The sequence below is a fragment of the Columba livia genome, chromosome 3, assembly GCF_036013475.1.
Source record: "Columba livia isolate bColLiv1 breed racing homer chromosome 3, bColLiv1.pat.W.v2, whole genome shotgun sequence".
NCBI classification, from domain to species: domain Eukaryota; kingdom Metazoa; phylum Chordata; class Aves; order Columbiformes; family Columbidae; genus Columba; species Columba livia.
The window spans coordinates 100,676,675-100,797,501 of NC_088604.1; the positions used below are offsets into that span (position 1 = coordinate 100,676,675).

At 42.4% G+C, this 120,827-nt stretch overlaps 4 protein-coding genes across 17 annotated transcripts; 3 read left to right on the top strand and 1 right to left on the bottom strand.

Annotated features, from left to right (window-relative positions):
* Window positions 1–833: 833 nt before the first annotated feature.
* MARK1 (microtubule affinity regulating kinase 1) lies at window positions 834–59,429 on the top strand. 14 transcript variants are annotated; one of them, XM_065058528.1, is made up of 18 exons: window positions 834–1,268; window positions 23,800–24,003; window positions 24,685–24,738; window positions 31,071–31,119; window positions 32,271–32,336; window positions 33,337–33,407; window positions 34,379–34,435; window positions 38,154–38,390; window positions 38,480–38,599; window positions 42,744–42,843; window positions 43,429–43,541; window positions 44,818–44,992; window positions 46,106–46,299; window positions 48,849–48,949; window positions 51,191–51,352; window positions 52,165–52,419; window positions 55,162–55,206; window positions 57,319–59,429. In XM_065058528.1, exons 1-18 carry the CDS (start codon window positions 1,218–1,220, stop codon window positions 57,671–57,673), a joined length of 2,409 nt encoding a protein of 802 aa, XP_064914600.1. In that variant the 5' UTR covers window positions 834–1,217; the 3' UTR covers window positions 57,674–59,429. The 14 variants fall into 14 exon arrangements, with proteins under 14 accessions (XP_064914600.1, XP_064914603.1, XP_064914601.1 ...); XM_065058529.1 differs by having other exon boundaries at window positions 838–1,268; window positions 44,818–44,971; XM_065058530.1 differs by having other exon boundaries at window positions 840–1,268; window positions 44,818–44,971; window positions 52,168–52,419.
* Window positions 59,430–62,233: 2,804 nt separating this feature from the next.
* On the top strand, window positions 62,234–69,214 carry C3H1orf115 (chromosome 3 C1orf115 homolog). The gene is made up of 2 exons (XM_065058535.1): window positions 62,234–63,108; window positions 65,429–69,214. The coding sequence occupies exons 1-2, from the start codon at window positions 62,251–62,253 to the stop codon at window positions 65,546–65,548; spliced, it is 978 nt and encodes a 325-aa protein (XP_064914607.1). The 5' UTR covers window positions 62,234–62,250; the 3' UTR covers window positions 65,549–69,214.
* A 7,082-nt stretch (window positions 69,215–76,296) lies between these two features.
* Window positions 76,297–77,687, bottom strand: PFN3 (profilin 3). Its single transcript, XM_005499985.3, has one exon. It carries the CDS (start codon window positions 76,791–76,793, stop codon window positions 76,389–76,391), a length of 405 nt encoding a protein of 134 aa, XP_005500042.1. The 5' UTR covers window positions 76,794–77,687; the 3' UTR covers window positions 76,297–76,388.
* A 90-nt stretch (window positions 77,688–77,777) lies between these two features.
* LOC102087385 (mitochondrial amidoxime reducing component 2) lies at window positions 77,778–86,980 on the top strand. Its single transcript, XM_065058536.1, has 7 exons — window positions 77,778–78,067; window positions 78,274–78,447; window positions 80,571–80,733; window positions 82,421–82,561; window positions 83,580–83,641; window positions 83,730–83,801; window positions 84,342–86,980. Exons 1-7 carry the CDS (start codon window positions 77,793–77,795, stop codon window positions 84,469–84,471), a joined length of 1,017 nt encoding a protein of 338 aa, XP_064914608.1. The 5' UTR covers window positions 77,778–77,792; the 3' UTR covers window positions 84,472–86,980.
* Window positions 86,981–120,827: the final 33,847 nt, after the last annotated feature.

Sequence of the window (120,827 nt, forward strand, 5' to 3'; positions counted from 1 at the left end):
TGCTGTCATGTAAAAACTAGTAACTTTTCAAATACAAAAATGCATGTATGGTTCTAATTTAAGTACATGAGGTCATCAGTTCAGTGTTCGAGGACCGTGTGCTGGTCGGACACGAGCAGAGGGACGTGTCGTACGGAGTCTTGTTGATCCGATTTCAGCTTCAAGTGGGTAAAGGAGGCTGGCTGGCTCAGGTGGACAAATAAGTGACTTGATTTACACAGATGCTGACACAGGGTTTTAGGAGCCTCCAGAAAATCTGCGACCTGTGCGGGAGGTGAAAAGAGCTGCTCCACTGCCCTCTCCGAGGCCGGCTCCTGGTAACGGGAGAGTCCCCGAGACCTGCTCGCCAAGCCGCAGCGAGCCCCTGCACTCCCGTGGGGCCCGTCCCGCGTCCCTCAGGCAGGAGGCCGGGCGGTGGCCAGCGGGACTCGGATTGTCAGCCACCCCGGGAGCCCCCAACCTCCAGCCTGAGGGATGCGGGACGGGCCCCAGGGGAGTGCAGCCCCCCGCCGCCCCGGCAGCCGGAAGGACGCGGCCGGCTCTGCCGCCGGGCCCTGACGCGGGCTCACCGGGACGCCCCCTCCCCTCGGCTTCCCGCACCAAGCAGCACACCTGCCCCGACCCGCTTCAGCCAGGCCCGCACCCAACGCGCCCTCCTGACCGGCCCCCACCCCGGACGGGTGCCGCGGCAGGAGGGACGGTGGCGCCGGCGGAGGCCGCTCGCTCGCCCGCCCAGCCCGCGCTTGCCGCGCCCGTCCGCACGGCGCGGCGCTTCCTGCGGCGCGGGGCGGTGAGCCCGGCCGGCGGGGCGGGGGCAGGCGGGAGGAGGGGAGGAGTGAGACGGAGAAGGGAGCGCGGGGCAGCGGCGGCAGGAGGAGGAGTCGGTGCCGCCGCCGGATGCTGCGAGGAGGCGCCGCGGCCCCCCCTGCGCTGCCGGCCGCTCACCTGAGCGGGCAGGAGGGAGGAGGAGGAGGAGCCGGCGGCCGAGCTGCGCGAAGCCCGGCGGCGGCGAGGCGGGCGGGAGCGCGGAGGGTCGGCCGGGCGGGCGAGGCTATGGCGCCGGGCGCCTAGCGGGGCCGGCAGCGCGGCAGGAGGCCCGCGTCCCGCCGTGAGCGCCCGGCTGCCGGCGGGGGCAGCCGGCGGCCTCCGCCGCGGCCTAGGAGAGCGGGCGGCCTTCCCTTCGGCGCGCCGGGCGCGGCGCCGCTGCGGCCCACAAGATGTCCACTCGGACGCCGCTGCCCACCGTCAATGAGCGGGACACGGAGAACGTGAGTACCGCGCCGGGCCTCCCTCCGCCGCGCCCCTTCCCCGGCCCGCTGTCCTCTCCGTAGCCGCCTCTCCCCGGCACCTGGCAGCTGCCCGGCCTGCGCTGCCGCCCAGGCCAGGTGCCCGAGGGGTGGGCGGGCCGCGGCCGTCCCCTCGCCCGGCGGGCCGGGCGCTTCCCAGCGCCGGGCCGGCACCGCCGCCTGCCCGCGCCTCAGGCTCCTCCATGCGGCGCTGCTGGGGCGGGTCCGGCGCGTTGGGCTCCACGTCGTCCCAGCCCGCCCGCGGTCCCGGGCCTCCCGCAGGGTCGGAGGTGGCTGCCGCTCCGCACGGCGGCCGGGCAATCCCCTTCTACGCGTTGTTGGGCCGGGCCGGGCCGGGCTGCCCTTATATGTACTTGGCTGTAGGCGCACACAGGCGGTTGGCTTCCGTCCCCCGCCGCGGAGAGGCCTCCGGGGCCGCAGGCCGAGCTGCCCTGCCTTCGCCCGGCTCCCACGCCAGGCACCCCAGTCCCTGGGTCGGGGCACCCACTCCTGGGCTTTCTGACCGCCTGGCACTAGGCCCTGTCTCGCCTCTCTGGGATTCAGTCCTAGTTGCTCTTTGTTTGGTTTGCACCTCGACGGTAGTCCCCGGCGTTGCTGTTACTGTATTCCTTCCTCTGTTTTGCTTTGTGTTGCGTCTGAGAAAAGCTGTGGTCATGTCCTTGATAGTTCCCGAGCTGGTTGTTTGTATCTTCCTTTGTATTCTGTTTAAACATCTTTGTGCTTTTCCTCTGCTCCGCCTGGACTTGATGGAGTAGAAGCAGCGTTGTGCTCTGTTGTGGTGGTCTTCCTGCAGTCTTGGTTATTATAGATGTGGTACCTGAGAAATCGTAAAGTTCTGGACCATGTCTGGTCCTGTCCATCGGTGGTGATTATTTAAATAGCATGGGAGGTGTGAAATTTTCATCTTAAGTGTGGGGACCAATATTTAGAGAGGTATGTTTGGAATGTGTGCTAGATATCGTTCGTTGCCTTTGGGAAGGTGGCAGAAGGTGCAGGAGAGAAAAAAGGAGTTGTAGGAAACTCAGCGTGTGCAATCACATCCAACTTCTACTTGAATGGAAAGTGACCAGTAAGAAACGAAGGAAGATGGCCTGGTGGGTTGAAATGGGTTGAAGAAGATGCTTGTTTGTATTGCATTAATCTATAAAAGTTCTGGCCAGCAGTAGGAGCTCATGTTTGTTACTGTGCAAGCCAAAGCAGCAGTGTCTACTGAGTAGGTTACCGAATTATATTAAATGAAAAGTGAATATGAGAAGAGGGTTTGGAAGGCAAAGGTAGCAGAAATGAGATAATATAGTTAAAATCCTGGCTTAGTGTCTTCTTATCAGCCTGGTTACTAGTTAAAGCTTAAAGCAAATAGGTACACTTTATGTGTTCTTACTTTTTGTGGACTGATGAGACCTGTATCAGTGTCAGAAGAAAAGCAAGTCCTTGAGGTAAAAATGAAATTTTAGATTTAATTAAATGACAAACTCCAGGTTTGAGTGATACACGTTACTCATGAATCTCCATTTTAAATATATATCGGAATGTAGAGGAGAGATAGATGACAGGAAGGGATAAGAAATATTTATGCGCATATCTAGTAATATAGCACATAAGACTTGCAAATTACATTTGTACAAGGCTAATGGAAATATTCTTACACATCATCAACTTCTATAGAATGAAGACTTCAATGAAAGTCTTAGTAGTTCATTTAGAAAATATTACGCTACTTTTTAATGCTCTATTTTGACACCTAGAGATAAGTGAGGAATAATAATAATAATAATTATTATTATTATTATTATTTCAGAGGGTGCATTTGGTATGTAAAAAAAAAACAGGTTTGTAAAGGATATCAAAATATTGAAAATTGCAGATTTGCTTCTGAAAATCTTAGCATAAGTCTGTAACCTAATACTAATGAATATAATCCGCCAGTAAAGAGCTGTGTGGTAGTAAGTTCCCATCTCTGCACAAAGTAATTCTAGTGCTGTCATGATTATAGCATCTACTGGGTTTTGGAGCAGGTATCTGAAGGAGGTGGTTGCTTCTGCCCTCTGGGGAGCCTTGGGAGGCCCTCTCTGGCACCTGTGGTCTCCCCTATGTAGGACTTTTTGCTCCTGCGTGTCAGATGTGGGATGGAGGAGATCTCTTACTGATTTTCCAAACAGCAGCATTCCTTGGTTTAAAATGGACTCTGCCAGGGTGAGGTGAGACTCTTAATTTACTTTTAATGTGCTTCCTCCTGCTAATAAATACTAATGGGCCAGAGAAGTGTTTGCGCCGTTGTGTCTCAATGCACAAAGTGTAGCTAGTGAGCTCTGGGTAACTGAGGTGATAGAAGGGAGAAGCTGTTGGAAAGAATGAGGAGTTAAAGAGCAGTGTGCATATGAGTGATTTTGTCCTGGTACTTCCAGTTCCCAAGTACATATATTAGCGAAGCTCTCCCAAGTTCTGCAGCTAATGGTGATCTTTAGGAGAGCACTCTTTTCTTCTGTCTCATACACGTGGCTGTCTCAGCCATGTTGCTCCATTGTGTGACTCTCAGGGGACAGACTGTAGCTCTGTGTCCCAGGGAAAGCTGATTGATGGTTCTGAGTACAAACCTACATACACATCCAGCTGTGCATTGCACATGGCGTGAGGTCGTTGCATGAAATCATGGGGAGCTATCCTACCACCACCACCCTCTGTCTCTTGGCAGCTGCTTTCCATGCTCTTTAAAGTAGAAAATAAATACAATTTCAACATATGCTCTTCTCAGTGAGTAATTAAGCATGTCTTGTCATAAAAAAAAAAAAAAAAAATATAGTAATTTGATATAGCACCTATCATAAGAATATGCATTCCTTGAGGAGTTACGGGAGCTCCTGGTAGGACGGGTGAAAAATGTGCATATATCTATCGTTCTTTGCGCCTTTTATCCCACAGTGCTGTTTGAAAATAATCTAGAAGGCAGAAGATCATGCGGCAGATTACTTGATAAGGTCTTATCAGAAAGCTGGAGTGAAAGGTACAGGGGCCGCTGACAACGAACAAGCAACAGGTGGAGGGAAACGGTTGTAGTTAAACAGTCAGTATGTGTGTAACAGATATGCTCATGTTACAGAAATTCAGCCCCTTTTCTTTTACTTTTTGCTGTTATTTAGGTCTCCCAGTGCTATGTTTAACTTTCCTGGCATATGTCCATAAATATTTTTCGTTAGAATTATTATTTTTCTTTCACAAAAGCTGTGTTTAAGGGAAAAAAAAATAGAGTATGATTGCCCTTCTTCATATTGAAAAGTTTATTGGGAAACTTGAGGAAATTATTGGGAGGACACAGTGCAGTGAAGATTATTTTTTTGCTTATTACCAGATTTCCTTTTTTTCAAGTGAGAGGCAAAAGTGTTCAAAATAATAATTTTCCTGTGTTTTGATTTTGTACATGTATCAAGAGGAAGCTGTAAATACTTAACATTTTACATAGGTTGTGGTAGGTAATGTTTCAGTGCATTCAGACACTTGCAGTTGGGATTAGTTTGGATGATCTGAGCTTTCTATCTCTGACGCGGAGAGAGATGGGAATCAAACGTTTTGAACTGGTTGCTCTTTTGCTTTCATTGGGTTGGTATTGATTGAGGAAAGTGGGGCTTTCGTGTTTTTCCTTCATGTTGTATTGTGTCATGTCATTGAATTGGGGAATGGTTTTCCTGATTTAAGGCAAAATAAAAGAAATATATCAGCATATTATCTAAAATGTTTTTGGGGAGCTGTGTATAAGAAAAGACTCGCAGTTGGCTGTATACTACTTGCTTTAGTAAAATTAATGAAAATGAGAATGCTATAATTTACATTTTCTGACATAAGGACTGCTTAGTCTGGCATAAGAATACTTTTTCTTCTGTAGTAAGTGGAGTTTAATCTTTGGGAGGTGTTACTATTATTTATAAAGGTATTACTGTTTGTCTGTCTTGTGGTGTCACCCACATAGCTAATTTTTAAGGTACTATTTCGTTTTGCACTTTTCAGACATGGAAAAGTTGGTCAGTTCTGCTCCAGAGATCTTGCATGTTTATGGCAGAAGAAGGACGAAGCAAGGCAGAAGTGCTGGATAACACTGGCTGGAGTCAAGGAGGAATGTGGGAACTGTGGTTTATCTTGCCTAGCCACTGCCATATGAGAATGATTAAGAGATGTCATGGCAGAGGGAGTTTTAAGGACAATACAGTGACCTATGATCATGTGATTTGCTTCATTATCATACAAATCATTATAGTTTTGATACACACGCCCATTTGCAGGCTGGTGAGCGGAGGGTGATGTCTCAGATGGCAGCTAAAGTGGGTGTGGTTAAGAATGACTTTTTGGTAGTGGAGACAAGGAGACAGCTGCTTTTTAAAGAGGAAAAAAAATTGAATAGGGTAAGAGGTAAGAGGATGGAATGGAGTGGCCAGGTTAGGGTTATAGTAATTATACCATGTTTAATTTATTTCTGTGTTTTTTTTTTTTTCTTCTGGAGTTGCTTTTGCACAATAAGAACACATGGTTTTGATTTGGACAGAGGGGGCGTGGGAGAAAGTATCTGACAAGAATTCTTTCTTTCAGTGCCTTAAGGAGAAGAATGGCCTAATTTCCAACCCTTATGGGTTCAAGAGTACAGCTGTATCTTTCTTATCCACAGGAGATGGGCTTTAGCAAAGTGGAGAATGCCTGTGTTTTTTTTTTTTTCCCTTGTAAGATTATTTTTCTTTATCATAAATACACCAGTAGGTCATATGTTTGTTTGAATGGTAAGAACAGGGCATGTTCTCCTAATCTTATTTTGAAGGTTTGTGTTTTCTCTGTGCAGACTATTTTTTGGTTTGTTTTTGTACAGGTCTTGGGCAAGCTCCTAGGTTGTGGGGAAAAACACATGTTTAGCTAGAACATTATGCACGGAAAGAGCAGGGTTCATTTTGTTAGGAAGCAGGTTGTCCATTTTGAAGTTAACCTTCTGTGTAACTCAGTCATGGCACAGGTGATACAGATCTTCAGTCTCATTTTCCCTTGGTAAAGAGAAATATTTTGGAACAAATGAGTGAAAATGTAGCTTCACACTTCGTTGTTCTTTCTAGGCAATGTAAATATAGCCATATAGGCGTATAGTGTTGAAGTTCAGAAAGAGCTAATGCAGTTTGATTGTACTGCTTGTTTCACTTCACTTGAGGTTCAGAGGTAAACGTGAAGTTGGATTGTTTGTAGTTGGCATTCTGAAAACTACTTACGTGGTCAGTGGAGTTAAACGCTGAACTAGAACAAGAAGATTATGTTCCATGGAGCCTTGTTATCGGTGGGGTCTCTACCGTCATATTTTTCTGATCACATGGATGTACTGTTTATATCAATACAACTTTTTAATTTTTCTAACTCTGCCCTTAAAATGTTTTGTTCATCAGTAAAAGCAGGATTTGTTTTTCCTTGCAGCATCCAGTTGTATTTAGAAATTAATCTTTCCACTAGAGTTGTGGTTTTAACCATCACAATTGCTGTTGCTTAGCAGAAGGAGCTTTTTCTAATTGATATCAATATTTTAAACATAGATAAAGTAGCAGTCCGTTTTTTCTTTTATGTGCGTATACAGCCGTTTCGTTAAAACTATGTTCTCAATCAGGGCTTCGTATTTGCACTTGCAGAATTTTTTCTTGTTTTCAGAATTTAATATAGACCTATTCTTAATGTTTGAGAGAGAACTTTAAACACTGTTTTCCACTAGTGCAGATTCATTGAGAAACTATCTTGTAAAAAGGAGAGATACTTGTGGAGCTAGAAATCTATGCTGCAAATAAAGCCCAAAGGTGGATTTCTTACTAATTGGCCTACTAACAACTTGAGAGTTTGAGCAAACCTTTCACATGTTGTGATATGAGAGAGAAAGCATTTTATCACTTCTGTTTAGATATTATCTTTTAGTAGCTTCAACCTTTTTTTGTGTTTATTTTTTTTTAAATATACATTTTTGCTCTATGCTGTCCTCCAGGTTAAATACACTACTTGTAAGTTGCTGGAGACAGTGACATGTTTCAAACTGAGCTTATTTGTCTTGTGGTCATGACATGATCTATTAATTTTATTTGTTGTTGGAAACACGATGCTTGCTTACTTGTCTCCCACCCCCTTTTTTTTTAATCTTCCTGGAATTTCAGAATCACCAAGACTTTTTTTTTTATGACTTCATAATTTTTTCTGGGTCTTCGTTTTCAAATGTTTACTTCTCTCTAGGTAGTGGTAAATTAAGAAGTGTTCTCCACAGTTGAATATTTCTGAGAAAACTATGAAAGCAGGTTTCACCAAAACATTCATATCATTCAGTGTAATGAATGTAATGCAACTGCATCTCGGTTTTAATAATAAGCTCTTTCTCCACATCAGCTACCAAGCCTGATAAATTGTTAACATGTTTTTGTGTTCTTGCTCAGTGCTAAGGAAGAAAATTTCTCTTTTGTTTTTCTGCGAATAACTTAGTAAAATACTAAAGCTAAAAGATTGCTGAGATCTCAAGGTCAATTTCAGACTTTGTAGCTGTATGTGATGATGCAGCTTAGGCAGTTTTGGTGTGCATCCTAGTGAATCTAAGGTTAAAAATTGCAAGAGACTAAGATGTTGTTTGTTTGTTTGTTTGTTTTTATGAAGGCAGGTCTCCTTGTGCTTGTTTCACCTTATTTTTTCTAAGTAGTGACCAAACATGCTATAGCTATCATGTCAAAATAGTTTACGGCACAAGCAGTGGAAAGCACTCTGTGCTTATGATAATCCTGCTGCTTTGTGCACTGAGATAGCAGTTGCAAAAGAAGGTGTGTTTTTGTGTTTTTTGTTTGTTTTCAGATGAGCATTTTGTTAGGGATTTCCTTATGTAGGCTTTCAAAGAAAATGCAACTTATGCTGAAAGGTGCATGTTCACAGTCATAATAAGGCGTGTGCACAGTTGAATTCGTCTGGGCTGCAATTAACCTCTAAAACAATAAACTGGACGTGCTCTTGAAGCCAGGGCACAGCCTAGGCTGTAATGATTGATCAATAGACTGTATTTATGTAAAAGCCAAGAGTGCATGTTTTCTGTATATCTCTGTAGAACAGAAGATCATGATGTTATTCTAAAATTCTCGGTCTTATCAGGACAGCTGATCGACAGTCACTTTACATCACTTAAATCATCGTGGAAAGCAGGCTCTCTGTTCTGCTGGAATGAATGCATTGTCTGTGTGTTTTCAAGTTCTTGTATTCTGTTGTTTGTTGTATATGGATCAAGGAAAAATAAATTTTCTTTCTTTCATCTTTCTGTTCCTATGCTTGTAGGACACCTTAGGTGTAGGTTGGGGGTGATACAATGAGAAGTTGCCTGTGCTCCGCTTGTTTTGTTAGCATTAGCATGGCTTACTGTCAAGGTGATTTCTGTAAAGACTTGAGTGCTCTGTACCAAAGACTCCTGACCATTTCTGTGTCAACTATCTCAAGTTTGCAACTTTTTATAAAAATGTAAGACATATACATTCATAATACAGTAATACAATGTGTTTTGAAAAAAAAGGTTATTTTTCTTCACACTTGCATTCTTCAAAAAACAGGCAATATATCAGAGAGAGGACTTTTGGTTACAGGAAGCTTTAGGTAGTTTCATGGTTTTAATTTCCAAGCTGTTTACCCAATCTAAAGAAGTACTTGCAGAAAAAAATAAGCAGTATAACATTCTTTAAACTGCTCAGTCATTTTGGATGCCCAGTAAGTCTAATGGTTTCCTGGGTAAGGATTGATAAACATAGTTGAGTTGTACTGAGGAGACAATGAAACACGTTAATGACTTCAGATCAATGTCCGCCTTGTTCACCATGACCATTGTGTTGTGTTGGCAGTAAGTGGAGTAATAATCCTGTTTTGTGTTTAAACATCTGGCACGTAGAATCCACAAAAGTAGGAAAATAATCATGTTAATGAGAGCAGATAATGATATCCAAAGTTATGATATATTTTAATGGATTCTACATGAGGAGGTTTGTCCAGTAATGTTGCAGAACTGTATTTTAAACATACATAGTTGTGATATGAATAGCTTGAATAATTAGACAGGACTTTATTTCACGTCTGAAAGCACTTGTGTAGCACATGGATGTTCACACAGCTGAACATAGAGTTACCTGATAGCCCATGGCAGTCTTTTGCAAGAGCGAGCGATATTACTGGTGACAGTGTCTAATTGTTTTTGTATTATAAAGTAATAGTAGTGCATGATAACTTTAAAAATCTCAAGCAGAGACAAAATTAGGCAAGCTTGTTAGAGAGAAGTGTTATCTTTCATTAAACAGATGTGGTTGGAGAAAATAGATTAGATTTGGATAGATGAGGCTCCAGCAGGGCTTGCTGTAAAGGCTCCCGCCCAAGGCTAACCTCGTGGTAAAACCTGTAGTACTTCTGCTCCGCCGTGCTTCTGTAGGAGGGCCCCCGCCTTACTCGTGATGCAGTAAAACACGCACCTTCTTGTAAGCGGAGGCACAGCCTTAGTCACTGCGATAGAATGCTATTTTCAGCTCTCTTGGAAGCTTTCCTCCCCGCTTCCTACTTTCCTCACTGTTGGTTCTTTTCCTTCTTAACCTAATGCTTAGAAAGAAAGAAAAAGAAAAATAAAAACATATTTTGCTTGTCTCCAAGCAGTGGCCTTTTTCAGAGGGGAAAAGGCCATTTATTTGTCATCTTAATGTTAAAGGTTATCACATAGACCATTTTTGTTATTTAGTCCCTCAAATATTTGACCAATTTCGTTTTAAAACTTGGCAGTAGTCTGTAACCTGCCATCACAGCAGCTTTATTGTTGCGTGCTTCCCAAATCCATCTTTCTGTGAGTCCGTTTACCCATGTTCATGAACTTGCTCACCATTTAATACCTGTAATTTCCTATCTTATCCCATTCTTTCTCCCCCACCTTGTTTTCCCTCACATTTTGCTTACTAACATGCTTTTGTGCTTGAGCTTACGTGCTTGTTGCTGACTTCCTTATGCTTCTCACTCTTTCTGGGACCTTTTCCAGTTTTGCTCATTTAATGACATAAGCAAAACCAATACAAAGCTTTACTGAAGCTATGTAGTTGTAGCTTCTGTTTATCCTTCAAGAAATAAATATCCTTTTGTATGAATCCCAAGGAGCATTTTATTATGGGAATAATCTGAATTGTTAAGCTAAAGGGAGTGAAGAAATGTTTTGCTGTGGGAGGATTGAGGGGAATTGTTTCTGGTTTGGGGACTATTCTTGAAATTATTAGCAAGAAGGATTGTTAGAACTTTAAATACTTGTCAGACACTGTTTTCCTCTCTCTGCATTTCCTTCCCTCCCCCCTAGTAAAGTTAACTGTGCTTTCTTTTCTCAGATAACAGCAGAGAGTAACCAAAGCTTTATAATGATTACTTAGAAAGGCCATACAATTTTATAATGTTCTTTGTAGAGAGAGATATTTTTTTCATAAACTTGGTAGACACACGAATTTAATGTGCGAGAATTGCAGAATTAGGGAAAGCAAAGTGTAGGGCGTACTGCAGTACATGTAGCAGCAGTGTAAATTACTTGTTCATAAACAGTAAATATCTGAAATTCCTTTTGAGAGTGCATGCTTGGCTTCAGTTGTATATAAGTATCTTCCTAATTCTCAGATGTTTCTGTCATTACTTAAAATAAGCAGAGGCATAGCTTAAAAAATTCAGAGAATCTTGCACATTAGGAAGAGTCTGATTCTTGCTGTGGAAATTACCTTAGCCTGTTAAATGCTACATTGAGCTCTTACAGAGGATATGGTTGTTTTCCACAAATGGATTACATATGTAATGTATTTACTCATATCTCTCTTCCAGATAGTATTATCGATTGAAGGTAATAGAATTCTTTGAAGAATTTGGGTTTTTATTTAGTAGTTTTTTCCAAATGTAATCAGATTTTACTCCCACTGCAATTTTGGATTGTCCACCAGTGGTTTAAAAAAAAAAAAAAAAGGCAAAATGTCATTACTTGGCGAAGGACTAAAGTAGTATTTTTCTCCTTAAGATCAGGCTCCACAAGGAATAACAATTGTAAACATTCAATACAATGAGATGTATATAAAAATATTAATAATACTTTCTTTGAGTAGTATTTACCAGGTATATATATGAATGATAGGTTTTCAAATTTGCTTTTCTTAATATGACATTAAATGAACAAGGCTGGCTGCTTTTGAGAGTTCTTTCTTCCAGTTGTAGACCTAAGATGGCCCATGGACAAAGAGAGTTTGTGAAGTGAAAGCACTTCACAATGAAACTCTTGCTCCATCTACTGCATAGTCCAGAGAAATCTTATCTAAAGAAAGTTATGAGCAATGAGGGTTGATCTAATATAGGTGCTGGAATTAGTCATTGAAAGACATAATTATTAGAGAAAGTGTGTCTACAGTAGTGTTTGTAAACAGGCTAAGGGAAATTTAATCCCTCAGCCTTCGCAAAGGAAAGTAGACTGATAAAATAAAAACTGCATTTAAAGGTTTGTTTTAATAGAGCTATTCCTGCTTATCCAGTGATGGCAGAAGTATAGCACTCATATAAAAATCGAATTCAATGTTTTCTAAATATAACAAGATATAACAACAGCAATAATAATCAGTATTTTATTTTTGTTTGACCTTTTTTAAAGCTTTGTATTTTTGTATTGTGTACAAGCTTTTTCACTGTTACTCATTAAATCAATTTCCTAGTAATGTGTAATATTTTGTTTAGATAGGATTATTTTCAAAGTGTGTGGTGTCGAGCCTTCTGGGGTAGCATAGAAGAGACAAACTGGATGCCTGTATCCATCTGTATGTTTTCATTCCCTTCACATAGTAATTACTAAACTAAAGAAGCTGGATTAAACATAGCACTTGACTATTAGACTAAATTTATTATGATAAAGTGAAATATTAATGGTGTATGAGCCATTTTCTTAATTAAAAAAAAAAAAAAAAAGACAAGAAAAAGCAAACTGGGAGACTGTCAAGTATATTGGCAGGTAGTATAGTTATCATATATTGGAGTTAAATTTGCCTCCAGGTAATTTTTGAGGAAAGATAGAAAGCTGTGCCTAATTTCAGGTCAGCTATTGGGGGGTAGGAAGATGGTAGAAAATGAATATATTATTTGTTAGGTGTGTGGTGAAACAGGAAAGATATTTAACGCAACAGCTCTCATCCCCTGGAATTGGAAGGGTTCTAGTTAGTTTGGTAAATTAAGGAAAAAAAATTATAAATGAAATTCCTGGTGAGCCTAAGATGATGTAGGGATCACAGCATTGCAGAAGGGGATATGTGATCATGTCTCCTACAGCGCCGTGCCTTTCCTTATCTCCTAAAAGGCAAGGAACATCTTAGAACTGTGGGTGGGAGAGGGACCCTTGGCAGGCTGATGGTAGAAGAGAGAATATGATGTTGCTGTCTGACCCATCCAAATAGGCGTAATGATTCAGTGATATCCATTTGAAATCTGTATAAGGATAACTCTCCTTTAAGGTTCTGAGGATGGAGTCCCAGTTGCTGGTTGGTAAACTGATAATCCCTGTCACCTGCTGACATTGTCCTTGGGTTCCCATGACTTGTCTGCTTTACTGACTTTCTCTTCCTTAAGACCGAATGAAATTAATTCCTGTTTTAATATGAGACGGCATCTGATTAGGTGAGCCACCTCAACTGGGGATTTCCAGACTGTAAGACACATTGCTCTAGCATTATGCAAACTGTTGTGATGCCCAGCCCAGGACAGAACCAACGGTTGCCACTGCTAATGGTGGTCTGGAGGCCACCATTGCTGCTACTGGTTATTTGCTGTACCTCACCATATAGGTAAAGAAGTATGGAAATGTCTAACTTTGACAGCTTGCAGACTGGGGTAATGTCTAAAGACCATAGCTGGGGATCTGGGATTCCTCACCTGCTGATTGTCAAAGACTCAAGAGAGAAAGTCATACTTTCTTTTTTTTTGTTTAAAAAAAAAAAAAAAAAAAATATACTTTTTTCCTTGCTGTTGGGTTGGCCATCTGTTTTAATGACTGTATTAATTTTGAATGCATATTAGTTTTTGCTCAACCCTTTAATTGTAGATTCTTTGACTTGTATTCTTAAGCTTCATCAGTATATATGTACATAATTTCTTCCACATTTTCTTACCTTTTTATTTTAATGGGCTGAGTAAATCAAGCGGCTGTTGGTTTTAGTATTTTCTTTGCATCCTCTGATGTTTTTTCTTTCACTTCCTTTGCTGAGTTGTGTAACACAGATTATTTCATTTATGTTCATTTTCTTGTGCTTGGACTTTTACATCTCAGCTATATTCATACATGATTTCTGTTTATGGTTTGAATTCAGTACATTGACAGATACCTGGGGTGTATATGCAATTGTCAGTGTTCATTATCTACCGTATTACTATATCTGCCGGTTTAAAGCATATAAAGAAATATGTTATTGTTTTCTAGTGGTATTAGAAACCTCGCAAAATCTTTGAGGAATATTGCTTGTGTTTGCTTTTTATTTCCTTTTTCAGTTTAGGTTCCTAGTTGCATATATTTGTAAAGTGCTAAATTGTGATAGCTTGTGATCATAAATAATTTAAAGATTAAAATAGGTGGCTGCATGAGTTTAGAAACAAGGGACTTTGAGGATATTATAGTCCAAGCTCTGTGTAGAGCACACTCTTTGATCATAAGACATGAGCTGGTCCAAGTGGCATACAATGTTTGGACAGCTTAAAGTTAACTGTAAATCTCTGTACAGAGTTGGGAATATGTTTGCTAAGTTGAAATGTGGTGTAGCGTTATCCATATAAAGGTAAATATTACAGCCCAACCGAGGATATTTTATTTGATCTGTTAATTAACAGTTAGATGAAAAACGAGGCAGAAGGCACTCAGCAGAAGATTCTCTTCAGTTTGCTTCGTGTCGTTTGTTTTTGTTTTCTTTGGGTTCACCATGTCCCACTATACCAGCTGGCTTCAGTACATCATCATAATCTTGCTCTGTATCTAAAATATGGTTTACACTTTCAGAAGACAAACAATGTTCAATGATGCCCACAGCTCCTACCATCAGATCAGACCCTGCTGGAGTGTTCTCTATAGACAAAGTCATGGAACCTTGATAGAAGTGTCCTACACCATATAAGGTGCTTCCTTTTCTTAGGAAGGTGGCTGGTTTTGCCATGCCAAAATATACGTTACTCCTCAAAGTCCATCTTTGTATCAATGCTTATAAAAAAAAATGTGTTTGCAGAATGCCGAGTCTGATCATGTCCTAGCTTAAATATTAAAACTGCATCTCCCTGGCAGGTGTGGTCCAGTAGGCACTGTGCACTTCTGTCTGCTGAGACAAGATTTGTTAATGACACCAGAAGGCCTTGATGTAGAGAGATGGACCAGAAAATATTATCAAACCTTGAGGCTGAAGAAGCTAAGCTATTAATAGTATGCTGTAGTGCAAGAGGCCATGCCACGTGCTTCCTAGCTCAAGAAGGACTCCCTTCCCCTCCCCAAAGGCTGCAGGTCCAGTGGAAGGCCATGGGATAGGCATTTTGATCTGCTGTAGATCCATGCATTATTTTCCTCTTCTAATTCTCAACATTTACTGGTTGCTCAACTACTTTTAGATAAATCTTTGTTGTATGTACTTTATTATACAAAGGGAAATATTAAGATGAGTCTCCATGACCTTTAGATTAGACTTCCAAGATCCCTAAAAGCTGTGTGGCAAAAGAACATTAGAAAATTCTTCAGAATACTGGGTAGCTTCATTCAAAACATAGCTTGACATGATCCTCAAACATCACAGAGGCTGCACTGCCCTGTTCTAGGGTTTCATTTCTAGGACATGTGTGCATCAATGAGTATGTATTGCTACCAGTTTGGATATTTTAATTGGCCATCTCATCACTTTCTAGAAGCAGGCTTTACTACAGAAAGTTAATAAGACCTTCAGGTAAAATAGTCTTCAAAATGAGATGGTGATCTATCTTGATGGATTCACCATTGGATCCATTGGATGAATCTAGTAATGGGGATGTAAAGATGTTAGAAATGCTGCCCAGCTTCCTACAGAAGTAACTTCATTTTCCCTTTTATGTAGCAGAAAGGTTAAGGGTGCTTTGCCCATGCACATCACTCCTAAAGGGTAGCTTTGTAAGCTCGCATTGTGTGCCTTTCTGTCTCGCACACCCTGTGCAGGTACACAACACAAATAAGCAAGTCCTTTAGTTTTGGTTTTATTTGTTTGTGTGTGTGTGGGTATTCTCTCGCGCCGCCCCCCCCCGCCCCGTTCATGTTTGTTTGTTTTTTCCTTTCTACCTTGTTGTAGAACATAAATATCTCCTAGCTTAAGTTTCACTGCTGGTGTAGATTTGCCTCTGGATTATCAGGAAAAGCACTGTGATCAATTTTCTTTTCCATGTGGAAGCACACTGTCAGGACAGGAATAAGGAGAGTTTAACGTGGAGCTGCTGTGGCCCCGTCTTCCTGGTGCTGGGTGTTCCACTTCCTCCTTTGGCCTGTGCTGATGCTTGGGAAACTCTCTGGCGGTGCTCATGCTCGGGGAGTTGGGGGTTACCCTGACAGAAGGAACAGCTGGGTTTTGTCTGGCTTTGGTCCCTGTGTTGACTCTCCGTCCCACTGCCCCAGTTGTGGTGCAGTTGTAAGTGGGTTGCAAGCACGTGAGCTACTTCAGCAGCCATCATGCCACATGTGGACTCTTGCAGAGTTGTTTTAGGTGTGCAATGGGCAAGGAGAAAATTCCCATTTTGTCATCTTTGAGAGAAAGAATGAGTTGGGATTTGGAACCTGGTCTCAATTAGCTGTGTGTTTTCCTTCTGTAGAAGAAATCTCAGCTGGACCAGAAAACTGGTTGTTTGGTCACGAGTGTCAGAGACACTTAGCTCTAGAATCTAGTAGCCCATTTGTGAGTAAATGTTGCCTCTTGCTGCTATTCTTCTCATCTGGAGAAAAGCCTCATGTCTGCAGACTGTAAAAACAGCCTTTTCCCCTTAGTCTTGAAGTCTGGTATTTAAGCATTTTCTGCTTCTTGTAGTCCTCCAAGCACCTGAGAAGCTCTATGTGCTTGACATGATCCTGAACTGTAAGTTGTTTCATGTCTCCGTTCTCCTGCCTTTCATCAGGCCGGTTGCAGAATGACCTGACTGCATCATTTATAAGCACAATAAAAACTCCTGCCAATTTCCTTTGCCAGAAGTTTTGCTTTCTGGGTGTGTTCATGTTCCTGTTTGGTTGGTTCAATTAATGATCAACGTTAGCATTTCGTTTTCTTTTCTGAGGATTTTTGAGCAAACTGTGAGTGCCATGGCATTCAGTAGCAGTGCCATGTAGCTGCCTGCATCTCTGGCTGCTGGTAGGGTGTTCTGGGTGAACTGGGAACGCTCACTGGGAGCTCTGTCTGTGCTGGAGAGTTTGAAGATCTCATGAAATAAGTAAAAAAAAAAGTCTGGTGAGGTTAAACTGATCGCCCCCTGAGGAAAGAGCAATGGCTGGCAAGAAATGGTGAAAGAACTCTTTCTGTGTGAAGGGCAGTGTTTAACTGTGTCCAGGAGGCTGCAGCAGGAATGGCCTTTCTCCTTCCTTCCCCCTCCTGTAACTGCTGCTTTTCAAAAACACAGGTTTGTGTTAAGTTTCGTGGGTAAGGGACTTTAATAATTTTATTTTGACAAGCTAGGGAATGTTATACTCTTTTGCTTAGTAGGAGTGACTGTAGCTTCTAGTAGTATACCAAATGACAAATAAAAATTACTAAATGTGAGAGAATTTTAGGGAAAACTCTGTTGTTGTTTTTTGTTTTTCCTTCCCTCAGTTTCATCTGTGCTTTACTGCAGCAGCTTTTAGCTGGCTTGTCTCAGTTTTCACTGGGGCTACAGGGAGGGTTCAGCTTTGTTGTAGCAATTAATGGCTATGGTATGGGCCGACTGTCCTGAATTAGCCCTGGAAAATCTTGTTTGTGTGTTTGGGATGAGTCAGGAAGGAAAGTGCCAGGTTGAAATAGCTTTGCCAATTCTGAGCGAAATGGAACAAAAGCAGGAAGGTCCTGTTCTGCTGCACCTGCACGCCTGGCCATGCTGAGGGCTTCAGGCCCAGGGAGAGGAGGAAGCATGTTAGTGAGTTCAGCTTACAAGACCTGATTTAATGCTATGAAGGTATTTGTTTTTATGACTTCTCAGGGGATGACCAGCACATTATATTATTTTTTTAATACTTAAAAAGTATCTGTGATTCCATGTGATAATGAGTGTCACTCTTCCATATGACATTACTGCTGTGTTAAAAACATAAAATTGGGAGCAAGCTTACTATAACATGGACAGGATTTATGATAGGTTAGTGTCACCATATGGAAATTGCATGTTCTGAAGCACCTTGTGTATGCACTTTTGAAACTCACATTAGCTATGTATGGTGCTGCACTGGTAGATCGTGGCCTCCATTTTCTATCCTAGATTGCTCCAAGTATGGAGCTGTAAACATTGCATCCTGTGTAGTTTGTGATTAGAAAAACAATTCTGTCTCAGAGTTGGCAAACTTATTTCTGATATGTCTCACAAAGCTATATTAAGCACTTAAAACCAAACAAAAGAACCCAAACAAAACAAAACAAATGCTACCAAAACTTCTAAGGGCCTTAGATATCATAGAAACAAGCACAAGATGAGATTTACTAAATGTTCAGCATAAGTTTACCCATCACCAGCATATATTTATGCTTTTAGAAAAGAATCTTTATTCTGTATTGAAATGAAGGGATTGCATTTCATCTTGCAATAGAAATACTTTACCATTAGCTTTGAAGTTGTTTTTGAAATATAGAATACTGCAATTGGGAAGAAAAGGAAAGAGATACAAGAGTAAGGGAAAGTTATTTTGTTTAGTATCTCACTTGATGCTATATACTGAACTCCGTGCTTATAGTTTGGTTTGGGTTTTTTTTAAGTTTTATATAAAATGCTTTTCAGAGTTACAGCATCAGTTAATGAAATGTTTCCATATGCTTGACCGAGGTAGCTTTATTCAAAATCATTGTTACTTACTGCTGATAGCTTCAAGCTCTTTCAAAAGTTCATGCCTGGAATTCCTACATATTATGTAAATCTGATATAAACAGAAAGATGCACATACGTGGGTTTCATTATTTTCCTTGTGTGCTTCTGGAAAGCCTGTGTGTGCAGGCTCAGAGTACAGGTACAAGTTAAAGACAAATGTCACAATGTTGTCTAATTCTCTTCTGTCTCTGCCATGCATTGACTTTGGTATCGAATTTAAAATCTGTATGTATTTTTTCCCTCACTCTGTGTGCGCTTCTTGGGTTTTCCTGAGCTGAGTCCTGCATATTATCCTGTTTCAGTGGAGCAGGTTGATTGCTTTGGCCTTGGTTGTTGTTTGTAGTTTGTTTGTTTTGTTTTTTAAATAACAAAGTTTTTGTCATGTATAGGCAATCTAGTATGCATTTAATTGCTGATAAGAAATCATGGAATCACGTGTGCATACATTTAGTCTTTTTCATTGCTCCCTCCAAAGCACTTTTTTACATGTCTGAAAGATACAAAAAATTAGAGTACATAGTGCTCTATTAACGTTTTCATTGAGATTAGAGGTGTTTTGGTAATTGCAGTGTGATGTGATTGGTACGTGTGGCAAAAGTAAGCTGTGCAGATGTGAGATTTACCTGGGATAGGAGTGCCGGAGCCCTGAAACAGGCTGCCCAGAGAGGTTGTGGAGTCTCCTTCTCTGAAGACATTCAAACCAGCCTGGACACATTCCTGTGCGATCTGCTCTGGGTGAACCTGCTTTAGCAGGTGGGTTGGACTAGATGATCACCAGAAATGCCTTCCAACCCCAATCAGTCTGTGATTCTGGGAATCCTCTTCTTCTGGCACTACCTGATGGATCAGGTACTGTCATGTTGTGCAGTTCGAAGTTGCACCATACTTCATAACTGTAAAGCTGGACCTCTTGGTGCTCTTGATATATGGTGCAGAACAAGCTGATCTGAACATTTTGGTTGGTTTCTACATTGAGGTTTACCAAGATCTTTCAAAAAATAGGACTCTTTGAGTTTAGTTTGATTATTTCAGCAACAGGAAGACTTGCTTGAGGTGGTTTGCTAGAAGCTCCTAGGTCCTAAAGTAGTTATGGACAGCAAGCACTTAAAACATGAAAACAGCTGGACGTCCAGGACATTACTTCCTACCTTTCTGCCCTTTCCTTCCTGTATTGTGAATCAAAGCTGGTGCAGGTCAGTGCTGTTCAGAAGACAGTCTTCTAAACCCTTCAGAGTTCCTCTGTCTGGACTAGCTATTTTGATGACCTTGCAAAATATGACAGGTAGTACAAATGTTCATCTGTATGGCACATACTTCAAAATGTTTGGAATTACAAATATAAAAAATTGGCTGCAAGAAACTTAAGTTCATAACAGGAGGTAATATTGAGAGAGGGAGTGTGATGGTGTGCCTTTTCTAGCACCATGTGTGCACACTTTGCTTTCATGGGCTGACTGTACCAAGGAATTTACCACATAGTAATTCAAGAAGGGGAAAATTCAGGACTAAGATGTTTCTTTAATCAAGCGAGGTGTATTTGTAGGCAGATCAATGTGTGGAAGTTGCCTTGTTACTAGAGAGGCCTCCAGTGTTGTTTGATTGAGAAAGACTTTGTGGTTTGGTGTCTGGAATGGTTTTGGGGACTTTTCAAAACTAAACCGTAAGAGCAGTTAATATATGTGATGATGTCATTTTAATTAATGTCTAATTTGTGAGAAAGCTACTCCAGTGGCTAAGTAGCCAAAGGATGCTGAATTAGTGAAGCACACACTTTGTATCTACTTGGTGGGGTTAGTTCTTCTGCACTTTCTTGAAGATAATGTGTCTGGGCATCAGGTCATCTTGCTTTTACAAAGCTGCCTGGGGTAAACAAGGAAAACGATAGCTTTGAGTCTTGGGAAGCGATGGGTCAGGTTAGTTCTCTTGTGATTTTAGTGCTGTTGGCTTTCTGTAATTAATGGGACATGTCAGGAACAAGCCTAGTTATGAGTAATAAGTTTTAATTGAGCTCTCTAAAGTCACAATCTAAAAATTGAATACTAAAATTACTTTTTGGAGATTTCTGAAAAGGCGGTGGATTTGGTTTTGTATGGGATTTTCCTTTTTTTAATAGTCGCCCGACATGCGCAGTACCTAAATGGCTACTCTGATATACTGTTTCAGCACTAAACTTTTGTCACTGATGGACCTTCTTTGTTTAAAATTTCATTTTCTTTTAAGAAACATCTAATTTTATGTTGATTTCTAGGCATTTTATTTCGCACTGTCATAAAGTGACCATACTAGAAGTCATGTTTATGATGTACTAGTAAGATAGTGTTTCCCACTAAATTATATATATATATATATCTTGAGATATATTATCAAGGTATCTGCAGAAATATCAGAATCTTTCATTAAAATTCTGTGTAAGCAATGCAGGTCATTAGCTGGAATTGGTTTTAGATGGCAGTGAACTTCAAGGAGAGTGTTGGTTTTTACAGCCTTCTTGTTTCCAGCTCCCTGACAAATTTCTCAGAATTTAGAGATTGTTCTTCTGAAATGGCATTTTTAAACAGCCACATAGTAGTTGATGCATAATGAATGAACATATTGTAATAACCAGAAAGATCTTAAGTCTACCTATTTTGTCTTTCTAGACAGTGTGGATATTACATCCTTCTGTGGAATTCAGCTTTAGCACTGTTTGGAAATAATCTCTGAGACACCATTATTTGACCTGATTTTTTTTCAATATCTTTATTATATTTCAATTTTGTTGAATGCTTATTTGTAGAAGTTGATGAGTTTCTAGTTTAAATTCCTCTGTGCTTTCCAACAATAGCAACATGTTTATGTGCAAAAGAGAGGCCTATTTCAAGACTTAAGAAGAATAATTTTAATTTCATTCAGTGTTGTTAAAAATTCAAAAATTATACATGTGGCTTACAAGCTAAGAAACTTGACCTTCTTTATGCATGTTTTCTGTCATCCTTGAGCATAGCTGGGGAGAATGGTTGACTCTGAAGATAATATAAGAGGGAATAATTAAGAAACTATCTGGAGTGGCTTAGTTTTTCCATCATAGAAAGACCAAAATTGAGAATTGTCGTGACTATGAACCCTGTTACCTTTTTCGGGTTCGGTTCTGTGTTATATTGTCATTAGGATTAAATAACTGCTTTACCTGTTAAATCTGCATTAAAATGATCAATGCTGTGAAGCCATCTTTTGCTTTGCCTATGGCATTGGTTTTGTTTGCCTATCCAACTCTTTATCTAAAAGACCCCTTCCAGTATCTCCAGGCAGTAGGCTAATCCTATGACGTGTATAAAATTGGCAATTGATATTAGGGTTGCTTCTGGTAGGCATTGTATTGCAAGTAGTAAAAAACTAATTGTGTGCATAAATAGGCTTGAACACTTTTAAAATTTGCTTGTTTAGCATAGTGCCATAGCTCTAGACAAGGTTCTAGGTACGGCTATAATATGTTAATTATTATATTAATATAATAATTATTAGCACCATACAAATATTGATTTTTCAGGGTGTTTTCTTAGGCAAGACTTGTATTTGGGCTCTGGTTTATTGCATGTAGGACTCATATCTGATGTTGAAGGAATGTTTCAAAACCTCTTTGCCTGGAGCTGTCCGTCTGATCCTCTCTTTCCAAGTCCACAGAAAGTATTTTAATTATGTGCTTCCAAAGGATAAATACTATTGCTAGCGTGCTATTTCATGGTTGAATAAATTTGTCTGATATACAGAATCTAAACATGTCTGGCTTGCTTGGTTCTGCAGTAATTTGGAAATTGTTCAGCAGTGGGAGTAAAGTAGTATTTTGCAGAGAGATTCAGGTAATGAAAAGACAAACAGAAAATTCTATTTAAGACTGTTCTCCTGGCCATAGTGAATAATTAATAATGCTGGAGGTGATGTAAGCAGAGTTGTGCTACATTTGGGAAGAACATTCTGGTTGTGGTCTACTCCTTGTTTTTTCCGGTTGCGTTGCAGCTGTTCGCTAGTTTTCCCAATTCTACTAGTGCTTATGTCCTGAAATAACTGTGCTGAGCTCAATGGGACTATCTGTAAGCCTGGGTGTTTACAGGAGGAAATTGACTTAGGTCTATAATAAATGCAGTCTGAAGTTGGAAGCACTGCTTTGAATTCTGTTTTGTATAAGAAAATAGCTACTTGCGTGAGGGATGACGAGTGAGATCAGCATAGGCTCGTGTTAGGTTGGGTATTGGGAGAAAGAGTGGAACCTCCTGCTGCCTTCTGACTCTGCTTTCAGCGTCAGGCCAAAGATCTGGGGGCCTTTGGTCTGTAAAGAAACGGGATCTGTATAAAGATACCAAGATACCCACTTTTTGATTGTAGCAGTGAATAGTGGGAAAATACTCAGGTGTCTTTTGAGTTTTGTTGGTGCTTTATGCGTAGCTGGAACTGGGTGAGCTGGGAGTAAGCATCCCACTCTGCTACAAAATCTAAACACTGGATCTGAGATGACTTTTTCTGCCTACAGTATTTGCCTACCTTAAAAGCTGTAACTTAAAAGATCAGAGGCTAAATTTTACCTGTTAAACATTTGTATCCATCTACCACTAATGTCAGAAAGCATTTGATATACTGAAACACTTAACACCCCTTTGACATCTTCCCTTACTTTGGTTTCTCCTTGGAACGTGTCCAAGCCCCGTCTGTATCTTGCCTCTTACATACTTGGAAGTTAAAAGAGTACAGAAGCACTGCAGATTTCAGTGACTAACGTTTAATGTGGGATGATGTGTGGCATGCATTAAAAATAACAGCCTTTTAGTTCTTTAGACTTTTTGAGATTTAAAATATATTTATATCATGGAGTTTTCTTTAAGAATAGATTATTATTTTTAAATATGTAGATTATTACTTGAATGAGAACTTCTATGACTTACAAAAATACACAAACAGGTTTGAGGAACAAAGCTTACTTGAAGCAATATTTTTCTCATAATTCTGAGTGAAGAAAGTTAAGGAAAAATAATTGAGTGAAATTTTGTTTCCAAATATGCCAAAGTACAAATGTTTTTTTTGTACTGTGTATTTTTAAAAGACTAAATTTGGTTATGATTAGACAATTTTATTTGCAACATAGTGGTGTAGTGTGTAGTTTGGCATAGTTTCGTATTTTAAAAAGTCTAATAGTTTCTTGATTACTGCCTAGGTGTATCTAGTTTTGCTTTTGGAGCTGGTAAAATCTTTCTGCAGACATTTTTTCTCAAAACATTCATCAAACTCTGCCTGAAAACAGCATGTCCTGCTTGGGCTACTGTCTAAAGTTGTCAGTTATATTGTAAAAGTAAATAAATTACTCCCCCTACACCTTTTTATACAGTCTGTTCTTCTGTAACTGTCTAAAATCCCAGTAGTTAAATTCCCAACTATTTTATCTGTCTTCCAGCATACCTCTGTGGATGGGTACACTGAACCACATGTGCAGCCTATCAAGTCGAGTAGCAGACAAAACATCCCCCGATGTAGAAACTCCATTACATCTACCAATGAAGAGCATCCTCACATTGGAAATTATCGCTTACTGAAAACAATAGGAAAAGGAAATTTTGCCAAAGTGAAACTGGCAAGGCATGTGCTTACTGGAAGAGAGGTAAGCCTTTAAAAAAAAGGCTGATAGAATGTTTTATATTCTCTTTTACTATCTTTGCTTTTATATTACCTTTCTCTTCTGAATAGAAAAATGTGCATATTTTGTCATCACAAAGGAAAGTGCAAAAAGCTTGTTTCAGAATATAGGAAAAGTTACCTGACGTGCATGAGTGTTCTCCATCTAATGGCTCCTTTTCTTAAGAATGTAAACTCTTGGTAAAGAGATCAAAAAGTTTATTGCGCATCAAGGGGTATTTTGGGGTGGGTCAGTTCATCCCCAACCATTTCCAAAACCAAAGAGAAATCTAATGGTAGTTAGACTTTGTTGGTATTGATAATCTTACTGATAGATAGATCCTTGATATTGAAATGTATTGAGACATAGATTGATCTTGTGTTTGAAGGCCCTGGTTTTGCAGTAAACAGGATAACATTATTTGGTCCAAACACTGACATAAGTATAAAACTGATTCCTCGGTGGTACCATCTTGTGTCAAAGTTCTGAATTCCTGCTGGTAGATCATAATAGGTGAGGAAGTTTTGCTTGATGAAATGCATAAAAGTAGACACATACACGTCTTATAGGCACTTCTATGCTTTTGCTCACAGAGGTGCAATATATTTTTGTTCAAACATTTTTCTGAGTTTTGTAATCCGTGATTTGCCTTTTTTTTTTCCAAAGGTCGCTGTGAAAATAATAGATAAAACCCAGCTAAATCCTACTAGTCTGCAAAAGGTAAGAATACACCATAATATCTGAAATTCTATAAACAGTTGAACTGTGATCTTTTATTTACTTGTCAAAATGTTTGGTCCCTTTATCTTGCTAAAGAAACATCTTGGTGTACCTGTGACCTTAGGAGACAGAGGTATCCTACTGGCTTGGCTGTAATGTGCATGTGCAATTTGTCTGAGGGCAGTTGCTCTGCGTGGTTCCTATCTAAACATCACTTCTTTGCTCTTCCTTCCTCCTTCAGCTTTAATCTTTGCTGACAAGAAAATATCTTAAGTACACAAGTAGTTTGTCTACATACTAAATCAAGATATAATGCTGTAAAGGATAGTATTTTTCTTGGACTTTTCTTTAGTGTAGTAATTAGGTTTTGTGGACATAAGAGTGCCAATTTCATGGCTTTAATTTAATTTTTACCTTTTGTTTTTATATTCTTTCAGCTTGAATAAAATATTTGTTAAACTCAATGGACCTTTAGCAATTACTTTTTGTATATAGAATTGACAAAATGGCTGAAAATAATTGGAACATTCTTGTTTATTTGTAACTGTAGACAAATTCAGAAGTCCTTCATAACCATTGTGATGAGTGTTTCTACAAAACCCTGGGGGATTTTTGTTTGGTTTGGGCTTTTTTTTCTATTTATGCATATGTTTGGTTTTGGCTGAAGCACAGAAATTTTGCATTGTCCTATTGGAGGTTGCCCCTTATTTAAAAACAGAAGGGGGGGCGGATATTTTTTCTTTACAAATACTGGACTGCTGCTGTCCGCAGCTGTAGAATGAGAGAGAGAGAGAGAAGCTAGGGCTTGTTTCTCTTTTATCTCTGGCTGCCATTACATTTATTTTATTGTGTAACTTTGATTATGGGAAGTTAAATATGACTTTTTTTCTTTGATGTCTTTTAATTCTTTGATTTATTTGCTTTAATTTCTCTTCTGTAGTATTTTTGGGTGTGGGTTCTTCAGGTTTGTTTTTTTTTTTTAATTCAACCAGCTGTGCAGAGTCCATCCAAAATTTCACTATCCTTACGTTCTATATTCTATATTAAGCAAATCTCTTTGCTAATACTTGGGCTAGTGAAGAGGGCCCCACAGAGGCAGGACGTGACAGAGCATACTGGGGAAATCCTGTGCTGCTCATGTAGCTTGTTTCCTACCTAGCTTGTTATTTATGCTTGGAGTGCCAGATGAATTTGTGTCATCGTTGAACGAAGAGAGGATAAAAAGTATTAAAATGTCCAGGAAAATGAAGCATGAAAAAGATAGTTCTAGGGTAGTTGCTTTAGCGATAAGATATATTTACACAAAAATATTCAACAGTAATTTGCTAAATCATTCCAAGTATAAATGGAATGGAAATAGCTTACAAAAGATGCTGTCACACTGCACCAGTAGTACACAAAACACTCGTGTAATAGGACATTGCTGCTGTTACGTGTTTTTTGAGTGGGAAGATGATAAGAGAAACACTTTTAGGTGCAGGTAGAAGCAGCTTATCATAGAGCTAAGGACAGAAATTGAATTAAGTGATTTAACAACAATTCCATTCTTCTTCAATAACTTCTAGAAATATTTATCCCATGCATCTTCTGCTTACACTGGAAATTGTGATAACTTGTTGGTATAAAGTTTTCCTTTGTAACATCTTAATTGTAATTTTCAGAAAAAATAATCTTTGTTTTGAAGCTCTAAATGTCTTCAGCTTCCTACAATTTTCTGATAATTTTGAGTGAAGCTGAATATTGATTCCCTGAAAGCTTTTAAGTAAATGTAAGCACAGTTTTTGCAGAGTCACTCAGGCAATTGTAGTTTTTTAAAGCAAATAAGGGTGGGAGGGTGGTTCATCAGCATGCTTGGAATTATTTCTTACAGTATTCTGATAGGTCATTTGTGTATTGTAGAGAAAACTATTAAAAAATTCTTATTCTGTTCCATGAAATCAGTCATCTTTATTTTTATTTTTGCAGTGAACTATTACGTAAAGTTTGTGATTCTTTATGTACAATGTAGTGTCACTGTAATGTGAATTTTTATGATTTGTCAGCAGGGTTATACTGTATGTAGCACTGTGAAGTAGTCAATTTTTATTTCAAGAGGTAATATTGGAAATGGGAAGTGGTGATAATAGGAACAGGCATTTTTCTAATTACTGTTTATAGAGGAATACTGGGGTATGTTATTGCCACAAAAATGCCACTCCTGAGTTCAAACCCATCTAAATTAGCATAGTTGACAGGACAGGCTTTAAAACTTCAAAGCTGGTATGTTGTATGCAGGTCGGCAAAACTTTTAGGCCTTCAATCACTATTGATTATTATTAATCAAGCAAGACGAATATGTAGTGATCTTAGGCACGGGGTCATTCACAAAACCATCCTCCTGCCATTCACTGTACTGTAAGGGATACCAAGTGCAAGTAGGTTTTGCCATAGTACCTGCTACTGCCTTAATTGAGTTGAGTCATCATAGCTTTTCCTGCACTATTTTGTTTTGTAAACAGAAATATTTGAGCACATACTTGAGTTTCTGAAAGTGTCATAGAAGCTGGGTCTGTAGTTAGTCACGGGTATGAAAGCAAAGAAAGTGTTTAGTTTGTTCTTAGCCACTCTCCAATGTTATTTATGCCATATGGTATGGACAGGGTACTTCACAGACTTAGTTATTTTATCTTAAACCATCGAATTTTAGGAGATGACACAAGTAAGGTGACCTTATAAATTTTAAAATTTGCATCCTTGTGCATACAACATGATAGTCTTAAGTTATATTGTATTTCTTCCTTCAGGTCCTCTACCTCTTTAAACAGATAAACAAATTAAGGGCACTGCCTTTTATTTTGTTTTCAATTTGTTCAGTATGTGGTTCTCATCTTAGTGAGCGCCTGTTTAGAAGATAGAGCTGGCTTTTTTTGTGAACTCGCTGTCTTGATCGTAACATAGCGTGCTGACTCAGCTTTTTCCAGTTATGACTATAATTTGTTCCCAAATGTAAGTATTTGGGTTTCATCATAACTAGAATTTATATCAAAATAGCTGTTCTATTTTCTGCATGTCTGCTACACTGGAAATGTCGTCTTGTACTGGCTGTGCTAGAGCTGTTTCTGAAGTATTATTCTGTCACTCTTCTGTAAAATGCTAGCACAGCAGAAGGTGCTTTCTTTTTCTCAAAGGGTTTGATTAGCAAGTAACATTTCAGATTTTCCCTTTTTTAGGGTGTCGGAGGGCTGCTTTTTATTTTTAGATGTGTCTAAATCAAACTTAGGTTCCTTTTCCCTACTGCACCTTTGAGAGACCCTTACACATCCCCTTTGACTGCATGGGCCAGGAACAACACAAGGTGTAATGTGGCTGTGTTTGTGGTGTGTACAGGGTGCTGTTCCATTACTTCGCTTCTTTCAGCCTTGCAAACAATTTCTTTCTTTCTGGGTTGGAAAGTATCTGTCAAGCCAAGCAGGTTTAGCAAAGCTACTTGACTTAGTTATATAGCAGTATTATGGAATATATGAGTTACATCTGCCTGATTTGTAAATGCCTATAACTGAGTTACTTCAGAAAAAGGTCTGAAAATATCAGGTTCCAAGTACACAACTGCTAGAAGCTTGTCAGAAGCCAATAACAACTGCAAAACACCGACTCTGAGAGGAACGTGGATCTCCCCATGAAGAAGGCGACCTTGTGTGCTGTAGTTTCAGCAATGGGCAAGCAGCTGGGCGGGAGATTTCTGTAGGGACTACCATCACCTGGGGCCTTTTGATCTTTTCCAGGGCAAGCTGTTTAGTCAGCAGGTGCCTGCAGGTAGATTCCAAGATTTCAAATATTCTTTCAGTCTTACTCTACTGATTTCTCTCTCTCCATCCTCTCATACGTTTGGAGGGAGGCTTCTCTGGAGACATTCATAACCCACCTGGACATGTTCCTGTGCGACCTCACCTAGGCGTTCCTGCTCCAGCAGGGGGATTGGACTAGATGATCTTTTGAGGTCCCTTCCAATCCCAAACATACTGTGATACTGTGACATTGTCCTATCTGAATAATAAAATAGCCACTGTCCATTCAGCTGGTTCTTGACGTGATTTGTGTGGATGAGCATCTTCTAAGATAACTTTGGCTGCTCCAGCCTTGTCCAGTAGTTGCTCTAAGCACACAAATGCATTTCAACCAGCGCTAAAAGTGCCTTTGAATCAAAATCCCTAAACAAACAAGAAGCCCACCTCAGAGTCACCAACCATCAAGATTCACCTTGTGACTTTGAATACATGTAGAATTTGCCTTAGAATAGCTGCTTTCTTTCAGAAGGTTGAGAGTAACTACTTCATTTCTGAAAAATATCTATTCAACGGGATATATAATACAAGATGTTGTAAAAAATTGTATTGGTGTTTGTATGGAATAAAGCTATGCTTTGGAATTGGAATGGCCTGCCCAGGGAGGTGGTGGACTCACCGTCCCTGGAGGTTTTTAAACTGAGATTGGACGTGGCACTTAGTGCCATGATCTAGTAAATGGACCGGAGTTGGACCAAGGGTTGGACTTGATGATCTCTGAGGTCTTTCCTAACCCAGTCGATTCTGTGATTCTGTGATTTAGGTCTTGGTAATGTCTTCTATTCAGAATCAGAGTAAGTAAAGGTTTCTTTCATGTAACAAAGTATCTGCATCAGGCAGAAACATAAGTGCACAAAGAACAGTCTGGTATGAGAGGTTTTCTTCATGAGTATGACTGGCTTTATGAGGAAACAATATTTGCTGAAGTTATTTCTAGTGCATAGTATTACATGCCCATGTGTTACATTTTGAACACAAGCAAACGGTATCATACTGTTTGTGTTTGCTCAGAAAAGTGCTTTTAGAGTCTTTGATTCCTTCTGAAATCGTTTTAAGGGCAATTATAAGGCAAGTGGATAGTAACTAGCTTGAAATAATTAAGGTAGAACTACAATAATGTTACTTGATCAAAAGCTGAATTTCAAAAAGATGTTACTCTCTAGTCTTATAGAATAAACTCAAAATTCTAGAAGTGTTATGACTAAGTTGCACAAATGGAGTGAAGAAACATCAGTGTTGTTGAAGCAAAAGAATTTCTCTGAACTCGTAGCTTCAGGCATCATAAAATAGAAACTAAAGTGCTACTATTTGATGAGGTGTTCAGTCTCTGGCTTACATCTTTGTACCCTTTTGCAAGAGTAATATCTGAACAAATGGGACTAATTTTGAAAATGGAGGGAGACAAGTCCTCTGAGATGTCAGGTGAGCAAAATAGCAACAGTGCACTTCTGTGTGTTGAACCAAGCTTCTCTGTAAGGAGGACTATAGTGCTCAGATGTTTCCAAAATATCTGAACATTAGGCTGAAGCCAGCAAGCTTTTCTTCCTTCATTTCAGGATCCTACTTCAGCCCAACATGGGACCAAAGAGCATGCAGCACAGTAAATGATTGTACACTTGAACTACAACAGTGCAAGCTTGGACAGCCTCAAGTGTAGAGTAACAGGACTATGTAGTCGTTTAGGATTCCTTTTGTTTGCCTTCTTCCCTTCGAGCCCTGGGTTAGTCTTGCTTCAGCTCTTATTTAATCAATAAACCCATGAATATTAGAAATTTAAGAGCAAAGATGCCTTGTTTCTGATTTTAAGGAAAAAAAAAATAAAAGGCAAACTCACCATTTTCTTAAGTATATACACTTGGGGCTATGAGTTTGTCCAGTTCTTTTTAATTATGTGACTCAGGATTGTAAAGGAGACTGTAATAAATCATAAACATTCAGGCCTTGCTGTGGGGAGAGGGGACATTGCTGTGTAAGTTTTGGTAGTTGTGAGAAAAGTGAACTCACCTGCTTCACATCTGTGGAGGGGCAGGACTGCAGAACATCAGAATTACTGGTCTCTAATTGTGTTTCAGCATTTGTGTGTTTGACTTTTCTGTAGTGCTACACCTTATGTTTGCATCTGCAGTTATGTATGTGTTCAGGGTGGTTAGCTGAGCTTCCCGATCACCAAAGAAATGAGAGCAAAGATGTAACAAAAGCCTCTGTGAATAATCTGTTGGGTTTGGTCAATGTGAAAATCCAGAAAGGGCTTTAAAACTTGTCTGTGTCTGTTTGTATAAAGCTTAAAAATCAGTTTGGTTTTGATATGTAGTTGGTAGTGGTTATTTTTATCTAACGTATAAGGTATAGCTTACCTATTCTGCAGTTCACTGCACTATATTTATCTGTAGTCTATGCTAGTTCTGTTTTATGTGGCTTGTGCTGCTCCTTTTTGCCATCTAAAATTGCATATCTTGTGTAACTTTTCCATCATAAATACACACTAAGAAAATTGTCTTTCTTCCTTAACAGTTGTTTCGAGAAGTACGAATAATGAAGATACTGAATCATCCCAATATTGGTAGGAGCCCTGAATTTCTGCAAACTTTTATTATTATTATACTGTTTATATTTTTGTCTCTTTGGCTTTATTTGAATCTTTATTTGAATGTACTTTATGTTACGCTTTTGTTCATGAAACTTTCTTGAGATAACAGGAACAGTGGGCATTCAGGAAATGCTTCATTGTCTCCCCTCCTTTATTGACTCTGGCTGGAACAAGAATTTTGCTCTGAGGAGATCAACTGCTCAGTCCATGGAAGCCTTAACATGGAGTAGGAGATGCTGAGCGCTCCAATCTCTTGAGGGTCCTAACTCCCCTCGTCCATTGAAATTACTCTTGAGGCCAAAGAGCATGAGTTTCTTGGGTGAAAGTAGCAGAACTCTGTTGAGTCTAGGAAAGACTCCCATTGACTGATGTTTCCAGAAAATCAGAATTAAAAAGTATGTAATTTTCCCTTTCTGCTTTAGTTCTTTCACCTGCCCCACAGCTTCAGGGCCCTACTTTGTGATGACAATTCTTCTGGCTGAGGAGGGCTGGACAGTCTTGTTCCAGAGACACTTAATGGTCCTGAATCGGCCAGAGGGCTTGTTGCATACAAGGTATGGATGAGGTGTACAAGTTATTACATGCTAGGCACTCCCTTCTCATCCCTCAAACTGTTTGTTGCTTTTCCAGCATTCTTAGCTTCTGCTGTTTTTTGTTTTCTTGGGGGTGGCGGTGGGAGTGTGTTTGCTTTAAACAAGTAGGTACTATTACAAGCTGAGGAAAGTCTTTTAAACTTAATGTTTCTGGTATCCACTCAGTTTTTAGTTGGTCAGAATCTCAGATTTCTAACTGGAAGCAGTTTAATAGTGAAACAGGGAAGGTTTGTATGATCTTAAAGAACGTCTGTGTCAAATTAAACACTAATTTCAGCATGAACTCGTTTGTACAGTGTGCATAAACTTTGGAGAAAAATGTGAATTAATATGCTTTATTATCAACCGTGATTTAGAAATTAATTTTGCTTTTTTCCCCTCAAAAGAATGCTAACCTGAAGGCTATAAGGTTTTCATATGGTTTAGTGTTATCACTGGCCATAAATTATACTCGCTTCATCAGTATAATTTTTGGTTGTGCTGTGCTTTTGCTCCCTGCTGCAATCTCTCTCTCATTCATTTTTCTTGCAGTAAAATTATTTGAAGTTATTGAAACTGAAAAGACGTTGTATTTGGTAATGGAATATGCCAGCGGGGGTAAGTGGATTCTTAATTTTGCTTTAAGGATAAACTGAAATACAGAAAACCATGCCCGTTCCATGCCTAGGACCGATTTAAGGATTTTATGGTCTATGGGTTATTCCAGTCTGGCTTTTACAACAGTCCCAGTGGACCTCTGAGAGCTGACTTTCTTCCTTGCATCCAGTTCTGTAAAGTAACCTGTTAGGTTTGCTTAAGGGTAGTTACTGCTCTGAGGTTTCTGCTGGAATATCAGGAGATAACCTGGTGCAGATCTTGGCAAAAACTTCGCTCAGTATTTATCTGCTATATTTAGGCAACCACTGGTGCCTCATTTTGTCTTGCGAATGTGTGCCAGAGCGCTTGAAGAGACAGGTCTGGGGGATGGGAATAAGGATCCCAAGGAAAGGGACGGGCAGGACCACAGGGAGTGAGAGGGTCAGTGGGTCTCTGCTCGAGGAGCTGCTCAGCATCTGCGTGGGAAATGTCTGAGTGTGGGAAGGGAGCCCAGCACAGGGATAGGGACCCGCTAGGAAAGGCTGCTCCTCAGCCACCCCAAAGGTGGGGATCTGAGAGGCATTGGAGCAGCTTTATTAGAGAATAAGAAGGAAAAAGCTGAAGTAATACAGATACTGTCAAGTGAAGCCACTAGAGATAAGTGAAACAAATTCATAGATAAGAAATTGCCTGTTTCCCAGTTTGTCTCATATGCAATATAGATGTTTTTCATTATTAGTCTTCGTTGTTTCACAGTGGTTTTTAAGCAGATTTATCTTTTAAAATTGAAGAAGCCTTAGTATGAAGGGTCCCTTTTTTGTATGTCTTGACTATTACATGTCTGAAAAATAAAACCCAGTGCAAACAGCAAAAAGGAATTTTTCTTGTCTGCTTCTATATCCTTTCCCACCAAGGGCCGGGGGGGAGGGAGATGTTGTTTTCAAGCATTATTTCATTGTGCATGACAGTCAAAAGTAGAACCTGGGCAACAGGACTGATGTTTTGTGCTTGTCATGGTCAGGAGAAGTGTTTGACTACCTAGTTGCACATGGAAGGATGAAAGAGAAGGAAGCTCGTGCAAAATTCAGGCAGGTATGAAATTAACATTTGCTTTTTCTATTTTCTGTTTATGGTGTTTTCAGATAGACAAGAGTGTGAGCACACTTTTTTTTACTTTAAAGAAATATTCATTGTTGTGATCATGTTTATTAAAGCTGGAGTGGAAAAAAATCCCTGAAGAGAAAAATATCTGCTTCTTACGTATTATCTAAAAATAGTTACATTCTTTTTTAGTGGATGTTCCTAAGAGCCACATTTTTTTATTGTGAGTCACTTGAGGTTTTAATCCTTTTCTGAATATTTTAGAATTTAACAGCTCTTCTATCTAGAGATAATATGATGACATATATTGCTGTGTCATGTCACGCTGCTTCGTGTGAAGGATATTCTGTAAGAGGTTTTTATGTTCGTGTTACAAACTTTCTCATATTAATCTTTTTCTTGCCCTGTTTTTAGTGATTATTTTGTGAAAAGCTTTAATTGGATAAATAAAAAAGATCTCGTATTTTTCAGAACTAAGGTATATACCTAACATGTAAAGCAACTACTTTTAACTTGCTGTTTCAGACTTGTTTTTTGCTACACATATATGAAAGTTGTATATGAAAATGTTGGGTAAGCTATTCTGTTAGGAATGAATTGCAGAGATATGCTGCAGATATTTCAGAATATAAAATCTGAGATGGTACATCCCACTATGGGGTTATGAGGTGGAATAATGTCCTTTTATAGTTATTGCTATTGGATGATCTGCATTTAAAATAGATGTTTCTCTTATTACCTTAAGGAGTATGTATTTTTTTAATAAGAATATGAGCTGCTTTTAGGGATGTTTTAGTATTTGAGCTTTAATGACATTTACATGAATAGTTTCTAAAATGAAAGCTCTATTTATTAATTTCTTATGTTCTACTGAATCATATCATGAGCCAAAATTGATAAGTCATATACGAAAACTTATACTGAGACTGAAATAAAATATTTCACTGATTATGGTGTTTCAGATTGTATCTGCTGTGCAGTACTGTCATCAGAAATGCATAGTTCATCGGGATCTTAAGGTAGGCTGTTACTTATTTTTCATTTTGCTGGTTGATAATATAGACTTAATTTCTTTCTGTATACTTGTCCTTGCCACTGTTTCTGAATGCCTCAAACATGTGAATGAGGGAACTGTAAGTATCACTTGTATTTTACTCTCAGTTTTCTGAAGCACAAAAATAATGTAGCTTGCCTGTTGGAACAGGGGAGAGACAAGAATAGAACATGTTAGTTTCGTTCCGGTTTTGCCTTTAAAAAAAAGACACGCGCTCCAAAGAATTGTACCTCCTGGCATGCAGATATCTATACACTGAAGCTATAGAAGCTCAGTGATACCAGTCAGCACTACTTAATGAAAATATTTTCGGTTAAAACATATTGCAAGATATATTAAATGGTCTTTTCTTAGTGATTTATAAGAAATATGTTTTTAATCCACATGAACTTCTCATTTATACTCTACTATTTAATTGAGGCAGAAAAGTCTAAGGTGAAGAGAAATTAGTTGAACTTCCTTTTTTTGGTGCTTTGTAGTCATCTATCTGCATAAACATACCAGACCATGTAAAAGAGTTCAGCGTTTGCAGGTGCAACCTAAGGCTTCAGTCTGAAGTCTTCTTCCTGCCAAGTTTAGATATCATGGGACTTGGACGCAAGATCTTCACCCACTTAAAAGTTGGCTTGTGCTCTGGCTTTGATGTCTCTGTATGTTTACAAAGAAAACACACTACTGTAGGTTCTTTTTTACTGATGTGTCTAAAAACTTGTGAAAAGCTGAGATTCAGTTATTCCCAAGGGTTTTTTTTTCCACAAGTATCTTTTGTCTTAACTTTCTTGTAATACATTGAAGCATATGCTTATCCTGTGTTTTACAAATCTGTTCCCTAATACCTCTCAATCTGCCATCTCCTGTGTGTGCATATGGTGCTAGATAACAAACACATCCTTCTCTGCTGAGTCCTCCCTGCCCCAGGACCATTGTCATCTGCTGATGGAGGTGCCTGGCCAGCGCTCGGAAGTCAGAATGCAAGGAAGGAAAAGACTGGATCTCATTGAAATCTTGATAATAATAATAATAATAATAATAATAATAATAATAATAATAATAAATTCCCCATATTACATGGTGGTTTGGAGACTGTGAATGTTTTGCCAAGCTCCCTGGAGCTTACTGTGGCTACTGTTGTTGAGCTTTTCAGAAGGCTGTACCCAGGGACCCAGTGGCTTGGCCAGACAAGCTGCTTTCCCTGGTTGCCTCTGCGCTGTGCTTGGCTGGGAGCAGGGAACCAGCCGGCTCCTCATGTATCTGGCACTGCTTGGCTCAGCCCAGAGACGTTATTGAGTCTTATTGCTTTAACTTCTGCAGTGATTTAGCATCCTGCATCTCACGCTTTCTCCTGGAGCCTGTTACAACCTCCACCCCTCATTCATGTCTCTGTTCCACAGCACATACACAGCTCACAGCATTGCTTGCTAGACTATCCAAAACCGCTTTGCAGCGTTTGCACAGGATCCCTTTTACCATCTGTCACAAGTATTCTGCTGCTGATCTCCTTCCTATTTGCAACACAGGCAGGCCGAGTCCAAAGTATTTTCTTTGCTTTTCTCTGTCATCTCTTGGATGGAGTTACGCTAGACTCATTTGAAAAATTCAGTCTTAGGTGTGATTGAGAGCCAGTCAGCCTAGCTGATGAAAAATGCATTCCCCAAATAAAAAAAGGACTAAACCTATGGCTTTGAGGAGGTGTTTCCACTTAATCTCTTCTCTCCAAATGTTATGTGTCATCTGTCTCATTTAAGACTCTTTCCATGGAGCTGCAGAGAAGGAAGAAGCAACTTGAAAGTTGTGTCTGCGTTCACATCTGCTTCTCTTGACTTTCGTCCTGGTATCAGCATGCTGACCAGTTGACATTGTTAGCGCTGCAAGGCAGAGCACCACTTTGGGGATTTTTGATAAGCCTTTTGGACTTTAATAGCAGTAATGGTAAATTTCATCAAATACTTCAGACTAAACAAGGAAGACATGTAAAAAAATGTGCCAGTTTGTCCAGGCTGTTCTGGCAGAAGAGGAAGGAGTGCAAGGTCCATGGGTACTTAAACTGTCTCCCTTTAATTTTCTATGATTATAAACAGCTTGCATAGAAAGAGCTATAACCAACTCCAACTTTGCTCATCCTGTTATGCACAAAACTTACCTTTTCAGTGAATGTTAATGTTTTTTGCTCCGAACATGTAGCCAACAAGAGCATAGTCTTTCTATTTGGCACATTAAAAAGGTTTTTTTGGTGGTTTTGTTTGAAGTAAGAAACCTAGAAGCATGGGGTACTTGGGTAGCAGTGTACTGTTGGACTGGGAGGACTATTGTAATCGCAGAGCAGCTGCACTAACAGTAATGTTTTCACCACAAGAAAAATGAAGTCTTTGTGCACTAATGTAGAAGGCTGTCAAATATAGAAAATATCTCTGTCTGCAGGCACATCAGCTGGAACAAGCTGCAATTAGAGGTTATGAATTGGGAAAATATTTTCCAAGACAGTTAGTTTATAAAAACGGGGCCTATTTAACTCCTGAAAAAAAAGCTAAATTATTAAAAACAAAACCTACAAACAAATAAAACCAAACAAAATCATGTTTACCCTTTTAAATCAAAGCAACTAACAAGTCGATTGCTGTTTCTCTGATCCTGAACTAAGATACTATTTTGTGAGCGCAGTATCCGATGAGAGATGCCTGTATTTGCTATAAAACTCATGTTTGGCAATTAGGTGAATCCTCTGCTCTGGCTGGTGCCTGTACCCCTGCTGAAAAAGGATTCCTGCGCTGCTCAGCGCTGCTCCTGTGTTGCTGATATCCAGATCAGGAGCCAAGACCCAGTGAGATGGGTAAACATTGCCCAGTTCTGCTGCTCTCCTTGCACAGCATCCTTGCATTTTGAGAAATGCACTTTGTTTTTTTTCCAGTGGTGTATTAGTATTCCTATAAACCCACTCTTAATCTTCTGACCTACCTTTGATACTCAGTATAAGATATTGTTTACTGAATACTTGCACCTATATATGTGTGATGTGTTGTATTCACATGATGATTGCTGCACAAGCATTAATATTCTTAGATGTACAATACATGCATTTTTTCATACAGAATGTTATACTTGAGTGTTAAACACCTTGATGCTGTTATTGCTGAAGCAAACACTAATAATTACAGGGAGATTTTTTTTTTTGGTACAAGATGCTGAGATACAACACGTACCTTGAAGCGTTTCATCTTGCAAGCAGGAGAGATCTTCTTTTAAAGTCTTAAATCCCTTCTAACATTTACCCCACCAAAATGGTAGACGATGTCTGGGATTAGATTTATGCTCTTTGGCATCAGAAGCTGGCATGAACCTGTCAAAAGCTGAAGCTGCTGTTCTGAGATGTCTAGATACTTCAGTCTAAAGCTGAACTAGGTTATTTCTTCCAAAGCGGAAAATCTTCATAGCTGATTCACTAGCTGACTTTAAAGTCTGTTTAGCTGCTTTTAACAGCTGTATTTTCCTGAGTAAACATAGTCGATTTTCAATCTTTATAGTGTTTTAAGGGGGATTAGATTCTTTAGTTCTGCAAGAAAGATACAGATGGTGAACCATTTTAGAAAAAGAAACATTCTTGCATTTATTGATAAATGATACACTGTAATATGTTGACCTTATTCTGATACCTAAATTGTCCTTTTCCTCTTCTGTTTTTCTCTTAGGCAGAAAACCTTCTACTTGATGCAGACATGAACATTAAAATTGCAGACTTTGGTTTTAGTAATGAATTTACGGTTGGTAATAAACTGGACACGTTTTGTGGAAGCCCGCCTTATGCCGCTCCTGAACTTTTCCAAGGAAAGAAGTACGATGGTCCCGAAGTGGATGTGTGGAGCCTTGGGGTGATTTTGTACACACTAGTGAGTGGATCGTTGCCATTCGATGGTCAGAATCTAAAGGTACAGCTGAAGTATGAAAGCCTGGCTTTAATTTTATTTAAATCTTCTATGTCATTAGTAGGCTCACCTTTTAAAACTTTATTTTAAAGGAACTGAGGGAGCGAGTACTGAGGGGGAAGTACCGCATTCCATTCTATATGTCCACAGACTGTGAAAATCTGCTTAAGAAGCTGCTAGTACTGAATCCAATAAAACGAGGCAGCTTAGAAGTAAGTAGTTTCATCTTGGGGGGGAAAAGGGGATTTCAAATTAAGAAAGAATATAATAATTGCTTAAGACTTTCTTTATTTTTCATTATAGGTACTTGCTGTTTTAAGCACCCAAAAGTCTTAGTATTTTGTTTGGTTTTTAAACAGTGCAGCTTGAAAATAGAAAGTGTTAATGAATGAAAGTATAACCTTAATTGCAGCTGACTACAGACTGTCATTTAAGAGCAATTCAAAGTGCAAACTGTTCCCACTTGTTTTGGTCAGATAATGGAGCTAGTTCAAACCATGTGGAAAGCAGGACAAGATTGTAAATATCTTCTGCTTAGAGTTTTTCAGAAAAAAAAAACAGAGGCAGGCAGTACTGTCAGCATTTTTGACTTACAATTTCCAGCATGACTACTTAAAAAGGATAGATACAAGAGGAATAACTGTGATAGAATACTAGATGGGTTTTTCGTTTGTTTTAGTGCTATAATACAGATGAAGACTAAGAACTCTTTGAATGATAAGCTAATAATTGCTAGTTATTTCTGTTCAGCCTGTTCTTTCCCCCATCTGATAGCTTTGTTTCAGAATAGCTGAAAAATTAACATGCATAATAATACCTGCTGTGTCCCTCAGCTAAAACCTCTTTTGAGGATTTTTTTACTGAGTTATGATTTTTTTGTTGTTAGTAAGTTAGGTTTTCTCTTCATGGGATTTGGAGAATATGTGTGCATCATTTGCAAGGTGTCTAAAGGTTCGGTGTTTTTAAGGGGCTGTTTTATTCAAGATTGCTGTATTGGCAGATACTTGTGGGGAACTCTGGAGCTGATATTTAACGTATACTTTGTGTAGAGTTCACTCTAAATGCTGTTCTGTTCTATTTTGTGAGTTCTTTAACAAAGAGCCTTCTAAAAATAACATCTGCTTACCATAGACATGAAAGTAGAGCAGAAGGTAAATAGAATGGTTTTAAAATAGTCTTTGTATGAGTTAATCACCGGTGACTTTTGTTTCATCTTTTTGTGCCTACTTGTGCAGCAGTGGATGGTGTTCCAGACAATGAATCCCATTTAAGCAGCTTTTTATTTGTAGTGGCCTGACTTACATTTCCTGGCATGAATGCTACCTGTGCAAGGAAACCTGCAGTTACTGAGCTCTGCCTGCATGCAATTTATTTCAAGCTGATGCTGGTTTGTGACTTGTTATAACTAGTTTCAACATGGAAAAAATATGTGCTGTAGAGAATAGCGAGTGATGGCTTCTGCTTTACTGATATTCGTTAATTATGTTGTATTTATTACTGTCTAGATGACACAAAGATAGGAGTGTGGTCACTCAAAGGTAGTGAAAGGTCACTTTTCTCCTGTGTCGTGTTTAAGTCTTAGGAAAATAGATTTTCCTTTTATTGAGCTTTCCTCTGGATTTACAGCAATTTCTCTTCAAATCTGATTTTGCTTCCACACTGGATATTGTAGTGTTCTTTTAAAATTCCTTCTTGTCCCTGGAGAGAGGTGTTGGATGGCAGCCTCGTTGCAATGGTATAGTTGTCACATTGTATGGAAGAGAGCCAATAAATGACATGTGTGACAGAGGATCTTGAGCCAGTACCAGAATACTGCTGATCATGGACATTGATCAGTATGCTCATCTGAGGGAGAGAGACATCACAAACTTTTTAAACATTAATGTTCCTGAGATCACATGTTTGTTGAATTAGAAAGCAGTGGTGCATGATTTGGAAAGCAATGATTATTTCTTCTGTCTGAGCACTTATAAAAATACTTGTTTAGAATGAAAGTGTATACTTATTAGAAGTTCCTAAAAGTGGAAAGACAATGTCATCTTAGGTGGGGAGGATTTTTGTTTGTGCTTAGTCGTTTAATTACTTGCTCAGTCCCAGCCATGCATCCGCTCCATTCCCGTGCCTGTTTTTCCCAAACTGTCCATTAGGATGTTTGTTGGTGACATTAACACCAAAGCTGAGCCTGACGCAGGCTCAGCACCATATGGGTTAGGCTTAGCAATTTTCCTCTGGTAAGGATCAGGTACATTTTTCTTAAAATGGTTCATCTGGACTTTCTTATGGTTGCAGCAGAGAGAAAGCATTTTAGAAGCAAGAGAACATTGTCGTAACACAGTAAATCTTCACAGGAAGAGATGGAAAAAATGCATTGTCAGAAAATATATGTATCTCTCTTAACTATCAGTATTTCAACAAATTCTTCCTCCCTGCCTAGTCTTCAGTTCTTTCCAATCAACACTACGTGAAATTCCCACAGAGCAGATTTATGCTTGCAAAGAGTAATAAAGCAAATAATTTTGAGATGGGCATATCTTGAGACAGGCCAGCTTTTTCTATTTAATTGTTTTTCTGAAAATTGAGGAAAGCCTCTTCAATAACACGTAGTTGGTTGAAATTCAGTTTGGGCTGATCTTTAAGAAATACATTTGGGTCAGATCTTTAAATTCCCTGACCAAGGCTGCTGCTCTTTAATCAGCTGAACTTAAACAGATCCTGGAACTAGATCATATGTGTCCCTTCAAAACGCTTGATGGTAGGAGTCTGTTGTAAGAGTTGTGCAATAACTCAGCATGCCTACGAGATCATCTATTTAAGAAAGAAGCTAGCAAAAGTTTAGATATTTAACAGATGGAAAACTAGACTAGACTATATTGAACAATAGATCCACCTAATGAAGAGACATGAAAGACTGTAAGTGGGAATTGTTTGGTTTGTCTCTGAATTCAAGAAGGATCAAGAAAGGGGAGGTAGGATTCGAGCAGTGTGATTCCTGGCATCCAAACACCTCATTGCGCTTAAACTTTAGATTTAATTAACAGTGTCTTTCAAAAATTGTAATGGCAGATACTGCTTACTCATTGGGGAGTCTTATCATGTTACTGCAAGGCTCCAAATACATAACCAAAATCTATTGTCAAATAGAATCGTGCTCTATATGCCAGAAATGTGATATAGCAATATGTGTTCACAATTCCTTCCCCTTTATCCCTCTGAAAAGCCAAAAAAATCAATTCTGTGCCAGAGCTCTGAACAAATCTTTAAGTCTTATTGTCAGCAAAATGTTAACTGGCCCAAATACAAAGTTCTGTATTGTTCTTGTGAGGATACAGCTATTTGGGTCTGTCATTTGGCAGCAGTGTACATACAAAGAATTTGGTTATATCCGTGGAAAACTGACTCTTTTCCTCTTTGTGAGAGATAACTAAATTCGGTGTTTGTGAGGCATATTTGGAGCCTGTGGGCAACTTGACTTGCTGGCACTTGTTTCACTCTTCTGTCAATCTAGTGAGCAGTATTAGCATCTGTCCCTAGAGAGGCATGTGTGCCTGTTGCTGTAGGAGGTAAAATGTTTTTAGCTGATTTAAAAATATGGAATATATCCTGAAGAAGAAATTGTGGTGGTAGCTGTGGATTCCAGCTTGGAATGTCTTGCAGACATATCAAAGATCCAGGCCAAAGCAGAGGAAATTTTCCAAAAATGCATGAGAATTTTCTTAGGGAAATATTTGCATGGCATAGAGAGAGTTAAGAGGCATTTCTGCCTCCAGCCAAACTGTGAACATATTTAGGTCAAGTGCAGTGAGAGGATTCATAGGAAAAAATGGCCAGTTGGCATCATGATCTAGAGAGCAATGACTGTAGGAAGCATCGGCACGCTCCTGAAATATCCCTTAGCTTCTAGATGCTTCCTTTGTTATTATTTGAAGGAGTTATTTATTGTGATAGAGTTGGTATTGCAGTAACGTCTAGGCATCTCAACCAAATTTAGAGCACGCGTGTTGGGCACTTGGCAAGACAAGATTAAGAGACAATGGAAGTGAAGGGTACAAAATTAAAGATTTTTGTGTGTTGGAACTGCAGGGTTTTTTTTCTCTCAGTAGATTTTTCTGATATTTCGGGTAGGGCCCCCTACCTTTGTATTGTAAAGCGTAAATATTAGGTGGAGATTGAACAAAAGGATGCAAAAGATAAAAGAAGAAACTAGTAAGATGTGAGGGGGAAAAGGTGTGAGGGAAAGAGCAGCATTCAGATTATTATGACTTTTAAAATTTGGGTTTTTTTCCCCAGTCTAGCTAGCATGGATTTAATTTGGTATGGTAAACGGCATATAGACCTAAAGTTCATTTATTTTCTTAGCAAATTATGAAGGATCGGTGGATGAATGTTGGCCATGAGGAAGAAGAACTAAAGCCATATACTGAGCCTGAACCAGATTTTAATGACACCAAGAGAATAGGTAAGACTTATACAAGGATGTTGTAGCTGATGTACATTGGCAATTTTATCTTTAAGTCAAACTAATATTTGAGATGCAACCTCATCATACAACTGTTTTCTTTTTATTTGAGAAATTTCATTATAATGCTGCTTATAACTGCTGTTGTGACTTCACTGAACTGACATGAATCTACAAGCACAGCAAAAGACAAATAAGACTACAGAATTTAACAGGCAGAAGAAAACAGATTTTGTTATGAGGGCAACAATTTTTATCAACCGTTGTCAGAAAAAGATATTGTTTTGGCCCTGTAGCTATTCATACTTTCTATTTGCCACTATTTTATTTGTTTATTGAATAACACTTAATGTTGAATAATGTTGAAATATGTTGAATAACATAATTGAGAGTTTTCAAGAAGAAAATGACCACGAAAGAGGAGAGTTGCAGCCTTCTTGATTTTGCATAGAGAAGATGATGGTGGTTGAGTTGAACCTAGTTACCTGTTAAAGTATAAGGGTTTTTTCTGTTTTCCTTGTTCTTAAGTTGTCAGTAAACCCAAGCACTTATTCTGCTAATGTATCTGCTTCTTTTTACTTTTAGACATTATGGTTACAATGGGCTTTTCAAGAGAAGAAATCCATGAATCTTTAGTAAACCAAAAGTATGATGAAGTCATGGCTACTTATTTGCTTCTGGGTAGAAAACCACCTGAAGTAAGTGCCATCTAATTTATATCTTCTCTTTTGGCCTTTATACCTAACTGGGTTGAATATTCCGGTAGTTGATGTTTTTATGAGCTGTTCTGTAACATCTTTAAAAAAAACCAAACTGTGACTAATAACTTATTAGTGTCTTTCCCTTTTTCTTATCTTCTTGGATATTTCGTTAGTTACCATATGAAGAAATAGATTGAATATGGTGTCTTCATGTTTGCTTGTAAATATGTTAAATTGCTTTTTTAAAAGGCTGGCTGTTAATCTGAAGTGGCATGACTTCTAAATGCTGAGTCTTCTTCCTGTCATGTGTGTCTACAGTTAAAACCAGAAGTAGTTGATTTGACTAGAGCAATTATTCTTCTAGCTACTAAGATGTGACATCCTTTGTGTCTCAGAGATGTACTCACCCTTTCTAACGCAAATACTATGTTACAGTATATTTTATCATTTAATAAATAATTGCGTTGTCAATAACAAATTTGTCATAGAAAACCTTCTGACTGTTTTGGAACTAGAGGAATCTGTAGATCTTTTGTGATCACAAAGATTTTCAAGAAATGAAGCTCAGACCACGGCTTTTCTTTTAGAAGTATTTTTTTCCTGCTGCTTCGTTGCCTTCTTTCATTTCCAAGATAGCGTAGATCTGATATGTGCATCCTTGAGTGTGTTTTCCCACAACATCTCTGAACGAGAATTCCCTTGTGATGGCAAAGCATGGAGGAAATCTGTCAAAAATTATTTTGACTTAAACTGCTTGAAAGAGGAGATTTGTCTTTTTCACTGCTCTTACTTAAAACTTAGGCTTCTTAGATACCAACAAACGGGTGGCTGAGTTACCTACCCTATAAAGATTTGTTGAAGTCCAGAAAGAATCCTTGATTCCCTAGTACTTGCCTTTTTAGCCCTTTTGACTCAGTCCAATGCGTTTTGAAATTGTTCTGAAGCTGTAAATGCTCTTTAAGCTTTAAAAAAAAAAAAAGCAGGGGGAGCCGTTCTTTGGTTTAGGTTTTAAAATAGCACAGTTTTTAATGCTGGAAAGATTCTTCTCATTTTATTTTGAGCATTCATTAACTTCTTAGCTTTAGCTGTGTGTTTTTTAAAGCACGTTAAACACAGACGAAGCGATAAAACTCATCTTGAAGAAAATGAAACTCTGGATACAATTTTAAATTTTAGAAAATGCCTTTGATTGCAACGCTTTGCTTTATTAAGCCATAAAAGTACCAGTAATGTTGAATTTTGTTTACGCTTTGAAAAAATGTTTTTCCTGTAGTTTGAAGGAGGCGATTCCTTGTCCAGCAGCAATTTGGGTCAAAGGTCTCGTCCCAGCAGTGACCTCAACAACAGTTCAGTGCAGTCTCCTGCTCACCTGAAGGTCCAGCGGAGTATATCGACTAACCAGAAACAGCGGCGGTTCAGTGATCATGGTGGGGATGACATTCCAACAAGTAAAGTAACATACACAATTAAAGTCTGAATGTGCAGTGCTTTGTGAACCTGGCAGGTCCACCACTCTGTGCATTTGTTGTGTATCTCGTCATGCTCCGCTGTGATGCTTTTATTTGTATGAGCGCTTCTATGGTAAATCCGGGTCAATGGAATCTACAGATTTAGTTTTTTGGACTTGTTACATGGTTGATTCACTAAATAATGAGCTTGAGGATGTTTCCTGTTTAGGAAGTAATAGCAAAATATTGGTCTGGATAAACTCAAAGGTAGCAAACCATTGTGCTTATCAGTACATTTGGAGTTGGGCACAAATTGTTTCCAAGTGGCAATGATTTTACCAAGTATTCAGGAAACATTTTCAGGTGAAAGTGGCTACATCAGAAGGGAGTGCGTATTTAAAACTATTCTTTTTTTCAAAGAGAACTGTCAAATTACTAGAAATATTTATAGAATGTTTGGCCTTTTTCTCTACCTAGTTTACAGTTTTATTTCTGATTTCCCCCTGCCTTTTTGTTGTTTTCCATCTGTGTTAGCGTGGTGGTGTTTTTTTCCAAAAGAGTAACCAATATTTTGAAGATTGTCAGCAGATGGGATTTTATTTCAAGGGAATGTAAAATTATAGTGATGGAGGATTTGCCCCAAAGCATTTTAAAGAATGATAAGAGGAAAAGAATTGCAACTTTTCCAAGTATAAACATGCTTTTAAACAAAGTTCTTGAGTTTCCAGGGGAAAAGGCTCTTTCACAGTGTTTAGAATAAACGATATGTGGCAAAAAGTGCTAAAAAAAAATTTGGACAGTATTCTTTAATTTCTTTCTTCATAATATCGCACAAATTGCATGGATTTAAAATGAGAATTCAGATACTCTTCTAGGTTTTACATATTGATGTGAAATGGGAACTAATTCTGAACTGCAAATTGGTCTTGAAGAGCAAGTGGGTAAAAAGAGTGTAGGCTGTCAAAGCTCAATTTAATAGGTTGGTGCTGAGTTTGCAGTCATAGTTTTTCAAATGCTTTTTTTAGACTCGGGGAATTATATTTAGACTATTTTGGCCAAGAAAAACGCAGTGATTATTTTTAGGTATTTATTAATACTGCTTTTATTTGGCAGTTGGTCCCTCAATTCCTCCCGCGGTGTCGTACACAAAAAGGGCTCAGGCAAACAGCGTGGAAAGTGAGCAGAAAGAAGACTGGGACAAGGACGTCTCCCGCAAACTTGGCAGCACTACAGTGGGGTCCAAAGGAGAGATGGCTGCAAGTCCACTTGTGGGTCCAGAAAGAAAGAAATCAACCACAGTTCCCAGTGTGAGTGTGTTGTGCTTCAGGCGTATTATATTTATTTTTCCCTATTTAAACAAAATCTGCAGCATAACGTTACTATAGACATAACGGTTACTGAATAAGCCACTAAGTCTATTTCTGGTGACTTTTACTGGCAGACAGAAATAAGCTACAGTGGGTGTCTTTTAAAATAAACCTTTCACTTCCCCATTCCATGAGAATGTCTGCACTTGGGCAAACTGAATATCTGTCAAGGCAAATAGTGGATATTTAGGGAAAAAACATAAAAACGGAGCCAATACGGAGTGTTCTTTTTCTGGCTTTTAATGCTTGTGTGTCTACAAGGAAGTCAAGGAATTTCCTGAATCAGAGATTTAATCTGAATAATCCTACATAATGTCCCTCATGAACTTTTTCTCTGTAAATTTATCTGTTTGGCTTTCTGAAACCACTTCATTTTGGACTTCAGAAATGGAGTGAGGTGAGGAGGAAAAACCCACTTGTTCCCTGATGTGTGTGCCTTGTTGATGTTACGAGTTACAACCTGATTCTTGAATTAAGGAATTATTAAATTGCTAGTTCTTGTATTATGATATCATTCATAGTTTTGTAGATCGCTGTCGTATTACTGCCTCAGACATCTTTGTTCCAAATAGGACAGTCTGTCTCTCCTAATGTGAAAGCATCTTACTTTGCCTTGTAGAAGTTCATGTGCAGTAATATCAATGTTTAGGGTACACAATGAAAAAAATATCGCATAGTGTTTAAACAGCTACTTAGGAGCAACAGTTCATGGGGGAGGAGGCAGGGAGAAAAATAAATACGTATTAATCATCGTTTAAGATACTTTTTTCTATTTAAGAGACACTATATTAAATACAGGAATTCTGGCCATCTTTTAGTACAGTCGACAGGCAGCAGGAATTCTGATTGTCCTTTGGGATTCTATGTGCTGGCTCCCATCTTGGTTATTCTGGGAAGATCATACGCATTTCTGCTAGAATTCTCTTTAAACAAAATAAATGCTGAAGTTCTTTTAACTCTTAATGTTCCACAGGCCTTGTCTACAATACATCTGCAGATGCTTTAAACTTTTTTTTTTTTTCCCAAATTTTAAATAGAGTTTTTTCCCCCCCACAAAGTCTTTGGAATTATGACTATGTGGATTGCATTCAGGGACTTTGAGTCTTCTGAGATTAGATTTCATGTCTGAGCTTTCCCAAAACTATATTGCCCCAAAGCTGATTACAGTTACGTGTGGTACAAGCTGATATGTCGAAAGCATTTCTCTGCTTTGTGATAATTAGATGGAGTATCTTTGAGAAATTGGTGTACTTGCTAATGGCAACGTCAGTATTTGTACATTTTTAGCTCTGTTACTGTTTTGGGGGTTTTGTGAAAGGCTTCGTGATGGGCATGATTAAGGAATAGTGGCGTCTGATATTGCAACAGTAGTTAAGGTTGAGCAGCTTGCCCAGGAAAAAAATAATTTGTTTTTTAAAAATAATTAAAAATGAACAAAGCTAATGTGGACAGTTTTTAAATACTTTTGTGTAACTTTGAGGGTAACAGGATGTTATGGAAGGCAGAATTTCTTTAAAACATATTTATCAGCTTCAGTCATAGTAGTTTAACTTATGAGAGTTTCATAAACAGTTACTGCAGTTGTTAATCTTCCTTACAAATTGGCTTTGAAAACAGATTTTTCAGTAGTCTCTGCAGGGTGATCATCATGCCAAAAAGTTCTAGATGAGGGAGACCTAAACACACAGCAAATCTTGCAGAGTTCATGATGTCCTACAGTACCCAAGCTTATTTGAAATCTTTTGCCGGCGTGCACGAGTGTGTAATGTCAGTACTTTGCAAACTATCTCCAATTCAGTATGAACTGTATTGAAAACTGAGACTTGTACCTCGTGTGCTGAAAGTTAAGGCTTCAGCAGCTAATCTGTGCGTGGCAGGGGGAGAAGGATATTTGTAGGGATCTTATGAAGTGTGGGGAAACAAAGTCTCATCAGTATTTGTTGCTGCAAGACCTGTTTGCCATGTTACTGGTATCATAATTTCTGGGTTGCTGACACAGATTGATAATCTTTTCATTTTTCTCTTGGAAACTCGTTTGATAGGCGGCAACAAACTGTAAAGCTGGAGGCCTGGTTGGCAAACTAATTTTCATAGAGAATCCTTTCAACCAGCCGAATAGATGCGTTCTCTGGGATTCCAGTTTGTTCCTTTGATCCCAGAGGCAAATAATTCAGTTAACACAGTATGTGAGAACTGGATAATAATACTTAGTAAAGCAAGTGTCAGGAAAATGAAATTTCTCTGTTTTCTTTTAGTGTACTCTCAATGGTAAACTAATGACATGGTGAAAGAGCTATTGGAAAAAAAAAAAAGCTGATGATATAAATTATTTGTGTCAACAGATTGCCTAGTACATTTGAAGATATTAAGAATATACGTAAATGGCTGAAATTCTATTTTGATTTGCTTCCAGTGCTTACATTTTTGTAGATTGTAACATACAATAAAAGAAAATACTTTGTTTAATTTTAGTCTCAATTTTCTTCTAGAATAATGTATTTTCTGGTAGTGGAATGACAAGGAGGAACACTTACGTTTGTGAACGTTCTTCAGATCGCTATTCTGCAATACAGAATGGGAAGGACAACAGGTATTCTTCAGCTTTTATTGCCTATTAATTTGGGTATAAGAACTGAGGCATAGAAGCATGTTTCTGAAATTAATATATTACATTATGAAGCATGGCGTGAAATACATAAAGTCTGACTGTATGTTCTCAACTTATCTTCCACTGCATTTTCCAGGTATAGGGTGAAATTTATAACTAAATGTGTAGATCTGCCTTTGCCTCTTTTTATGGAATCACATTTATTACCAAGGGTTGTCTTCCAACACAGAGTAAAGTAGCTCTGCTCACAACTAATTAGGCAGTTCTGCTGTGGACATCTTCAGATGGATTTGCCTTAGCACCTTAACATGATCCTTTCTCATTTCTCCTTTTAATCACTCAAAAGTTGAAATTGTTAAGACTTGTCAGTCCTTTTCAACGTAATTTTTTGGCCTAAATAATATTTCAGCAGTGATGGTAACCATTTGTACCTGTATGTGGGATGATAATTACACTCAGTTTAGTATGTTTCATTAAAAACAATAGTATTTAACACTGCCACAATTACTGTTCCTTTGAAATATATTCTTTGTTCATCCTTGGTGTTAGTTAACCTCTGTACCTGACTGCAAAATGAAACACTGCCTTTAATGGAAATTAATAAACTAGGTTTGGTGGGGTTTGGTTGGTTGGTTGTTGTTTGGGTTTTTTTTGTTGTTTTGGGGTGTTTTTTTAGTTTGCAGCAATAGATCTTACTCTGATTTTTTTTTAAGCTGTTTAAATAAAACAGTTACGGTAAAATGAAACAAAAAATTGCAAGCATGAAATAACATTATCTAGTAAACTAGTTTGGTTTAGTTTTCTGTTCTAATGTTTAAATTGTTTAATGATGCATTAAATTTTAAAAACAGGAAAAGTATTGGGCCGTTGATCTATAGCAAAACGAGCTGTGGAACATGTAAAGTACAGCTATTTAAAGTGCTTTAAAGAGTTGTTTTAAAAAGGTGAACACTGATTTTAGTATTTAATTTCAAATTTTCTAGATAGGTGCTTTCAAATGTCATCATTACAAATCTTTGTGTATAGTTTAAAATATTTGAACAAAATTTGTAACAATCCTTCTTTAAAAAGAAAGACGATAACATGTTTTTTTAGATTTAGGGTTAAAATATGTACTACAATAATACTTCTGACTCACAAAGACTGATAAACTTTTTCTTTCAATAGATTTAATACCAAAACCACTATAATGAGAAGGGATTTTATTTCAAAGTTTTTCATTTCACGGTTATTGTACTTTTTTTCTATAGTATTGAAAAGACAGGCCACTCTTAATCCTTATTCCTTTCATGAGTGCAATGGATATGCTCAGCTCTTCCAGCATATTCTGAAAAAAGGAGATTAATTTTCTTTCGAGTTGTGTATTTGCCTTTCCTACAATACATTGTGTTGTAGTTGACTTTGGATTTGGTGTAGTTGAACATTTTGTCATCAGATTTTTTTTATCCAAAATCTTTACCACTTTGCTATAGATATTATTTAGCTTCGGGACTGTTGTTGCTAATATATCATTAATGTAATTTCATTTATGCTTGTAGAGGCAAAGCTGTAGTTTGGCTTAAGTGTCTTTTGTTTTAAAAATCAATGACACAACAGTTTTACCGCTACTTTCATCTCTTCTTTGCCACTTAGGCGAAGCAGAAATAAAAGTACTGGTAGGTGGAACTGTATCTTGTAAGAGTTGGCTCATCCTCAGCTTTGCAGTGGCTGGGATAGTCCAGAGAACTACAACTTGGTCCTCCAAAATCACCATCTCTTCCAAGAGATAATGTGACAGCGGTTCCAAATGTTTTAGGTGTTTGTTTTAACTGAAACTAAGGGTATTCACTTCACAAAAGGAGAATCTATTTATTCAATCTATTTTAAGTCTTTTGCAAATTTCTTTTTTTTGTATTTTTTACGTTTTCCATGTACTCCTTGTAGCCTTTCTTCAGTACTTTGAATAATGTGTGTGTAAGCTTTAATCTTGGGAGGAATGAACAGGCCTAATTGAACACGCATGGTGATTCGATTTATGGGCAAACGTAACTGTCTCAGAATTCTGTATTCTTTGATTTAGCTGACTAAGGCAGCCTGGTCACCCCATCTTCTGTTATTTAAACAGCACTTGCTGTGTTCTGAAAGAAAAAAAAATAGTTATTTTCGCTGTTTTCTGTGGGGTTTTACACTAACCTTTTCCCTTTTCGTTTGTCCGTCCCCCCCGCCTTGCTCCGGTGGCAAAAGCCTCACAGAAATGTCTGCGAGCAGCACGTCTTCTGCAGGCTCCGCAGTGGCTTCTGCCGTGTCGACACGGCCTCGACATCAAAAGTCCATGTCTGCCTCTGGTCATCCTATAAAAGTTACACTGCCAACCATCAAAGATGGCACTGAAGCTTACCGACCAAGGTAATGAATTGATTTTGTTTTTAGTGACATGCCCTTTAAAAATGTGGTTGTTCAGTTCATTATACGCTTCAATACGGTTGCAGTGGATTCAAAACTGTCATGTTGCATTCTGTTTCAGAACAGTAGCTTGCTCAAGTAATGTGGGTATTACAGGTGATTTAAGCCCGATGTTGTTCATCACCCGTGTTTGCACACAGTTAAAGAAGTTCCTTGACTGCCTCCCTCTGGAAGCTTCTGGAAAACTTAAGCAGTTAAAAATTTAACTGATTTAGACAGGAGCATACAACACAGGCCACCACAAATTCAAAAGAAATACTGAAATGCTAACCTCTTGGTTTTGTAGATTGCTGGGCTCATTTCTGTCTAAAAGCACCATAGTATAGTTGCTCTTACTATTAACTGCCCGTATAGCTTTATACATTTATTTGTGCCAGATGATTACTTCTTCAGAAATTATCTCTTGGCTTTTGTGGAGTGCTTGTGTGTTAAAGCTTTTGATGAATATATTTTTCTGGAAGAGGGCTGTGAACATTTTTAGATCTTACTACAGACCTATCTATCTTTTTCCTCTGGCATATTATCTGTGTATACTTTTTTAAAAACTGCTTTTAATACTTGAGATAATTTGATCTTACAATGATAATATCTCTTGATTATTTTGAAGTGTGAATCATAAGAACAAATCAGTAGCAGATTCAGGTTTAAAAAAAAGAATCAAGTGGGGTTTTTGTCCTGTCTTTGAGAAATGGTTGTCGTGTAGGAGGGTTTCTAGCATATAGTCTTTCTCTTTATTTATGCTTCTGTTTTCCCAGCAGTGCAACTCAAAGAGTGCCTGCTGCTTCCCCGTCTGCTCATAGTATTAGCACTACCACTCCAGACCGAACCCGCTTTCCTCGGGGGAGTTCAAGTCGAAGCACTTTCCATGGTGAGCAGCTCAGGGAGCGGCGTAATGCCACTTACAATGGACCGCCCGCCTCACCATCCCATGAAACCGGTGCTTTTGCACATGCTAGAAGAGGGACATCAACTGGTATAATAAGCAAGATAACTTCCAAGTTTGTTCGCAGGTTAGTACCTCGATTTTTAAGAGAAAGAAAAAAAACGTGCCCAGCCTATAACTAGGGCCATAATTGCAAAATCATTGAGAATTTCCAGTCTAAGTCTGAAGTAAATGTAAATTTAGCTAGAATGCTGCTTGTTTTGTGTTTTCCTTCCAGAACCTGCCTTGTTTTACTTCTCTGTGTATATTGTAACCATTCTGTATGACCAGCTATTCTGATGCTTTATCCTGAAGGAGCAAGAGAAGGCTGCTCAGAAGGTTTTAAAGTTCATGCTTTACAGCTAAAATGCTAAGATGCTAAAATTAAGTTGAAATCACATGAACTTAAGTACTGAAATCAGTGACTTAAAAATGAGTCATTACTTAATGTTAACAATATTTTGCTTAATGCAGTTTGTTGCAAGGGCTATATTTACAACGATGTTATTGCTGTACTTAAGGGAAATTGGTATTTACAGATTGTTTCAGAGAATTCTAAAATATTTGAATAAATGAGAAGCTTAGAAGTGGGCAGAAGTCCAGATGTCTGAAAATACTGATGTTCTGGAATCATGTTACCAGCTTTTTCAAACGTGAGTTCAGGATTCTGAAAGAAGAAAATGGGCACATCCTGGACCTCCCTTCATTCCTGTGATGATGCTACCAGTAATAATACTGTGAGGAGAGCTGCTGGGAAGGATTTTCAAATACGCTGTTTAATAGCAAGTGACTGACTTGGCAGTCACAACAGCTTTCCCAAAAGGGGACTTAGCTTTCAGTTTGCCTCTTTCTAACAGTGATTTACCTCTAATCCTTAAGCCTGTTTATTGACATATCTTTGTTATTGTCAGTTTTACAACAGTTGTATCTTGGAAACTGCTTTGGTTTGGTTTGTTTCTTTTTTTCAGAATTATGCTGTTAGGTACAATTCTATCATTTGTATGTAAAAGAGTGATAAATTCAAAGCTAGGTTAAGCTAGTAGTTGCGAATTTGTAAATAAGATATTACAAGAGAAAAGAAGCAAGAAAGCTAGAAATGCATTGATGTTCCTCATAAAATTAATTTAACTTGGTGAGCTGGTGCTGCATCAATGTGTATCTAATACCTCCTGTGGTGACCTAAAAAAGAAAAAAAAAGAAAAAGTGAATTATTTTCTTTTTTCAGAAACATGAAGATACAGAACTATGATCCTCAGTTTTGGTATCTCCAGCACTTATGTAGTTGGAGGGAAAGAGTCTGTTACCTGGTTTTGAAAAGAAAAAAGTTTACAGCGAAGTTAGTCAGCTGTGTTGGCAGTATAGATTTCCAAATGGGAAGAATGGCATTTTCCGTTAAGTAACTACCCAATTCCAAGAGCACAGGATCACAGGGTGTTTTTTGGCATTACAGTTCATTGTTATTTGCAAGGAACAGTGTCTTGAATTTTTTTAAGAGTCACATCAGAGAATTAATATTTTCATTATGTTAGGCACGATATTATAATAACATTGTAAACTATGTATTTCAAATTAGCCTACTGTAAATTGATGTATTTTTAAATGATCTTTACTTTAGAACATTTTTATACCGTTTCTTATTATGTTTCATTCTGCTAAAAGTACATTTTCCTATAGTGAAGGCCCGATAGGGTTTTTGTTTGGTTTTGTTGTTGGGGTTTTCTTGTTTGTGTTTGTTTTTCTTTTTTTAACCTTTGGACTGTTTGAGACTTTTAGTGGCTGGGATTACATGGATGGGAGTTATGTGGGGGGGTTGCTGTTCTTTTAGTTGGATCACATAACTGCATGCCTTTTAACTTCTATATTGTTCAGGAGATAATGGTTTAAAGCCTACTTTGATTAGAAGGTGTCATTAAAAGACTTTTTTGACTTTATCTTTTGGCAAAGGTAAATGCCTTTTCTGGTAAGTATACGAAACAAATGCATAATGAGAATGCTTAGTCAGTAGGATATTGAAGTATTTTGTATCAGTGGTTTATGTCAAATGATACTTTTTTGTTACTAAAGTAGTTGTGTTTTGAAGGTGTTAATTTAATTAACTAATGGAAATGGGGTGCTAAAATGTACAGCAGCACTAGGAACGTACCTAGGTGGCTTATACAATCAATGGATATTTTTCAAGTTGTTCCACACTGAAAAGGCGTAATACAAAACAGTTTCTTGGTAAAGTCCAGCTCTAATTCAACAAGATGAAAAAGATACATTTAACCTCAAGCTCACCAGTAATCTTACCAAAGTCAGTGTAACAGCTGATTTGCTTAAAGTTAAGCAGATGTTGAAGTCATCTTCCTCAACTGGGCTCCAAACATTTGGTCTCACAAACTCTTAGGCATGTTGTATCTTTAATTACTCGAGTGTGCCTAAGCACCTGCAAGAACCTAAGTAGGCTGGGGACTGAGGTCTAAAGGCCTGGCCAGGAAGGGTGCGAAGTGGAGCCCCCATGGACCACCTTGATCGACTGCTCCTCTGTGCTTGCTGGAACTGTATGTGGCTGTTGCTCTGTCTGCAGGAGGCTGAGAATAATGTGTCAATTTTACCACCAGTTAAAAAAAAATAAACAACTACATGTCAGAGCTGAAAGAAGTTACGATATAAGGGAAAATTAAAATTACAGCTATGAAAAAACTATTAAACACTATCAGGCTTGACTTTATTATACTGATTTTTTTTTTTTTTTTGTTCAATAGCTATTTAACATTGTTCTAGATGTAGGTTATCTTAACTTTAATTTTTCACCTTTATCATTGAATCTCAACCTTAACTTTGTTTTGAGGGATCCAAGTGAAGGCGAAGCCAGTGGCAGAACTGACACCTCAAGGTGAGGAGCCACTATTAATACTTCGCTCCTAGGTCTTTCGCATCAAGGTTTAAGTGATTTCTTAGATATTTTTAATCAGGATGTAAAATAGAATAGTGCTTAAAGAATTTGCTTTTTAAAAATGTTTTTATTTGGGGGGAGGGGGTTTGGTGAGGTCCTTTATCCCTTATTTTTTGCTTTCTTGCAAGTATTTAATATAAAACTTTACTTATACACCTTCCTTTGAATATTAAAGCCCCCTGTAGGAGTTAACTAGTCATATAGGCACTTAAAATCCTGGTTTGGCTTATAAATGTTTAATGGTGTTTACTTTTGGTTTCAGTGGAAAACGTAGTATACTTCGTGTGTGTGTGTATGTATATGTATATATTAAATTCTTACCATAGTTACATACTGTGTTCATTACTTAGGCTGCTGTTTGCCAGAAGTAAACACCTTATAGTCCCTGAGAAATGAATGTCACTTTGCTCTGAGAAATAAACTAAGTGACATTCAGACAAAAAGGGTGATGACTGCTAAATATTGAATTTGTATGGCAACTGCTGTACACGAATCTATAGATGCTTCGTTAGTAATAAAGCATTCCTTCATGTGCTCATTTTCCAGTATATCTGCTCTTTTGCCATGTTTCAGCATTTGGTTCTGCATTTTTGGTGTGCTTAGCACAGTGCATAACATTTTATTTTTATGCTTTCTAATGAACAGGCATTGTAGTTTGCATTCTAAACTTGCCACTTACAGAAATTATCGACTTAGTTTTGAAAACAGAAAGCCTTTATTTAAAAAGGAAAAAAAAAAAAGGCAGCAAGTTCTTAACAGGATACATTGTATAATACACAATGCATTTTATCTACATTAGCCCTTTTCAATTCCAAGTCTATTAGCTGTCAATTTCTTGACGTGGAAAGAGAGAAGACAGGAATCAAATGTTCAAATGAAGTGTGAAGTTGCTTTCAGCTCTTGCTTTCATTCTCCAGCTTCCTCTACTTTTTGTCATCCTACAGTGTCTGTTTTGGGCTAAAAGTCGTTTGAGATCTTATTTCTGCCATGCTCTATCCCTTAATATCGATGTGGTTCTCTGGGGATCACACTGAAAGTTAAATGAAAAATGCTTGTTTTGACTCCTCTCTGAATAGCAACAGTTTATAGAGTATCAAAATGAGAACAGCACCTTTCCGCAGTGACGGATGGGGAGGCATCAGGCATGTTAAATATCTGGGACAAGAGCAGAAATAGCTGTGGAATTGCTTTAAAATAATCAGTGCTGTTTCTCAAAATGCTTTCCACAATGGAATAAGTAATCTATTTGGTACGGTAACGTCAGTAAGAACATTCATTGGAAATTACTCCCTTGAAATTTTGACCAAGTCGTTTATCAAGTAAAGCACTTCATGTCTATATGTCACTGTTCCTTCTTGTGAAAAAGCTGCTGACTGTGTACTCAACTGCTTGACAAACAAGCTGTTTACAACCAAGTTACAGCACAAAATTCTGCTTCATCAGTTAAAATAAAGAGCATTATTATGAAGTCATTTTTACAGAGAGAGGTCAAAAATACATTATAGATGCCAAAGGGGATAAATGCGGAAAAGAGGGGTGGGAACTAACTGAAGACATGTGAATTGCGGGGTGGGACTTCTTCCTCTGCTGCTTTTACAGTATGGGTTACGCTTCAGGGTGGTGTCCCTCAACTTCAGTTTTGTTGGTGTATGGCATGCTCCAGATCATGAAATCAGCAGAACTTCAGTCATGCTTTTACATAGATTCCACTTTCTTTGGAGCAGTATGGAGTAACGTGTGTCTGCCGCAGTTACCATTGCACATCTTCTCATCAGAATGTTTCGGAGCAGGGGTTTCCAAACTTGCTTTGCTTCTGTGCCGCTGCTGGGAGCTGCCCCAGCGCTGGTGGCAGCTGCCAGCGCTGTGCTGAAGCGCCCGTGCGTGCGGGAGATGGTGCACAACTGTTCCAGCAGTTCCCACCTAACTCTTTTTGCGGTAGCTTGCGTGTGACAGTCGCAGTTTAGAAACCCCTGTTCAAGAACTGTATTTCTCTTCTGTCTCCTGGCTGGACCGCTTTTGGTTTTGACTGCTCTGTATGTCCCCTCTTTCCAGGAGCACTTCTGGGGAGCCAAAGGACAGGGAGAAGGAGGATAGCAAAGATTCGAAGCCACGCTCCTTGCGGTTCACGTGGAGTATGAAGACCACTAGTTCTATGGACCCAAATGATATGATGAGAGAGATTCGGAAAGTGTTAGATGCTAATAACTGTGATTACGAACAAAAAGAGAGGTTTTTGCTCTTCTGTGTCCACGGTGACGCACGACAAGAGAGCCTTGTTCAGTGGGAGATGGAAGTCTGCAAACTGCCACGGTTGTCGCTCAACGGAGTTCGTTTCAAGAGAATATCTGGGACTTCTATCGCATTTAAGAACATTGCATCCAAGATAGCGAACGAGCTTAAGCTGTAAAGAGAACCTAAATATTTTGGGATCAGGGAAGATTCATACATGATCTACACTTTGAATGTACTGGTTACGCCTAATGTGATTGGCCTGTGAAACTCCCCATGTAGAAATTGCCCTTATTGCAATAAGGTTATACATAGTTATTCAGAATTGTAAAGTTAAATCCAGTATGACCTATATTAAATAACTGTAGCTAAAGAAGTTATGTTCACATGTACAGGTAAGTATATAGAGCATTCTGTTCATTTTATGTTCATAGAGTTGTATAATAAAAAGATGACTGCTTAAATTCAGATCTTGTATAGTTGTCTAGATTTCTGCACAGAAATGTATGTTTGATGCTTTGAGTTGGAAAAGTTCTTCCCTATCATTTACATTTTCGGTGTTTTTTATAAGTCTTACCTCTATCATGCGTTTTTTAAAAAACTTGTGTCCCGAGTCAAATGCACAAAAATAGTTTTCACAACTGTAGCCTGACCATTTTTAATTATTTAAAGATTGTTCGTGATTTGAAGCAAAAGTCGATGAACAATCGGCTCTTGTGCTGCACGAGACTGTTCCTGCTTATCTTTGGCTCTTATCCTTGTTATTGGACAGTGGTTGGTTGGGGAAAAAACAATACAAACATGTTTACAGTGTTGGCACTTAGAGTTCAAAAACTTTGTTCTGCCTTGGGTCAGCTCAGAGCTGTGGGGGAACAGAAACCAGGCGTACGTGATGCTCTGCCCGCAAATCACCGCGCTTACTCCCGTGGCCCGTCAACAGATGTAGCACCAAAACGGAGAACCGTAACTATTTCATTTGAATATCATGGTGTAAAATATCACTTGTTTGCTGCCTTCAGAATACTATAAATTCCATTTTATGGAAATCTATTAATATTGGGACTGTTTAATAGCACAAGATAATCTGAAGTGTTGACCAATTGTAGAAGTTACTAATACCACCTCAGGAATTAGCTTGGCTTTTGGAACATGTGCCCCCAAAGAGTACATGTAATTCCACATAATATTTTACAGCTAAACATACATTGTTTATAATGAGAAATTGTTGATTTATGCTTTTGTGGTTGTACAGTTTGTTCCCATGTAACCTGTTTGTGTTTAATATTTTACCAGATTTCTTGTATTTATTCCACATCATTATGCTTGTAATGTGCAGCTTTGTAATTAGGCACTTGCCTACAGAAAAGACGAAAAAACAACAACACATTTTTTTCCTTCATAATTAATGATTATAAACTATGTAAAACCACTAGTACTGGTACATTTTAATACTTGTTATTTTGTACTGAATTAACCATAGAGGTTGGTTGTGCAATGTTATTTAATGTCGTAATTACTGTAATATCAACATATGGGCCCCATCTGCACACTCTTGTGAAGAATAGAAAGTTCATTAAGAAATTGTCACTTTAAAAAATAAAAATTAAAAAAAAAAAAGCTGTGGTAAACTCTGTAACCCTAAGTTAGAAGGCTGTAAGTGTAGTAAATGTGCCATTCTCTAATGGCTTCTTGACCGAGATGGATTTTTACATACTGTACTGTGATGTAGCTTTCCTATGTAACAGTTATTTTTGAAAATGGACGTGTGTTGTTGCCTTAGAAAAAGGGTGGTGTTTGGAAAGAAAGAACTGTAGCCCCTTTTCTTTTTTTTTTATTTTTTAATCTGATGTTTATTGAAACAAAATCTGATGCAAGTCATCTTGATTCACTGGTGCACTCTATTAAAACTTACTTGAACAGTTCTCATACTAAAATACTTGTTGTTTGCCCTTTATAAAAGCACAGTAGTTACTGCAGGTAGCCAAGTAGCCTGCAGGTGGACAGACTTTGGCTTCGACACTGAATTTGGGTTGAGCGTTGCCTCAGTTCTGTGGTCTTGCACTGGCCGGAGAGCATCGGGGGTTCAGCACTTTCTTACAAATGTGCGTCCAGGAGCTTTTCCAGAAATTCACCAAAAATCAGCTTCAGGAAGGGGTTTGTGCATCTGCTTAATTTACGCGTAAATGTCCGTGAATGTTCAATTATCCTTGAAAATACACCACTGGAACATAACCATGATGCTAATCGAAGATCATGTGTGAACTTAGTCATGAAACAAAACCCTTTGCCTTTTCAGGAGGTTCAGTGGAAAAAAATATAGGTCATGCTGTGAGACGGTAGATTAAGCGCTTAGGAAAGCTTCCCGCTGTACAGGCCCTGTGTTTACACGGCTGACTTTGTCCTAGATTGTCGCTGTTTTTCAGCGCTTCGTGTAACCAGAGATGCATGAACGTTACACAAAACACAACCTTGCAGGGCGACAGAGGTTTAGAGGATTTTAGTTCCGCTCTCCCATGAAACATAGCCCCCCAACGTGCCCATTTAATGTTTCTGTATATGGATGGTTTACAAATGGTATTATTTCCAGTAACTGCCAGCAGTGTGGAATTGCCCTGATTCCCAGCCCCTGCTCACCTCCCTCCTTTGGCCTGTTGGAAGATGAGCTGTGAACCATGTTCTGCTTCCCGTAACAGATACACCAAGAGCTTCAGCAAGGGTGCGATCCGAGTGCGAAAGGTGTAGCTGCACCCAAACGCCTCCTTTGGCTCCCTACATCTCCTGTTCCTGGCAGGAATAAGATGGGAAGATCCAAGAAAGAGGCTTTTTTCAGAACTGCTGGTTTTATTGGCAAGAAGAGGGTACTTGGCATGGAAATCAGTGAGATGTCACACACTGAATCCCCAGTGCCTGTTTTTTGGGTCCCTCAACAGCTGCCTCGTTACGCAGCCTTTATGTGTAAGCTTGGGTAAAAGTGAGATAATGTTTGGATCTGAAGTGCAGCTTGACTTCAATATGGAAGGGGACCAGCATGGCGTTTTACCAGCACGGTTTTAACTTGGGAAATCCAAGAGACTATTAAATGCCACATCACATTCCACAGCTCCAGGAAGGGATGGGGATGTCTTGGATCTTCAGGGAGCTTACACATTCCATTGGAATTCCTTGGCAGCATTCCTAGGGGGTGGTTGGGGTGGTGGTGAGGGGGTAAACAGTTCTGCCGTCTTGGGTTGGGGTCGTGGTGTCATTTTATTTATTTATTTTAGGTATACAGACACTTCCAAACTGAGTAGATCCCTTTGCATGCATGCCAGTTTAAAACGTTATGACATATGTAGGTCAATGAAAGGGCTACAAACGTGCACTCTTGCTTCTGTGGATGAAAAATGATGCTTGATAAGCAAGTGGCATTGTTAATGCCATGTAGTTATGATAATGCTGAAATTCCACGGGCTGTTAGATATGAGACTTTTGATACCCAGGGTCATACACCTAAGAGGTACCTCAGGCCCCTCGATCCCGATGGCTCACCTGCTGGCCACTCAAACATGTAAATCTCCATCAAGAGATGTATTCTCTGGGGTTTTGATAGCTGAACTCTGGAAAATAAAACAAACTCGGGTACAAACCCCGTGTGTGGGGAAAGGCCTGCCCTTCTTAAGAAGGATTATCTTTCACTCTCCTTGCACTTCTCATTTAGGGGCAAAGTATACCTTTAGTAATGGATCTATAAATAGAAAACCTAGACGCAAACACTTTTCAAAACCCAAGAAAAATATTTAATGCCATTTTTTTTTCTTCAAGGTGGCTTGAGGTTAACAAGATGAAATATACCATTCAACAGCTACTAACACATTATTGGTATTTTATTTTTCGATGCTGCTCCTTAGTCAGCATCAGGTGATTACTTCATCTGTCAAACTATCGAAGGAAGTAGCACATGAAAATCTACAGCAATACACAAGAGCATGCAAAATTCAACTACCCCACCTTGCTCTTTCTGGCATCCTACCTTGTGATTGTCATAAAAATAGGTATTTAGGAGGGGACCTATGGTGCTACTCTGTTCCACCAGCTCTGCAGTGCTTAGGACATAGCTGCACCTCCAGGACATGGAGTATGAAACCCTGTCCTGGTGTCAGGTCTTCACCTCAGCCTTCTGGAGATTTAAATTAAAACCCTGATGATGCCAGCAGGAGTGGTGATGCCTTTAGTATAAAATAGGGGAAGAGACACCTGAGACTTGGCTCACGCTTTCCACCCTTCAGAGGACTGGCCAAGCTCTCTATTACATAGCTTTCCAGCTGGAGCTGTGACAATGGTGAAACAACATCCCCGTGGCACAGAACTACACTGGGTGCAGGATTTACTTGCTAAATGTTATGGGCACATCTCAGGGAGACTCAGGTTCAAGGCTTTGTTCCCTGGTAAGAAAATTCCACAGTAAGGGATCGATCTGTCCCTTTATTGCATCTGCTCATGTGAAATATTTTTACATGCATCAAATGCTGATATATACACCAACTGGATTAATAAACTATATCAATCCTCCCTGTAGAATTGTGCGTTTCGTGATTTACCGCAGCTACATGAACACCGCTTAGGACGTGCAGCTGTTGAACTGCAGCCCGGGCAGCTGCAGAGGCACCGAGCTGTCAGCTTCCCCCGCCTTTAGGCAAAAACTTCTCCTTTAAATGAGGGCTCCGCTACTTTCCCCTTGGCCCGGGTAGCAAAACGGAGCCCCCCCGACCATCGGAGATGCTGTTCACCCGAGGCTGTAGGCAGGAACACCTTTCATACAGAGATCACCAGGGCGTTTGGCCTTTTTTCTGGACGGGAAAACAGCGTGATCTCCCAAACGCGCTGCTGGCACGGAGCGCTGCGTGGGATGCCGGGGACGGAGCCATTGCAGTGTTTCGCTGGGGTCACGGCGCGGAGGCCGAAGCGGCCGGGGCACAGTGCGGGGGCTGCGTCCCCCTGTCCCACCGCCGGCGACAGCGCGAGTTTCCCCACTCCCGAGCTAAGGCGAAGCACGTCCCGGGCTCCCCGTGCAACTCCGCAGCAAAGCGGGACACGGTTTTCCGCCCCAGAGCCGCGGCGGGGCCGGGGGTGCCGGTGCCCAGCGCCGCGGTCCCGCCAGCCCTCGCCCGGCTGCCTCGGGCCGGTTTCCGCGGACACAACCCGCAGGACAGCGGGGACCGGGGCGCCTCTTCCCGCCGCCGTCCCGCCCCGAGGAGGGGGCAGTGGCCGCCTCCGGCCACACCTGTGGCTCGGCGGAGGCGGCCGGAGGTCCGCGCAGACCGGCCGGCGCCCGGCGGCATCATGACGGTGGGTGCGCGGCTGGGAGCCAAGGTGAGGGGCAGGTACTCCCGCCGCGGGCCCGGCGACGACCAGGTCTCCATCCTGCCCGGCGAGGAGGAGGAGGAGGCGGCAGCAGCAGCGGCAGCAGCAGCGGGGGGCAGCGCGGGGGCCCCGCAGCCGGCGGCGCCGGAGGAGGAAGGCGCTGCCTCCAGGAAGGTTCGCTTCGCCCTCCTGCCCGGCTCCTACGAGCCCCTGCGCCCGCCGCGGGCCCCCAGCAAGCGGCCCTACGGGAAGCGGCTGAAGAAGTACGGCAAGGTGAGGGCAGGGCGCTCCCGGACCGGGCGGGCGGCGGGGTCTCGGTACCGGCTTCCCCGAGGAGCTCTCGGGAGCCCCCCGTGTCCTTCGGGCGCTTTAGGCGGCAGCGCTCAGCCCGCCCGCCCGCTCCTGCCCTTGCTGGGGAGCAGCGGGTCCCGCTGGGGAAGGCACGATCGTCACCGACCCTCACCTAGATCAGAGGGTCGAAAATCTACCGTTGCGGAGTGAAAATGACACTAAGCTGATCCATGTGACGGGGGTTTGCCTGTCTTTGTTCTGCATGTCCCTCGGCGTCATTGTTTTGACACCATTTCTTAAAACTTCTAGTTAATTGGCCTGCCTTTTTTTTTTTTTTTTAGTGACCGAAAGAAAGGCTAATACCATCCCTCCAGTGCAGCAATTTGCCACTTTGCCTTCTAGGTGTTCCCTGAAAAATCAGTGCTGTGAGTTAAAGAAAAAAAAACGCAACACGTTCTTTATTGTGTAACTACCATTTTGGATCAAAATCGTTCCTTTTCCTTTCCTGTGTGGAAAGTCACGAGTCCTGCAGTCTGGTGGTTTATTTTTTTTCTCCCTCAAGGGTGGGTGCTGTTGATTACAAAAGTGATATCTGGAATAATTTGGTTATTTTTCTCTTGTTCATGTCACTTAAACACAGTTCAGGTATGTCTTGTAGCAGAGAATAGTTTCTGTGTTAGCAGGAAAAACCTGTTTGGTGCCTGGAATCTTTTCCTGCCAGGGAGATTACAGATATCAGTACAATACCTGGCTTTCTACTGCATTCTTTTAAAAAATGATGATTTTGCTACGGATATGCTTGCTATGTCTGACATGCAAAAAATGCCAGTTATGTTGGCAAAGTTACTTTTGAAATTCACAAGAGTTTACAGATGACAGCACAGTCATGAGCTGCCGCACCACTGCTACTGTTTTATAAAGGGATTAACAGAATATTTCATTATTTCGTGATGGATTTGATACTTGGAGTTTCCAACACTGTGATTTCCAAGTCACAAAAAACACGTAGTATGAAGCAGTCTCGAGTCCAAATTGCTTCCAGCGTAGGCGTGATTCATACAGAGCAGGTTGGTGAGTGCCGTTGTGTCGCAGAAGTTCACAGATTTGCTGTTGTGCTATCGCTATACGTGCTGGTGGTATAAGGGCACTTGTGATGGCATTTAGAGCACGGGGATATTCCCTTTTGTACCGGTCAGACAACATCCCCGTGGGGAAGGTTTGCCAGTTTGGCTTTGGCAGTAAACACCAACTCGTGGCAGCATTGGTGAGGTCAGGGTAGGTAAGTTGTGTAGGGTGCAGATGTGGGAAGGGAAGGAGAAGAAAGGGACGGCCCCGGATCTCCTGCTTTGTCCTCAGGCTCTAAACGCTGGATTCAAGCTGCCTTTTTATTTTGCCATCCAAACTCCTTGCAAGTAAGTTTCCATAGGAGTAAATGCAGCAAAATTCAGCTATGTAGTGGCATCGTGACAGCTGAACATTTTCATGCGCCAGCACCACTGTAAGCCAAGTTTAAGAGATCCTAGGAATATAATAGATATTGACTGGATTTCACCAATTTAAAAGTGTGTCCTCTGTTTCAGTGTTTTTCATAGTACAAAAGATGGTTTTGATCTAGTCCCACACAACCACAGTGTGTTGCTAACAACTAATTCTGGTGTTCGTCCCAAACTGACCACATTGTATTAATTCTCCAGTCATGACCAACCATATGAGCAAAAACCATCAAGAGTGAAATTAAAATTAGGTTAAGGTTTTTTGTTTAAAAAACCTGTTGCAAGTTATTTCTAATGCAGTACACAGATGAGTTTTTAAATGTGTACAGACATGAAAGTGGCTCAAAACATTCTTATTTTGACCAAAAAAATATTGTTTTGACAACAAGCTGTGAAATTTCCATAGAACTATTCTCAGTGATTTACTACCTTTTTGTTCAGCACTAGTTTTAATAGCTTATGTGCTTTTAAAAGTTACTAACATACAGACACGTACCTCTAGAAACTAGGTGTGAATTTAAACTAATTTTACTCTTGAATAGAAGCCCGTGTAAAAGCCCGGCTTCCTGTGGAGGCTGCATCCGTTCGGTTTAACTATACCCTGTGGGTGTGTATTTCGATATAAAAATAGATGGTAAAATGTCGTTCCATGCCCAAGCCCTCACTAGCCATAGAAGAAGTTGGTTTTCTGGATGGGTGACACTGTGAGTTAAAGAGGCTGTTGGAACAATGTTATGTGAGGGTGTTTTCTATCACCCCTCCTTTATTTCTTTTTTAATGTATCCCCTTCTCCCTGTCTGTCTCCGCAGAACGTCGGCAAAGCTCTGCAGAAGGGATGTCGCTACTTGGTGGTCGGCCTGCAGGGGTTGGCCGCGGCCTATTCCGCCCCCTTTGGGGTGGCAACTCAGGTGGCATCCGCCATGCGCTAGCGCAGCCCCACGCGCCCCGCCGGGGTGGACACGACCCCGTCGCTGCTTTCTTCGCCTTAAACCTGAGACCTGCACCTGAGAAACCTCTTGGACAATCAGCCCCTTTCCCCCGACCGAGTGCTCTTCTCTGCAAAAAAAAACCTTCCAGCGCTTTATAAAAATCAGACCGGGTTGGAGAAATGCAAGGATGAGGAAATAATCTTCGACTAATTGAGCTGAAGTTGGTCCTTGGACATGAGCTGGTTTTCTGCGGCTATGTGTGGAAGGGAGCCAAGGAGGTATGGAAAAGCAAGTAGATGAGGGAGAGAGAAATGAAGGGAAGCAGAGGATTTGGGTGCAGCTGGGGAGATGGAGATTGGAGTCTGGCTACAGAGAGGAATTGTCGAAGCAGTGGAGGAAACTGATAACGAGAGATCAGGAAAAGAGGGTTAAGATTACGAGTATACTTAAAAATATACTCGGATATAAGTGGACTGTGGTCTGAGACGTAGTGAACTTGGCTGCATCGTGGTTGTTCATCTCAAACACTAGAAATCAAGGGCCTTTAAATCTTAAAACTGATGTAAAAATCCAGAATGAAAATGAGGCGTGTTTGTCTTCTGATTTTGAAGCATTAAATCATAGAATCATTTCAGTTGGAAGAGACCCTCAGGATCGTCGAGTCCAACCAAAGGTTCACTGTGATTAGTATTTTAAACTTTTTCTCTGCTGCTGTGAAACCTGCATATATATTTTTTTTACTGAGAATGGTCTTTATAGCTGACATACCTGATTTTGGAAGCTGCGGCTGTAAGGAAACCCAGTTCTGTGGCGTTCACTGGAAAAGAACATGGATTACCAGCTGCATCTGAAAAAAATCCCTACATACAGCATTTGGTATAAGAATGTACGACTGTTTTTGTATAAGAATGGGGCCAAATAACCTGCTGCCTCCATCTTCATTTCCATAGGTGGAAGTTGTAGCTAGAGAACGTCAACATGAGATGGCCCAGCTCAGTGGTGCGGGTGGAGCAGCTTCCGTGTCACACCTCCAGGGATAGAAATTTTGGATTGATGACACAGGAAGAACCAGGAGTTTTATGGGCCTTCAACATTCTACGGGTTTTGTGGTTTGTTGTTTGTGGTTTGTTTTTTCTTTTCTATCAGTCTTTTGTGGTATCAGTCAGTTATTTCCCTGCTAGCATTTTCTTTGTATTATAGATCTTTCTAGTTTTGATAGTGTTTTTGTAATCAAGGAATTGACTTATCTGGAAAAAAAATACTGTTCATTGGTGTGTTGTTTTTTTTCCTTTTTGGAACAAAGGGGTTTGCATGTCGTAGCAAACCACACTTTCTTTCAAATGTAGCGATGAAACAAAAGTGGATCCATGTGGTGTGTTTCCCTACCAGCATAAGCGCAGAAAGGAGGCGTCGCTCAGCAGTGGCCCGGGCAGCGAGGGGAAGCTGCCGTGTAAACTTCCCCGCGTTGTTCTGCCCGCGGCCTCAGCCCTCGCCCAGGACACTGTTGTGGCCCAGACTCTGTGGGAACGCTCAGGAAAATTGGACTAGATGATCTTTCGAAGTCCCTTCCAATCCCTAACATTCTGTGATTCTGTGTGAAAGGCAAGGTCTGGAGATGAGGCTGCAGAGGATCCGAGGTTGCGTGAGTTGGGGCAGGAATAGCCACAAAGGGATTTCACTCACTGATTTCATGCCTTTGGTTGTTTCCTTCAGCTTCCTTCTGGGGACAGATTTGTCCCCCTGATCTGTCCTGCCAGCATGCCAGAGGGTATTGATCACTGCTGTGTCTTCTGCAGGAAAAACAGGGCTGCCTTGACACCCACATGCCACACCAGCCTGTGCATTTTGGGATTAACTTCACATTTTGTTACACCTCTCTGTTTTACAGTGCATGAATCATTAGGTTTGTTTGTTTGTGGTTTTTTATGACTAAAGCAACAGAGGGGGGATTTGTGTCTCTATTTTTCTGTGTGAAATGAGTGTCCATCTATTTGTTCACATATCTTCTGAATAGCAAGGCTGCTCCCTCATTGCAACATCAAGGGTCCAACCCACTCAGTGCAGAGAGTTTCCACGAAAGTAAACATGAACTTTAACTCATGAACCGCTCAGCACAATGGTTACCACTGACTTTTGCCTGCTGACCTATGGTCTCTGCTCGCCTGGTGCAACTTTAAGGGAATAACCTAGTTGCCATCCATACAGAACAAGAATGATACGTAAATGGTGTGTCTGTGTGAGCCTGAGAAATGAAAAGCTTGATGTAGATTGGAGAGTCAGCTTCTGCAGAACAGTGTTTCTAAAACAGACCAAAAACAAAGAAAGAAAGAGGAAAGAGAAAGAGAAGTAATCAAGTAACCTCTGTTGTTGTTATAAAAGACCTGGTGATTCATGCCAGCCTATTTTCTTTCCTCAAAATGAACTGACGGTTCTCACTGAGGCTACCGATTTGTGCTGCTGATCAGTCCTCCTTGAGCAGTAATTCACTCCTCAGCTGGTGGAGTGAATTTGTGAGGCCAAACCTTGGCCTGAGGGTTTGTTACTCTCTTCACCAGCTCAGCAGCATCTAGAAAATCTAAATCTGGAGGGGGTGAGGTTCATTTTCCAGTAGGCTGGATGGCAGAGGGCTGTTGTTTCTGTCAATCATGGAATCGTTTTGGTTGGAAGAGACCCTTTAGATCATTGAGTCCAACCTTAACCAAACTCTGGCACTAAACCATGTCCTAAGAGTCTCATCAACACGTCTTTTAAACACCTCCAGGGATGGTGACTCCACCACTGCCCTGGGCAGCCTGTTCCAGTGCTTAACAACCGTTTCTGTGAAGAAATTTTTCCTAAAATCCAATATAATGGCAGCATCCCTGCTGGTGCAACATCTTGGTGGCTTGAGAGGCAAGAGGAAATATTCCCTGACTCACTCAGTATGGGTTGGGGGGTCATCCTGCTCAGACCACAGGAAATGGCAACCTCCATCTGAAGAAGAGCTGTTGTGCTGGAATTCTGCATATGACTTGGAGCAGAATGAGATGTCAGTGACGGTGGCTGGGACAGCCTGGGCTCTCCAGGACAGCCCTGATGGTGTGACAAGCCAGGAGATCACTGCAGGATGAACTCTTGGCTTCTGCACGGGCTTTATGTGCTCCTGGAGAGACTGGCCTTGGAGGAGCCACCCCAGCAGGCTCAAGCCATGGGTGCAGGCAGGCTCTTTTATTAAAACAGTCTTGTCTGCAGCTTGTTTCCAAGTTCCTTTTAGGAATACAATGGACACTTGACCCTCTTGTTGACAGAGGTGGGATGTGGTGGATATTACTGCTGGATGAAATGCATTCCTCCCTTCAGGTGCCTGCTTGGCACACCTACCAATTGCCTCACCTCACAGGTTTCTGTTTTCAGTGGTGTGCTACTGTGCTATCGGGTTCCCTTCAGATTTCTACCCACCTTTCACCATGTTTTATAGCAAAGAGCACGATATGTAAGTGTGGGAAGCTGAACACATGCAAGAGTGGCAAGAAATAGTCAACTTGTCCAAGCTTGTCTCAGGAATGAACTACACTAACCTGACAGCCTGGCAAGTCACTTCTGAATTAAATCCCTGGCTATTCCTATTGCCTGCTCAATGAGTCACGGAGCAGAATAAAGCTTATTTCTGCTGTTTTTGCCAGAGCATTTAATTACTACTCTGGCTTACTGTAAGCTCTGAGGAAATGGCAGAGGACTCGCAGCTATTGTCCTTTGTCCTGCAACTTTAGCAGCAAGGAAGCACTCTGGCACAGCTTGCTTTTGAAGTGCTGGAACTGAGGAGAGCTGCACCACACCACGTCACTTCCAGGGCTTTGCCAGTCCCAGGCCAAGGTTCACTTCAGGAATGAATGACCTTTCTGTCCTTTGCTTGTCTGTAAGACTGGGAAGGGGGCAGGATTTGTCTTGGGTTGCTGTAAAACCAGTTGTCTCTTTTTCTGTATCCCAAATCCCTTGTTAGCTAAGCACTGGGCTCTTCTAAGACAAAACTGGTCCTAAAATGTGTACCAAGTTGCTTCAGGTACCTGTGCAGAGTGTGCTTTGGAAATCCTTTTTTTTCAAGGAGCAGCAGAGAGCCTAAAGAGCTTGTAGATTAATGGAGATTGTTAAATTAAAAGAAGTAAAGGAATAACATTCTCCCCTTCTCCTTGTAGGAAGTAGTATGAGGCTACCAGGCCTGTTTTGGGGTGAAGTGTAGCCTGAGCTCAGGGTGATGCTCCTTCCTGAATCCTGTGCCACCTATGAGGATCTGCTCAGGGCTCTGGGCTTGTTCAGCGTGAGGAGGGAACACTTAGGAGGAACCTGACAGCAGCTTTTCAATATCTAAGAAGGAGTTGCCAACAAGATGGAGCCAAGCTCTTTACTGAGCTTTGCAGCCAGATGGCAAGAGGCCATGGTCATAAATTGAAAGCGGGAAATTTCCAGCCAGATACAAGCAGGAAAAAAACCCACTAATATGATAATTAAGCATGAAAAAAGTTACTTCAGGAGGCTGGGGAGTGTCTGACCCTGGAGGCTCTCAAGGCATGACTGTACAATCATAGAACCATAGAATCGTTAAGGTTGGAAAGAACCTTTAAGATCGTCAAATCCAACAATTAACCTCACTCTGCCAAGTCCACCACTAAACCATGTCCCTAAGCACCTCATCTACATATCTTTTAAATACCCTCAGGGATGGTGAATTTCCTGGGCAGCCTGTCCCAATGTCTTGCAGCCCTTTCAGTGAATAAATTTTTTCTAATATCCAATCTAAGCCTCCCCTGGTGTAACTTGAGGCCATTTCCTCTTGTCCTACCACTTGCTACTTGGGAGAAGAGCCCAACCCCCTCCATGCTACAACCTCCTTTCAGGTAGTTGCAGACAGCGATAAGGTCTCCCCTCAGCCTCCTTTTCTCCAGGCTGAACAGCCCCAGTTCCCTCAGCCGCTCCTCATCACACTTGTGCTCCAGACCCCTCACCAGCTTCATTGCCCTTCTCTGAACTCTCTCCAGCACCTCAATGTCTTTCCTGTAGTGAGGGGCACAAAACTTAACACAGGGTTCAAGGTGGGACCTCACCAGTGCTGAGTACGGGGGGTGATCACTGCCCTGGTCCTGCTGGCCACACTATTCCTGATACAAGCCAGGATGCTGTTGGCCTTTTTGGCCACCTGGGCACACTGCTGGCCCAATGATCCAGCCGGTCTAGATCCCTCTGTATGGCCATCCTGCCCTCCAGCAGATCAACACTCCCACCCAGCTTGGTGTTGTCTGCAAACTTACTGAGGGTGCACTCAACGTTTCTTCATCCAGAACACTGATGAGGAGATTAAACAGAACTGTCCCCAATACTAAGCCCTGGGGAACACCACTCGTGACCAGCCGCCAACTGGATTTGACTCCATTACCCGCAACTCTTTGGGCCCAGCCGTCTAGCCAGTTCTTTACCCAGCAAACAGTGTGCCTGTCCAAGCCATAAGCAGCCAGTTTCTCCAGGAGAAAGCTGTGAGAAACAATGTCAAAGGCTTTACTAAACCCCAAGTAAACAACATTCACAGCCTTTCCCTCACTCGCAGGTCACCTTGTCATAAAAGGAGATGGGGTTGGTTAAACAGGCCCTGCCTTTCATAGACTCATGCTGACTGAGCCTGATTTCTTGGTTGTCCTGTATGTGCCATGTGATAGCACTCAGGATGATCTGTTCCATGACCTTCCCTCCCTCCCTCCCTTCCCTCCTGAGGTCCTTCCAGCCTGGGTGACTCTCTGAGGCTGTGAGTGGGATCCTGCCATGATAAGCAGAAAGCTTATATTTACCTACCATATGGAGATGTAAAAGACTGACATCCTCACCCTTGCTAAAAGCACAGACATTAAGAACAAAGCTTGGCTTCTTTCAACAAGGAGCAACTTGAGAATATGGCAGCACAAACTGCCTGAGGAACAGTTTGGCCTCCAGCAAAGTTTCCACTGCATTGCACCGTGACGGCTGAAAGGCAACTGTCCTTTAGTGCCATCTCCTGGGAAAAAAATCAGATTTCCAGCCTTGTCAGCCTGCCTTGTTGTTCTGCTTCATCTCCTGCAGGGATTTCCTGCCATCCCCTAGGCTGGCCTCCTGGTTTGGCCAGACCCACATCCAGGATGTTGGGTCCCAGAAACGTGACGTGTGTCTCCATATACCAGTGTTTTGTACCCAGTTGAATCCTGAGCCTCCTGTTTGCAAGTGTTTCAAACAGGAAGCCATAGGAACATTGTTCTTATGTTGCTGGGGTTTTTTTTTTGAGTGTGTGTGTGTAGTTTTTTTCTTTTCCTTCAACCCCTAAAAACACATTACACCTTGCCCTGAGGTTCTTGCTTTGCCTTAAAAATGTTCATTAAGGATGCTCCACTGCAGGAAGGGATAAGCTACAGCCACTTCTTGTTTCTGAATCTCATCCTCTGCTGGAAAGATCACAGCTGTTTAAGACAGGATGTGTAAATTCAAACACAGAGGGGACAGAGGTGGGCAGACTGGAGTGACCCTCCCCAGGAGCTGCCTTGGACCCCAGCTCCAGCATGCCATCCATACTTGGATCCAGATGCTTTCTGTTTTCCCATGTTTCTGCTGCCTGTAAAGCAATCCTTGCTCCTTCTTTTCCTGGAACACTAAGCTAGCATCAGATTGCTTTAAGCTCTGTCCGAATTGGGGTGGGGACTTTCCTGTCCTTGGTGGATGCTGACCACTCCCACGATGGCTGCTGAACCATAGCTGCAGAAGTGGGATAGTCCTCAGGCTGCAGAAGGAATGCACTGCTCCCCAGTAAAGCCCCTCCTTTGGTCCTTACCTGCTCTCCCAGATGACATGCAGCTCTTCCCTGACTATTCAAACTCCTAAAGCTGCCTGACTGATGTTATATTCACCTGGAGAACTACATTTTTGGAACATGAGAACTAGTAATGTCATTAGCCTGCATTAGTTAATACCGGGCTGAACCTTTGCCTGGAACAATCCTTTCTATAATGTTCTGGTAAATTTAGAGCACCTGAAGTTAAGCATTTGACTGGAGGAAAAAGACAATTTTCAATTCATCTTCTTACATGACTGGACAGTGACTGAAGTAGCCTACCAACCTGCCCAGCTTTTATGTATTTATGATTCTCTGTGTAGGAAAAAGCTCAAAAAAAAAAAAAAAATCCCTTTATCTCATTACTCTGCCTCCATTAAAAGGTATCCATCATTAATGACTCTATTTTTAATTCAGTCATCACCAATTATTTGCCTGAGATTTTTCCATACGTGAATTTCACCGAGCTCATTTCTAGTGCATGACTCACTGAACTCTGATTTCCTTGAAGATTATAAGAGGAAGCAGCAAAGCTTTTATCCTCCTCTCCTTTCTACAAAGGAATCTTTTGAATTTACTGTTTGTTCTAAGTTTGGAAGAAGGTTAAAGTTTGGGCATGTGTGTGGGCGTAACATAATTTTTATCATATCTTGCTGGAATCAGAATAGGATGACTGTATACATGGCTGTGTCATCCCCTCATCCCTGCCTTTTGCTGAACTACCAGAGAGTCACTGGAAGAATACCTGGCACAACCCTGGTGTGGGCATTTAACCCCTATTCCTCCACTGAGACAAGCCAGATCCACATTTAGATCTCTCCTAACACCCTGCCACCTAATCTAGGCCAGCATTTTGCTATCTTTGTCACCAGGATTTTTTTGGTAATGTCTATTCAAATCTCCCCCTCAGCACAGTATTTTATGACTTTCCAAACTGCAGCACTGTGCACATATCTGAAGACCTACAGGATCCCTAGTCACTTGTCTTTTTTAGTCGAAACAAGTAAAATTCTTGAACTCTTTTCTCATCATTCACCTTTCTTAGACCTCTGATTGAGCCACTGCTACAAGAGTCTAGTTTCACTTCTAGAATTATCTCTAGTTGCCCACTGCATCTGAAAGCAGATATGTCATTACTTTTTCCATAAAACCTGTTCCACTTGAAAATCTGTCACATGGATGCTTCTGAGCTGACACCATACTTTTTCAACATAAACCAGCATCACCGGCTTCCAGGACTGAGAGAGCTCAGCCCCAGCTTGCTGTGGGGTTGATGCTGCAAATCCTCCATCTGATCAGACACATTTTAAGCAGCCTGAGGCAAAGACCTGCTGTGGAGAATTTCAGCACAACTGTCTTGAGGTTTGATGAAGCTAAAAGCAGTGGAAAACACAGTAATTTCCTGCTCAGTGCATGTTTACTGTGCCCACTCTGGCTACAAGCAAACCCAGGCCTGTTACATGAGAGACTATGGATTGCAACAAAAGCAGCACCTATGTTTTGTCTGAATTGCTCTATTCACATTGCTTTATAGCAGAAGGAATTGGTGGCTCCTAAGTAAGCACAGGTACACCTGGGATGGAGGATTACAAAAACCTGAATGGTCAAGCTATTTACTGGAAGCTTTTTGAGAGGTGCTTGTTGTATGGGTGAAGGTTTTTCTCAAAGGCTGCAGTAGTAGGACTGAGACATTAAGCCACAGCCATGTGCTCTGTAGCTATTTCTAATTTTACATTCGTTGTATCACAGCAGGAGGGGAGAGATTATGCAGATGCTGCCGCCTTCTGTTGTTCCTCTTTAAGCTCCTTCATGCCACAGTCTCCAAGAAGAGTCAGGGCTGAATGTAGCAGCTGCTTTTCAGGGCCGGTCTGAACAAAATCTCCTTAGGCTCCAGGCTGGAAGATTTAGGGAGTGAAAGTTTAAGGTCCTTCTTGGATTTCAAATTTTTTTCTCTAAAGTAATCTGTAATCCTAAGAAAAGGTGACTTATTTCTGAATTTAGTTAACAAATACTTCAAACTGAAAGAATTTGCTTTTGTACACCATTGTGCTGCCCATAATGTATAACTAGGGAGGAGCTGTAGCTACTCACAATGCTATTGCACTATATAGTTCCATACTTCTCCAAATTCTCATGCTTGTAAAGTATATACACACTCCAGACCTATTTTCTCTGGCACCCAGAAGAAGGGAGCAACCAGTAAATCATCCAAAATTTTTTATTTTTATTCCAAATCCTGTCATTTTGGTGTCTCATAGACTGAAGTTTGGAGGGCAAAAGTGTTCTGCATTTTGTGGTTTGCAGAGAATACTACCAGTGCTTGAGAAATCACAGGAGACAGTTACTCATTTTTGCCTCAAGCTTGTGAAAGTAAGCATCAATGTTCATAAGGAAAGCCCATGCCTTTTAAAAACTTGTGGTCAGCATATTTTTTTTTTTCATTTATTGCAAGTGATGCATTGCTTTTATTGTTAAGAGTCTAAAACTAGCTTGTGTACTTGTGTTTTTAACCCTTTAGTACTTAAGTTAATTTGTTTTGATTCATACTTGTAAGCACAGCTTATCAGACAGTGTTTACTGATTAGAATTAGACAGTCACTGCAGCTAATACATTTGCTGATACAATAGACGCCTGGTTCTCTGTATAGCGTTTTCTGCTCCTGTGGGTGCAGTTGAAGATTAAAGAAGTCAGTGTGAATTCAATTAAATTACAAAACATTGACTCCATGTTAAATGAGAAGATTAATGGTTATCGAAGAGCATTCAAGTGCTCTCAGTCTGCTCAGCAAGGCTGGCTCTCCTCTTGAGTCTGTGGCAGTCATAAAAGCCACCATGAGTAATTAGTTTTGACTCAGTGGGTCAGTGATATGAAGGTGGTATGGGAAATCTGGTCAAACCAGACCAAGCAGTTTAGCACCTGCGATTTACCTGGCACAATGTGGGGGTCCCAAAGGTATGGAGGATGGGGTGTCTCACTGTGGGTGAGCGGTCACAACCTGCCTGTGCTGTAGCAGGACAGCGTGTGGTGGATTTGAGCTTGTTGCCAGGTGGCTGCCAGGAGCAATGGAACAAGGAAAGCCTGTACATGAGGAGATTTGCCCTGCTGGAGACAACCCTCAAGTCTTCCTGGCATTGGTCCCATCTCAAGTGCACCAGTTGTGCCCCATTTCAGACTGGGTGCTTAGGGTTACAAGCAGGAGCAGGCAGGGAGGGTTCTACTGGTGAATGGAGGAAGAAATCTAGTGAATGGAGGAGGAAATCTGCAACGCTCGGCACAAGTCCATGTCCTCCCGGGTGTCCTGGGGGGCTTACAGGGACGCATGATCTCAAGGCCAGTGTGCCACAGACTCAAGACAAATAACTTACCTCGTAAAAAACCCAATTTGCTCAGTACAGTAGTGTAAGAAGGGGTTTCAAATGATGTGGAAGGTGAGCAGGTCTGTCTCTGCATATGCCTTGCACACAGTCCAGCAGCAGCACAAGGCTCTGTTGATTAGCAGTTAATCTCCAGAACAAACTGGGCCTGTTCCAGGGGCAAATTCAACCTAAACAGTAAGTCCTGCTCATCTTTATGTTGTGGCCTACTTGTAGAAGGAGAAAGGTCTCAAAACTCACGTATGGCATTAGGGCAAGATTTAAACAGTGAAGTGGCAAACAAGAGGGCAAAGGAATTGCATTCCCTCCTGCCCTTTCCCAAAGCTAATGTTATCAGAGACCTTCACCCCAAAATCAGTCAGTAAAATGAAAGTAACAGGGAGTGATCACCCAAGAGGGCAGGGAGACCACTCAAGTAATACTGAGCATCTAATGAGGAATGTAGATGTTATCTCCTTGTGCAGCACAGCTGGTCAGGTAGCCTGTCAGTGTCACAGCACTGCTGCCTGCCCAACACCCCACCACCTGAAAGAAGCAGGCAAAGACATACGCAACAAAATCAGGTATATTTCCCTTCTCTGATATAGCAACAACCATGCCCCTGTGCTCAGGCAAAAGGTGTCTGTCTCTTTGGCACTATTTGCTTCATACTTTCATGCCCACAATGATATCGTGGACCTTTTGGTTGAGGGCTCCTCCATGGACTCCCTTCTTGCCCATGAGGAAGATCAGGGCTTGGATGGTCTTGCCAATACAGATGGATCTGCTGTCACTGCCCTTGCTTCTGACATCCATCACATTGTCTTCATCCACGAGCAGGTTGTCACGAATCACACTGCACTTTTTGCCAGCTACGGTGATTCCCGTTAGCAGGAGTGTTTTCCGATCCTGGCCTGTGATCAAGCCCACTTCTTGAGGCGAGATGGCTGCAAGAATCCCTCCTGGCTTGGCAGCCCACACGCATTTGTTGTCGAAGAGGCCCACAATAGCCACATCTTCTACGTTCCTGTCTGCCAGGATGCTGTTGACGTAGTAATTCCAGTAATCCATCGTGGCCCAGCTACCCAAATCTCTGAAATGCCCAATGCCGAGCTTTCCTGTTTTCCGCCTGCTGGGACTTTGGTCTCAGCACGCTGAGCCTAACCTTCTGAGCCCTGCAAGCTCGAATGGGGGAGCTGGGTGAAATCAACAGCCAAGGCTCTTCCTTTCCCTGTGACGAAAACCCCGTGACGATAGTGGCGTTTGCCACTCCAGCCTGTTCTATGATGTCATATTTGCCTTGCAGCTGTCTGTCCCACCAAGTGACTTCCCCATGGCCCTGTCAACAAGAAGGAAACTCTTGGAGGGGCCTCATTGGCACCCGGCAGCTGGCATGGGCAGTCAAATGGCATGGGACACGCCTGCCCCAGCCTCACAGAATCATAGAACAGTTTGGGTTGGAAGGGACCTTCAAAGCTCATCCAGTCCAACCCCCTGCAATGAGCAGGGACATCTTCAACCAGATCAGGTTGCTCAGAGCCCCGTCCAGCCTGGTTTTGAATGTCTCCAGGGATGGGGCATCTACCACCTCTCTGGGCAACCTGGGCCAGTGTTTCACCACCCTCAGTGTAAAAATTTTTTCCTCATGTGCTGCCACTTGCTGCCCCCACACCAGCTCTTCACCTCCCGTTTCCCCCTTTTTCTCTGAGCTGCCCCGAAAGGCTGAATTTCACGAACTCGTGTGTCCCTGCACAGTTCATACTTTCCCTGCAACGTTGCTTTCTATAAAAGCCCAGATACTAAAAGAAACGCATGTGCCGCCTGTATTTTCTCAAAGCTGGACGCTGCCAGCGAGCACGCAGACTTTTACTTTCCGCGCTGTGACCGCAGCTCTCTCCTCCGCCGCCGCTCCCGGCCTCGCCAAGGCCTCGGGCTGAGAGCAGACGCACCGCCCGCTGCCCACCGCGAGGCCCGTTAGGCGGGGCCGGAAGGGGCGGCCGCCCGCCCTGGGCCCGCCCACGCCTCGGCCCCTTCAGCCGCCGCCGCTGCCGCCGTTGGGGACAGGTCGCCATGAGCGGGGCGCAGGGCGCGTTGGGCCTGTCGCTGCAGGCGGCGCGGCCGCGCTGGCTGTGGGGGGCGGCGGCGGGGCTGCTGCTGGCGCTGGGCGCCGTGCTGGGCGCCTGGCGCTGGAGGAGGGGGGCTGGGCGCCGCCGCCGATTCCGCCTGCAGCGGGTGGGGACGGTGTTGAAGCTCTACGTGTACCCCGTGAAGTCGTTCCGGGGGCTGACGGTGCCGCAGGCGCGGGTGACGCTGATGGGGCTGCAGAGCGGGGAGCTGCGGGACAGGTACGGCGGGGGCGGGCTGGGGAGCGGGGTTTGGCGTGGTGCTCCTGCCCGACCCAGCCCCGCTATCGGGCCCCCTTCGGGCTCCGCGGTTGTGGGGTGTTCTCTTTGGAGAGGCACCTGTTGTGCCAGGGTTGCGGGGGGACCCTGCGCCCGGCCTCGGCCTTTAGCCCTGTCCAAGTGCGTTTCTGTCCCCCGTCACGCGACAGGTTTTGGCTTGTGACCAAGGAAGATGGACACATGGTGACAGCTCGCCAGGAGCCGCGCCTGGTCCTCATTTCTGTGGGCTCTGAAGACGGGTGCTTGACCTTGGAGGCCCCCGAGATGAAGAAGGTGTGCGTGCCTGTGAAGCTCCCCAGGAAAAATCCCGTGCTGAACTGCAGGTACCGAAGGACCTCAGCGTGGAGGAGTTGTGGGGAGCTGTGTGACTTCCCTGGCTTCAGGGGCTTCCCCCGCCTCACCCTGTCTCCTTTCTATAAATACTCTTACTTACACGCTACATTATTTCAAGACTGTAGTGGTTTCCATTTTCTTATGCAGGAGTTGGAGGGTGAAACTTACTGCCATTCGGGAGTCTAGGATTAATTGTTGCAGCGAGAGGTCTAGTCTTAGTCTGCTAAACACTGCTGAAAACAAACCTTGTGGAAAGATGGCACAGTATTCAAAGACTGTACATTATACATCTGCTAAATGAACTGTGCTCTTCAGTCTTCATAGACTGTCAAGGTTACTCATTTGCGTTTAGTGTTCTCATTTTGCTAGGGTGAGCAGTTGCATCTCAGAGCCTCAGTCACACATATTGGTATTTCTTGGTCACCACTAGTATATGCGTCCACGTTTCTGGATACATGCTGGCTATTTGGAATTGGTGAGATGTTGATGTTTAGATTCCCTCACCCCTGTCTGTAGGCATTTCACTGACATGCCTAAATTAATAACTCGGTTGCCAGAGGCACGCTCTGTGGTCACAGGGGTAAGATGGGTGTCCCCACAGCAAGTCATTCCCTGTGCGTTGTATCTCAAAGCGATTTCATGTGAACAGCTTCCAAATGTAGTCATTCAGCTGTGTGCCTACAGTTATGCTGGTTAAATTCAGGACTAGTTATTTTACGCATGTATTGAAATCCATGCTGGAAAATTGCTAAGGGAAAGCAGAAAACCTTTTCCCTGTTAAAATGTCTTGTTGGCATTTGCTCTGAAGTTCTTCTCTCCCAGCTTTTGGGTGGGAATAGCTTTTGTGCTCTGTGGTTCGTGCTGCTGGCAGGGCCCTGTGCACAGACTTGTTTATTTGTTTTGCTGCTGGGTGAGCATGGTGCCTTCAAATTGGGATACAATAATGCATCTTGCTGAAAAAAGCTGCACAGATGATAATCTTTAAAGCTGGTAAATCCAGTTGCAGATTTTACTTGGATATTTTAAAAGCCTGTGTTTTCAGGAGCCAAATGTAGGACTGAAGCTGTTGTGTAGGCACAATTTCTATTTCTGCAAATGTTGGAGGGTTTTGGGTTTTTTTTTTTTTATAGCCCTCTGGGATATTGCTACAGGCACCCTAACAATTCATCTCTCCCTGAGATGAGTAAAGGAAGGCTCCTAGCAGCTGGGCTCAGGCTAGATGAGCTGCCTCAGCATCTCTATTCTTTAAGCTGTCCCAGGTATGATTGCAGAGGTAGAAGAAACCGCACGCAGCGCATTTGGATGAAAATCACCACTTTGAAGAGCATAGTAAAACTGTTCATGACTGGTGTTGAAGTTCGTTGGAATGTTGAGTTGAGGTTTGCTTTTTCTTGCCAGTGAAGTGTTTCTTGCGTAAACTTGTTTGTGTCCTTCTGCCAGAGGCTTTTTGTACCCTGTGGACTTTGCCTCCGTTCTAAATGTTTAACCGCACTTAGCATATGGAATAGCTCCAAATCTTAGGTTTGAGCTTAAAAGTTTCACTCAGCTCTGGCTAAATTTTTATAGCACTTAAAATCTGAAGGAAAGCTTTCTTAATAATCAGGGACATTTGCAATTAGTAATATTTGTAAAATGTTAATTACGGTAATTAACCACGTCCTTTCAAACTGTTGTTCATTTTCTGAAATTAATTACCTTTTAGCTGATTTCTGGGTGAAATCTTTTGGTGTTACAGTCACATGCAAATGCAAGAGTGGACTCTTTTTTCACTTGAAAGTGTGGCAAACAGGTGGGTTTGTTGCTGGTCACTGATGTTACAGTTAGCTCTGAGCACCTAAAGGCTATTTCATGGCTCATGCTTTCACCAGCTGGTGTCATCTGGCCGTGTCCATGTTCCTTAACTTTCAAAACAAGGTGGGCACTAGGAGGTTGCACACTGGGAATGATCCTTGTGCCGAATTCAGAAGCCAGCTTCCACCTTGTTAGAATCCAGGTGGTTTGTTTACTGTACCTTGCTACTACTGTTAGAACAAGTTATTTGCCTTTGAATAATAAGCATGCTGAAGCCTTCAGCTTTCCAGCTAACTTGCTGATGTGTCTTGTGACCCTTTAGAATCTTTGGACTGGATATCCAGGGCAGGGACTGTGGAGATGAAGTGGCTCAGTGGATCAGCACTTTCCTGAATTCAGGGCCGTATCGACTGGTGCACTTTGAGCCCTCCATGGTGCCAAGAAAGTCCAAGGACATCATAAACCTTTTCCGAACCACAGATGAGGTAAATTAATGGTCTTGTACTCAGAAGTACTTTCTTTTAACCGCTTCTACCCACCAAAACTTACCAATTCCATCATTGGTTATTCAGCCTAGTTTAACAATCTCTGCGTTCATCTACGTAAACCACATGAATATTCTCCTTTTCTGTGATGGTATATTGTGCACAAGTTTTACTTTAAATCTGTTCTAAGTTGTTGACCATTCTCGGCTAAAGAGTCTGATACTGATATTTGAAGAGGTGCTATTACACTGCAGAATTTAATAGCGTTCCCTTTGTGTCTCACTGGATAGAAAAAGTCACATTTTTAGAGATGTTTTGATAGTGTAATCAGTGTTGCACAGAAAACCTCCATTCTCTATCCCTTGTTAACGTCTAGGCGTGTACTGATGGGTGTTGTGTTACCTCATATTTTGTTTCAGGGAACGATGCTTAACCCAGGGCTCCGTAGTTGTGGGCCTAGGAATTAAAATCCAAAGAAGGTTACAGAGGTTTCATCTCTCTCTCTTGCTGTGGGAAGTGGCTTGAAGGTCTGATATTAGAGAAAGTTAACGCACGTAGGGAAAGGAGACGCTGTGCTCAGACATCCTCATGTCATTGGCGCCACTGATGCCCATCTTTTTGTCTGAAAAACTCTCTCATGTGAAGATGGTTTCAACTGTAGCTGATGAGTGTAAGCTTTTTAAGCAAATATAGATTGTGAGTATCTTGTCTTACTGATGTGATATTACCTATAGGGCATCAGTGTTTTCCTTGTTGGAGAACAAGAAGAAGGTATATTCAATTATGGACTTTTATATGAATGCATTTATTGTGTAAGGGCACTAAAACCAATATAGAAGACTAGGTTTCAGCAAAAGAGTTGCAGATTAGAAGGGGTGACGTTCAGGAATCCTAGCATGAAAAGAGGGCAGAATTTTTTACATAGTTATTTTAACACTCATCTTCTGTCCTTTAAAAGTGTGTACAAGGGGAGGGAAAAGATAATATAAGAGAGAGACAGGAGTGTTCTACACAAAAATTCTTGCCAAAATTTATCTGTTTTTTTTTTTTCTTCTTCTTCCTGTGGAACTGACATACATAGGAGTTTTCTTGTAATACTATTCTTCAGCCTTGTTTGCTAAAATGGCAGCTCTCCCAGTTTCAAGCAAACTTAGACTGATGAATGCACAGTTGCAATTTAGTGTTGCTATTCTGGATGTGAAACTCCCCCTGGTGTTGTTATAAGGTAGATTCGTTATGCAGAGACATTTACTTACTTGATTATAGTCAACAAACGTAACTTCAGCAGGTCCATAAACATCTTAAGTGCCTTTCATACCTTAACATGTTTTACTGATATACTTAGTTCTGTCCGTGACACCTAGAATAAATGTCTGGGGCATGCATACATTATTATTTTGTAAGAAGTTGTGGTACCTTATATAAATTTTGGTTTCATTCTATGAGTAGAAGTTTAGTTTTACAATTCGAGCAAATGAAACTTGCTGTGGTTACTGAACTAGGAAAAGGCATATTATTTCACTTGTTAACCTGCTTGCAGGAAAATTAAAACCTGAGTGCAGCAGCCTGACACTGTCAAGCTGATATGTGTCCACTGGTTCCAACATATCTGTCCTTGTGCCATTCAGTAACTTGGCTCCTATGCTTTCGCAGCAGCCTCAGGATTTGTTTGTGTTTGTTTATGTAGGTTGCCTATCCTGACTGTAGCCCAGCCTTGATAATCTCAGAAGCTTCAATGGAAGATCTAAATACCAGGCTGGAGAAGAAAGTTAAGGTAGAGAATTTCCGACCAAATATTCTTGTGGCAGATTGCGGTGCTTTTGAGGAGGTAAGATAACTGTCTTAAATGTCTTTTTGAAGCCTTGGTTATGTTTTATTGTAACTTGATTTCCTTGTGTGGTGGTGCCTACAAGGATGAGGAAAGCTGCTATTCTGTGATTTTATTTATTTATTTATTTTTTACAACTGGATTTCAGTGAGGTACGGTTTCTGCTCACGTCAGTGCACGTGAAACATTGAGGAAGGAGGCAGGTCTGTGAATGCTTATTTAGCTTAGCAAAGGATAAAATAAGTGTATCTAAATGACAGGCTCCTGCTGAGAGCTCATCTTTAAGTATGAAGTTGAGAAAGCTATCCATGCTGTAATTGAACAATTTGTAAATTGACGGTGTGATGTTTTATAGCCTTTGGCAGAAGAGTAAAACTGGCCCTTTAAATACTGCAGTCTGTCACTGCATCTCTGACAATATTCTGGAAATTCAAAAATACTATCTAGGAAGATATCTGGTGATGAAGTAAAATTATGATGGTGGCTTTTAAGTGTTTTTGTGTCATGTTGCCATTTATTTCTAAAGAATTTGCTCTGGATAGATCTGATCATTTCCCAAAGCTAAGAAATGCCTAACACAGGAATGGTTTTTTTTGTCTTCCAAGAAGGATTATAACAGGAAGGTTGTGTAGACAAGAAGCAAAAACTGACTTCCACTGAAAATTCATTTCCTGCAAAAACAGTGATTTATTGGAGGTCACAGATCAGATTATCACAAATACAGTAAGAATAAGCTTCCTTTAGGTTCAGACAGGTGCATGCTGCAGAACAGGTTTTATTACTTGTGGATCTTTCTTTTCAGATATAATTACTAGTGGGTCCTTAACTATATGAATGCAGTGACCACAGAATTTTCATTAATATAGTACAATAATATAGTTGTACTTACTTTGAAGGTGTAAGTAAAGGTGATCATCTGGAATTGTACTGCTTTTTCTAGGAATGGCTGTGCCACTCCGGGGAAAAAGGGTTGCATGTGGATAAGTCTAATCTATGCATAATATCTACCTTCCTTTAGGACACCTGGGAGGATATTCTTATTGGCGATGTAGAGCTGAAAGGGACAGTGTGTTGTGCCAGGTAAACATTTGAGACTGTTACTTTATATCAATGTATAGAGATGCATAATAAGAAGCAGTTATTGATTTGGCACTGTCTGTCATTGCAGGTGTATTTTAACAACTGTTAACCCAGACACTGGGGTCCTCGACAGGAAGGAGCCCCTGGAAACATTAAAAAGGTTGTAAAAATACCATTGCTGCTTAGACTGTGGGAGTGAGTTTAGGCTAGATCCCAACAGATGTTAGACTGGTGTTTTAAAAGTGGTTTGAAGTATGTGTGGGACATAATAATGCAGTGTAAAGGTCTGTGTATATTGGCTTTCATTCTGCTTTCTGCAATTCTATATGGTAAGAAAATTCAGGAAGTTCTCTCTTCTTTCTTGCAAACTTTACATTCCCTGTCTCTTTCATCTCTGCTAGGGTGAATGCCTGGGATAACAGGTATTTCAAGTATTTAAAGGTCTAACTTTGCAACTTTGGCATTTCTTTTTATAAAGTCTTTTGTATGTGCATTATACGTGGATAAGTGAATACAGTCTGGCTGTTTTTTCTCCGTTTCAACAGCTTGGTTCTCTTAACTGTAGTATTTGTTTAGTTTTTTGTCTAGTATGGTGACCAAAACAGGGCATCACTGTTCATATGTCCTTTTTCTCATTATTGATATTTTGATGTTTAGAATTTTCTATCACTGATCCTAAAGCAGTGCTCTCCCTCTGCAGTTACCGCTTATGTGATCCATCTGAGCGACACATATACAAATCCAGCCCTCTCTTTGGAAAATACTTTGCCGTTGACAAAACTGGAACGATTCGAGTTGGAGATCCTGTGTACAAGATAATCCAGGAGTGAGAGAGATTTTGATCGGAAGACTCCTTTCACTTTGATATGCAAATTGTTTTCCCATGATCATGTTCACCAGCTTAACTTTTTCTTATTCCTTGCAATATTTTTTGTGCTATGTTCCTTTGTAAGGTGCAGGAGATTCTTTGAGACTATGAAGTGCCAATGATTTCAGATCATGTAATCTACTAGCATGCCTGTAGCAAGCACATCTTTAGTTTTTTGGAGGCTGTAACAGAAGAAACTCTAATCCAAGATAGACTTCACAGCACTACTAAGAGTATCACACCTTGTAAAATTTTATGTCAAGCTTGATATCAGAGTCCAAAATCATGTGCGAGGACTTTGCGTGGTGTATTAGATACACTCAGTGCCTATAAAGAGGCACAAAAGCCGTTCATGCCAAGTGTAAAGTAAGTATGTTGGTCACAGAGCTGCCTTTACAGGTGAACAGGGAGTGCAGATGACAAGGCTCTGTCCTGGATTCCAGCCTTCTTTGGTCCCAAGCATCTTACCCTGCCTATGTCTGGAGGTTTGCAATGTTTCTTACCCTGCAGTCATTTCCTGAATATTGCTGCTGTCTTTTGAGATTGGAGCAGGATCAGAAGGCAAGGGGTTTGTGAGCTGATGAAATGCTACTCTTAATCTACAGGTGGGAACACTGGCTGACAGTGAGTGAGACTGGGTGTTCACTTCGTTTCTGACCTCTGCTTGATAGAGTTTGAACCATCAGTTTCTCCTGTGAAGCACACCATGACAGGCTGCAGAGCAGTGATGCATTTGCTAATGTATCAGTAGAACTTCCAGTTTAACTAAAAGAGTTAAGTGTTCACTGGATCAGAGACTTTATGCATGTTGGTGGAGAAGAAAAGCTATTGGGAGCGGTCAGATTCTGAGCCTGCCCTGTTGCAGCTGATGTGCAGGTCAATGCTGTAGGACTCTGTGTTCATGCATAGTTCCTCTCTGTCTTAGTGGCTCTCTTACTATGGAAAGTTAGGCTGCTAAGCACACGTTTGGGAAGCTGGTTTTAAGCTGAGCATGTTAACATCCTTACTGGTTATGCACCTAGATCTCTGGTTGCCCCAGATCCCTGCCCCTATTCTAACCAATATATCAGCCATTTGTGTGAAGCTGATAAGTATATTTTCTGCTATATTTTATACTGCATAAAACATGGCAGGAAGCTAGTTGGATTATGGAAGTAGTGTCTTTAAATATTACTTTTTTGGGTTTCTTTTTTTTAGTGGCCCCCAAGACAAAAGCCAGTTGCCTTTCAAATGCTTGGATGTCTGTTGCTTTGTTATGGATTACTGGATCTAGAAAGAGTGTTGAACTAGCCAAAAAGAGGAATCTAATTAAGTGTGAAGAAGGACAAATCATGACCCAATTTGGTGTTTAGATTCTTTGTTTTCTGTTGTGAATCTGAAACTGAAATTTTGCTGCATGTTCACAACTCAGACCTGTAAAATGCAGAGCTGTCGGGCCTTTGAGCAGATTTGGACAGATGTACGTGGCAAGCCTGAAGCAGGCGTGGGGAGAAGGTAGTTTTCTGTTATTTGTGAACTCAGAGTTACACCAGATTTCCTTTCCTTAGCAGAGTCCTCTGTAAGTGTTAAGTTTTCATGTGACAGACAAGTGCCCAATTCAGACTGCATGTTGCATATTTGTGTATCGTTATGCCTGATGCAGCAACTAATGGGAGGAAGTGAGAGAAAAGACATCTTCTAAAAAGCATAGGTTGAAGATCCTTAACATTAGACGCTCAAACCTGTGGAATTCCTAATGGTGTTACTAAAAAAAGACAGCCTGCTGGCCTACCCGAGTAATTAGTTAAGTGTGTGTCTCTTAAGTCAAAGAAGTGGAAGGAAAGAGAGCTGAATTTTTGCCTCTAGCCAGACATTTTTTCACTGTTGTTTTAGCATCACATTAGGATTTATGTAATGCAAATTGTTTGGTTATAGATCATGTTGCTTCTTGTTAGGCTGTCATCGATTGGGCTAATTTGGAAGTGTGGCTGTCTTTCCAATGAGAAACTGCATCTGCATTCCTGTTAAGAAAATGCCATATGTCTAAAATCCTGATATATCCCTGTAAAAGCCTCTTAGAAGAATTTGGCTGTAATCCTAAAACAGGTGTGTGTCTTGAGTACAACAAATTTCACAAATTACACTTAAATCAATGATGTGATGAAACAGGGCCACTCAGGGAAGTGGAGAGTGTAACTGAGGAACATTACAAATTAAATATCTTAACGTAAGTGTTGAACTGCTGTAACTGTAGGAATTGTATTTGATTTTGCTAAAACCATTTAGGAAATTGATTGAAAACATGTCAGTCATAAACCACTGTTTTTTAAAATGTGCACTTAAAAATGTTAATTGTTCTTTTAACTCCAGAGAAAGAAAACAGAAGTGTAAACTTCTATTGTATCCAAACTCTTGTAACGTGTTAAACTTGTGAATCTTCTGTTTTCTTTGTTTTCTGCTTTGGCATTAAACTTCTGCTTCTTTTTCCAGGACCTCGTATATGATTAACAGTGGTGATTATTTTTTTTTAAATCTTATCTCTAAGTTCAGGAAAATATGCAGTTAACTAGAGGAAGCCATATGTGTAAGAGAGCAGAACCACCAGATGTAAGTGGTCTTCAGGCTCAATTTTACAACTTTTGTGATCTAGATGATTAAAAAGATGTGTATAGACTGTGTTATTTTTTTTCCACAGACTTATGCAAATAGAGAAAAATGCATTTGAAAGTAGAGAAGTTTAGTACACTCAACACAAGGTCACGTGTCCTATTCAAGTCTCTAAGTATAAAGTCAAAACTTCCTTTAGAGTACTTAATGCACCAGTGTAGTTCTTGCAGAAGATTCTGTGAGAGGAGGAGGGTCCTTGTGGGAAGAAATTTCATGGTTGCTTAAGATTTGAGGTAGGTACATCTTCAGCCAAGACTCCTCCCCCCCAAAAAGAGAAAGATCAGTGCTTCTGCCTCTTAATGAGAAAAGCAGCCTTCCAAAGGCATTGCTCCACTTCTACATGAAAAAAAAGACATTCCTAGCCCTTGCCACTCCAAATGGCAGAGGTTTCAAAAAGGCCTACCACAGGGTGTTCATTTCTGGTCTGTTCCAGCACCTGAGTGTATTTGAGTATTTGGTCACCTTTTCTGCAGGCTGAACATCTTTCCTAGAACTACAGTGGCTCTTTTCTTCATTTGTTCACGTAGCCTTTTGGGGTGTAGTGCAGCCAGATAAAAGCTAGTGATGGGACGGCCTTGGGACGCTAATGGGAGGTACTCGCTGCTGATGGTTGTCTTCTTGCCTTCTCTGGAGAATGATGTTGCTTGTCTTGGTTTTACGACTTCAGTAAATCTTTTACTGTCTTTTCCAAGTGTCCTCTTAGGTGTACTGTGCTGAGACATGTGGGATTTTGATTAATGTAATGCCTGACTGTTCTGTAGCTGCATGCCAAATGTTGACCTCTTGAAGATGATATACTGGGAAAGAAAGATGCAAAAGCAGTTTGGCATATAGGATGTCCCAGGCTTATTGGTTTAGAGTGAATGTATTTATGGTAAATCCCATTGGTGTCAGGAGTTCTGCTTCTCTGCTTCGAATCTTCACCCCATATTGAACTTGAAGTCTTGGCAATCAGCAGTGCTAAGAAGTAAATAACCGAGTGAGATTCTTTCTTCAAGCCTGTCCCAAGTCAAGTTTTGTGCCTGGTTATTTTTGTTTCAGCTGCATCTGTGACTGGAACCGGGCCCTGCCAGTGCAGTGACTGAACAGCAGCCTGTGCTTCAGGGAACCTTCCATCAGTCGTGTGGGACAAGCCCAAGCCAGGCAGGGACACAAGGCTGACACTAAGCACATGAAGGTGTCACATGGATCAGCTTCTTGAGGATACCATGCACACTATCAATCTCTGAGAAGGAATAACTATGTTAGGCAAAATCTTGCAAGATGCTTTTCTGCTTTGACATGCCCTCGCGAATTCTGCAGCAGGGACAAAACAAGTGGGGAAAAAATCAGCCAGGAAGGAGATCTCTGGAAGCTGCTTTCAAGGCAGGTGTGACATTGCAGAAATGATGCTTTATTCAACAAAGCAGCTCTTTCAGGGAGTTTTTTCTAAAGTCGGCAGGATTTATCTGTAATAACCTCTGATTGCTGAAATGACATATGAGTAGTTGAAATAACCAAGAGGCTGTCTGTGAAGGTTAACACATTGAATGACTGGGCAGCACACCCTGAATGAAGGTGCTGTGGTAACGGCATTCCTGGGGTTGCAGTAGTGGTGATGGGAGGAAAACAGGCTCCTGTTTTTGAGAGCACGGCTTCTTGAAAATGGTTTTGTTTCTCGTATGCCTTCCTTTTTGCCAAAATTTCGGTATTTTTAGCACCATTCTTTTAATATCCTTTTGATGGATCAGAAAAAATGGGAAAAAGCACTCTTCATGTTTTACCAAAAACAAAAAAATCCCACCTCTCGGGTGCACTTTCACACTATTTTGGAAAAGCACTGGGGAAATCCCTCCTCTGAGCACTGGGATGCTGTGGCTCAGCACCAGCCAGCTGCCTCCTGGCCGTGCTGCAACAGCTGCGTGCAATGGAGGTGGCACCAGCGGGTGGTGGAGGGCACTGAGAGTCTCCAGTCTCTCTTGGGTTTTGTCTCTGCATAGTAACAAGCTTGTGGAAAATGTTGTTGAGTGTCGTTTCTGCAGCCAACTGGTGGGGCAGGAACCACTTCTGAATGACAGCCAGGAGTCACTTGTAAAATACTCTGGTGACCAGAGTCCAGCAGTGGGCTACGAAGATGATGAGAGGCCTAGAGCACCTTTCTTATGAAGACAGATTGAGAGAGCTGGGTCTGTTCAGCCTGGAGAAGAGAAGGCTAAGAGGGAATCTTATCAATGTTTATAAACATCTCAGGGGTGGATGTAGAGAAGATGGGACCAGACTCTTTTCAGTAGTGCCCAATGACAGGATGAGGGGCAACAGGCACAGACTGAAGCACAGGAGGTTCCATCTGAGTATGAGGAGAAACTTCTTTACTCTGAGGGTGCCAGAGCCCTGAACAGGCTGCCCAGAGAGGTTGTGGAGTCTCCTCTGGAGACATTCATGACCTGCCTGGACGTGTTCCTATGCAATCTGCTCTGGGTGAACCTGCTTTAGCAGATGGGTTGGACTGGATGATCTCCAGAGGTCCCTTCAAACTCCGGTGATTCTGTGACTACCCCATGAAGGGCTTGCAGCACCTCGAGTGTGTCAATTCAGCACCTGGCAGGCTTTGGGCTTCCTTCAAACCCCAGGAGAATGGGTGATCATCCTCACTTTCTCAGAGAGGAACAGAGTGAAACAGGAGAGCTGAAATGCTCTGATAATGACAGTGTCAGCTCCTGCCAGCATTTTGCCGTTAGAAAGTGGTGGCTTGCTTATGCTGTAAGGAGCTTGGTTTGGTGCTGTGGGGGGTATTTTTGTCTTGTGTTTGGCATTGTGGGATAGAAACACCTTTAGCTTCTCTTCCCTCAGGTTATGGGTTGTAGTTGTTTCCTTTTCTGAAGCAAAGGCTGGTGATAATGGTGTGTTATCACTAGTAGCTGGGGCTGATCCACAGCTTCTCTGTGATGGAGGCAAAACTGTATTTTGTTCCTTCTAGGCAGAGGGCAAAAGGCTAATCTAAGTTTTAATGCTGCCTGTTGGGACAGGAATAGGAATGACTTCTCTGCAAGTCATCCTATCTTCCTAACTTTACTGCAACCCAAGCATTTTGCTCACATAAACAGATAGGATTTAAGCAGACCTGTACGTACAGCAGCCCTCAGTTTGTGGGTAGCTGAGCAGGAGAGCTCATCCAGGTTGGGCAACAGAAAAACATTAGTAAGTGGTAAAGACTGGGAGAAGGTGGACTGGATTGTGCAGGTATTGGGAGAGGCTTTGTTATTGGAGATCTTTAAGGGCAAGTTGGGCAAACTTTGCCCAGAAATAACATATGTGATCATGCCTTGGGGCAGGGATTAAATCAGAGGATTTGTCACAGTCCTTTCCAGCCCTTTGGTTTTTTTCCTTTGCTACTTTATTCTGTGAATTCTTTCTACATGTGCTAGTGCATCAACTACCGTAGTGATGTCCTTTCCCAAGGGCACTGCCAACATAGATGTGTTATGATCTCTGTCTTCCCTGCTTATAGAAACATGTTAACCTGTGCTGATGCACTCTCCCAAATCAAATTGGTCTTTGGAGGGTGTAAGTAAAATTAATGCGTAAGTATACCACAACTGGCAGAGGCTGGAAAGGTGCGTAAAACGTTGTACCTGATAGGTTCAGCCATTTACTGTGTAGATCTGGCACTTTAAGTTGGTAAAAAAATGCTAATTCCTGCCTGTGCTAGAACAGATAGCTTTGGAGAGAAAACTGCAAAGAATTGACAGTTTAAAAGTGATTTAGATTGTTACTTACCTTCTGGGAAAACAAAAAAACACAACAAACCAAACCTATGGCATATGTAATGTGTGGACACAGTGAAAAGCTGAATTAGCCTCATATATCCACAGAGTACAACAGACCTGTGCGGTTTCACTTCAGGTTTTATTTATGCTTGTCAAAACTCACAGCACAATATGGTACATTTTCACCCTCAGTTTCCACTGGAAATTGCTTTTAGAGTGACTCACTCCTTATTTGTTTTCTTTTTATGGTTCCTGACATGTTCCACATTTCAGTAGCTCATCGTTTGAATACACACAGCGTTAATCACTGGCACCTTTGGTTCTCTCCTTTGAACTGGTAAAGTTAAGGGATGTATGGCTTATACATTCAGCCTCTCCAAGAGTGAGACCTGAAACTGAAGAATCATTTCACCTGAATACAGTGAGTAAGATTTGACTTGAGATCTCGATGTGCTGCAGATGATCTTCACCTTTCTCCTTCAGGATGTTTTTGTTGAACGGCACTGCAGGGATTTGTGCTTCTTCAGAGCTCTGGGTTTTGAGGGGTTTTTGTGTGTGTGAGCTGTTTAGCCTGATAAGCTTTCCACACAGGAGCATTTCCATTACCATGTTGTTTACATACAAAAATGCAGCACTGGAAATGTAGCACTTTCGCTGCGAAACCTGTTCCAGCTGGAGTCCACATCCAAGAAGTTCCAATGCAGTTGTCTGCTGTGTACCTGCTCACTAGAACAGCTATTTGTGGATAAATGAGAACTGTGTCTATAAGGAACTTCAACGCAATAAACCGAACTCTTCCCGTTTTCAACCATCTTACAAAACTCATAAACTTCCCCCAGATAAAAGAGTTCAGTGTGTGCTCTCTAGCCCGTTTTAGGACTGCGCATGAACTCGAAGCTCCCATAAATATAACAAAGCGTAGGTTTCCAGGAAAGGGAATAATTAATTTGAGGGACTGATGTCCTTTGCTGCATCCCAGAGGACAGATCCAGCTGAGGAGCCTTCACTCTTGCCTGGAGAAGCTCTGCATTTGGCAACACTGGGTCCTAAATCTGTGCTAGCTCTACAGTTGTCAGCAAACTATTCTCCTTCCCCTATCCTTTTCCAGATGTTCAAGAAATAAAGCTGCATTTTACTCTTATTGTCAGCTGTTTGACAGCGCTGCTGCTTTTTAAATAAATACAAAAGTTAAGATCTTAAATCACTGATAAAGTATAAATACACTTTAAAACCACATTTGAATACAGTCGCTGTTGTTCACCTGTCAGGGCTCTGTTGCTGTTAGTGGGGCTCAGCTCACCCTTGGCTGAATGTTTCAAGGAGTTTGCTTTGCTCCCCTTACTATTATATTTAGGTGTTTTGGTGTCACTGGAAATGCAACTCCTTCCACTGGGGTCTTGGAAGGGACCTCCGTCTCCCATGCGCTGCTTGTGGTGTGTCCACAAACACACCACTGGTTGTTTTACTGTTTAATTTTCTGCCCTGAGCATCAGTGGAGGTTCTGCTGTTGTCTTCCATAGAAAGAGGATTGGGCATTTGACTATTTAAGATTTTATGTGCTTTCCTTATTTTACAGTACTTCAATTCACTTGTTGAACCCTAGGAAAAAATGTATAATAAAACTGGTGAACGAGGCCACCCACACTAGGTAACCTGTAGCCTTACAAATTCTCCCAGATACACTTTGAGGCTCCTTTGGTATCAGGTGGGGGGTTTTAATGATGAGCTGGGAAAGCAGAGCTTTGCATATCTACAAACAGGCATTGCAAACATATTTTATACTGCAATATATATTGCCCTCTTTTGTTGCTGGGGAAAGAAAAGTGCCAGCTAAAAAACTGTGCTTTAGAAACAGTGTTTCTGCTTTTCTGATGCTGAGTTTAACTTTTACTGGTACTTGAGGCACAACTTAAATGATCCTTCTCTGAATCATCTTGACAAACTGGTTTCACTTCCTGTGATGGTGTTTCTTAAGGCATTAGCTGCTTCGAGAAGCTTTCCAGTGAGGAGATGCCCCTTCTTGAACACTTCCCACCTAGCTGCAGGGTCCAGCAGAGGAGTCTGGAGCTAGTGGTGCCAAGGCACCCTCAAGAGATGCCTCTGTCTTCTCCTAACTATGAAGAAAGCAAAGACAATCAGGTGCATGGAGAAATCCAAGCTCCCACTTACAAACTGAGCAAAGGAATACACTTACAGCTATCTGACAATATTTTTTTCTGAACCACGTTTCTGAAATAACTACTGTATTCCTGTTGGATTTGGGGTTTGCATTACATAGACCTCTGGAAAAATAATATCCCTGTACAGATCTTATGAATCACCAAACTTTATTTATTCTTTCCTGTCATGTCATGAGGTGATATATTGATGTTTGATCTTCAAGTTTTCTTTATGGCATGAACTTATCCATTCTAGTAGAACAACAGTCCTGAAATGAATATGAAGTATGTTTTAGATCACATGTTTTATCTGATCAGCAGAGTTATGAGGCAGAAGGAATATGACAAGGAAGGCAGTCCTGGTTTACTGTACTTTTTCTAAGAGACCAGTGTAACTAGAAGACAGGTTAGAGGAGAGGGATGGGATGGCTTTGCTTTCTTTTCTATGCTATTATAGCTTGAACAATGTCCTGAAAAAATATTGTCAAGCTGTCAAATGGCTGTGGTGAGTCATTTCATCATGAGTGTCACTATCTGTATTGCAACAGTATTTATTCATTTGCTTCCCTCACCACCTGTCTGCTCTCCCTGTGCTAGTATGTCCTTGTGGTTTTGCATTGTCTGTGCTCACAGGTTTTTCCTGAGGGGGCAGATACTCCGACAAGTGCCAAGGTTCTGGAGAGCAAGTGCCCCATTTCTGGGCTCTGCTGCTGTCTGAGTGGTGCTGAGCAGAGTCTCGAGCAGGTCCTGCTGAGCTGGAGCTGCCTGCACCTTTGTGCAAGCGCTGAGAGGAGATGCTCCCTCCTGCAGCCACAACCAGCACGTAGCATGGTAGCAGGTGTGGGTGTCAGTGACAGCTTCCAGAAATGAAGAATATGTTGGGGCAGCAATTATCTACCTCTGTACCGTGGATGTCCCATGTATAGTCTTCAACTGGACTGCTTGAAAAGAGAGTGGTCGGAGTACCAGAGAGGCTTAGTCATCTGTGACAGAAGTGGGTATGGGAAGGTGAAACAAATGAAAAGATTATTTCATCTACATTACCCCCAGTCAGCCTTTTTAGGAAAAGAAAGCTCAGGCAGCAATATTACCTTCATGCTACACATTAACATAGCATTATTGGGTTCCATTACCTTGTTAGAATTACATTAGAAATACAATAACATTGTCCAGTCATTATTACCATTGAAAAGGCATTACTTTCTGGGATCAGTTTTCCAACTAACTGCATTAAATGGTATACTGTCTGTTGCAAATGGGACTATAATTCAGATTTTCAAAAGGTGGAGACTCTTTTGAGGGTATGTGACCTTAGGAAGGTTCAACCTTTTGTGAGTAATAGCTCTCACTTTTTACTCATGGCTGCTTCATTCTGTGATTTGAATAAGCAGCTCAGATCTTGTGCAAATGAACAGTGTTTCCAATAAGTGTGTATATTTTACAGTGCATTTCATGTACAAGAGTTCAAATCAACTGAAATGCTAAAAAGTTTGTTTAAATCAGATTTTTCTTTTTCAAAGGATTCTAGATATACATGGCTTCATGTTACAGGTTTTCATTTTGATCAGCTCTTAGACTTTGTATGTGTTTTATACATCTCCGTCCATAAACTTATGTATGAAGCCACAAAATAAAACCAACCAACCAAAAAAAAAACCCAACCCACACAAAATGCAAACAAACAAAAACCCCCATAATTCTCAGGTAACAGTCACACGCTTGAAAGAAGAGATGACTGCTTTTAGAGGTATGTCTATCAAAAGCAACATTGACTGGGTTCCTTCTTCACAGATTTATGTATTAGATGGTTAAGTACCTTGAGAAGCAGCTCATGGTAATAGAGAATAATATATTGGAAGGGTGGTGGTGCACATTTTATCCATCTGTTTTCTGCCTGTAGCTGCACAATGGGAATCAGGATTTCTCTGTTCTCCTGAATTTCCTCTTTGCAGTGGCTAATGCAGAACTCATTTGCTTTTTCTTTTGTTAATGGTTATATCTTCATTTGTCTGTTAGTGAAAGTAGACATGTGGGATTTTACCTATAGGCAGCCTAAAGCTCATAGGACTGGCATAATCATTTGGAGAAGAGCAGTGGAGAAAAATGGATGAGACTTTTGTTTAGATGGGGATTCTGTTCCTGGCTCTGCCTGAAGTGACCCGGCACAGCCTGAGCCTCCTGTATTTTATCTCTGACATGGGTGGATTGGTACTCGCTTTCTTCATAAAGTAGGAAGGTGGAGCTGGGCTTACTTATGAACTATCTGAAGTGTCAGCGTTATTAGGCGTAATGAGGGTAAGAAGTAAAAGTCGGACTTCTGGGTCCTCTCCAAGCCTTCCCCTGGCTAGCCAGGCACTCCAGCAATACCTGCTGCTCTTCCAGTACGTGCTGGGGTTTACTGGTTTTCTTTGGTTGTTTTTATAAACGATGGAGAAGGCACAGTGAGTTCAAGAAACATCCACAAAGTGGGTACGTGAGGCCTCTTTGGAAGTGCTAAAAAAGCATCCAAAAAGCGAGATGATTCTTTTATTTTTCAGTGAGGGGATTTCACAGCGCTGCCACGCCGCCTCTCAGATCCTGTTGGACTCTCTTCTTGTGAGAATCTGAATTCTTACTACAAACCCTAGAAATACAGCAGGCTTTTTAAAGGTGCACTCTTAAAACAGTGTAGTTTTTACTGTCCTTATTTCTAGAAGTTGATGCAAGTCAATATAAAGGGTGAAGTGTTTCCTAAAGTACGGACATATTTTTTACATTGTCTGAAAAGAAAAATAAAATGAAACTGAGGCTGACTGACCAGGGTAAATATCAAAAGGTTAAGGTAGGATTTTTGATTTGTTAGCAATTTTGAAGGATTAAAATCTCCAGCTCCCTAATTACTTCTTTTTGGTATCACAGATGGCATCTTGAGAATCTAGCCTGACCACAACAGGAATGTCAGCATGAAAGATTTTACTCTTGCAGGTTTTTCTCAGTTAGTTTCATCTAGAAATATGAATGGAGTTCAGATGTAATTCAGTAGGGACCCATGTATAAACATTTTTCTGCTGTCTGCATTTATCCTAAGCTTTAGTGTTGCTCATCTTCTTTATCAAAGGGAACTCTTTTAAAAAAAGAAAAAAAAAAAGGCTCTTTTCAGATCAGCTCTTTTTAGGTGCTTGCTTTGCACTTGATTACACTGTATTTATGTCCAGATTTTCTCAGTTCCTTTTGTTATGGCAGTTTTCCTTGGTTTGGGTGGGCCTTTCAAACCAAAAAAGGCAAAAAGAACATCAATTAAAGAGAGCTGAAGGTGTGATATTTAAACCTCTTTAAATCATACTCATTTGTGGTTGAAAAAGAATTCAGTGTATGAACTTTGTTAGGGTCTAGGGTAAACAATCACTACAAAATGAGAAAAATGTAATTTAATCACAGTTAGAGCAGATTAATTGTGTGTATTAATGTGACAAAAATGTGTATATGTGTCCTCAATAAGCCATTTACAGAAAAGCTTACTTGGGATTTCATGTACTGAATCTTGAGCAAGAGCTAGATTTTGGTTGCTAAAACCTCCTTTTTCCTGGCCTGATCTCCCATTTTATCATCACACCAACCCTGGGTCTTTGATATTTTGACACCTGCTGGGTCTCAGGTTGAACCCAGTTAATTAGTCCATGTGTTGTTGTTTATTTCAATAAAAATACCAGATTACGTACAGAGAAATTAAGCAATCTTTTCAGCCGCTGAGCACAGCCTCACAGGACAGCCAAGGACAGCTGTAAAGTTCTTCTTTTTAAGAAGTTCTGGTTAATGTCAGCTGAGAAAGCTCTCAGTAAACAAATGAATAATTGATTGCTCAGCTTTCACATAGCTACTGCGTTTCTGGGCTCACATGACTCATTTGTGAACCATTCCTGTCGTCTTAATGCCATAACATTGGAGAAATGATGATTGTTTCTTGGAGGATTCTTCTGCGGACATGGTTGCCAAGACCAAAGCTGTAATGGTTTGTTATTATGACCTTTGTTATTCCATTAGGCTCAATAGCTTTAAAAAAAATGATGTGTGCATACTTTAGGAAAGTTTTTACCCTCTACATTGACCTGACATCATAGTTTATACTACAAAATGTATTAATGACAAAGTAGTGTTTTCATGCCAGGAGGACAAATTTTAACAACTATAATCTGCCCTTAGTCATCATAAATACGAATGTATTGGTAAAACAGACCTTGTTAATGCAGCCAAGACAAATGCTAGAGCATATATCAAATCAATTGAAGCACTAGTCTATACACTCCACGATTTTTTTGTGCAACTTCAAATACATTATTGTCAAACCACTGTTAACATGCGTTTTCCAGGGGGTATTATAGAACAGTAATGGCCCATCAGATGCAAACAATCTAGGTAGTTTTTCTCGATTACTTGAAGATGTGCAAATGTCTTTGAGAATATGGAAGGGCACGGGAGCATTCCATTAATATTGTTTTGATGGTTTTTTAATACTTGAAAAATCAACAGTAAAAGCATTGTGAGCATGACAGGACTTGCAAACTGCCTTGTACAGTAAACAGTTTAATTTGCAATAAATTCTGTGCATTATAGTTAACTGAAGTACACCCTGTTCAGTACCCTTTGCTCACAGCAGTGATGATATAAAGTAGGCTCGCTATTTTCAGTTGCTGTAGCACTTCAAAGCCAATACACCATCCACAAGTGCTCCTTTCTGCTTCCATAAATTCATTAACCATATGCAAAAGGCAGGTTTGCTTTCTTCCTCGGCTTATACCCTTCCTTGGGCACACAGGGGCAGAATGGGACCATGGAAGAAGCTATGAAGCAGAAAAGCTATGTGCTTTCTTCCAGCTCTCATTCATGTTTTCTAGCTAGCATTCAAAGAGCTTTTGTCACGTGGATAGACTTGCTAGGAGAGGTCCTGAGGAGATGTGTAAGAAACTCTTGAGTCTCTGTTTTTTCTAATGCCTTTCTGGAGGGAAACTGCTTTTCACTGTACCAGTGTGCTACCTACGCAACTGAGTCTCTCCTTGTGGAGACTTTGCTGTAAGGAATTCATGTAGAGAAAGGAAATAATGAACTTTCAAAACTCTTTCATAGACTTGCAAGAAAGCAGCATTGAGGGAAATCTGGGTGCTTGTGTGTGGGTTTGGAGCAAAGAGAAGTTTCTTCACTCTGTTTGCAGGAGATTTTGAGCTGACCAAATAGATGTTTACAGGGGAAATGCACCAGAAGGTCTCACTCCTGCTAACAGTGGTACTGAATAAATGTTTCTATCACTTAACGCTGCAGTAAGGCAGTGAGAATACTTTTCCTACCCAGAATGTAAACTGAGGACCAGGTATTTACTCCAACAAAAACTGATGAGGAATTCTTAACATCAGGGAGCAAGAAGAAACTTAGCTCAGCATCTGTGCAAGCAGAAAACATCCAGTGCATGTTGTTATCCCATGCAAATGGATAAGAGACTCATCTTTCTGGTTTTAGACCTAAATCCTTGTGGAAAACAGTATGCATCTTAGGAATCCTGGATGTGAAGTTATCATGCTTCTGCTTGGTGCTGTTTAACTGCTGAATTAATCAAGCACAATTGCTTAAGGCCCTGGAGGAAAGGATGTAATAAATCTTGGGAGTATTTGTTCTGGCTTATGGCTGGGAGAAGCTGAGTAACATTAAATCAAACGTTATAAACATTTGCAGTGGCACATTTTCCTTACTCGGGGCACTGTGGCATGAGTCTTGAGAAACTAACGAGGGTATGCCCTAAGGGATGGATGTTTTTTTTTTTTTTTAATAAGTGACGGCGTTGCTTGGTGAGGGGAGGGATGGGGCGGGTTGCTCAGCCAGCCATGCCGAGCGCTGCCGGGTAGAGGGCAGTCGGACACCGCGGACGCTGCGGGGAGCCCGGCTTGGGCTGAGCCTGCTGCTGGCTTCCTTGGCCTGCCTGCCCTGGCCCGAATAAACTTGCACTGCCTTGGACAGACAGAGAGATGGATTCATTGTACCCGGAGCCTGATATTCCTCAGGAGTTGGACAAACTGCTGCTGGTGCATGGAGCTTCTACTTCGCGCTGGGAGCAGGGCCCACAGGGATGTGCTGCAACGAGGTGCAAAACTGTCCTCCTTAAAAGTTGTATCCTCCTGAGTTTAAAATGGAGCTGCCTTCAGTTGTTCTACTCGCTGCAGTGGGGGACAGTCCCAGTGCTCTACACCGAGCAGAACATGTGCTGTTCTCATGCGTGGCACGTCCTGCCCTCTGGGACCTTGGTTGCTGGAAGCAGAGCAGGGAGGCAGATCCTCTCTCGCCAGAAAAAAAATAAAAATCAAAAACAACAAACAAAACACTTGCCTGCCATTCCAGCAAAGGGAACTTTGTCTCCACTTCAGCAAACAACGTCCTGTTAGAGCTGTGGGTTTTTTTTCTCCTCATTTACAAGTATGTGAACAGGCTGGTTGCACCACTCCTGCTCACTGCAGGATTTGCTCTGAGCCCTTCAAGGCTGCTTAGGACCCTTGAAAAGTGTATATGTTGTCAGCCTGTATAGGGGGCCAAGGCTGGACCCCTCTTGTTCCAGGGAAGGAATGGTGAGCTGAAGTGTCTGGCTGAATCTCCATCCCTCTTCCTTCTGTTCCAGCCAGGGGTGTGTGAGGAGCTGCTGTTTCTGCATCCCAGCATCCTTCCCTCCCTGACAGTCGCTTGCTGGGTGAAGCAGGCAGGAGGGCTGTGATTATTGTCTTGCCGTGGTAGTCTGTGGCCCTAGATCCAGTGCCAAGAGCCAGTGGTTGTTGGTGCTCCAAGGTCGACATCAGAACTGTGAAGGCCTGATCTGTTCCTCCGGGAATAAGGAGGAGCAGTATACCCCGAGGAACCACACCCTGTGGTATAAAGTCTTCTTCTTGCTTGGATATTTGAGAGCATCTGGATGATGGGAGGATGCAGCTGCTTGAATTGCTAGAAAGCGTCACTTGTGAAATGGCTGCAGTAGATGCCTTGCAGAATTTGAGCTTTTATCATTCAATTTGTTTAAAGGAAGGCAGAAGAGAAAGGCAACCAGGCTTTTGTGGTAGGGAAGAACACGGTGATCCCAGTATAAATCAGTGTGTTGTCATAAGTACAAGTCTGCAGCCAGCCTGAAGCAAGAAGCTAGCAGCCCTGTTTAATTCAGGGCTACTTAAAAAATGTCAGTGCTGTCCCTTGGCTTAGGGCCGAAAGGTGTAGCTGTTACTTCAAATGTTTCAGTATTTCATGACCACGTTGTTGGCCACGAGGTGGATGGTGGGCTGGGCAACCAGGGACAAGTGTCTGCTGCCAGGGCTGAGCAGGTGCTGTTCATCCATCCCCTTACACTGTGGAAGCCCAGCAGGGGCCAGTGGGATTGCTGTGCTTGCGATAATCCCCAGTCTGGTCTCCGTGCTCCTCCGTGTGCCAGGCCATCTCACCCAGCTTCTGCAGGCTGCCCAGATTTCCCAGTAGGAGCCATACAGTCACCAGGCAGCATACCAACAGATAAATCAGCTGTGCTTTGAAAAAGCAACTGAAAACATAAACTATGTGGGCTGGAGCTGCACCTGTGAGGCTGGCCAGGGGCTCTTCTGCTTCACATCTTGCAGTGGCTGCAGCGTGAAGAACACCCCCAGAGCTGCACAAGCTGCCCCAGCAGCCTTGCAAGCACCTCAGCTGGCCAGCTGTTTCCCAGCTGGTGTTAGAAATATCATTAGGAAAGTGCTCCCAGCTGAGAGGCTTTTACTCATCAGAGTGATATTTTTGTCATGTTTCCTATTGGGTTGGTGAGCGGATGGCTTGTGAGCATCAGCATGTGCTTGGGCAGCTGAGGGACCTGTGCCTCTGGGGCAGCGGTGAGGGTGGCCAGGCATGCTGAAATGTCTCTGGGTTTGCCTATTGCAGCCTCAAATCCAAACAAATAAACTCCTGGCTCTGATGCTGGCAGTGCTGGAGATGCTGCCGGTGCCCATAGGCACAGCCTTGGCCGGTGACTGTCTCTGCTCCCTGGTGGATCTGGACCACGTGGACCACATGTGTGCATCTCATGCGTGGTGCCTCGGTCCTGACCGCTCAACGCCACACTGGTTATGTTTGCAACAGCTGTAGAGAGCAGCAAGGCCACACCATGAAGTATAATAATTTTTTTATTAGAACAATTTCCTGGAAAGCTTTTTTAAATTTTTTCCCCCTCTTTTTCCTTCTGTAACATTGCTTTAGGTTTTAAGAGGGAAAGGAAAATAATAAATAACCTAGAGAAAATAGATTGGCGGGACTGTGTCATATAACACTGGAACAAAGGGGCATTCAATGAAATTAAAAGGTGGCAAATTTCAAACAGATAGAGGAAGTATTTTTATACGCTGTGTATTCAGGCTGAGGAGCTCCCCACCACAGGAGATAGCAAAGACCAGCAATATGGGAGGTTTTGAAAAAGACTGGTGTTTGGGTGGGCGGTGTGAATGCTGAGTCCAGAGAGGGTATGTTGCATTAACTGGGTAAAAATACTAAGTTTTTGCCTAGCTTCTGCTAGGCAAAAGATGACCTCAGATTATCACAGGCTAGGTTCCAAAGTGGGATGGGTTACTTCAGCACTTGGTGGGACTCCAGGAACAGGGCTGGACATCTTTGGGATAAAACGGTACAGCAGAGGGGGTCGCGCAGGGAGGCTGTGGCAGCACCAAAATATGAGCATGGGTCCCCTGAATGCCAACTGTTGGGCCATCCTTCCTCCTACAGCCAGGCTCTGGCTGTAAGAAGTGTTCTTCATGTGAACAAGGCGAGCAAGGCTTGGCCACAGACACTCCGGACTTGCCTCTGGTGAGAAATCGTAATTGCAAGTGTCAAGAAACTCGGGTTTTATTCCTTTACTTCAATCTTGTCATAAAAATAAATCTCTTTGGAGATATTCATAAAAATTAATGGAAGGCTTGAATAGGGCTGCTTTTTTTTTAACCTCTTTCCAACCTAATAAAATGTATTGCTTTTTCTCCCAAGTATTTTTATATTAGCAAGCGGGGGCTGCCACTGGAGGAGAACCGTTCTAGTGCTATAAAATTACTCCAGATGGAGACCCTCTTGCCGACCGCTGACTTCAGGCCCAAGCAAAGTTGAAATGTAATGCTTGTCTTGATGGTCACCATCCTTGGCCAGGAAATGAAGGAATGCATTTGGCTGAGGGAACAGCAGCATTCTCCCCTTAGGATGTCTGATTTATTGTATGTCTGTTAAAACAATAGTTTTGATATAATTTTTAGAGTTGCTTTAAGGAAAGCAAGAAAATGAAGACAGATGAAATGGGATTGGTGCTCTGGGCTTGACAGGCGAAGCACAGAAATCAGTCCCCAAAGACCTGATGCTAAAAGTCACACTAAACGTCTGGATCCAGCTCTCCTTGGCAGATCATTTTCCCATCTGCTTGGGAAAGTCACCGCCGCTCTCTCCCAACAGCTGACACGGGGATGCAGCCAAAGCTTCCTTCTGGCAGGCTGAGGCAGCAAGGGCTGTGGCTGCCCGCCGCCATCAGGACTGAATGCCGAAAAATACATTAAAAATACAAAACTTGAGTGGTGTGCAGGGAAAGAAACCTTTTCCTGCATGCAGCGGCAAGATCACTGCCACGGTGGCAGTGAAGTGAGGGGCTGAGCAAGCCCAGGGCGAGCTCAGCCCTGCTCAGGACTTCTCCATAGAGAATCTGGTGTTCAGACGCGCTGCTGCAGCACCAGTGGGGCATCCAGGCTGGAAACACGATGCCACCGCCAAGAGACTCAGCAGCAGTAATGGAATAAGGATTTTCTGTGCCTTAGCGCTGAGATGCTGAAATGCTTCGGGGTTTACCTATCACAGTCTCAAATCCAAACAAAGAAAATTTTGGCTCTGGTGGGGCAGTGAACAGATGCTGCCCCTTGTTCTTTCTGCTCTGGAGAAGGCAAAGGAAGTTATCTGTTAGCCAATCCAAGCTAAGGCGTATAGTCTAAAGGATCTTTGCGTCATCCCTCATTTTTATCCTTGCAGAAAACCCACCCTTTCTTGTCTAGCAGATAATTTGTGCATGTTACATGTTTTATTTGGAAATTACTTGCACTGCACTAAATTTTGATTCTTTTTCTGTAGCCTGCCAGGTTTTCTGTTCTTTTCTAAGTGACCCGCACTTAAACAGCTTGTCCTGGCTGCTGTGCTATTGTTCTGCACACATGTGCTATTGCCGCTATTGCTGCCGGACTGTTTGTCTTTTGATTACGTGTGACTTGAAGATTAAGCCTCAATGAGCCGGCACCCTTAGGTTGACATGAGTTTTCCTCTCCTGCAGCAGCTCAGCCTGGCAGGTGACTTGGGCATTGTTGTGCTGTGTGGGGCTACGTATGCACGTAGGAAGTTCACAGGGGAGATTCTTCTAAGCTTTTCTTTCCTGGTGAGTGATCTGTAAACACGTTGTCGAAGCCAAGCATTTGATTCTTCTGTTGTCCTCATGGCAACACGCTGAGGATCAGCTGTGAGCCGTGGGTTTTTCCCCACTTCAGAAAAACTGGAGATTTCAAGGCGGTGAATTGTAATCCATTGTTGGATACCAGTTCTGTCGGGTTTCCTTCTCCGCCAAAAACAGACAGGAAAGTAATTACAAGAGCAGATGTGGCTTGTGACGTAAATGTTACTTCTGGCCTTTTTTTTTCTTTCTTTCTCTTTTCTCTTTTTTTTTGAAGTAATCCAATGGGTTGATTTCAAAGCAACAGTCAACTGACATATGGGCCTGTGGTGTAATTTCAAGCTTTTCCTTGATTCAGATATGTCCAGGGACAATTTGCAATACCTTACAAGTCACTTTTAAAAATAAATTAACAAGTAAGATGGAATTTTGGAGCAGCTTCAATATGCATCCTGCTTAACTGCCTGTGTGAATCCCACCCCTGTACCTGCTGACTTACTGAAGTCTCTGTCCTGAGCAAGATATTGAAGTGCTGCTTGTAAATCCTTTGGAGTCATAAATCAGTCAGTATTTTGCATCTCACGTTTCCCTTGAAGACAAGTTAATTCTATGGTCTAAAGTCTGGAAATAGAGCTGGATTAAACTGTTTAGGTCTTTTAAATCACCTCGTTTTCAGGATGTCATGTAATTTCTGCTGAATCAGATCTGGCTATAACAGAGTGTGTTTGTAACCTTTCTAGGTGCTCACTTGTCCAGGTGTTTTGTAAGGAGAAGTGCAGTGAGTTGTCACATTTGATGTCCCTTTGTGCCTGCATTGAGACCAGCATTCCAGCTGACTGCTGTCCCCTTGGCACAGCCCCTTCCCTGGGCATTCTGTGTCAGTGTGTCACTCCAGGGCTTTGAACAGCCCCCTCCCTGGGCAGCTATAACCCCAGAGCTTGTGTCTTGCACCAACAGCTGGATGTGGCCCTGGGCTTCCTCGGTGCCTTGGTGCTGCTGCTGAGCTGCACACCAGCCTCAGGGACCAGTAACCACCACTGCTGGAGCCCCGGGAACTTGGCCCTGAGGATGCTCATCTCTTTATGTACAAGACTTTAATTTTTCCCAAACTCATCTAGCAACATCTGCCCAAAGCTCATATGTTAACTGGAAAATGAAAGCAGAGGCTATAACCAACTGGCACACCATCAGCTGGTGGCAGAGCCAGGAGCAATGGCTGTGCATCTCGTATGGGGGCTCATATCAGTGAATGTCCCATGAGGCAGGGAGCATACCTGCTGCTGGCTCAGCACCATGGGGTCCCTCTCCCTGCCTCCAGCCCCCAAGTGCTGCAGCAGCACAGAGACTTTCCAAACATAACCCTCACAAAGTAGGGCACTCTGAAGCTTGATTTATTTCATAGAACGGTTTGAGTTGGAAGGGACCTTCAAAGTTCCTCTAGTCCACACCCCCTGCAATGAGCAGGGACATCTTCAACCAGATCAGGTTGCTCAGAGCCTCGTCCAGCCTGGCCTTGAATGTCTCCAGGGATGGGGCATCTACCACCCCTCTGGGCCACCTGTTCCAGAGTTTCATCACCCTCATCATAAAAACTTCTTTCTTATATCTAGTCTGAATCTACCCTCTTATAGTTTAAAACCATTACCTTTGTTCTATTGCTACAGGCCCTACAAAAAGATTTGTCTCATCTTTCTTATAAGCCCACTTTTGTTACTGAAAGGGTGCAATAAGATCTCCCAGGAGCCTTCTTCAGGTTGAACAACCCCAACTTTCTCAGCCTGTCCTCACAGGAGAGGTGTTCCATCTCTCTGATCATTTTCATGGCCCTCCTCTGTCACCTCTCCAACAGGTCCATGTCTTTCCTGTACTGAGGGCCCTAGAGCTGAACTCAGAGGTCCAGGTGGGGTCTCATCAGAGCAGAGCAAAGGGTCAGAGTCATCTCCCTTTAACTGCTGGCCACACTCCTTTTGATGCAGCCCAGGACATGGTTGGCTTTCTGGGCTGTGAGCACACATTGCCAGGTCATGTCCATTTCATGCCCTTTGCTGGCAAAGGGTTTGCTTTCTTGTCCTGGAGGGGTGGCAGAGGACAGGAGGGGAATGGCTTATCTGGGGTAGCAGGAGGGTGCAGCCACAGCTGGCAGGAATGGCCGCCAGCGCGCTGCAACTCCAAGTGGCACCTGTTTACACGAGGGCTGACTTTGTCTCACATTAAATTATTCATATGCTCTTATTTCTGGCCAGAAAAACATTCTTCCAAAATCTGCTCTGCCTCATTTACAGTCCCCACCCAGAGACCTCCTTTCAACTTGTCCAGGCTTCCCAGCACCTCGCCACAGGGACCAGTCGGGGACACAATAGCTCCAGCCTGTTTATTTCATTTCACTTTTCCTCTCCGCTTGGCTGACAGCCAGCAGAGATGCTCTTTGCAAAGATAATAGTTTCAACTTAATCATTCACCTCTTATGTGTCTAAAAAGAGTTAAGGATCCTGATGTTTCCAAGAAAAATAAATGAACAGAACTCATTGAGGGGCCACTTTAAGGATGTTTTATTGATTTTTAAAAAGGGGGAAGCAGCAATCCTGTTCGTGCACATGATCCATGACTTATTTATTTTTCAAATGTGCATTTAAATTTGCAGGGATGATCACAAATGGAAAGATTATGAAGTGCTTCTCATTGTGGAGGGATTTGCAGCATGTTTGAAGAGATGGGTCCAAAGAGAATTACTAGTCCTCTTCGTTTGAGGTGGTTATAGAGCTGGAGCTGGACCTTGGGGGGCTCCTTCCTATGCCTGCGTGTGAATGGGAAGAAAAACTCAGTTATATATTTATTTATTTAGGAACTGTGATTCTGTCTTGTTCCCTTTTGGGCTGTTCATTTTGGTCTGATGCTTCAGAAAGTTTGAGGAGCCAGTCTCTCAATGATGGATCCCATTGCTATCACCAATTTCTTTTAGAAATGAAGCCTCTATTTAAACCACAGAAAAAGCATCTTCCTTCCACTTGGCCTGGCTGAGGAACAGTGATTAAAACTTGTGTCTTTCTCACTCACATAGCCTGTCCATAGAGCTGTTGAGAAAATGCATGTCCTTGGGAACTGTTGATAAAAATAAAAAGTTTCTCTTTTGGCAACATTTCGCGTGGACGTTTTCCAGTTTTACTGAAAATTTGAAAGATTGGATGTTCTCACTGACGGCATTTTGGGGTGGAAGGAAATCTCTTCCCACTTGTAGCTCTTGGTGGATTAAGACACCAGCAGCAGGCCTGAAACTGAGGAATGAGCTCCTAAATCTTATGACTTTCATTTAACCATCAAACAAAGTGACATTATGTTTGGGACTAAATCATAGGATTGTGCCCTGGTAAGAAATGGTGCCCTCTGGAAGGGCCCTGTGGGCTGCCCTGGGCTCGGGACAGGGAGCCTGGCTGAGGGGGCTGCTTTTCTCCCCACTCAGGTTTCCCAGCTCCAGCACTGGTGAGGCTGCACCTTGAATCCTGTGTTCAGTTTCGTGCCTCTCACTGCAAGAAGGACACTGAGGTGCTGGAGAGAGTTCAGAGAAGGGCAATGAAGCTGGTGAGGGGTCTGGAGCACAAGTGTGATGAGGAGCAGCTGAGGGAACTGGGGCTGTTCAGCCTGGAGAAAAGGAGGCTGAGGGGAGACCTTATCACTGTCTGCAACTACCTGAAAGGAGGTTGTAGCATGGAGGGTGTTGGTCTCTTCTCCCAAGTAGCGAGTGATAGGACAAGAGGAAAAGGCCTCAAGTTGCTCCAGGGGAGGTTTAGATTGGATATTAGGGAAAAATTTCTTCATGGAAAGGGTTGTCAGGCATTGGAACAGGCTGCCCAGGGAAGTGGTTGAGTCACCATCCCTTGCAGATGTTTAAAATATGCAGAGATGAAGTTCTTAGGGGCATGGTTTAGTGACAGGTTAACAGTTAATGATCTTGAGGGTCTCTTCCAACCAAAGTGATTCTCTGATTCTATTCTATGATTCTTCAGAGCATCTCCAAGAGGAGAGATTGCTTCTGATGCTACTGTCATTTCTGCCAGAAGTGGGAGAGGCAGCACCTGCTGCTGCAGAGACACGGCGAGAGAACAGCGTGGGATCCACTGCGGGGATCGACTGCAATCCAGTCAAACCAGTAACATGGCCAGATCCCTCATCCCCTGCTGTGTCTCCCTGTGTCTTTCCCTACCTTCAAAGAAGCTCCTTGCTTGAAAAAAGCAAAATGCCTGAATCCATTCCTCCCCTTTCATCACCCCAGCTCCAGCCTCCGAGCAAAGTGTCTGTGCGGTGCTCTGGGCTCTCTCGTGCGGTGCTGCCCTTTGCCCCATGCCAGCGTGTGTATGTGTGACCACATGTGTACTTATCACCCTCTCCCTGCAGGTATGGAGGGTCTCTGCCTGATCCCACCTTTGGGAAGCGGGCTTTCTTGTGAGTACAGATTGGAGGACTCACTTAAATCTCCATAACATAGTGGAAAAAGGAATAAAGCTGTAACTGTCATCACCTATTCAGAAAAATTCCTGCAGTGTAGACACCCGTTTTCCAGCCTTTGATGACTAGGGGAAAAAATTATCTTGCCAGGTGGAGTGTGATTTCTAGTTCTTCTCTTCAGCAAATGAAGGGCTGAATTTAGCAACTTTGGAGTGAAATGGAAATCAACCTTCCCTCCTCCTCCTCCCCTTCTTTTTCCCTCTCCCCCTAGGCAAGCAGCAGCCTCCTTGTTAGAGAACAGATCTCCACATACGTGTTAATTATCATGATGAGGCTCTAGGCTGGGAGCTTGTTTCCCTTCCCCCTCCCAGCACTCCAGTAACCACAAGCTACCCAAGCCGAGCACTTTCTGCATGACTCAGATATTTTTTTTAAGAACTAGAATCCAATGGATGCTTTCCTCGCTGATACCACTGGGACTAGAAGGTCTTTTTTTTCCCACCAACCTTAAAAACATGCTGATATGCTGAATTTTTTTTTCCTTTTCAATATTTTGTTGTTATTATTATTAAAACAGCATCAAGTCCCACAGCACCAAAGGATGGATCTCTCCTGCTCTATTTTCCCTTCTTCAACAGCTAAATAAAAAAAAAAAAAAAGGCTAGTTATCCATAAAAGAAAACATTAAAGGACACTTGGATCATCCCTGATGTCTGGGATGAACTAGGGGTGCTAATGGGGCAAGAAGTGGCCATGGCACAGGTTCCCATCACCTGCAGCTGAATCACCCCCACCTTAGGGTGCAAATGCAGGGAGGGGGAGCAGCCAAGGACTAGTGTTCTGTCATCACCACCATCCTGAGGTTGGGTCATGCTGGACACAGCATGCACTGTTCTTAGACATGAAGTATTAGACTAAGGCTGCATACATGTCGGCCAATGCCAGATGGCATGACAAATGCCATAGTGAAGGCAATGGTAGCGACCTGCTGTCCCTCTGTGAGCCAGGACCTTGGTCTCAAAACCAAACAAAAGTGTCAAGCAGACAATGAGGTTGAACATCAAGGCAGTGAGCTCCCACATGGAGGTGTCTGAAGCCAAGGAGAGGAATTTTGCAAGGACTTCAACCAGCTTGGGTTGCACCATAAGGTGGCACATACAACCTGCATGACCTCCTGTGCTGGAAACTCAGCTCTCTGGTGGGTGTCTGGCTGGCTGCACACTTGTGCCTGCTTGGCAGTGGGGATAGCCCAGCTCTGAGCTGCTCCTGAAACCACATGCAATTCGGACAGCCAGTGTGTGTTTTATCATGTGAATCCTGACAAGTTCAAACAACCAGGTTTGGGGCCACAGTTCACATCTGACATTGACTGTTTGATGTGATTATTCAATCCTGAATTCCTCCAATTGACAGCCGTGCTATTTCCAGTTTCTTAGTCAGCATATACCATTCCGCTTCCCAGTCTGAGGAGACCTGAATTTTCCCACACTCCCCCTTAAATGGAAACACATTGTTCATCTTCATTTTATTTATTTATTTGGTTCAAAAAAGCCCCACAAGATACTGCTCTAACTTTGAAGTGCTGGCTCTACAATGGTTGGTTCCTTTTTGGAGCAATGGGGTTTTCCTAAAAGCCACTCTCAGCAAGATCCTTATCAAACTTAGCGGGACACAATGAACATTTCACAGCATGAAGAGGAAAGAAAAGGTCGATGAGGAGACAAACGCTCTATGTGAGGAGATAGCCAGGGTGCAGATGAGCTCCCCCAGCCTTGTAAACACAGATTATTTTCTGTCTAACCTGCAGTTTCTGAATGTTTCACTCGTTGAGTCAGCTCCAAGGTTTATTGAGAGGTGAAAATGGGGACCTGAGCGTTGTCTGGACAGCTTCCGTCTGAGACCCATAAACCTCACCCTGACCTGTCCAAATACCAAGAGCCCCACTGCCTGCAGCTGCCAGGGGTGACAATTAGGATGGTATTTGGGGGGAACACGTGCCTCTGCAAGCTGTCACGGGTGACTTTTCACAACAGGTTGCACTGGGACCAGTTTATTTCTCGAGCTGCAAAACCAGTGGGTGACCTGTGTGGTGACACAGGACTTTCCCGTGGCTCAGGGCGTAGGGGAGAAAAAAGGGGCCAAGGAAACCTCCCAGGGGATTCCCGCTGCCAAACCTTGTAGTGAAGGGGCACCTTCTTCTCCTACAGCCCACCCAAAACCTCTCCTGTGTCAGATGAGTGCTAAAGGAAGCTCTGAGCAGGGACAGCCTGAGGTCAACTTCAGACCTGACGTCTCCTAAAAATGCCAGTGCCACTGGGTAGCTGATCTGGGAAATGAGCAATCATGCTAAGGGGTCATCTCAGCCTAGCACCTGCCAAATTTGAACTGAACCCCCAGCTCAGCTCCACGAGAGCCTCCATGGGGGCAGGCACTGGGGGGGTGGCCGATGCACTGGGTCTGGGTAGGGGGTAGGCTGCTGGCTTTGCTGGGGGCAATCACTGCTTTGCTCTGGCTGAGTCAGAGCAGCTCTGGGCAGGCGGGTGGCAGCTTTGTGTGGAGGAAACATGTCAGCTGGCATCTGCCATGGGTTTTTTCCTTTTATCTTAATTGTATTTTTAGTTATTTGTCAGATGGTTTTGAGCCAAGGCTATGCAATCCATCAATGTTTGTTGATTAAAATAGAAGTAAACACTAGGTTAATATAAACAAAGGAGCGCTCTGGTTTATTGCCCAGGGATAATGCTGGCATTGTTGTATGGATCCTCATCTGAAGGCTTTGAAGATCTCTTGCTCTATTTATTTTTCTAAAGATGGGTAACTTTGTTCTATTTGCTCAGCTTCTTACCAGCTTGAATAGAAAAGGGATAAAGTGCAGTAAAGGTGGGTCTGGCTCCAAAGGAGCCTGGAGGGAAAATGTGGTTTTGGATTCTGATCTCATCCAAAAAGTGTCCTGCATTTCAGTACCCTTAGATAACTTACAAGTTGGAAATGCCAAGGAACTGGAAACTTTTGCTGCAAAGTCCATTCTGCTTTCATTAATAATTATTTTAAGATGGCATTCACAGAACAAAACAGTACTATATGGAGCAGAAAGAGACCCATGGGGAATTCGGTGCTGAGCAAGAGTTCAGCCAACTGCCCCCACTCTCAGGCTGGCTGTTGAGGATTAGCATCCTGAGGTGTGGGTGAGGTGACGGTGAGGGACATGATGAAGGGGAGAAAGCAGAGTCACCCTCCGAACATCAAGAGCCACAGCAGAGCCTGGCCACTGCGGGAGACAGCCAGTGGTGGGACGGGCAGGACTGTGCTCCCAGGGCCATGGAGGGGCTGAGCCTTACTCAGAAGACCCCCAGCATGTACCAAGGCAAAGTCTGGGACGCACATGTCCTCCTAATTTCTTCGAGTGGTAGAGATGTTTGCTTGGCCCCATATTACAGATGGAAAAAACAAGCCACAGAACATGAAGATGCACATTTTATTGACAAGCGTGGGTCCTGACTTCTTCATTTGGACCTGACCTGGTGTCATCCCTCACCTTGTTTTCCTGGAGGCTGCTGCCTGTGCCTGTAAACTGCTTCTGTGAGTCCTGTAGATCATTACAAATAGTATCAGATTTATCACTTCTGTACGTAACGCACCAATCCTGGCAGCACGTTTTGAAAGCACAACAGCAACAAGAAGCATATGTTCTGAGAGTCAAGTTAGTGAGATTTTTTTTTTTCTGCCAAGGACAATAATTTCTTTTCCTTTTTTTTTTTTTTTTTTTTTCAAAATAAACATCACTCTGGAATGTGCTGCAGCAAATGGCTTGGGCTCTATTATATTTCATGCAGCTCTCTAAACAATTTTCAACCCTGCTGGCCTGGTGTCAAACAGAAGGCAACCAACAATAGCAAAATCCCATTAAAGCTGAGAAGGTTCCTTCCTGAGGTGAACACGGCCAGAAATAGTAATCTTGGCTCTCTTTTCAATTTGGCATTGGGGACTAATAATGCCTGTTCTCCTAATGGAAATTATCTAATTTCATCCAAGTGCAGCTCCAGAGAGAGCTGGGCTGACGCACAAACAGTCAATATAACAACATTCTTCTTGAAGAGCTGAACAATGGGGCTTTGGTGGGACCGTGATTAACAACGTCAAACTAAGAACAAACAGAAGGTGTAAAAATAGGCATCTGAGGAGTTGACACAACGGACTATTTTTCATCTGTAAGGCCAGAGGAGAATAGCTTGTTAAATTGTATGCTTGGAGCACTTCATCAGATGTTGTGTGGAAGGACAAAAAAGAAAAAAAATCTCATTTCCCATCTGGGTCTGAATGTACTAAGGAACTGCACATGCCTTATTAATATAAATCACGCCAGGAGTATAATTCCCATTAGCATTTAAGAACCATTTTTCAATGAAATACTCTTGCACCAGGAACACCTAACGGGAAATAATGATGTTTGCTTCATTTGAAGAAAATAGTAAAATACAGTGTGGAGATGGAGAAGGTACAGAGCCGTTTCTTCTCTCCAGTGCTGTGGGGTTTTGTGGCTTTTGTAAGATATCCCCTTCCCAGCCCAGCAAGGCTGTATCCAGCTGTGGTGCGGAGGCTCCTAGAGGTGGTAGGGAGCAGGGCTGGAGGCAAAGGGCTGCTCCAGAAATTGGAGCATCCCTATGGCCCCAGGCAAAGTGCTGCTGCCCCTTTTCCTGCAGACCCCCCTGGCTGGGTGAGGGAAGGGGTCCAACCTCCCTCCAGCCGCCCCTGCTTCCTTCCCAAAGCAGCCTCAAATTTGGAGAGTACTGGGATGGCTTTGGGATACCTCCACCCCCTTACCCACATGATCCAACCTCACCCTGGAACTCCTTGTTGTCAACCTAAAAATAGCACTCCCCCAAAACAAATCTCAGCCCTGGACATTATTTATCACATCTCAAGAAAAAGCATCACTCCTTACATTCCCCTTTAATGCTGAAGCCACAAATAGACTGAAAATGTGCCCGATACATTAAAGAGCAGAAGCGTTAGAGGGAAGGTGGAACCACCACATAGCTCATCAGCTCTGATGCTTCGCCTGTTCTTCCCAGGGCTCTGGCACTTGGCTTTGCTGCTTTGGTATTTGTTCTGTAAGGACCCGCATGTGCCCCGGGCAAAGGCTCCCCCCCACGTTTGTGCAGCCGAATGCTGGCACCTAGACCTCAGCAGCACATTGGTTTGGCACTGAGGGTTTCCTTCTTCTTCCCCAGATTGAGCACCACAGCTCCCTTCTAGTTCTTAATGAAAGGAAGGTCTAGCCTTGAAACATTTGAGAAAATTTCCACCTCTCATTAAGCAGGTATTTTTTTTAATAATTTTTATGAAATTTGGAGTAGCTGTTTACTCACTGTTATTTCTAGAGCATGAGAAGGGAGATCCATGTTTTCATAAAATCCCTAGATGGGCACTGCGGTGATGGGATTTTGCATGGGACACAACACAGTTAACTCCACATTGTGGCTGATAGCATCCAGGAATGACCTCGTTCCCCCTCACTCACCCCAACCTCCTAACAACAGTAAAACTGGTGAAACCTATGGAAATTGCTAGTAATGAGAGAAAAGTGCACCAGAAGTAATACAACACCACGTTACCCTCAGCCTCAGCTTTCACACCCGCTTAGTCCCCAACTCTCCTAGCAACCATCACCTTTCTCCATGCGAAAGTCCAGGTCCCCCCTCCACAACCCCAGCCCTGCTTCCTGCAGCCCAGCTCCAGGCTTGGCCCCCTCCCTGCATCAGCCAACCCCTTTTTCACCCTCCCTTTTGCCGCTGGTACTTTCGAAAGACACTGATGTGCTAGAGAGAGTTCAGAGAAGGACAACAAAACTGGTGGAGGGTCTGGAGAACAAGTCTGATGAGGATCAGCTGAGGGAACTGGGGCTGTTCAGGCTGGAGAAAAGGAGGCTGAGGGGAGACCTTATCACTGTCTACAACTACCTGAAAGGAGGGTGTAGCATGGAGGGTGTTGGTCTCTTCTCTCAAGTAGCAAGTGATAGGACAAGAGGAAATGGCCTCAAGTTGTGTCATGACAGGTCCAGATTGGATATTAGGAAAAATTTTCTTCATGGAAAGGGTTGTGAAGCTGCCCAGGGAGGTGGTTGAGTCACAATCCCTGGAGGTGTTTTAAAGATCTATAGATAAGATTCTTAGGGACATGGTTTAGTGCCATAGTTAGGTTAATGGTTGAGCCCCATGATCTTCAGAGTCTCTACCAACCAAAATGATTCTAAGAAACTGGGTAGGATTCCTCTTGCAGATCTCAAAACACCCCAGATGTGAGGCAGACTCTGGGCAATGAACATTTGTTATCTCCAGGCTTTCTCAGGCAGCAGCATCCCATAGAAATGAAGGCAGCATGGCACAATGGTGAGCCTGTGCTGCCTGCCTGTGGCCAGTGCTGCACCTGGGTCTGCTTGAGATTTGAGCCATGTTCAGCGTCTGACGGGTGCCCAAAGCACCCATGGGGGTCCAAGCAGAGGAAATCTGGGAAAGCTTTGGAGTACAGAAGGGAAAAGCCTTGTGGCTGACCTCATCCTCAGCAGTTCCAGTGGTGATGCACCAAGACTCAACTTGACCCAGGAGGGTTGTTGTTATTGTGGATTTTATTGTTAGCTTGTGCTAGAGGGTGCTGCTCCATCAGTATTTGGAAAGGTCGCAGTAATGAGACAGTCTTTGCTGTCTTTATTCCTTGCAAAGTTAGGCTGAGACTTGAAATGTGTTGAGATTCGTATTACTGTTCAGCATGGCCTCAAAATGAAACAAATTGCTTAGCTGGGAAAAAGAGAATGTCTTGGCTTAGAAAAGAGTTTATACATCTGGGGGCAAGGGTAAACATTGGGGTTAGACATAGTGACAAATGAAAGAAAAAACAGGTCAGCATTGCTTTTTTTCTCTCTGTTTCACAATTTGGGGATGAATGGATGCTGCAAGGAACTAACTGAGAAATTAGAAGGAAAAAAGTAAGGACAGTGAATGCAGGCATGGGAGATAAAGAACCTTTGGAATTCACTACTGCAGGACAGATAATCAAAATCTTATGATAAAGTTTTCTAGAAGAAATAAAAGCAAAATACATTTTATGACCGTTACAGTCTTTTGGCTAAGATAAGGGTAACCAGACCCCAGGCACCGAGATATAAAATGATGTGTTAGAGGTATCAGTAGGAAATGACTTCCCCTGTGTGCTGCGTTGCTCTGCTGATTGCACCTCCTCTGTTTTTGTTTCCATTTGCCGGAGGTGCAGAGGAGCGGCTATTGCTGTAGGCAGCATCCCAGACCCGCGGCTGGGAAGGGGATACCTTACGGCATGCTGCTCCCTTCCAAGAGCATCTCCCCACCTTCCTGGGTGTTTCACATGGAGGGGACCTGGGTCTGCCAAGACCTGGTGGAGCCTGGCATAGGGAAGCCCTGAGCTGCCCACGGAGCTGAGCAGTGAGTGACGGTGGGACTGTGTTTAGGGCAGATTCAGTTCCAATGAGAGAAGCAGGTCCCGAGGGTGCTCCATACATGCTATATAATCTGGCATGCACACTTATTGGACTGTAAAACTTCCCTGGCTGGCACTTCCATTTGGCATCCACCAGAAAGCATCTCCCTTGGGCAAAAGAGGGTTAAAATGGGAAATTTTTTTTATATATTTATTTTTTTAAGGGCTGTGATGGCATTATTCTGATGGGATTTTTTATATTCTAATAGAAAGGAAAGAGCTGTTTTTAAAGCCAGACTGATGTGTACCTACTACATTTAAGTCTGCTTAGAGCATGAAAGGAGGGTTGAAAGAAAAACAATAACTGTTCTCAAATCCAGATGAGTTTTACAGAGTAATTTTGTTCTAGAAGCTTGACTTTCTTCAAGGGTTGATTTTGCCTTTTATACAGCTGCATTCTGATGGCTTTATTTCCAACTTCCCCACATTTTTGACCACTGCTGGCAAGAAGGAGGAAACTGTTTCTTACTAAAACTTTTATTAGGCAGTTATTAGTGTTTCCGTCTTTGATATAGAATGGGTTTTCTGCACAGTGCCTTTAGCATACTGCTGCTGGAGGGGTGGTGGGCCTAAAGCATCAGCTTGGGTTTATGGAAATAGAGGGGGTTGCTCTGACAAAATCACAGAGGCGATGATCCACTATGGGAATAAAAAATTCCCCATTCAGTTTCCATCTCTACCTACACCTACATATGGAATTTGAACTGAGACATCTTGAGCCTGTCCTCAACAGCAGCAGTTTGCCTCAGTTAAAGAGCTTCTCCTTTGGGTCTCAGCTGAAAATAGGTGTAATTATACTCTCCTATCAGATTTAGGAAATACCCACGAATGATCCTTCTGTTCTGAGAGTCGGATCACCTTCATTTTATGCAATGATACTGTTTTTAATCACTGTGCACTGTGCAAACTAGATCCAGCATGTGCATGCAAATGCTTCCCTCATCGGGGGCAGCTGCACATTGGAGTGGGAGGTCAGCACTTCTGCATATCACGTCACCTTTAATCAGCCACCGAGTGGTTAATTGCAGGCCAGCTCTCCGCAGACCTCTCTGTTGGTGTGACCTGGAAAATCACAACTAGCTCATGATAACTCCCTCTGCAAGCAGATTACAGTCCAAACGCGGTGTAAAGGTGGAGTAACTCATGAAATCAGTGATGCTGGTGGAATTGAAAGCAAACTCAGGGTCTTTCCATGCAAGAAGAATTCATTTTAGACTGCAGGAAGCAACTCCAAGAGGCAGCACATAAATTAACGGGTGACCTGGTGACTGGTTAGAGCACACTAGAAGAGGGTCATAGTGGTTCTGCCACCTCCCCCCCCCCAATGTGTGCTTTCCCCAGCTTCCTCACCCTGGTTAGCCACACAATAAAGAAGTTACTTTGGGGAACTATGGCAGAAAAAAAACAAAAACAAAAACAAAAAACAAAACAAAACAAAAAATCTTTTCTTGCTGGCAGAGTTAATTTTCTACAGTTTGACATCCCTGGGGATGGGAATTAGGCAGGCAGGGATGGAGCAAATGTGGGAGATTGGCACTCAATTTCCAGCAGCTAAACCCTTACGGAGTTGCAGGCTCACAGTGCCCAGCTCCAGGCACAGCACCAGATGCCTAAAAATGGGCTTCATGAAAGCCAACACAGTGGGCAGGACCCGCCTGCTCTAACCCGCAGGAAACCCTGAGGAAGGGACCGTCCTGACCCTGCTGCTCCTCAGAATGCAGCCTCCTTTCCCAGAGCTGCAGAGAGGCGCTTCTTTCCAGCTGCTATTTATTACTCTAATCCTTCTTTAAGATTTATGTATCTGCAGCTTTTCATGTGAAAAAAAAAGATGCAGTGCTGTCCCACATCCCGGATCTCTGAGCCAGGCACTCAGGGACAGAGAGGAATAAGTGTTTTCAGGTTCCCCCTCTGTCTGAAGGGATTCGAGGGACTACACAGCATTCGGGAGAATGCAAAAATTCTCTTCATTTGAAAGACCTCAGCTTCACATGATCCAATGTATTTCATTAAACCAGCAGTTGAAAGAAAGACAGTGCAAATGTGCAAGTGTGAGAACAGGTCTCCAGCTCAGTGGCCAGCATGTTGTCCCTGGAGCTGGGAGCCTCGGGTTTGATCTGCTCTAACATGTGGACCTGTGCTGTGGGACCTATGGAATTTTCAAACAATTGTAATTGGTATTTCAGAGAGATTTTCCATCAGAGTAATTTCGGCATGCTCTGTGGACTCAATTCCCATTGAGGATACCTGCTTGTCCACGCTGAGGCCTCTCAATGATGCAAAGCTGCAAGTGACCAGGGTTAAGTGATTCCCCCACACCATAACCCAACTTAAAACCCAGCTACTGCAAATGCACCCACAGGAGACTTGAAATCCTGTCCTAGTGCATGGAAACCCAGATCCTGCCCGTTTTCTGGCACCTTGCACTCACACTCAACAGATGGCATAACATTAGTAGCTACTTACTGACACAGGTATTCAACTAAACAGCACATGAAACGATAGACGGGAAATGTCAAGGAGTTGAACAGCTCAGTCACTTAATTCACGTGTGGTTCTGTGCAATTCCTGCCCAGAGTGCCTTGGCTTCTCTTGAGCTTCTCTTGAGATAACAAACTGTTGACCAGCTGAGGGAAGTCCAACCAGCCTTGCGGCACACACCTGTGGGCTGCCTCCAGCTGCGGATCCCCGGGGTGGGGGATCGGTCTGTGGTCAGATTTGACGGCCCAGCTGCCCCATTTTACCCGGGGCAGCGCTGGGGGAGCACCAGCACCAGCCGACAGAAACGCCCCCCGGCAATCTGCACAAGGCTCCTGCCCACCCTGCAACCACGAGCTTTGCGCTATGTTGTGGGGAGGCAGGCTTGGCTCCCCAAATCTGCTTGCTCCTTGCTCGCAGAGACCCGGGAGCGGAGGAGTTTGGAGGGGAGAGCCTCCTTTAGTGAGCGCCTTGCGTGAGGGGGTTCCGCGCTCGGCCCCGGCCCGCTCGGCAGATGGCGACAGAGAACGGGCTTTGTGTCCGGACTGGGCCGGGCCGGGCCCGCGGGCGCCGAGCGCTGCGCAGCGCCGGCCGCGGGCAGGACGGCTCGGCGGGATCTTTGGGGCGACGGCAGCCATCCTGGTAACGCTGCCCGAGGAAACCGTCAACGAAGTTTAAATGATTATTTTTAAAAGTGTTCCTAGAGAGCGAGTAGGATTTTAAAACTATTCGTCTTTATTTCTAGATATTACAAACCTATGTCTCTATATACAGATATAGGTATAAACAGAACGACATATATAAGCCTAAAAGCCAACGGGCAAGGCACCCAGCGCCCGGTCGCGCTGGCCGTGGGCGGAGGAGGAGAGTCGAGAGGCCGCTCCGGCAGCATCCCGGGCAGGTTCGGGGGTGCGGACCAGGCTCCATCGCCCCGGGGAGAGAACGGCTGGGACCCCGAGCGCTGCTTGCGGCGGTGGCGGAGGCCCCGAACCCCTAAGCGGGGGCTGCGAGGCGAAGGAACGGCCCGTCTCCGGGACGGGCACCGCTCGGGGCTCGCTGCCGGCCGGGCTGCGGGGGACGGCGGCCGGGGGGCTCTGGCTACGAGCTGTCGGCCGCGGCTCGGCGCGTGGACGGGGGGGGCTCGAAAGGGCAGGGATAGCCAAAAGAGCTGTCTGTCTTCCCCGTGGGGCCCGGCCTTTCCGGGATGCTCCCGGCCCGCTGCCCACGAGTGGGGACAGGGAGCAGAAGCCCCTCGGATTTAGCCCTTCGATTTTCCCCTCGGAAGAACTCGAATAATATTTTTTTCCACCTCTTCTGTCGGCATCGGGGAAAAAAAAAAAAAGTCCTTTGAGACACCATTCCTCAAAAAAAAAGCATCTCTCCTGCCTGCTCAGTTCATTCGCCTCCTTCTCGAGTCCCTCGGAAAGCAAGATTAAAGGGGAAAGTCGCAGCTGTATATTTATGTTTTCATTGCTAGAAGGGAATTGATTTCCTTGCATTTATTTTTGTAGTTGCAATACACAAGGGCGGATTTGCGTCACTAAAGCAACTTGCTGGTCGAGATAAAGTTGCACAAATATTGAAAAGGGAAGTGCTCGCGCTCATTATGAAGTTTTTCTCCGGAAGAAATAAGGATTTCTGCTGTATCCTAAAATACTAAAGCCGCTTCTATTTTGGGACAAATCTCGCAGGCATATCCGCTCATTTAGTCCGAGTTGGAACCTCTCAAAAAACAGGAGATGACCTGGACTGCAGCGAGCCCCGGGTTTCCTGCAGCCTTCTCCCTCCTTGCGCGGAGAGGAGGGGCTGCCGCCTCCCCCGGCCAGCGCGGCCGCGCAGCCTTTCTCCTCCGGGGAGGAAGGTGCGCGGGCAGGGGAAGGCCTGAGGAGGCCTTTGAGGAGAGGGGACAGCCCTGTCCCCCGGGAGAGGGAGCGGCCTGGGGAGACAGGCAGGTGCTCCTGGTTTCGTCCGCGGAGGATGCGCGGGGGCGCAGCGCTGCCAAGCCGGGCGCGGAGCGGGTGGGCCGGGGCAAGGTGCCTGCCCCCGCGGCTCGGGCTCCCCAGCTCCTTCGCCCTTCCGAGACCCAGCCCGGGGGTCAAGTGCTTTAGTGCGACGCCTTTAGTGCTTCCTTTCGGGTTGAGTCCCCGCGGGATGACAGCGCGGAAGGAGCGCTTCCCTGCGCGCCGGATCGCGGAACCAGAGGTTCCTGGGCACCAGCAGGGCCGAGGGCGGCGGAGCCGCAGCTGTACCCCGTGTCGGGGCTGCAGGGAGTCCCCGCAAACAGGCTCTTCCCTCCGAGGCTGTTCATCGCAGCTCCTAATATAAAGCTCCTAAAAATAAAGAAAAACACCGTGGTGGTTTGGTTTATTTTTCCCCTGACAGCCTGGCGAGCAGCCTCGGGGTCGTACAACAACGGTATCGCTATCCGTGGCAATTACGGTAATAATTTTAGGAAGGGGTTCGCAGCTGGGAGGTAGTGGTCAGAGCAGACTTCGTTGCCCTTCCTTCAGTCGGGCTGATGGCGCGGCTCTGCCCGGCGGTGGAAACGCAACTGAAACTGGAGTCGTTCGATCCGATTTGAGAGCAAGAGGCTGGGGGTCGGGTCATCTGCGCGGGGGGAATAAAGGGTGGGAGAGGAGATGCGGCGAAAGGGGGTTTCCGCTGTCGAAGTAGGAAAAGCTCAAATCTGATCAACCCTTTCTTTCGACGACTTTGGTTTTCGCACACATCTTGGCAAGCATGTCTTTTATTTTTTGGTTTCGTCTAGTTAATAAAAAGCAAACCAAACCAAACCAAAGCAGAGAGGTGCCTGTTTTTTCCTGGGCAACAGCTTCACCTTTACCTGTGCACTGGGTCAGCCTAAGCAACACGTTCACTCTTGCTTGCAGTTGGGTTCAACATTCACATAGAAGTTAAGTCC

Bases quoted from the DNA above. Each gene is read 5' to 3' on its own strand.
- MARK1 (XM_065058519.1), top strand. From the start codon at position 1,490: ATGCGGCGCTGCTGGGGCGGGTCCGGCGCGTTGGGCTCCACGTCGTCC. The intron at 31,120-32,270 runs GTAGGAGCCCTG...TTTTTCTTGCAG, and splicing joins ACTGAATCATCCCAATATTG to TAAAATTATTTGAAGTTATT. The intron at 34,436-38,153 runs GTAGGCTGTTAC...TTTTTCTCTTAG, and splicing joins TAGTTCATCGGGATCTTAAG to GCAGAAAACCTTCTACTTGA.
- C3H1orf115 (XM_065058535.1), top strand. From the start codon at position 62,251: ATGCTGTTCACCCGAGGCTGTAGGCAGGAACACCTTTCATACAGAGAT. The intron at 63,109-65,428 runs GTGAGGGCAGGG...CTGTCTCCGCAG, and splicing joins GGCTGAAGAAGTACGGCAAG to AACGTCGGCAAAGCTCTGCA.
- PFN3 (XM_005499985.3), bottom strand. From the start codon at position 76,793: ATGGATTACTGGAATTACTACGTCAACAGCATCCTGGCAGACAGGAAC.
- LOC102087385 (XM_065058536.1), top strand. From the start codon at position 77,793: ATGAGCGGGGCGCAGGGCGCGTTGGGCCTGTCGCTGCAGGCGGCGCGG. The intron at 78,448-80,570 runs GTACCGAAGGAC...GTGACCCTTTAG, and splicing joins AATCCCGTGCTGAACTGCAG to AATCTTTGGACTGGATATCC. The intron at 82,562-83,579 runs GTAAGATAACTG...ACCTTCCTTTAG, and splicing joins ATTGCGGTGCTTTTGAGGAG to GACACCTGGGAGGATATTCT.